General features: G+C 52.6%; 2 protein-coding genes across 2 annotated transcripts; both read right to left on the bottom strand.

Annotated features, from left to right (window-relative positions):
- Positions 1 to 37,676: 37,676 nt before the first annotated feature.
- Positions 37,677 to 65,556, bottom strand: LOC144947888 (ras-related protein Rab-32-like). The gene is made up of 3 exons (XM_078877267.1): positions 64,551 to 65,556; positions 44,924 to 45,198; positions 37,677 to 38,345 (listed from the first exon to the last, which is right to left on the bottom strand). The coding sequence occupies exons 1-3, from the start codon at positions 64,750 to 64,752 to the stop codon at positions 38,160 to 38,162; spliced, it is 663 nt and encodes a 220-aa protein (XP_078733393.1). The 5' UTR covers positions 64,753 to 65,556; the 3' UTR covers positions 37,677 to 38,159.
- Positions 65,557 to 84,116: 18,560 nt separating this feature from the next.
- LOC144947885 (uncharacterized) lies at positions 84,117 to 101,705 on the bottom strand. The gene is made up of 7 exons (XM_078877265.1): positions 101,320 to 101,705; positions 99,845 to 99,971; positions 95,627 to 96,216; positions 90,233 to 90,415; positions 88,993 to 89,150; positions 86,890 to 87,208; positions 84,117 to 86,037 (listed from the first exon to the last, which is right to left on the bottom strand). Exons 1-7 carry the CDS (start codon positions 101,476 to 101,478, stop codon positions 84,220 to 84,222), a joined length of 3,354 nt encoding a protein of 1,117 aa, XP_078733391.1. The 5' UTR covers positions 101,479 to 101,705; the 3' UTR covers positions 84,117 to 84,219.
- Between the last annotated feature and the right edge of the window lie 23,718 nt (positions 101,706 to 125,423).

Genomic DNA, 125,423 nt, shown 5'->3' with positions numbered 1-125,423 from the left:
GACCTCCTGTACACCAGGCGAGATAGTTAACATCTTATAGCAACCGTGATGATGATGAGAGAGAGACACGCAAACTCCAAATATACAGCAGGAGTCATGGTCGTGATCAAACCCACGACCTCCTGTATACCAGGCGATGTAGTTAACATCTCATAGCCACCGCGATGATGATGAGGGAGAGACGCGCAAACTCCAAATATACAGCAGGAGTCATGGTCGTTATCGAACCCACGACCTCCTGTATACCAGGCGATGTAGTTAACATCTCATAGCCACCGCGATGATGATGAGGGAGAGACGCGCAAACTCCAAATATACAGCAGGCGTCAGGGTCGTTATCGAACCCACGACCTCCTGTATACCAGGCGATGTAGTTAACATCTCATAGCCACCGCGATGATGATGAGGGAGAGACGCGCAAACTCCAAATATACAGCAGGAGTCATGGTCGTTATCGAACCCACGACCTCCTGTATACCAGGTGAGGTAGTTAACATCTCATAGCCACCGTGGCACTCACGCCGCCTCCCAATGTCGCAGCGAATGCGGCGATGCACGGTGTGTGTCGGGGGATGTAACGCCGCATCGATCCATGGACGACTATCGATTCTGTAAGCTCACGATAAAAAAAAATATATATTTGCTGAGACGGACGAGATCAGCTTGGAGTGCATTTGTGAAAGTGAAGTTAATAACGACGGAACGACTACGGCGCGTTAGCCAATAACACCGCGGCATTTTAAAAAAAGATAGGTTTTTAATAGACGACGTTTCGAGCGATGGCCCTTCTTCGTGGTACGTAGAGAGATAGGCCAGAGGGGAAGAGAGGGGTCACGAGAGTTGATGTTGTGTCGAGCCGTTTAATTTTTTTATTAACCATTACATTACACTGGTCAACAACAAAAAAAACATTTTTTTCTGGCCTGGACTTTTGCAGCTCTTTTAGACTAATTTCAGGGTGTTGATTCAAAATATGATCTCAGATTTGCTCTATCACATCATTTTTATGCTATCGGCATACCCCATTTTCATTGATTTTACCCGAAATTAACTCTGTCACTTATGATTGCAAGTTGATGCGAGTCAGTGACTGCTTTAGTGTTAAAATACGGTGCTGTATTTTTAGGATAGTGTGTTTATAATATCATTTTATGTAAATATCCACATTTATTTAATCTTTTTCTTCCGCAGTTTTTATTGAAATTGCAATATTTGATATCTCAAAAAACTTGATGCGATAGACAAAAACTGCTGCCAGATTTGGAATCAGCACCCAAAAATTACCTTAAGACCTTTGGAATACCTTATGCCAGAAAAAGTGTGTTGACCAGTGTTATTCATCACTGCGCAATACAGCAGCAGCAGTAGCAGCAGCAGCAGTAGCAGCAGCAGTAGCAGCAGCAGCAGTAGCAGCAGCAGTAGCAGCAGCAGCAGTAGCAGCAGCAGCAGTAGCAGCAGCAGTAGCAGCAGCAGCAGTAGCAGCAGCAGTAGCAGCAGCAGCAGTAGCAGCAGCAGCAGAAGCAGCAGAAGCAGCAGCAGCAGAAGCAGCAGCAGCAGCAGAAGCAGCAGCAGCAGAAGCAGCAGCAGCTTCAGCGTGTGTGTAATGATGGCAATCAGGGTGCGTCTGCAACTCTGGGATACCGTTTTAAATCAAACGAATTAATGTCTGGCGATGCTGCGGCTACTGCTGCGTTGACGGTGGTGCACAATCAACAACAACAACTCAAACAGCATGTTTCTTTAATCAGAATCTGTATTTAGACTGGAGGAATCTGGTGAGCTATGAAGCGCTTTTATGTAAAAAGAAATCGCAGAAACTCGACACGCTCTTCAATAGCAACACCGCGTGGCCTTCAATGGGAAAATAAATACAATGGGCGACGTTTCGGGCGATGGACCTCCGTCATGAGGATCGGGCGTGGTCAGAGTAATCTCCTCGTGGGAACTCGTGATGGATATTTGTTTTTGTTTCACCAGCGAATATAAACAAGCGGATAGCACGCGTTCCGCTCCCGCATCCCGGCTATTTTCATCTTCATTGACATGCCCCTTGTCCGTAGATATGCTCTTTATTTGTCTGACCTGTTGTGACCATCATTAGTCATCGTCATCACGATCCATTGGGCAGAGAGCCAGTGCCGGATTACCCTCGTAGCACAAGTAGCTACTAGTGTAGTAGCTACACTAGTAGCTACACGTGTAGTAGCTACATGTGTAGTAGCTGCACATGTAGTAGCTGCACATGTAGTAGCTGTAACATGTAGTAGTAGCACAAGTAGCTACTACACGTGTAGTAGCTACACGTGTAGTAGCTGCACATGTAGTAGTAGCACAAGTAGCTACTACACGTGTAGTAGCTGCACATGTAGTAGCTACACGTGTAGTAGCTGTAACATGTAGTAGTAGCACAAGTAGCTACTACACGTGTAGTAGCTGCACATGTAGTAGCTGTAACATGTAGTAGTAGCACAAGTAGCTACTACACGTGTAGTAGCTACACATGTAGTAACTGTAACATGTAGTAGTAGCACACGTAGCTACTACACGTGTAGTAGCTACACGTGTAGTAGCTGCACATGTAGTAGCTGTAACATGTAGTAGTAGCACAAGTAGCTACTACACGTGTAGTAGCTACACGTGTAGTAGCTACACATGTAGTAGCTGCACGTGTAGTAGCTATACGTGTAGTAGCTACAAATGTAGTAGCTACACATGTAGCTGTACATGTAGTAGCTACACGTGTAGTAGCTACATGTGTAGCTGCTACATGTAGTAGCTACGGGTCCCACACCTTCAAGGGCCCCGCGCTAAATGCTTTCAAGCTATCAATTCCGGTTCAGTGATTCTGCACTTGCTCTATTACTATAGTACTATACCGCCTTCGACTTTTATGAACGACCGGGTGTTTAAGGTTCGCGATTTGTCGCATTATCTGGCTGTATAGCAAATGTAAAAATACAATTACTTCACTAAGCAAGTTAACATTTTACATGTTTTAATATTTAAGTGTTTATTTTTTATTTAGGGCCCCTTACTAGCAACGTACAATACACGCCCCGCACGAGCTTAGTCCGGCACTGCAGATAGCCCCATAGCTGTCACATTCTCTGCCTTGGTGCCAATACGGCTCCAGCAGCGGCCGCACATCTGTCTGGCGCCGATCTCTTCATGATGTCGTCATGGTCGAGCCGATCTCCGTGAGGTCTTCCTTTCTTCCAGGGTCCTTCCGTGTTTTCTTTGTTCCCAGACAACAACAACAACAACTTCCACCGTTGGACAATCCAAACAATCTTGCGCCGCGCGTCTGATCGTCCGTTCACAGTTGCCAGATTTTCGCAGGAAATTTGGATCAGAAGCGTCTAATGAAGAACGAATTCCTGCAGTCACGAAAACGCAACGTTTAATGAAGCTTCTGCCCCAATGTCTTAGAACCACCAGTCCCTTAGAACCACCCAGACCCTTAGAACCACCCAGACCCATAGAACCACCAGTCCCTTAGAACCACCCAGACTATTAGAACCAATCAGTCCCTTAGAACCACCCAGACCCTTAGAAGCACCAGTCCCTTGGAACCACCCAGTCCCTTAGAACCACAAGTCCTTTAGAACCACCCAGACCCTTAGAACCACCCAGTCCCTTAGAACCACCCAGACCCTTAGAACCACCCAGTCCCTTAGAAGCACAAGTCCCTTAGAACCACCCAGACCCTTAGAACCACCCAGACCCTTAGAACCACAAGTCCCTTAGAACCACAAGTCCCTTAAAACCACCCAGACCCTTAGAACCACCCAGACCCTTAGAACCACCCAGTCCCTTAGAACCACACAGACCCTTAGAACCACCCAGACCCTTAGAACCACCAGTCTCTTAGAACTACCCAGACCCTTAGAACCACCCAGTCCCTTAGAACCACCCAGACCCTTAGAACCACCCAGACCTTTAGAACCACCAGTCCCTTAGAACCACCCAGTCCATTAGATCCACCCAGACCCTTAGAACCACCGAGACCCTTAGAACCACCCAGACCTTAAGAACCACCAGTCCCTTAGAACCACCCAGTCCATTAGATCCACCCAGACCCTTAGAACCACCCAGACCCTTAGAACCACCCAGATCTTTAGAACCACCCAGTCCATTAGATCCATCCAGTCCCTTAGAACCACCCAGACCCTTAGAACAACCCAGTCCTTTAGAACCACCAGTCCCTTAGAACCACCCAGTTCATTAGATCCACCCAGACCCTTAGAACCACCCAGACCCTTAGAACCACCCAGACCTTTAGAACCACCAGTCCCTTAGAACCACCCAGTCCATTAGATCCACCCAGACCTTTAGAACCACCAGTCCCTTAGAACCACCCAGTCCATTAGATCCACCCAGGCCCTTAGAACCACAAGTCCCTTAGAACCACCCAGACCTTTAGAACCACCAGTCCCTTCGAACCACCCAGACCCTTAGAACCACCAAGACTATTAGAATCAATCAGTCCCTGAGAACCACCCAGACCCTTAGAACCACCCAGACCCTTAGAACCACCCAATCCCTTAGAACCACTCAGTCCCTTAGAACCACCCAGACCCTTAGAACCACCCAGACCCTTAGAACCACGAGTCCCTTAGAACCACCCAGACCCTTAGAACCACCCAGACCCTTAGAACCACCCAGACCTTTAGAACCACCAGTCCCTTAGAACCACCCAGACCCTTAGAACCACCCAGTCCCTTAGAACCACCCAGACCCTTAGAACCACCCAGTCCCTTAGAACCACCCATACTCTTAGAACCACCCAGTCCCTTAGAACCACCCATACTCTTAGAACCACCAGTCCCTTAGAACCACCCAGACCCTTAGAACCACCCAGACCCTTAGAACCACAAGTCCCTTAGAACCACAAGTCCCTTAGAACCACCCAGACTCTTAGAACCACCAGTCCCTTAGAACCACCCAGACCCTTAGAACCACCCAGTCCCTTAGAACCACCCAGACTCTTAGAACCACCCAGTCCCTTAGAACCACCCAGACTCTTAAAACCACCCAGTCCCTTAGAACCACCCAGACCCTTAGAATCACCCAGACCCTTAGAACCACCCAGACTCTTAGAACCACCAGTCCCTTAGAACCACCCAGACCCTTAGAACCACCAGTCCCTTAGAACCACCCAGACTCTTAGAACCACCCAGTCCCTTAGAACCACCCAGACCCTTAGAACCACCCAGACTCTTAGAACCACCAGTCCCTTAGAACCACCCAGACCCTTAGAACCACCAGTCCCTTAGAACCACCCAGACTCTTAGAACCACCCAGTCCCTTAGAACCAACCATACTCTTAGAACCACCAGACCCTTAGAACCACCCAGACCCTTAGAACCACCCAGTCCCTTAGAACCACCCAGACTCTTAGAACCACCCAGACCCTTAGAACCACCCAGACCCTTAGAACCACCCAGACCCTTAGAACCACCCAGATCCTTAGAACTACCCAGACCCTTAGAACCACCCAGACTCTTAGAACCACCCAGTCCCTTAGAACCACCCAGACCCTTAGAACCACCCAGTCCCTTAGAACCACTCAGACCCTTAGAACCACCCAGACCCTTAGAACCACCCAGTCCCTTAGAACCACCCAGACGATTAGAACCACCCAGACCCTTAGAACCACCCAGTCCATTAGAACCACCCAGTCCCTTAGAACCACCAGTCCCTTAGAACCACCCAGACCCGTAGAACCACCCAGACCCTTAGAACCACCCAGACCCTTAGAACCACCCAGTCTCTTAGAACCACCCAGTCCCTTAGAACCACCCAGTCCCTTAGAACCACCCAGACCCTTAGAACCACCCAGTCCCTTAGAACCACCCAATCCCTTAGAACCACCCAGTCCCTTAGAACCACCCAGACCCTTAGAACCACCCAGTCTCTTAGAACCACACAGACCTTTAGAACCACCCAGTCCCTTAGAACCACCCAGACCCTTGCCATCTCCATTCTGCAATCTCTGTTGTCATGGAAACCGACTCTCTTATGAAAATCACGCGAGTTTACGTGTGAATTTAACGTTGCAACTGCATCGCTTTAATTATTCATATGACGTGTGTTTGTTTCTTTGTTTTAATGTGTAATTGTGGAAATCATACCGGTAGGATCCTCCTGGTTACACCAGCCCACAGGGGATTATTGTGTCCGTCATGCAGGGAGGGGCTGGGTGGGGAGGGAAGGGCTGGTGGGGAGGGTGGGGAGGGGCTGGGTGCGGAGGGTGGGGCAGGGTGGGGGGTGGGAAGGCTGGGGCTGGGTGGGGGGGCTGGTCACCCCGTGGTGCCCTTATACAACTCAACGTTTAACCAACTCACGCCGGCTTGTGCCCGCCCTCACAGTCGGGCATATTTGCGGAATACACCACGCCGCCGTTGACCCTGCAGGCCATTGACCGAGCAACCCAACGTTCCTACCAGCTCCCTCCGCAGGAATGTGTTGTGATACTGTCTGCCGGTCGAAACCAATCCTTGTCTGTAAACATCTGACAGTGAGATTAGCATAGATTCAAGCGAGGCTGACTCAACATTCAAATAGCGTCTGCGTATTTATTGCCTTAATGTTATTCTCTACGAGGACTCTAATGATGCAAAACTATTGGCAATAGACGCCGTTTGAAGGATTGTGTTTATTTATCTATTCCGAGATTCGTGACTCAGAGCTTGACAACTTTGAGTTGTGCTCAGAGCCTCCAAACCTGGCGTCGTTTTGATCCGAAATCGTCACCACCTCTCCGGGCGTCGGGATTAACGTCACATTCTCGACACACGGGGACAGCGAGAAGGCAGTCGGCAAAGGCGCAGCTCTGAAACTACCCGATCACGCCGCTGGTGGTAGAAGGGGCCTCCACCGGAGGCCGCTCTAGAAGGCCCAGGTCACGTGGGTATTTGGTCTACTCTTCCTCCCACACGAGCGAGACGTGATTTCTATATCGTCAAGTGGTGCATGAGTAGCCACGCTTTAGCACTACGCCACAAAGACAAAGATAGCCTGCATAGCCTTCGCAGACTGTTGGGGCAAGTGCTGTTAGCGAGCACCTACGAAGGCCGACACGGCACACGAGGGGGTGGGTGGCCAGCACCACGTAACCGCGACACGACCGCCTCCCACTCGACCCCACCTCACTCGTACCCCCCCCCCCCACTACTTCCCCAACCCCCCACGATCTCAACCCCTATTCCGCCTCCACCCCCCACTATCCCAACCCCCCCTCCACCCCCCACTATCCCCCCCTCCACCCCCCACTACCCCCCTCCACCCCCGCTATCCCCCCCTCCACCCCTCACTACCCCCACTCCACCCCCCACTAGCCCCCCCCTCCACCCCCCACTATCCCAACCCCCCCTCCACCCCCACTATTCCCCCCTCCAACCCCCCACTATCCCAACCCCCCCTCCACCCCCCCACTAGCCCCACTCTCCATCCCCCCCTTCTCCCACAGAGTGAATTAAACATCAAAGGCTCGTGGCGTTGGTGGTGGGGGGGGGGAACAAACACGCGGAGTCGGCTGGTGATGTGGAGGGTGAAGGAGAAGGGGGGGGGGGCACATCGTGGAGGGGGGGAGGAGTCATTTATACTGGTAGGAACGAAGTGGACCAGACCACCAATAGATTATATCGTCCGTCCGTCCGTCCGTGTATCAACATCGCCCCCTACTGCAAACACTTGGCAGGACCCTGTCCGACAAGATGGCCGCCCGCTCCCCCTGCGATCTGTGAATTAAACAAGATGGCCGTCGCTTCCGGCGCCTCACGGCGAAACGTTTTGATCGACTGACTCTGGGCGAACTCATTTATTCTGGTGGGTGAACAGTGGCGGGGAGGGGTGGAGGAGGAATTGATGATAAAAACAAACTTGCACCATCGTTGCAGCTGCCGCGACGAGAGATGTGGGAGGAGAAGCGGCGACCGCTGCCTTGCAGGTGAGAGGTGCGTGTGTGTGTGTGCGCGTGTGTGCGCGTGCGTGCGTGTGTGTATGTGTGTGCGTGTGTATGCGCGTGTGTGTGTGTGTGCGTGTGTGTTTGCGTGCGTGCGTGTGTGTGCGTGTGTATGCGCGTGTGTGTGCGTGTCTGTGTGTGCGTGTGTGCGTGCGTGTGTGTATATGTGTGACTGTGTGCGTGTGTGTGCGTGCGTGTGTGCGTGTCCGGCCCACTCGAGCGGCGTGATGAATGGGCGCTATTGGGCTTCGGATCGTTATTCACGGCGAACTGGAAGCGTAGCAACACAACTCGCTCACCCACTCACTCACCACACTGCATGTCACATCAACACACTCACTCACACACTCACTCACCACACCGCAGGTCACAACAACACACTCACTCATACACTCACTCACCACACTGCAAGTCACATCAACACACTCACTCATACACTCACTCACCACACTGCATGTCACATCAACACACTCACTCATACACTCACTCACCACACTGCAAGTCACAACAACACACTCACTCATACACTCACTCACCACACTGCAAGTCACAACAACACACTCACTCATACACTCACTCACCACACCGCAGGTCACAACAACACACTCACTCATACACTCACTCACCACACTGCATGTCACATCAACACACTCACTCATACACTCACTCACCACACTGCAAGTCACAACAACACACTCACTCATACACTCACTCACCACACTGCAAGTCACAACAACACACTCACTCATACACTCACTCACCACACCGCAGGTCACAACAACACACTCACTCATACACTCACTCACCACACCGCAGGTCACAACAACACACTCACTCATACACTCACTCACCCCACTGCAAGTCACAACAACACACTCACTCATACACTCACTCACCACACCGCAGGTCACAACAACACACTCACTCATACACTCACTCACCACACTGCAAGTCACAACAACACACTCACTCATACACTCACTCACCACACCGCAGGTCACAACAACACACTCACTCATCCACTAACTCACTCATCCACTCACTCACCACACTGCAGGTCACAACAACACACTCACTCATCCACTAACTCACTCACCCACTCACTCACCACAGCGCAGGTCACATCAACACACTAACTCGTCCACTCACTCACCACACTGCAGGTCACAACAACACACTCACTCATCCACTCACTCACTCACCACACAGCAGGTCATCATCTCACTTCTTTCTCTCTGCCCCTTCCCTCCCACTGCTCCACTGTAGAATCTCCTCCACCCACCACCACCATCACCACCATCGTCTATTTTGCCCCCAAGCTCAAAAAAAATAACGACAACCTTAACTCACTGCGAGAAGCGCTTGACACTAGTCCAGGCTACTACAACTTTGACGGTCACTGTTTGTTACTGGCCGGTAACACGTGGCTCGGCGTGGAGCAGCTGCCTCACATTTCTGATATGCAGGGAGGAGGAGGAGGAGAAAGGGGGCAGCAGATACCGCGTGGTAGACAGCCAAGGGGGCTGCAGAGCGATGCGCTCACAGAATCGCAATGAAGGTGTCACGGGTTTTTAGAAATCCGCGGAAGCCCTCATTGCAATGTAACGAATCTGCGCAGCGCGATGCGATGAGCAAAAGAACACCCCCCTCTCTTTCTCTCACCACACCCCTCATCGATTTAAAGTAATCCGCGGATGCTCTGATTTAAGGACAAAATAAACCCGCGTTGCGAGCTGGAGTGGAATTGCAACAAAAAGGTTCCCCACAAAAAAATCCGCGTCAGCCACGATCACAACGTTCGCGTAAACACGCGAGGCGCATCAGGCTTAAGAAATCCGCGGAAGCGCTGAGCGATGCGCGCTCATGATATTGAAGTAAATGGTCCCAAGCTTTAGAAATCCACGGAAGCCCAACATCGCAATTATACTCATGAGAAGACGTACGGGTGCATGTGGATTAGATATCCGCAGAAGCCCGAATGAGAGAAAGAATCGCAAACAACGCGCGCGACGCGATCGCGACGCTTTCGGAATTGTAATGAACGGATCCCCAGGCTTTAGAAATCTGCGACAGCCCGAACCGCAAGGTCAACACGTGCGGCGCGAAGCGCGCTCGCTAAATCTCAATGAAGTTTTAGAAATCCGTGGACGCTCGGATAGCAACCTACTCGTAAACCCACGTGCGAGCACGACGTGGCGCTCGAGTGATTACAATGACCAGCACCCAGATTCAGAAATCCGTGGAAGCGTCAATGGCAATACACGTAAGCAAGGTCCATGATGAATAAACACGCGCGCGTCAACTCGCCTTCCACGGATTTCTACTGACTCGATGATGAGTACGCGTCATGATATGCACCCTCCAGCCCCCCGAACCTGAGTGCACCCCCCCCCCCACACTCCAACCCCCTCCTTTCTCCTGCAATTGTCTCTTGAGAGGCGAGGCAAGATAGGATCGACGGAGAGGTTGGACAGGCTGCCACGCACGCGCAACAACCAAAGCCTTACATGATGGGGGGCCTCAAGGCCACGGTCATCATCATCATCATCCTCATCAGCAGCAGCTGCGGCTGCCACGTTCTATCCACCGCTGGTTGAAAGCATCGCCAAGCCACCGGTTGTAGCTTACACGACCTCCGGTGCTTTGCAAAAATCCACCCTTAGAATCTCCCCAGATGTGTAGAGACACAGCTGACTCTGGAGGTGCATCATCTCGATAAAGACAAAGACCCCCCCCCTCCCCGTATAGTCTTAACAGACTGTTGGGGCAAGTGCTGTTCGCGAGTTGCGATTTTGACACGGCACACCAGGTTCTAATGATTTGAGGCTGAGTCGACCTAGGGGAATCCCAGGGCCGATTCGATTAGTCGTCACTGGTGCCGGCCGTGAGCGCAAATCGAACTCGGGTGGCGGGGTTCGTAGCGCAGCGCGCTCACCCTTAATAACGACGGTTCCCAACACACAGACACCTTAACATACTCGATACTTAATTATTATTAACTTTTGCAACAACGCACGCGCAGTGGCGAGCCGTTACGACCACATAATCGATATCATTCATCGATGCCACGTCTTTGTCACTCACGCCGCTGGATGCTCGAGGTAGCGGCATCTCGAATGGGGGGGGGGGTGCCTTGGGCGGGCCGGTCCGCCCCCCCTCCAGCCCCCCACGATTGGAGAGGAGAGGAGAGGGCGGTAGGAGCCACGCATCTCAATCCCAGACGTCCGCTCACCGCTCCTTTTGACCCCACGAGGTGCAGCGCTTTGCGCTATTTCCCAAGAGAGCACGTGATCACAGAGCACGTGGGGGTCACTGATCTGAGCTGATCCCCCTCCCCCCCCAACTTCTACCCCCTCCTTCCACCATCCACCACCCCCCCCACTCTCCCCCACTTGCCTACCTGTCAATCAAACCCTTCACTTGTCTTGAATCTCGTCGCAATGAATTCGGGTGTCAGCCACCTTCGATTAAACCGGCGTATCGAGCGCAGCGAGTTGACGATGGCCTCAGGCCGGTCACCAATGATTTAGACAGAGGCCCATCGACTTACACATACACACATACACGTACAGAGACCCGTAGACGTACAGAGACCCATATACTTACACAGAGGCCCATTGACTTACACCGAGACCCATCGATTTACACATACACCCATAGACGTACAGATAGACTCATGGACTTTCAAAGAGACCCATATACTTACACAGAGGCCCATTGACTTACACCGAGACCCATAGACTTACACAGAGACCCATAGAAGTATACTGCACGTGTTACTATTTCTATTAAACGTATTTAGCCAGGAAAGCCTCACTCAGTCTCAAGACTCTTTTTCAAGAGGGTCCTATCGAGTATGTCTGAGGAGGTGATGTTGCTGCTGCTGCTGCTGTGTGATCACAGTTGAGTCATTGGCAGGCAATGTTTCAGCTTTGGGTTGTTTTGGGCCGATACCACGGGGAAGGGGAGAGAGAGAACACACAAACTCTACACAGAGAGCAGAACCCGAGTCGGGACTCAAACCTAGGCCCTTCTTGCTGCGTGGCACTGCGCAAACTCTACAGAGCAGTGGTGCTCATCCACTCACTCACCACACTGCAGGTCACAACAACACACTCACTCATCCACTCACTCACTCATCCACTCACTCACTCATCCACTCACTCACTCATCCACTCACTCACTCATCCACTCACTCACTCGTTCAGTCACTCACCACACTGCAGGTCACAATAACACACTCACTCATCCACTCACTCACTCATCCACTCACTCACTCATCCACTCACTCACTCATCCACTCACTCACTCGTTCAGTCACTCACCACACTGCAGGTCACACCAACACACTCACTCATCCACTCACTCACTCATCCACTCACTCACTCGTTCAGTCACTCACCACACTGCAGGTCACACCAACACACTCACTCATCCACTCACTCACTCTTCCACTCACTCACTCACTCATCCACTCACTCACTCGTTCAGTCACTCACCACACTGCAGGTCACAACAACACAGTCATTCATCCACTCACTCAGTCATCCACTCACTCACTCGTTCAGTCACTCACCACACTGCAGGTCACACCAACACAGTCATTCATCCACTCACTCAGTCATCCACTCACTCACTCGTTCAGTCACTCACCACACTGCAGGTCACACCAACACACTCACTCATCCACTCACTCACTCACTCATCCACTCACTCACTCGTCCACTCACTCACCACACTGCAGGTACTGCAGCCTTGCAACCCTTTGGTTCTCAGTCATTCAAAACAATTACAATGTTAATAAATGTATAGGGATTCATCTTCTTGGTTCTTTCGGTAAAGTCACGTAGAAGGGAAGTAATAAAATAATAAAAATAAAACATAATAAAATAAGAAGATGAATCCCTGCAGTCACGAAAGCTTTAAATCGAAAAATATATAGGTGTTTGGTGAAACAAAGTAAGTTGGCACTGAACGTGCCCGTGTTCAATTTGTGTTGTCGATTCTTCTAATAATTAAACTTCTAATAAAATCTGGCCATCGTCTCGCACCCCCAGAAAGGGCATCTCGCAACCCCAGGGGGTGCGTGTACCCCCAGGTTATAAATAACCACTGCTATCACCCCATAGAAACACGTGGATTTGCATAGAGACCCCTTGATGGCGAGATGTTAACTATTTCGCCTGGTATACAGGAGGTCGTGGGTTCGATCGCGACCCTGACGCCTACTGTATATTTGGAGTTTGCGTGTCTCTCACTCATCATCATCACGGTGGCTAGGAGATGTTAACTACCTCGTCTGGTATACAGGAGGTCGTGGGTTCGATCCCAACCCCTGATGCCTAGTTGATATTTGGAGTTTTCGTCTCTCTCTCTCTCCCCGTGGTGGCCGCGTGGATTGTTCTTCAGTTCCTCCTGGTTTTCCGCTCCACATTTAGACTCAGCATCACGCATTTAGAGTGTTGGGCTGCTATACATTTCCACACGACTTCGTTGAGCTTATCATTTGTGGCCAGATCGCTTCTTGAAAAAGAGCTTATGCAGCTCAATTGGGCCTCCTTACCAAGTAAAATAAAAAAATATATAGTTTAGTTTTTGTTTTGACACGCATACCCATCCACAGCCGAACACAGAGATCTATCGAGTGTTAGATAGAGAGACCGAGCTGGGACTAGAACCCGAGTCGGAATCGTGAGCTGACGGTTTCAGTCTGGTCACGTATTTACGAACCCCTCTGAGATACAAACAACAATAAAAACAAATTTAATACGTCCCTGCACGCGTGTGCGAGAGTGCGATGCAGATAACCGAGGATTGCCGAAACGACTTTAATCATATTCCTGTCGCGGAAAATACATATTCTACCCTGATTTATCCATCCCAATTGCAGAAGTGGAACAGAAATCCACGGAAGTTCCCGCGCTCGAAAACAACCAAAATTCGCCCCCGACTTTTTGCACCGAGCAGATCTTGCACGGCATTTGCTGAGTTGGCTAGTTTAACACGTGGCAGGCTTTCGCAACCAATATTCCCATATATAAAAGGGAAATGTGTGAATATGCGTGTCTGTTCGAAATGTTTAGCATACTTCCCAACATGCAACAAACTTGAAAATTGGCATGTGGGTAGCTTGCAGACTGTACACAATGCAAAACGTATAAAAATAGACTTTTGTATTTTGGGGGGAAGGGGGGCGCAATAATGGATATATTTTGCACGGCAAGTGAGCGGTGACGTCACATTTGTGATGTCACCCGCATGCGGCAGCGTCACGCAGTGTGCCTGCTGACGTCACGCATCCCCCCCCACCACCCTCCGCGTGGGCCGTGTATTAATCCAAAACAAGAATCAAAGTTCCAGGCGAAGCCGGGTAGTAAAGCGAGTTCATAATAAAGGTTGTTTTGGGTTAGATCGCGCGAGTATAAATGCGTCGAAACCCTCCACCATCCGACAGGGCCAATCAGTAAGGGATTCGTCACGTAAACAAAACGCCAAATAGTTGCTGCTTCAGCCCACCGGTGTGTTGGAGAATGAATCCACAACATTCATGCGAAGCCAGGATTCATAGCCTGAACATCCCAATGTCCGCAGGACCCTCCTGCAAAAGAGTCTCGAGACTCGTCGAAGCGGTCCTCGAGTGACCAAAGGCCATCGTGTCGATGTTGTTATTGTGCGGCGGAGCGGTGGCGCCGCAGTTAGCGCACCGCGCATTGAACCTGGCGACGTGAGTTCCCTTTTTCTCGTCCACGGCTGGCATCAGTGGCGCGTGATGTCTGACCCGGTCGCGGGGTGACCCCCACCTTCATCACGGTGGCTAGGAGATGTTAACTATCTCGCCTGGTGTACAGGAAGTCGTGGGTTCGATCCCGACCCTGACGCCTGCTGCTGTATATTTGGAGTGTGCGTGTCTCTCTCTCATCATCATCACGGTGGCTAGGAGACGTTAACTATCTCGCCTGGTATACAGGACGTTGTGGGTTCGATCCCGACCCTAACGCCTGTTGTATATTATTTTCCCCTTTACATTTAGAATCAACGGCTGCTACAAATTTGCACGCGATAAGCCACTTGCGTTGAGACATCGTTTGTGTCCAAGGTCGCTTCTGAAGAAGAGCTACAGGGCTCAGTGGGCTTTACCTGGTAAAAAATAAAAACAACATAGCTTCATCAACCAAGCCGCACTTGACCAGCGTGGTGAAGTATGGTCAAGCAAACCCCAGGCCGTGTCGCTCGTGGGGGAGGCTGTAAATCCACGTCGCGTGAATGAAACAAACTTCCGTATTGTCCGGATGATAACACACACCTCCTTTATATAACACATTCCTCCTGAGGAGGGAGCTGGTAGGAACGTTGGGTTGCTCGGTCAATGGCCAGGGTCAACGGCGGCGTGGTGTATTCCGCAAATATGCCCGACTGTGAGGGCGGGCACAAGCCGGCGTGAGTAGGTTAAACGTTTAGGTTTATAAGGGCACCACGGGGTGACCAGCCCCTCCCCACCCAGCCCCACCCCTCCCACCCCCACCTTCCCCACCCAGCGCCTCCCCACCCAGCCCCTCCCCACCCCACCCCACCCTCCCCACCCAGCCCCTCCTCACCCAGCCCCTCCCCACCCAGCCCCTCCCCACCCTCCCCACCCAGCCCCACCCTCCCCACCCAGCCCCACCCCACCCTCCCCACCCAGCCCCTCCCGTCCCCACCCAGCCCCTCCCCACCCAGCCCCTCCCTGCACGACGGAAACAATAATCCCCTGTGGGCTGGTGTAACCAGGAGGTTCCTACCAGTAAAAGCAAACGTTTGGATGCGTCTTATTATCCAGTAGGTGAGCCTATGTGTATGCGTGCGATCAGATTTGTAATCACTTTATTGGCACCGGGCATACGATTTGGCGCTGCGTCTTACTTTCCGGAGCGTATTATAATCGGGGGGCAATACGGCAAATGATCACGTATCATTGGGAACTCACGCGACCTCTCACGCATTCTCACACACGGAGCTCAATTACCACGCACTCCAGGTCTCCATGGCAACCCTAAGCCTGCACATCGCTGGGGGGATGGGTGGGAATGGAAGTTGTGGGGGGGGGGGGGCGCTGTGGTACAGGGGTGGGGGGCAGACGGGGAGTGAAATTGCACTCTGCACATTTTAGCGAAAGGGGTGCAAACGCGTTCATTGGCCGATCGCCCTAATTGAACTACGCGCAGACCACGTGATGCACCGGAGCAACCTCGCTGTATGCAAAGGAGCGAAGGACCAACGCAATCCACGTGGCCATCGGCCAATGAGAAATCCGCGGAAGTGATTCCCCCCCTCCAACACCACCACCACCACCAGCCGCCCACATCCACCATTGCAGGAATGCTGCCACCTTGCTGTTGAGGGTCAAGGGACCACATTGGCCCTTGACATTCGTGGGGCGAGTCAACTTGAGTGCACTTCGCGGAGGTTGAAACAACGATTGGAAGTTGCGATTGTTTTTTGATGCCGTTGTTGGTGGTGGTGGTGGTGTTTTTTTTCAAATCGTCCCCGCCTCTGTCCACCACCCACAAGCAGAGTGCATGCGTCTCTGCACCCACCACACTTGTTAGTAGATTGGTTGGTAGGCCGCTAGCGGTGGGTGTCAAAGTGTGGGTAACTACCCCACCCCTTATTCTTAGGTTTTTTTCGGTAAAGTCACGTAGGTAAAACATTAAAATTAATTAAAGTAAAATAAATAAAAAATCACGACGTTTCGGAGGCAACACGAGCTTCCGTCTGTGTTGCCTCCGAAACGTCGTGATTTTTATTTTATTTTTATTTTACTTTTATTAATTTAAATTTTTTACCTACGTGACTTTACCGAAAACACCTAAGAATATGAATCATTGCAGTCACGAAAGCTTCAAATCTAGAACCCCACCCCTTTATTCCGATAGACGTCTGTCCAGCTTGGAAGAGGAGGCCAAAATCCCCATCTCGGGTGAGTAGGGGGGCTCAAGGTCAGTCGCGGTGGCGTACAGAGGCAATTTTCAGGGCTGCGCCTTTTAACCTTCATTGCCTTGCAACACCTCTGCGTCTGCCCGGTGGAGATTGTGGGGTTTGTTGGGTGGTTGTGGGCTGGGGGAGGGAGGGGGGTGAGGAGGCTTCCGCTGATTTCTAGCGTCAGCTGAGAGTCGATGTCTGGAACATTCTCATCTGAACCGCGTTGCTCTTCTTGCTGCGGATACGATTAATTTTTTTTATTTATTGTTCCATCAATTATAGAAGCCGCAGCCACCCCCAATTTCCCTCCAACATAAAAACCCAACTCCATTGTTCAACACGAAATCATCAGAGGGAGGGCTCCCCTTGCTTCTAGATTTGAAGCTTTCGTGACTGCAAGGATTCATACTCTTAGATTTTTTCGGTAAAGTCACGTAGGTAAAAATTAATAATAAAAATAATAGAAATACAATTATAAACGTCGTGATTTATAATTGTATTTCCATTATTATTTCTATTATTTTTATTTTTATTATTTATTTTTACCTAAGTGACTTTACCGAAAAAACCAAATAGTATTTCTCCACTTGCCTATAATAAAGATCTGGGCAGCTCACCAGCGTCGGATCAAGCAAGCCGCCTGACACTGCTGATGAGACAGTGAATGGCGAAGCTGATTCTTCGTCTATAAAAAATCTGACAATTCGCCCAGCGCTGATGGAAGCAAGCAGCCTGACACTGCTGATGAGACAGTGAATGGCGAAGCTGATTCTTCGTCTATAAAAAAAAATCTGACAATTCGCCCAGCGTTGATGGAAGCAAGCAGCCTGACACTGCTGATGAGGAACTGAAAGTCGAAGCTGATCCTTCGTCTGTAAAAATCTGACAATTCGCCCAGCGCTGATGGAAGCAAGCAGCCTGCACTGCTGATGAGACAGTGAATGGCGAAGCTGATTCTTCGTCTGTAAAAAAATCTTACAATTCGCCCAGCGCTGATGGAAGCAAGCAGCCTGACACTGCTGATGAGACAGTGAATGGCGAAGCTGATTCTTCGTCTATAAAAAATCTGACAATTCGCCCAGCGGTGATGGAAGCAAGCAGCCTGACACTGCTGATGAGACAGTGAATGGCGAAGCTGATTCTTCGTCTGTAAAAATCTGACAATTCGCCCAGCGCTGATGGAAGCAAGCAGCCTGACACTGCTGATGAGACACTGGTGGGGATGCGTTGCTGATGGGAATGCGTAACAAAAACACTGACGATTACTTTACGTCAGGGGTGGGGAATGTCCGGCCCGCGGGCCGTATAAGGTCCGCGAAATCATTTGGTCTCTGGCCCTGCCAAGGCAACCGCAGGCGGGACTCGAAATTCAATAAATCTAGGAGCAAACCTGGAAAAGCAGTTGCGAGTTAGCAACATCATCGATACCAGCTAACATCACACGCCTCGCCCAAAGAGAAGCAGTTCCAGCCATCACATTAGGGGTGAGTTAATTTAATGTTTGACCACAGTTCCAGCCATCACATTAGGGGTGAGTTAATTTAATGTTTGACCAAATATAACAGGATAATTTTTTATTTGATAATTTTGTATGGCCCGCGAATGATGTTATAAATATCCAAATGGCCCTTGGCAGAAACAAGGTTCCCCACCCCTGTTTCACGTGCACGGGCATACTGTGGAGAGGACGGGAATTGTCCGCTTCAAATATTGCGTCCCATGCTCTTTGATACGAAAACAAACGCACCGTTAATTAGCGATTACTTAAATGTCCATCCGCGTGCACTCAACGGCCGGTGTGGTTATATCGTGGCCGCTATAGTTGTGGGCACGATGCCGCTGTAGTTGTGGTCATGATGGTTGTGGTCATACTGTGGCTGTTGTGGTCAGTGCCGGATGAAACTAGTGCGGGGCCTGTAGCATATGTTACCAAGGGGCCCTAAATTAATTTAAAAAAACACAAATATTAAAACACAAATTTAGTAACTTGCATAGTAAAGTAATTGTATTTTTTCATTTTCTATGAAGCCAGATAACACGACAAATCGCTAACCTTAAACACCCGGTCGTTCATAAAAGTTTAAGGCGGTATAGTACTATAGTAATAGAGCAAGTGCAGAATCACTGAACCGGAATTGATAGCTCGAAAACATTTAGCGCGGGGCCCTTGAAAGTTCGGGGCCCGTAGCTACTACATGTGTAGCTACTACACGTGTAGTAGCTACACGTGTAGCAGCTACTACATGTATAGCACACACACACCCACACCACACACACACACACCACATATACACACCACACACACAGACCACACACCACATACATACACCACATACACACACGCACACACACCACACACGCACGCACGCACACACACCACACACACACTCACCACACACACACTACACACACACACCACACATACACACCACATACACACCACATACACACATACCACACACACATTACACACACATTACACACACACCACACACATACATTACACACATCATACACCATACACACACACAGACAGATGATGAGCAGACACACGTGGCACATTTTAATTACCCTCTTTTGCACAGCAATTTGACATTTTCATAATCACCTGTCCTCAAAGGCCACACAAGCTTTCTGAACGGGGGCGCATTGTAGAGGCGATGCCTTCTCAGAGAACGAAGTCAACACGTTGTGAATATCGTCAGTAAATAAATAATAACTACCTCGCCTGGTATGCAGGAAGTCGTGGGTTCGACCCCGAGCTTAACGCTTGCTGTATATTTGGAGTTTGCGTGTCTCTCTCTCACCATCATCACGGTGGCTAGGAAATGTTAACTACCTCGCCTGGTACGCAGAAGGTCGTGGGTTCGATCCCGACGCTGACGCCTGCTGAATATTTGGAGTTTGCGTGTCTTTCTCTCATCATCACGGCGGCTAGGATATGTTCACTGCCTCGCCTGGTACACAGAAGGTCGTGGGTTCGATCCCGACCCTGACGCCTGCTGCTGTATATTTGGAGTTTGCGTGTCTCTCTCTCTCTCATCATCATCACGGTGGCTATGAGATGTTAACTACCTCGCCTGGTACACTGCATGTTGTGGTTTCGATCTCGACCCTGACGCCTGCTGCTGTATATTTTGAGTTTGCGTGTCTCTCTCCCTACGGTCGCGTGCAATTTTCTCCAGGTCTTCTGTGTTTTCCCTCCACATTTAGAATCAACATCACGCGTTCGGAGTATTGGGCTGCTATGAATGTCCACACGATGATATTCCACTTGTGAAACAGAACACTATAGCTCAGGAAGACCCTCACCTGGTAAAATAAATAAAAAACACTTTCGTTTTCGTTTATATGGCGCTCTCCATTCCGTGTGTGCGTCAAACCAATGAGTCACTCCACAATCAAGCCGTATTTTTGGATAATCAGAGATGATTATCTTCGAAATGACACCCCGCGTGCGTTATATATATAGAAGATTATTACGGTTGGAGCGGTGGCGCAGTGGTTAGCAGCAGAGTCGGGCGGCTTACGGAAACCAATGTTAACATCAGCGGCGAGTGATTTCAGCAGAACCCTACCGATTAAAGTCTTTACGGTCGAGCGAGCGAAGCTTTCCTGGGTAAACACCAGCCTCGCTCAATCCAAGAACACGCGTTAAAACGTATCCATGTATAGCTTAGAGAGCGCTGTTCGTTGCTGGCCGTTTGACGTCTTGGGCCCGTGTTGTGCAAATAGCCGAGAGGGGGTGGTGGTGGCCGTGAACGGGAATCGAACCTCGGTAGCAGGGTTCGTAGCGCAGCGTGCGCTAACCATTGCACCACCGCTCCCCACGTAATCTATTTTAAATCGCCCACTGTGCATTAACGACACCACCTGCACACGCCTGACCTGGCCGTGGTGGTGGTGGTGGTGGCTACGCTGCACGTGACTGCCCGTGACCCCCAGCACTGCTGACGCAGCAGCAGCAGCGAGGGGTTGGTGGACCACCGCACGAATGTTGTGGAACTCGCTTCTTCTACCCGTGGGAGTCGAGGAGGTGACGTGGCCCCCTGGCTCGCCACGAGAAGGCGGTGCAGCGAAGTGTGTGGACGAATCTCCGTAAGGGGATGGAGCGTTGTTGTTGTTGTCGTTGTTATCGTTGTTGTCGTCGTCGTTGTCATTGTTGTTGTCGTTGTTGTTGTCATTGTCGTCATTGTTGTCGTTGTTATTGTTGTTGTAGTCGTCGTTGTTGCTGTCGTTGTTATTGTTGTGGTTGTTGTCTTCGTTGTTGTCATTGTTGTTGCAGTCGTCGTTGTTGCAGTCGTTGTTGCTGTCCCCTCGCGCAAGGCGTGGGATATTTACCGAGTGCTCCGGTTTCCTCTTCCCACGTGGAACAACAACAGTAACCACAAGCACTCATCACACACACGCAGGGTGCTTGCCACAAACGAACCACAACACCTCGCTTCATCTCGCCAAGGAGCAAGAACACTCCACGCGAGCTCCGATCATCCATCGCAGCAGCAGCAGCAGCCGCAGCAGCAGCCGCAGCAGCAGCAGCAGCAGCAGCCGCAGCCGCAGCAGCAGCCGCAGCAGCAGCCGCAGCAGCAGCAGCCGCAGCAGCAGCAGCAGCCGCAGCAGCAGCAGCAGCAGCAGCCGCAGCAGCAGCAGCCGCAGCAGCAGCAGCCGCAGCAGCAGCAGCCGCAGCAGCAGCCGCAGCAGCAGCAGCAGCAGCAGCCGCAGCAGCAGCAGCAGCAGCAGCCGCAGCAGCAGCAGCAGCAGCAGCAGCCGCAGCAGCAGCAGCCGCAGCAGCAGCAGCAGCAGCAGCCGCAGCAGCAGCAGCCGCAGCAGCAGCAGCAGCGGCAGCAGCAGCAGCGGCTTCTGGCTCAGCCGTCGAACAAAGACGGCGCTCACCGCATCGCGCGGCACTTTCAGATGCGCTGCTTCTACGGCCGTCTGGAACGCTCTTCCTTCCGATATTAGGAAGCCACTGGAGCTGTGCACTTTTAAAACACATTCCTCCTGCGGAGGGAGCTGCTAGGAACGTTGGGTTGCTCGGTCAATGGCCAGGGTCAACGGCGGCGTGGTGTATTCCGCAAATATGCCCGACTGTGAGGGCGGGCACAAGCCGGCGTGAGTAGGTTAAACGTTGAGTTTTATAAGGGCACCACGGGGTGACCAGCCCCTCCCCACCCAGCCCCACCCCTCCCACCCCCAACCCAGCCCCACCCTCCCCACCCAGCCCCTCCCCACCCTCCCCACCCAGCCCCTCCCCACCCTCTCCTCTCCACCCAGCCCCACCCCTCCCATTTGTGGATGCACAACGGACGGACGGACACAATAATCCCCTGTGGGCTGGTGGAACCAGGTGGTTCTTACCGGTATAACGTAGATTAAAATCTCATTTCTGTAGAACGACTTTTTTTCGTGTGGTGAGTTTCTTGTCCTTCCCCCGCACCCTTGGCTACGGGCGGTGTGAGAAAGTTGAACGTACACACATTCAGTGGCTGAAAACACCTTAAGATAAACATTAATGTAGCGGCAGCAGCAGCAGGAGGACCCACCTGAAATAAAGAGTCATACGAGTCAGCGCGTAATTCATAGCGAAACGAGTGTATTGCATCTTCACACGGTCGTCCAAGCGTGCGCTGCTCCGATTGAAGGCCCTCCTACCACATTGCCGATTGAAGGCCCTCCTGCCACATTGCTGATTGAAGGCCCTCCTGCCACATTGCCGATTGAAGGCCCTCCTGCCACATTGCCGATTGAAGGCCCTCCTGCCACATTGCCGATTGAAGGCCCTCCTGCCACATTGCCGATTGAAGGCCCTCCTGCCACATTGCTGATTGAAGGCCCTCCTGCCACATTGGACTCCAACCCGAGGTTGCCCGGCGTTCGTGGCCGAGGCAATAATTTACGATGCCGGAGGGTGGGTGGGTGGGTGGATGGTTAGATGGGTGGGTGGATGGGTAGGTGGGTGGGTGGATGGGTGGGTGAATGGGTGGGTGGGTGGTTGGGTGGGTGGGTGGATGGGTGGGTGAATGGGTGGGTGAATGGGTGGATGGGTAGGTGGGTGGGTGGGTGGTTGGGTGGGTGGGTGGATGGGTAGGTGGGTGGATGGGTGGGTGAATGGGTGGGTGGGTGGGTAGATGGGTGGGTGGGTGGATGGGTAGGTGGGTGGATGGGTAGGTGGGTGGGTGGATGGGTGGGTGGGTGGATGGATGGATGGGTAGGTCGGTGGGTGGATGGGTGGATGGGTGGGTGGGTGCCTGGGTAGCTGGATGGGTGGGTGGATGAGTTATGTGGTTGGGTGGGTGGGTGGATGGATGGGTGGATGTATGGGTATATGGCTAGCTGGATGGGTATGTAGGTGGGTGGATGGCCACCCACCCCCTCGCGTGCCTTGCCGGCCTTCACATTTGCTCGCGAACAGCACTTGCCCCAACAGTCTGTTAAGGCTATACGGGGGATATTTGTCTTTGTGGTGGATGGGTGGATGGGGGGAGGGGAGGCGAAAAAAAATGGCCACGGGGGTATTTGACAGAATGGGACAAAAAAATGAAACGGGGGGAAGATTGGATTTTTTTTAGTGCAGATATCCAACAAACAAAGAAAGGAAAATAAATTTGAACGCGTTCGTCAACAACGAACTCTGCATTCCTCGCACACGCCGGTGCGACCACCAGCCGAGTCAGAACCTCACCAGCAAGGCCGATGCGCGACGTCTCCTTCACGAATTGAAAATCAAAGACGCGAGAGGCCACGGGTCGCGCGAGTGTGGCCCAGACTATGGACCGTGGAGTCAGCCCACCGTGGGCTACAACTCCCTGCAACGGAGCAGGGAGGAACGGCGACGCCAACTCTCTACGGCTCTCTCGATGCTGAAGCCCTCTCCTCGTAGCCAGCAGCAGCAGCAGAATCTCAGCTTTGCAAATGCCCGTTCTCGACCCAGTGACGGACTAGGGACTTCCACGACGTGGGACTTCCACGAAGCAGTGACGGACTGGAACTTCCACGACTGGGAACTTCCACGACTTGGGACTTCCACGACTTGGGACTTCCACGACTTGGGACTTCCACGACTTGGGACTTCCACGACTTGGGACTTACACGACTTGGGACTTACACGACTTGGGACTTACACGACTTGGGACTTCCACGACTAGGGACTTCCACGACTTGGGACTTCCATGACTTGGGAACTTCCACGACTTGGGACTTCCACGACTTGGGAACTTACACGACTTGGGACTTCCACGACTGGGGACTTCCATGACTTGGAACTTCCACGACTTGGGAACTTCCACGACTTGGGACTTCCACGACTGGGGACTTCCATGACTTGGAACTTTCACGACTTGGGAACTTCCACGACTTGGAACTTCCACGACTTGGGAACTTACACGACTTGGGACTTCCACGACTGGGGACGTCCATGACTTGGAACTTCCACGACTTGGGAACTTCCACGACTTGGGACTTCCATGACTGGGAACTTCCACGACTTGGGACTTCCACGACTTGGGACTTCCACGACTTGGAACTTCCATGACTTGGGAACTTCCACGACTTGGGACTTCCACGACTTGGGACTTCTTCCACGACTTGGGACTTCCACGACTGGGAACTTCCACGACTTGGAACTTCCACGACTTGGGACTTCCACGACTTGGGACTTCCACGACTTGGAACTTCCACGACTTGGAACTTCCACGACTGGGAACTTCCACGACTTGGGACTTCCACGACTTGGAACTTCCACGACTTGGAACTTCCACGACTGGGAACTTCCACGACTTGGGACTTCCACCACCCAGTGACGGACTGGAACTTCCACGACGCGGTGGTGATGGTGCTGGAACTAAAAACATTCGGCGCACCCATTATGTAAACACAACAAGGCTCACATCGCCGCGAGATCTACATTGGCCTCCGTTTGGGACTGGATCCAAAAATATAAATGGGCCCCTGGCGAGGAAGAATGTTTGGGTCCGCCGAATACGTGGGGTACTTAATGAAACAACACCACGCCCGGCCGCCTTTGTGCCCCCGGTGCTGACGTTTACACACCAGGTACTCATTTTGAGGCTGAGTGGACCTAGAGGAGGAGGCCCTGGACCGGTTCAGAATAATCGTCACGGGTGTTGCTGGCCGTGAGCGGGAATCGAACTCGCGTCGCCGGGTTCGTAGCGCCAAACCGCTGCACCACACCGCTGCACCACACCGCTGCACCACACCGCTGCACCACACCGCTGCACCACACCGCTGTACCACACCGCTGCACCACACCGCTGCACCACACCGCTGCACCACACCGCTGCACCACACCGCTGCACCACACCGCTGCACCACCGCTCCCCACACACACACACACAGAGAGAGACACACAGAGACAGATACACACAAAGACACGCACAGAGACACACACACACACGCAAAGAGAAACACAGAGACACACACACAGAGAGAGACACACACAGAGAGAGACACACACAGAGACACACACACACAGAGACACACACACACAGAGACACACACACACAGACACACACAGAGCGACAAAGATAAAGACAAAGATCCCCCGTATAGCCTTAACAGACTGTAGGGGCAAGTGCTGTTAGCGAGCACCTATGAAGGCCGGAACGGTACACGAGGGGGTGGGTGGGCCAGCACCACGCCCGACCGCCTTTGTCTCCCCAGTGGCGATGTTTACACACCGCACCAGGTACTCATTTCAGGCTGAGTCGACCTAGGGGAGGCCCAGGACCGGTTCAGATAATCGTCACTGGTGTTGGCCGTGAGCGGGAATCGAACCCGGGTCACCCAGGTTCATAGCGCAGCGCGCTAACCACTACACCATCACACACACACAGAGACACACACACAGAGAGAGAGACACACACAGAGAGAGCGACACACACAGAGACACACACAGACACACACACACACAGAGAGACACACACACAGACACACAGAGAGAGCGACACACACAGAGACACACACACACAGAGACACACACACAGAGAAATACACAGAGAGAGCGACACACACAGAGACACACACACAGAGACACACACAGACACACACAGAGACACACACAGAGAGACACACACACAGAGACACACCCACGCACACACACACAGAGAGAGAGACGGATCCCGCAAGCGACACTGCCGTATCACCTCCCACTATGCTAATCGCCTCTCCCACGCTTCGGTGTTGAGTCAGGCGACACAGCAACAATTGCAGCAGCAGCAACAGCAGGCCACGTGCTCTGCTCATTGCATCGATGCATCATCAACTCCGCATTCCCCGCTGCCCCGGGAGGGGGGGGGTTGTGAGGTTGATAGCAACAGCGGCGGATTTCTTGAATCCATCTGTGTGGTGCGCTCGCTGCACAGCAGGTTCACGGTGCCTCGCACCTCGCAACATGCTCGGCTCCCCCCCCCCCACCGTCAACACCTTCCTCCTAATTCTAGATTTGAAGCTTTGTGACTGCAAGGATTCATATTCTTAGGTTTTTTTTCGGTAAAGTCACGTAGAATGGAAATAATAAAATAATAAAATGTTCTTTCGGTAAAGTCACGTAGAATGGAAATAATAAAGTAATAAATTGTTTTATTTTTTAATATGAACCTTCCTCCTACCCACCCCGCACCGCCGACCAAGAATCGGCGAGTCCATGAGGCTCCCCAATGATTCACGGTCCCTCTCCCTCCCTCCCACTCCCTCCTTTTTTTATACTGCCAAGGAGTGTTTTAATTGCAATTAAAGATCATCACACAACACAGACAACCATCGTGAACTCCACCCACACGGCCACCGTGAAGAGACACGGGGAGACACGGGGAGAGAGAGACACGGGGAGAGAGACACGGGGAGAGAGAGACACGGGGAGAGAGAGACACGGGGAGAGAGAGACACGGGGAGAGAGAGACACGGAGAGAGAGACACGGGGAGAGAGACACGGGGAGAGAGAGACACGGGGAGAGAGACACGGGGAGAGAGACACGGGGAGAGAGACACGGGGAGAAAGAGACACGGGGAGAGAGACACGGGCGAGGAAGATGGCTCCCTCTCCCTCCCTCCCTCTCTCGTCGTCGGCGGCGACGATGGCGATGACGACGACGATGACGACGGCGGTAGTGACAATGATGACAGCGATGGCAACGGCGATGACGACGATGACGACGGCGATGACGACGATGGCGGTGGTGGTAACGACGACGGCGTAAAACGCGTCTCGTTATAGCGCGAAACACGCTCCCGTTATAACGCGAAACGCGCCTCGTTATAACGCAAAACGCGCCTCGTTATAACGCGAAACACGCTCTCGTTATAGCGCGAAACACGCTCCCGTTATAGCGCGAAACGCGTCCCGTTATAACGCGAAATACGCTCCCGTTATAGCGCCAAAACACGCTCCCGTTATAACGCGAAACGCGCCTCGTTATAACGCGAAACACGCTCCCGTTATAGCGCGAAACACGCTCCCGTTATAGCGCGAAACACGCTCCCGTTATAGCGCGGCTTTCTAAACGGTATACGGCGAACTACTTTCTTGAGCTGCGCGGCTGAGCGGTGCGATGCAGTACGCGGAATGACGCAGTAACGTGGCAGCAGCGTGCCCTCAGTTAGTACGACTGTTACGTCCCGCCATCTTTCGGTGCGAATGCAGAAGCGCATAGTATCTCGACAAACTTTGTCGTTACATCACGTACGGCCAAATGGTTGTCGCTCAACGCGGCACTTTTCAGGAACGCATCTACCGCGTTAAACGAGGACTTGCTGTGCAGGTTTCCCTGGCTCTGAGCGAGGTTCGGTTTGTGTGATTTCGCGCATATGCGGCTAACCTAATTCTACACAAGATTCTCTACATCATGCATGTTTAATGAACTCCACATGCGGCTAAGCGGTCGAACGTGGGACACATTGATTGTGTGTATTGTGTGTGTGTGTTGTGTACTGTGTGTAGTGTGTGCGTACTGTGTGTACTGTGTGTGTACTTTGTGTGTGTACTGTGTGTTGTATACTGTGTGTGTGCTGTGTGTGTATTGTGTGTGTACCGTGTGTGTACCGTGTGTGTACCGTGTGTGTATACTGTATGTGTGTACTCTGTGTGTGTGTACTGTGTGTGTACTGTGTGTGTACTGTGTGTGTGTGTACTGTGTGTATGTGTACTGTGTGTGTACTGTGTGTGTGTGTACTGTGTGCATGTGTACTGTGTGTGTACTGTGTGTACTGTGTGTGTGTGTACTGTGTGTGTGTGTGTACTGTGTGCGCGGGAGGGGAGTACACGGTCTTTAAACTTTAAACTACTTTTTATTTTATCAGGTAAGGCCCACTGAGCCTACAAAGCTCATTTTCAGAAGCAACCTCGCCATCAATGATAGCTCAACGAAGTGGGTTACCACGTTGTAATGCATAGCAGAAGCAAAATACTCTTAACGTCCCGTGTGAGCGAAGTTGTACTAGTTGTAGTATTCTTGAACTGTTAATACGATCTCGCAGCAATGGCCAGGGCAGCCGGTCGGATTCGAACCGCGACCCTCCGCAACCCACGACCCCCTGCATGCCGGGCGAGGTGGTTAACATCTCGCCTCCGAGTCAAGGAGGTAATGGATGGGAACAAAGAACGGAACGGGAGAGGTAAGAGAGAGAACGCTTCGAGGAGGAAGCGGCGTCTGTTCTCACAGTGGGCGGGGTGAGGGGAGGAGACTCAGAGTAACGGGAGGGGGGGGCACAGACGTCACGTGGTTTGCGGGAGGCTCCAGCTGATTTACATAAAGGCACGTGGAATGTTTTCCTTGTATTTTCTGCAAATGTTACCCCAAGTTCAAGTTCAAGTTCATTTATTAGGTATAGCCCTGTGAGCCATTCGGCTCTTGAATCGGGTGCAACCGCAACAAACAAAAAACAAAAACATGAACAAAAAAAATCTTAAAGTGAATATGTGACTGAGTGCAAACAGAAAATCCAAGAAAAGACAGCAAAATATTGCAGAAAAAAACACCGTACACCAACCCTGTGCAAAAATCCCAGTGGGATGCAAGTCAAACAACCAACAACAACCACAAGACAACTTAGATTAAGGCCATCAGTCTAACTCTGTACTACAACAAACAAACATGGCTAAACCAACAAACATGGCTAAACATGGCTAAACCAATACCCAGATTTGTGTTAACGCGAAGGATTAACCCCCATCCCCCGCCCCACCCCCCGGCGTGACGAGCTCTGTTTTTGAGGACACGTGACGTCCCAGCACACGCGCACACGACTGTACTCCAGACCACGTGTCCAAATCCACTGCTGGATGACAGCTTCTATCCACGCCGTGCGGGCCCGTGTGTGTGCGGGGCTTATTCAACCGGAATAATCATAACCGAGCACATTTTGGTATTCGCCACGCGGAGGAACATCGCCGTTGTGTTTCACAGACACAGCCTGCAGTAGTGTCACAGCGGGGGGTGGGAGGGGAGGGTGGGGGGTGGGGGATGTCACTTGCTGTGCGGAATCGCAAGTGACCAATTTGTGTCGTGATTTTTAGAACGTTGGCACATTTGGGGCGGGCAAGCCAAGGTACATCATGGCCAAATCTCGTTTTCGAACTCCGCCAAAGGCGATCTTTAACGTCGTCGTAGCAGCGGCAGTCCTGTTGATACGGTTAATATGGTCCCTGCGGCAATGACCAGGGCGGCCTGTGGGATTCGAACCACAACACGAGGCGACTGCTGAGGCTGTATCGCCGCCCCATACTTCACACCGCACGTGGAGTGACGCCGGCGGCGGCGGCGGTGATGATGATGATTGCACCATGAGTTGTGAAGAGGAGTTGATTGTTTGGGGTGTGTGTGTGTGGTGGGGGGGGGGGTGGTTAGAGTTATGGGTATAATGCAGTCTGCGATGTGGTGTCGTTCCCGTGGGTGTCTCTCTGCCGATCTGCTGGTCCTAATGAATAGCCATTAGATCAAGGCGGGTGACATGCTCGGGCGCTTAATGCTGCTTGCCCCTGCAGGGCGATGAGCTCAGCCGCACCGATAAAGATCCGCGGAAGCGCCGTTGCGAGCAACGCGTAGATTTTTTTTTCTTCCGGCGAGTTTAATTAGCAGTGGATAAATAAAAAAAATATAATATACGATTAACACGCGTGGGCTTTCGCCACCAAATATTGGGATTCGTGTGGGGGGGAGTGGGTGGTGGAGGGAGGGTCAGATGGCGCATGTAACCGTGTGTGTTGTGAACCCTCCTCCACCCGACACGGCCAATTGGTCAAGTATCGATGAAACGGAGGCGGATGAGAGGACATGCTTGGGATGACACCGAGAGACAGAATGAGGAACACGTGGATGAGAGGACACACGCTCAGGGCCTGATGCAGGTCATCTCGCCAGTGGTCGAGACTAACATCGGAGCGGCAGTCAACGGAGGGAACAAGCCCCACGAGAGCACAAAGATACCCCGTGTAGCCTTAACGGACTTCTGGGGCAAGTGCTGTTAGCGAGTAGCATCTATGACGGTCCGCACGGTACACGAGGGGGTGGGTGGCCAGCACCATCTCCGACCACATTTGTCTCCCCAGTGGCGATGTTTACACATTGCACCAGGTACTCATTGCAGGCTGAGTCGACCTACAGGAGGCCCCATTTCAAATAATCGTCACCGCTATCGACCGTGAGCGGGAATTGAACTCGGGTTGCCGGGTTCATAGCGCAGTGCGCTAACCACTACACTACCGCTCCCCACACACAGACAGACATACACACACGTGTGTAGCGAGTCAGAGACACTATTTCGGAGGCAACGTTGATTCTACACGTTACGCAACACCGTTACACACGGGTCTAAATACACCTATTCTCACCTCTTGTTACGCATAGGACCACAATACACCTTACTTCTCTTGCATACGGGATAACTATAATCGGGTCAGAGCAGCCAACGTGCTGCCTGACCCACGATGTCGTAGACGGGGACGAAGACGTAGACGCAGCACTTGGGTTCCACTTCACCTGCAGACAGCCCCGATCTGTTCTTAAGGCTTCCCTTTTTTATGGTGATTTCGAAAAGTTGTTTGGTTTGGCCATGTTTGTTGTTGTTTGACTTGCATCCCACTTTGATTTTTGCACACAGCGTTGGTGTACGGTGCTTTTTCTGCAACATTTTGCTGTCTTTTCTTGGATGTTCTGTTTGCACTTAGTCACATATTCACTTTAAGATGTTTTTTTGTTCATGTTTTTGTTTTTTTGTTTGTTGCGGTTGCACCCGATTCAAGAGCCGAATGGCTCACAGGGCTATACCTAATAAATGAACTTGAACTTGTATCTCTCTCGGCGCGGCCTGGCTCCACCCTCGGCCGTGCCCTCCGTCCAGAACTTTCCCGACGGTTCCAGGCTACACTGCACCTGTTCCCTCTGGCTCCGCCCTTAACCACGCCTATTCCGGGAACTCTCCAGACGTTCTCAGCCCTCCCGTGCCCCCTCGTTCACCTGCGGCCCACATTCCTCACCCCGGCCCATCACGTGCTTAACCCGGTGCCGGGGTGACTCGTCCCCACATGGCCCCGACCACCAGCCCCACCCCCACCCCCACCGTACTCTTCCTGTGGCCCACTGTGATGATTCCCTGCGGCGCTGGTGGAGGCTAACCCCTTCCTGTCGGTAAGACTCATCAGGGTTCATCCTGCTAGCACCCAGGACCATGCCCCTAGCGGCCCACTGAATGGTACTGCACGGTGTATTAGCATCTGCGCTTGGCGCTACGCGCCGTAGTGATCAATTTAACGTCACTGCACATGCAAGCAGACATCAGCAAATTAGAGCTTACTATCTCATGGAGTGTGTGGGTTTGTTTTCCGGCGATCTGCCCCAGACAGCGCCGTCAACAGAACGCGGCAGAGGGCGATTTTTAAATCCTTTATATTAAGTTCGCTTGCTTGCTTAGGACCGTGCAAATCTTTCGGTCGTTTTTTAACCCACTTCCCGTGATCCAATCGAGCTGACATTTTGCAGACCGACTCGTTGTGCGTGACAAGTAATGTTCGTGAAAAAAAATTCCTAAATTTTACATTTAGGACAAAAATATTATATTTAATTACCAATTGCTTAATGGTGCAATGCAATCATCTGACCCATAGGTGGCAGCCATCTCAAGCCAAAGGGCTCTAGCCGCCACGCATATAACAGATTTATAGTGAAAAACTTTGTTTTTACGGGTTTTACTTGTTTATTTTACAGAGCGGGAGAGGGTCGGGGGGGGGGTGCGGAAATGTCACTCACTCACCCCCTCCGTCAATCATTGAGAGGCTCTGCCAAAAACATTAACCTACTCGCTCATCCACCGCCTCAACCACGCATAACACAGCTCGCTCTAATCCACGCTCTGTCACTCAAACCGCTCACTGAACCACGAAGCTTGTAACTGCACCGACTCGCTCAACCTCGCTCTCTCGCTCGATCAAACCACGCACTCACAAATTCACCCGCACTCACGAAATCACTTGCTCACAAATCACCCGAAGCGCAATTACTGAACTCGTCCGCTCACAAAATCACCTACCACACGCGCTAAAGTAGCTATACTCACCACAAGAGTCGCCAAGTTCAACTAAAACCATAACGCGTAAACCCCACGTACTCACCTCGATCACTCATCCAGAGTTCACAAACTCGCTCATCCACTCGCAATCAATCCTATCACTGGATCAAACTCACAAACCCGCACGCTCACACCCAACCAACTCGCTTCACAAACCACCTCCATCGCTCCCAAACCAACTCAGTCCGCTCATCGACTCGCTCGCTCACCCACTCGCTCACTCGCTCGCCCGCTCACTCGCCCGCCCACTCACAAACTCACCAGGCGAAGCCCTAGCCCAGTGTTCTTCACTCATTTTCACCGGGGAAGGGGAAGTCACTTTCGCCGACAAGACACCGTCAGTGTTATGAAACCATTGGAGGGGGGGGGGGGCAGGTTTTTACAGAAGCACCATGATGATAATGATGTGGGGCCTTCTCACTGGGGCCGCACTAAAGGTCACCAGGGGTCGTCCGTGGGACAGTGGGCCCTGCAGTGAAGAACCACGGGCCCGAGGTGGTGGATGTTGAGACTGTCACAGTGGTCCTTCGCTGGTCGTCGACAAGCTGTATGGCAAGACGGTGGCATCACCACCAATGACCTCTTGACCTCAAGTGTCCACCAACCCCCCCCCCCCCCCCCGCCTGTTGCCACGAGTCGCGAAATCGCACACCGCCACACCGCACGGTAGAGAGCTTGCAGCACCTCGTTTCGTTTTTATTTCCCCCGTCTCGTGATCGTCACGACAGTGAACACCGACAAAAATCAGCCGCCAGTGGTGCACCGACAGCACAGTCCACAAACACTCGCCGATAGCGCTGCGTGTGGCCTAAAAAAGAGGAATAGGCGACGTTCCAGGCAATAGCCCTTCTTCAGAGCACACAACATATATATTCCGTGCTACGAAGGCGGCCCCATTGGACAAGTTGACAACGCTGTACGAGCCTGCTGATTGCGAGAAAAAAAACGTTGTTTGCGTGCTCTCAAGGGCCATTGCCCGAAACGTCACCAATTATATTTCTAGTTTCGCTATTAAGGCCACACAAGTGGTAATGAGAACGGTGGCGAGGAGGTTGGTTAACGTGGTGCGCGGGGGGGGGGGGGGGTCAGTGTTGGGGGAATTACACAGATCGGGGTGGGTGGGGGGGGGGTGATTGTGAATACTTCAGACCTCGCGAGCCACCCTGGTCGAAACACCGAGAATTCACACGCTGCACGCACCCGATGGTTGCTCAACAGCAGCCTCAAGGCGGGGGGGGGAGGCGGGGGGGAGCGCGCTGGCTCCAATCCCATGAAGGGTATTTCTCCGTTCCGAGGCACACAGAGTGGTTTACACCACGGCTGCACGAGCCTGATGATGGAGAAACTACAGCCCCTCACGCCGACGTGGATTCAGTGAGAGATCCCGTGTGTGTGTGTGTGTTTGCTTTGTTTGTGTACATTGCGTGTTGGGGGAGCAGTAGTGTTGCGGTTAAGAGCGCAGCGCTACGAACCCGGCGACTCGAGTTTGATTCCCGCTCATGGCACACACGTAAGTGACAATGATCTGAACTGGTCCTGGGGCTCCCCTAGGTCGACTCGGCCTCAAATGAGTAGCTGGTGCGGTGTGCAAACATCGCTAGTAGGGATACAAAGGCGGCCGGGCGTGGTACTGGCCACCTACCCCCTCGCGTACCATCCCGGCCTTCGTCGGTGCTCGTGAACAGCACTTTCCCCAACAGTCTTACGAGGCTATACGGGGAATCGTTGCTTTTGTGTGTACACCACGCGTGACAAAAAAAGATCACCCGGCTTCAGCTGGTGGGGGAACATGCTGTTGGCGAGTACCTATAGAGGCGGACACCACGCCCGACCGCCTTTGTCTCCCCGATGCCGAATCGACCGAGAGAAGCAGCAAGCCCAGGACAGTTGAAAATCGTCGACGCCGATGTTGGCTGGCCATTTCGGGGAGTCGAACCCAGGCCTGTGGTCGGGTGAGCAGCAGTGCGCCGACCACTCCGCCACCGCTCCACCCATGCGCACGTGACACACACACAGCCCTCCATTACATCACGTGGAACTACTGGTTTACTCATCATCGGGCGCGTGCAACTCGTAACTCACTCGCCATTACTAAACACGTGCACAGCGGTGAGTTTGCGAACCCCTATTAACGTCTACATTTATTTACTCGAATGGTTTTTAAAAAGGCACGGGCGCGGCCCTGCAATCGCTCACTCACGTCACTGCTGGTGGAAGGGGCCTTCGCGCGGACAGAGCTCGAGAGAGAGACAGCCACCTATTACGAGGCGGGCGGGGGGGGGGTGTTTTGGTCTACTCTTCCACACTGTGGCCCAGGACGTATTGGGGGACAGGCGAGGGGTGGGGGGAGCAGCATTCATTTCAGCTGGGAGCTGTCCGGTGCCGAGATTCAAACAAACCAAAAAACACATCTCATGACAAGTGGAACCCCTGGCGGGCTTCAGCACCCACACTTCACCCCACCACGCGTGACCCCCCCTCCCCCCCCCCACTGCTCGACTTCACTGTGGCGCAACCATTTATATTGCTCTGTGCACAGAGGGAGATGGGGGGGGGGTAGGAGGGAGGGGGTTGAGGAGGAAGGAGGAGAGGCAGGAGGGAGGGGGGTGAGGAGGAGTGGGGGAGAGGCAGGAGGGAGGGGGGTGAGGAGGAGTGGGGGAGAGGCAGGAGGGAGGGGGGTGAGGAGGAGTGGGGGAGAGGAGGGAGGGGGGGGTGAGGAGGAGTGGGGGAGAGGCAGGAGGGAGGAGGGAGGGGGGTGAGGAGGAGTGGGGGAGAGGCAGGAGGGAGGAGGGAGGGGGGTGAGGAGGAGACGGAGGAGGGTTAAGGAGGAAGAGGCAGGAGGAGGAGGGAGGGGGGAGAGGCAGCAGAGAGGGGGGGGGGGTGAGAAGTGAGGCAGGAGGTGGTCTAATCGAATCGAACCGACCGACCTCTGGATTACAAGTTCCAGTGCGTTAGCCATCACAGCAGCCGAGCCGGACACACGCACACGCACCGCGAGCGAGCAGGTGGTGGTGGTGGTGTGATGTAAGAGAGACGCACGCTGGGAATGACACCACAGAGCAAGAGAGAGAGGGGGGGAGAACGCGTGGATTGGACAACACACACACACGAGCTATCGGTCTACCAACAGGTTTAGAGTCGGCGCGATTCCCTGTTCGAAAGAGTATCTGGGGGTGGAATATCCACGTTCCTATGGCAGGGGAAAGTCCATCCATAGAAGAGAACCGTTGTTGAGCGATTTCCCCACAAAGCGGCTCTCATTGTATCGATTCTGCAGAGATGACCGCTTCAGGAGCTCCCCCCCCACCTCCATCCCCCCACCTCCTTCCCCCCCCCCCACCACCATTGCCCCCCCCCCCCACCACCATTGCCCCCCCCCCACCACCATTGTCCCCCACAACTCCATCCCCACCCCCCCCGTCAACCAGGATTTGAACTCGTGACCTCATTCTATGACCGCCAAACCACACGCCTATATTTCACGCAATTACCGTGCCCTACATTGCAATACAGGGGTACAATGGAAGAGTACGTGCCTCGTACCCCAGTGGTAGTGCCTTACGCCGACGATCCCTAACCCCGAGCCAGCCGAGCAGCTGTACAAAGCAAAAAGACGACAAACCCCTCGCTTCCCAGAGCCAAGGGTGTCCCGACCTCAGAGAGAGCAACAGAGCAAACAACCCAGGACAGATGAAGAATGTCTCCATAGCGGAAGAGGTGGTGGGGTGCTGGTGTTGGTGGGGGGGGGGGGTTAAAAAGCAAAGAGATGTTTCTCAACCGGAGTCGTCCTTGGCCCGAGCTCCGGAAAATAATCGCTCACCGTCGCCGAGTCTCGAAAACCGCTCGCGAAGCACAACAGCGTAGGAGGCGAAGATTTTTGTTGCGGTAGTCGCGTGCACGAGTACGCGAGTGTGCACGTCATCCGCGTCCAAACCCCTCTGCGCGGCACGCTGCGGCCGCTGACACTCAACCGCGACGTGGCAAAGCAACAAAACGAACCGAGCGAAAAAAGTTTCACCCAACGGACACAAGTGATCCAAAATCGCAGAGCCCGAACATCTCGTCCAATCGCGATTGGTCCCCTCCTCCCACCCCCCTCACCCCCGGGAAGGAATCCTGGAACAACGCGATGACCGCAAGCCCCGAGCAAAACTCGCGCCGCCGTTGGGGTCTGCGATTTGAGCCACTCGCACCCGACTCGGACCACCAACGTTCCACGAGTTAAAATGGGGACACAACCATCGCGTTGTTTGTAAAGACGGCCGCGCGGCTAGCTGATGAATTTTTTTTTGGTACCGTTAACGTTTGACCGCTGTTGTCGTTGCTGCTGTTATTGTTGTTGTTGTTGTCGGAACAGATTTGCTCGACACTTCATTCGAAGCTCACACTTTCCCAACCGTTGAACTTTGCCCACTAAAAAAACAACAACAACACGGGCTGCTGCTGCTGCTGCCGATGCCTTCAGGGCAGATTCAACGCTTGCGGTTATAGAGGGTTTTCCCCACAAGGCACCTCCTCGGAGTTGCTCTGGGAGGAAAAAAAAAGATCATTACCCAAGATCTCTACTGGGTGGGGGGCGGAGGGGGTGGTGGGGGGACAAGCGATCGCCACCTCTAAATCCGTCGGCCAATCGCGGCGAATTCGGACGACGGTGGTGCCGACTAAAACTCCACAATAACCCAAAAAATATCTACGCACGCTTGTATATCCGTCGCTAAGCTAGCCCACGCAATGCTGGGATTCATCGATGGTTTAGAAAAGAAAATCTCTCTGCAGACGGTTGTACAATTTACAAATCGTGAATTCGCTTTCATCGTCCGCTCAAACTCTGCCCACGCTCAGCAAGTGCCGGCGAAACGGCACCGCCCGGCACCGCACCACCCAGAACCACCCGGGCGATTTACTGGACGATGAGATCGAGTGTCGTGGCTTATCGGGATTTTTCCAGGACACCTCTCGATTCATCACGAATAAATGACACGAGCGCTAGCGGGGCAAGCGTGCGAGTGGTTGGGCAAGCGGGCGAGTGGGCGAGTGGTAGAGTGAGTGTGCAAATGGGCGAATGGGTGAGTGGGCGAATGGGTGAGTAAGTGAGTGAGTGGGCAATCATAAACTTCTGCCCCCCCCCCCTCCCACACACTGCTGTCGTCTCTATTACTCTCAAAACCGCCCCCCCCTCCCTCCCCCGACCGCGTGCCATCTCGGGTGGTTCCGCGAGTTCTATACGGCTGGCTCGCTCGCCGCTCTGCTGGCTGGCTCCGGCTCCTGGCTCGCTCGCGTGCTCCGTTTGGTCACTTGGCCGAGTGTTGACCTTGACCTTCGCTTGCTCTTTGATCTGCTCATCCGCTCGCTCGCTCGCCAGTCCGCTCGCTCCTCGTCGCGTTTGCTCGTCCCGCCGGCTCGCTGGTCTGCTCCTCTAACCTCGCTCATCGGTCTCGCCGGCTCGCTCGATCCGCTTGCCCGCTTTAATCACGCGTCTGCAATATCAGCTCGATTTCTTGGCTGGCTCAATCACTCATTCGCTCGCTCGCTCGACCGCTCGCTCTTCTGCCTGCTGGCCGTCGGTCTTCGTCTCCCCTCGCTCGTTCGTTCGCCAGCCAGCCCCCGGTGTGGCGGTGTGGTGGCCGTGGCGATATGGTGGCCATGGCGACCGGTGCCCCTAGCAGCACGACGAGGATTTGCCGCTGCGGTTGAGCCTCCCGCTGCCCCCGGGCCCCTGCGCGTCGCTGCTGCTGCCCTCGAGCGACACCGTGTCCGTGTCGTCGCGCTCCGTGCCCAGCAGGTGCTCGTTGCTGAGCACGTGGCCCACGAGGAAGCGTGCCGCCTCGTCGATGTTCTTGTTCTCCTGCTCGCGCACACGCACACGCGCACACGCACACGCGCACACGCACACACGCACGCACACGCACACACGCGCACACACGCACACACGCACACACAAAGACAACGGTCCCCCAGTATTAGCCTTGAAGGGGCTGCTGGGGCAAGTGCTGTTAGCGAGCACCCATGAAGGTCGGGACGATACACGAGGGGGTGGGTGGCCACCACCACCACCACACCCGACCCGCCTTTGCCTCCCGAGTGGCGATGTTTACTACACACCGCACCAGGTAATAATTTGAGGCCGAGTTTACCTAGGAGAGGCCCAGGTCCGGTTCAGATAATCGTCACCGGTGTTGGCCGTGAGCGGGAATCGAACTCGCCGGATTCGCAGCGCAGCGCGCTAACTGCTGCACCACCGCTCCCCACACAGACACACACACGTGCAGATCAGCAACCATTGCCCTCCTCCCAACACCAGGCATGACCCTCATGGCAAACAGAGCCACGAGACTCTCCGAGGAGGTTCTCCTGGGTGATCAGGCGTGATCTTAGCGCCAACAACAACAACGACCACCATGGAAATAGTTCCACAGCGGAGGTGCCGACCACCGACGCTCCTTTACACAAAAGTACCGGGGCGCCGAGAATCACCTGCCCGGGAGTCACCGTGACCACAGGTCACCCCCAGTCACTCAAGTCACTCCAGTCGGACACCCCAGGGGTCACAGGACAGACGGAGCGGGTTTGTCGACGCTTAGTTGGGTTAGGAACCCCGCCGTGGGAGAGCAGGGAGAAGAGACGTGGGGAGGTGTGGGAGGGGGAATGGGGGGGGGGGGGGAGTAATGGGGGGGCGCGTTCTCTCCAATATTCCATGCCAGTTCCAAAATTGGAACGTTTGTCACCCGTGGCAATTTTCAAAAACGCTCTTTAGATCAATCAACTGGAAAACACTCGAGATGTGGGGAGAATGCGGGGGGGGCGGGTGGGGTGGGAGACGGCAGAGAAACATTCGTCCCGGCTAAAAATAATTCCGGTAATTGGACCGTAAGTGCAGGTTCCGAGATAAATAGACGGCAGAGACGATGTGCAAGCTCGCTCGCGTGTGCGGTGGGGTAAGGTGCGGGGTTGTACGCCACCGACAACCAAATCGCGGTTCCCAGATGTGCACGACGAGAATGTTGTCCACTGCAAGCAAGAGCTGCGCAACTGCTCGCAACCGGTTGCGGACACGTGCACATCGGAGCGATTCAGTTGCGTGCAACACTCGCGCAAATGCTCACAACCGGTTGCAGATACGTCCACTCTGCGAGCCAGAGACTTGCATAGAGACTCAATTAATTACAAAGAGATCCATAGACTCGGAGACACCGACTTACATTAGAGACAGAGTTACACAGCAACCAGTGACTTAAGAGTGCCATAGACTTAAGAGTGTTGTCGAATCAGTCGATTAATCGAATCGGTTGCATCATCGATTATAGAAGCAATCCATATTTATTTTTCCCAGGTAGGGTCCCACCAAGGGATGTAGCTCTTTTTAAATCCTTTATATTAAGTTGACTTGCTTGCGCGCTTACGACCGTGCAAATCGTTCGGTCGTTTTTTAACCCACTTCCCGTGATCCAATCGAGCTGACATTTTGCACACAGACACGTTGTGCGTGACAATTTATTTTCGTGACATTTTTTTTCCCAAAATGTTCCACTTTTTAGAAAGAAAAAAAATTCATATTTAATTTAAAATACCAATGTGATAAAAATGAAACGCTTACTCAAGAAAAACAGAAATGAATAATAAAATAAAACCGATGCCACGCATATAAAGGATTTATAGTGAAAAACTTTGTTTTTACGCGTTAATTTTTTCAGATGCAACCTGGCCAAACAAATGACGAAGTGGCTGATCTTGGTGGAAAATTTATAGCAGCCAAATACTCGAAATCTCACGTTTCTAAAATGTGGAACGAAAAACCGGAGGACCCAGAAACAAAATCGATGGAACGGCGGCGAGAGACATGGAAACTCCAAATATACAGCAGGCATCGTCAGGGTCGGGATCGAACCCACACCCTCCTGTATACCAGGTGAGGTAGTCAACATCTCCTAGCCACCGTGATGATGAGAGAGACACGAAAACTCCAAATATACAGCAGACGTCAGGTCGTGATCGAACCCACGCCCTCCTGTATACCAGGTGAGGTAGTCAACATCTCCTAGCCACCGTGATGATGAGAGAGACACGAAAACTCCAAATATACAGCAGACGTCAGGTCGTGATCGAACCCACGCCCTCCTGTATACCAGGCGAGGTAGTCAACATCTCCTAGCCACCGTGATGATGAGAGAGACACGAAAACTCCAAATATACAGCAGACGTCAGGTCGTGATCGAACCCACGCCCTCCTGTATACCAGGCGAGGTAGTCAACATCTCATAGCCACCGTGATGATGATGAGAGAGACACGCAAACTCCAAATATACAGCAGACGTCAGGTCGTGATCGAACCCACGCCCTCCTGTATACCAGGCGAGGTAGTCAACATCTCCTAGCCACTGGTGGCGGATCGAGTGTTGTTGTCGTTGTTGTTTCGGCTCCCTCGCCGGTGACCTCGAGGCAGAATTCTAGTTAAGGGGAGGAGCTTAAGATCTTGTCTCTTGGATTTCCTCTTCACTTCATACAGTAAATTTGGCTGTGACTGTCCCACCTGAAGACGCAGACTTGTGTTGCCTCCAAAACGTCGTGATATAAATCGGGTTATTTTCATGTATTATTTTATTATTATTATTATTTTACCTACGTGACTTTAGCGATATAACCTAAGAGTACGTTTGTTTGTACTCTTGTTCGGTTAGATAGCGTAAAATATAAATGCGTCGTTAAACCCTCCACCACCCGACCCCACAGCTAATCGAGTCAGGTTTTGGTCATGTAAACAGAACGTTGCCCTTTGGTTCTTTCGGTAAAGTCACGCAGAAAAGTGATAACAGATCACGATGTTTCGATCGCCACACAGGCGATCGTCCTCTATGCCACCTGAGGACGATCGCTTTGTGTGGCGAGAGGTATTCCTCGATTCATCGATTAGCATCGAATCACGATTCTAGAACAGCGATTACAGTGTCACGGGATAGTTGTAGCAATTGGCGAGATGGGTGGAGGAGGTTTCTCAAATCCACCACCCCCCCCCCGACTTCTCTCCACGCAGCAGTATCTTGCAGTGGCTAGGAGATGTTAACTACCTCGCCTGGTACACAGGAGGTCATGGGTTCGATCCCGACCCTGACGCATGCTGCTGTATATTTGGAGTGTGTGTAACTCTCTCATCATCATCACGGTGGCTAGGAGATGTTAACTACCTCGCCTGGTACACAGGTGGTCGTGGGTTCGATCCCGACCCTGACGCATGCTGCTGTATATTTGGAGTGTGTGTAACTCTCTCATCATCATCACGGTGGCTAGGAGATGTTAACTACCTCGCCTGGTACACAGGAGGTCATGGGTTCGATCCCGACCCTGACGCATGCTGCTGTATATTTGGAGTGTGTGTAACTCTCTCATCATCATCACGGTGGCTAGGAGATGTTAACTACCTCGCCTGGTACACAGGTGGTCGTGGGTTCGATCCCGACCCTGACGCCTGCTGTATATTTGGACTACTTCAGCAGTGTTTTTCTTGCTGTGGTTGTGTCCCACCTGATGACGGTCGCTTGCGTTGCGATCGAAACGTCGTGATCTATTATTATTTTTCTACCTACGTGGCTTTACCGAAAGAACCAAAGAGTATGGATTCCTGCAGTCACGAAAGCTTCAAATCAAGATTAAACAGAACGTGCCACAGCCAGTGTGCATTGTGAGAGTAAACACACTGCAACGTTTGCAATCAACGACACGTTCATGTTTACGCGATCGAACCCCTAAAAAAAACTTTTACTATGGATAATATTGGTCGCGAAAGGCTCCTGCTACGACCACCACGACGTCTCAAACTCGCGGTTGTTTTGTAATCTGGCTTCCACTTGGTTCTAATAAAAACACGGAGCACGAAACCTTGCAAAGTGCGACTTCGGGATTAGACGGCGGCGGGGCGGGTCTCCGTCCTCAGCAGCAAAAAAACCACAGCGCTGACGACGCGTTTCTCAACACCCTCGGCCACCACCACAGCCACCAAAGACAAAGACCCCCCGTATAGCCTTAACAGACTGTAGGGGCAAGTGCTGTTAACCAGCGCCTATAAACGCCGGAACGGTACACGAGGGAGTGGGTGGTCAGCACCACGCCCGACCGCCTTTGTCTCCCTAGTGGTGATGTTTACACACCGCACCGGGTATTCATTTGAGGCTGAGTCGACCTAGGGGAGTCCCAAGACCGGTTTAGATAATCGTCACTGGTGTTGGCCGTGAGCGGGAATCGAACCCGGGTCGCTGGGTTCATAGCGCAGCGCGCTAACCGCTACACCACCGCTCCCCACCACCACAACCACCCCCACAACCACCCCCACAACCACCACCACAACCACCCCCACAACCACCGCGTGTGTGATGGGAGATAAGGGGCGCCCCTGTTTCGTGCGACGCTGCCGCCGTCTGCGCTCCATCTAGCCGGATCGCGCCATGCGACACTTTTCCCAAGTCAAGTTAAAGGTGTGCATCGATTCATAAAAAAAAACACACGTGGAGCTGGGGGGGGGGATTTTCGCAGACGACCATCATGACTCGTGGGTTTCGGCTGGGTTTTTTGTTGTTGGTGGTGGTGGCGGCGGCGGGGTTTTTTTCCCCATCGTGTGTAAAATTGAGAAAAATAAATTAACATTTTTATCAAAGTTTTGTGACGCCCCCCCCCCCTCCTCCAGCTGATAAACCAGTCAAGAAACACGTGGCAGGGTCACGAGGTGCCTCTGCACAACACACAGGCGGTGGCGGCAGGACTGAAGCAGCAACAAGTTGGCACACGTTTGGTCGACGCGACGTTTTTACCAAGTTGCTCTGGTCGGGTGGAGGAGGGGTGGACGACACGCATCTTATCCAAACCCAAAAACAATTAATTAGAAACCACCGTCTTGCTCATTTGTTAAGCGCTTTCCCGTTCTGTAACGCAGTCGTTTTTGGCGCTCCCTCCCCATTTCGGTCGTTTCAGCGCCGATTTCAATTAAATTCGTTGCCGTGACTCGATTGTAAATAAATACAAAGAAACTTCCGATTCTGATATTGGATCGTGTCCTTTTGGTGCTGACGACACGCGCATCCTGGCCACCTGAGTTTTCACCTTGGCTAAACAAAGTCCACCGTAAATCATTACAAGCCTTTCGTCTTCCAATGGCTATACTGCCGATGACTCCACACTCCAGATTATAAAGACGCTTGAAAAGGCGGCGAGACGCACCCCAAACGTGTGCCCAGTGTCAATAAAGTCACACGAATCTGCTCGCAAACAAAGATGCATGCACGCACATTCACACATGTATGCAAGACAGACTCACCCCCCCCCCCCCACCGTGTAGCCTCTAATAGACTGTTGGGGCAAGTGCTGCTGCCGAGTAGCAACTATGAAGGCCGGCACGGCACACGAGGGGGTAGGTGGCCTGCACCACGCCCGGTCGCCTTTGTCTCCCTAGTGGCGATGTTTACACACCGCACAAGCTACTCATTTAAGTCCGAGTTGACCTAGGGGAGGCCCAGAACCGGTTGAGATAATCGTCACCGGTGTTGGCCTCGGGCAGGAATCAAACTCGGGTCGCCGGGTCCGAAGCGCGGCGTTGCGCTAACCGCTGCACCACCGCTCCCCACACACCAAGACAAAGACAAAGACCCTCCATATAGCCTGTAACAGACTGTAGGGGCAAGTGCTGTTAGTGAGCACCAATGAAGGCTGCAACGGTACACGAGGGGATAGGTGGCCAGCACCACGCCCGGTCACCTTTGCCTCCCTAGTGGCGATGTTTACACACCACACAAGCTACTCATTTAAGTCCGAGTCGACCTAGGGGAGGCCCAGAACCGGTTGAGATAATCGTCACCGGTGTTGGCCGCGGGCAGGAATCGAACTCGGGTCGCCGGGTCCAAAGCGCGGCGTAGCGCTAACCGCTGCACCACCGCTCCCCACACACCAAGACAAAGATCCCCCATATAGCCTTAACAGACTGTAGGGGCAAGTGCTGTTAGCGAGCACCTATGAAGGCCGCAACGGTACACGAGGGGGTGGGTGGCCAGCACCACGCCCGACCGCCTTTGTCTCCCCAGTGGCGATGTTTACACACCACACAAGGTACTCATTTCAGGCTGAGTCTACCTAGGGGAGGCCCAGGACCGGTTCAGATAATCGTCACTGGTGTTGGCCGTGAGCGGGAATCGAACCCGGGTCGCTAGGTTCATAGCGCAGCGCGCTAACCGCTGCACCACCGCTCCCCACACACCGAGACACGTTACACACGTTACACACGCGCACCTTGGCGGAGGTGTGGAACCAGCCGGTGAAGCCGTGCTCCTTGCAGAACGCGTCGGGTATCAAACTCTGGTCGCCGGGTCCGAAGCGAGGCATAGCGCTAACCGCTGCACCACCGCTCCCCACACACCGAGACACGTTACACACGTTACACACGCGCACCTTGGCGGAGGTGTGGAACCAGCCGGTGAAGCCGTGCTCCTTGCAGAACGCGTCGAGCTGCGGCGCAGCGGCGCCGTCGGGCGCCTGGTCGCTCTTGTTGGCGAGCAGCACTGCGGGGATGGGGCCGCCGTTACTCAGCATCACCTTGGCGTCGAGGTCGCTCTTCCACTTGGCCACGGCCTCGAACGTGGAGCTGCGCGTCACGTCGAACACCACGAAGGCACCCACCGCCTCCTTGTAGTAGACGCGGGTCATGTTGCCGAACCGCTCCTGGCCTGCGCCCGTGCCCGCGCATGGAGGGAAGAGTGGGTGTCAGTCGCGGAGGGTCGCAGAAAGTCGGGGTCAAAGAGCATGAGGGTCACGGAGGGAGGGTTGGTGTCGGTCACGGAGGTCAGGGTCAGAGCATGAGGACCATGGAGGGCCAGGAGGGTGTCAGTCACAGCGGGTCACGGAGGGTTAGGAAGGATCAGGGAGGGTCAGAGCTCAGGGTCATGGAGGTCAGGAAGCCAAGCGAGGTAACAGAGGCACGGAGGAGCTGGACGCCAACGCCGGCAGGAACGACCATCGATATCGTCATCGGTCAAGGTCGAGAGGTCATCACAGACAGAGCCCCGTCGACGTCACCAGCGGACGTGCTGACGCCCCCCACAAGGTCCTCCACCCCGAGCCAGGCCGCGCCTCCCAGAGGCAGAGGGAATCCCGCGGCAGGCCAGTGGGCCCCTGGGTATTGTGGCTCATCTGTCGATTGTCATCTTTCTACAATCGGCCCATAAATAGATTTGCCCCATTAGACACCACGGGGATTTTTTTTTAATTTCTTATGTATACCCCCCATTTAGGTTTGGGCAGCATTTTCGATTTTGCACGCGATGCAGTTTGTTTCGGCCTCCGATTTGCTTCATCGCTGCTATTAGTTTTTTTTGCACGGGATCCCACGGCTTTACACGGTAGTCGGAGTAGTAGATACGTACCAAAAAAAAAAGTACGCACCAAGCGAACGCGCACCAGCTCTGGCGATATTGAGACACCACCCCGGGTAATCATTTGAGGCCGAGTCGACCTAGAGGAGGCTCAGCACCAGATCAGAAGATCGCCAGGCTCGAAGCACAGTGCGCTAAATGCTAAACTAATCTCTCCACACAACAAAGACAAATATCCCCCGTATAGCCTGCACAGACTGTTGGGGTAAGTGCTATTAGCGAGTAGCACCTAGTAAGGCTGGCACGGCACACGAGGGGGTGGGTGGGCTGCATCACGCGCGGCCGCCTTTGTCTCCCCAGTGGCGATGTTTACGCACCGCACCAGGTACTAATTTGAGGCAGAGTCGACCTAGGAGAGGCCCAGTACCGCTTAAAGATAATCGTCACTGGTGTTGGCCGTGAGCGGGAATCGAACTCGAGTCGCCGGGTTCATAGCGCAGCGCAAGAACCACTACACTACCGCTCCCCACACACACACCACCACACACATCCATAAAAACACACCCAACCACACCCATATAAACACTCCGGAAACTTGCGCAATTACCAACACACGCACACACAGACCACCACTACCACACACAATCTCCCACATTTTACACACAAATATCCACCATAAAGCTTTAACCGACTCTTAGGGCAAGTGTTGTCAGCGAGCACCACCTACAGAACCCGGCACGGCGAGCAAGCGGGTAGTTGGTGTGGCCGGGTCACTACACCCCACGCCCACCAGCCCGGCCGTCTTTGTATCCCCAGCGGTGAAGTTGACATACCGCACCAAGGCACTGCGCTCATTTTCAAGGCCGAGTCTACCTAGACGAGGGCCCCAAATGCGTTCAGCACATCATTCGCCACCGACGTTGGCCGTGCGCTGGAATAGATCACGGGTCGCCTGGTAGAGAGGGGGGGGGGTCCATAGCGCTAACCACTGCGCCACCGCTCCCCCGCATGCTCGGGCAGGAAGTGTAAATGGGAAGCGGGGGGGGTGACGGTTGGGGCACGGGGCGAGTCACGAGACTCGGATTAGGGGGGTAGAAGGAGGGGTGGAGGGGTAGGAGGAGGGGTGGGTAGGAGGGGTGGGTGGGGGGGTAGGAGGGAGAGTGGGTGGGGGGGGTAGGAGGGAAGGTGGGGGGGGGGAGGGTCCCTCCTTCCAAAGTCATCGCTCACTGCTCAGTCACCACAGCAAGCGCCACTAAGACCCCCCCCCCCCGATCCACGCGGTGTGACCCACACAGCCGTCCCGGGGCAAAGTGCTGGGTTGCTGCCGTCCGCACCGCCGCTGGACCCGGCATTCAAAATCGGTGCTCGTTCAGGGTTACGGTGCAGGACTTGCCCCAACATCCATCCACAAAGACAAAGATTCCCCCCCGTATAGCATTAACAGACTGTTGGGGCAAGTGCTGTTCTAGCGAGCAGCGCCTATGAAGGTCGGCACGGCACACGAGGCAGTGGGTGGCCAGCACCACGCCCGGCCGCCTTTGTATCCCAGGTGCCGATGATAAACAGCACCTGGTCATTCATTTGAAACCGAGGCTACCTCGGGGAGGCCCAGAATCAAACAGCCGCCGTTCGCCACGAAGTGGCGGTGACGTTACCACCGCACTCGTGCCAGGCTAGGTGCAGAAGGCTCACTGCTGGCAGGCTACGTTGACAGACGCAGGTGCCATGGGTTGACCGAGATGCACCAGCTGCGCTCCCCACTGCGCCAGCCTGCTGCGTTTTAGCCACCCGGCGCGCCGCTCGTTGCTGTGAGCGTCGCTCCTCCGCCCTCCGTTGTTGCTGGAGGGCGACTGCCTCCAACTGCCCAGCAGCGTTCTTCGCGAGCCTCCTCCACAGAGGCCCATATTGTCACCGCCGGTACCAGTCATCGGCAATTCCACTCAGCTCCACATCCCTCCTGTATCACATCAGTCCATCTTTTCTCCAGTCCGTGCCGCGCCGGCTTATCCCCCTCTATCCAGCCAAACAGTACTGTGGCGCCCTGCTTTGTCATGCGGTGGCTGGGCATACCGACCGCATGACCCAGCCAACGCAGCCTCGCCTGCCAGAGGAGCCCATTGAACGAGACCGCGTCCAGATCTTTCAGGGATCTGCGAGCTCCTTAAACAATCCAGGCTGGATCCCAGGAGGCAGGCCAGCCTCAACGTTTCAAGCCGACGCAGATGTGCTGTTAAAATGGCTCCACGTTTCGCAAAGCACACACACGCACGCACACACGCACGCACGCATACACGCGCGCATACCAGCGCACGCACGCACTGGCATGTGACGTGCAAACACGCCGAGGCATGTGACATGCGCATGGACACGCACACGCGCGCGCACATTCACACGCAACATTGTCCAAGTGAAACCCACTGGGCAGATCAGACACGAAACGAGACCTATAAACGACTCCCATTATAATCCGAGTAGAAGGCAGGCATCAACGGAATTTACATTCGAATTGCCCCAGTGGTAGATCAAGCAATGCGCATCCCCCATTTGGTATCGTATTTCATCTTAACATGTTCCAAGGCCACCACCTCCTTAACCTCCTTCCGTTCTCTCTTAAAGCCTCGCCACCTCTTCTACATCGCCCATTCTCTCCCCCCCTCCACTCCCTTCCCGTCCCTCCCCTCCCCGTTCCGTGATCCCCTAAGCTATACCTCTGTCGCTGTCACTCATTCCTCAATACCTCGTAGCGTGCCCCTTCTAACTCGTTCCATTCTGTGTCACCGTTGTGTAAGCTACGTCATCAAGAGCCTTGGGTGAAGGCGCTCTCGAAAAATATACAATTCTATTAGATGTACAGCCTTTCATTAATCCACTGCTGGATCAAGGCTTCCCCCATGCTTTGTCGATCTCGGAGTGGGGGGCGGAGGGCAGGGGTGGGTTAGACCATACTTCACCACGCTGGGCTGAAGGAGCGACCCGCGATGGGCCATTTGAGACGCTGCCCACCACTGATGGTCGGCCACGTGGGAAGGCCTCATCCAGCAGTAGAGCGACCAAAGGCTAGCCCCACACGCACCTGCCGTGCTCAATGTCGCACCCCACAAGAATGTCCTGAGGCCGCCGGTCGGCTGGACTGAGAGACGGCATCAGAGGCAGGTAAACGCGGACGCGGCGAGAGGGGGGGGCGGTGCGCTCGATGCGGTGTGCCGCCGGGTGACGGAATATTTTCTGGTTCGCCGGCGCGGACAGACGCCGTGCGTGAAAAAAAGACAACAAAAATAGAAAAAAAGACGAAAAAATAGACTAAACAAGACGAAAAAAGAAAAGACAAAAAAAATTACAACAAAAATAGAAACAAAGACAAAAAAAGACTAAAATGTAGACTCAAAAATAGACTAAAACTTTTTACAAAAAAATGACTAAAACATTGCTCCTTCATGAGCTTTCCTCTTAAAGGGGTGGGGGCCTTTTGTCCAACCCATACTTCACCACGCCGTGGTCAGCGCAAGTTGGTTGAAAACGAGAGAGTCTCGGGGGACGGGCTACGCAGGTTCAGCTACCGCTCGCCACGCCGTTGGCCATGACGGCAGAACGTCGAAAATGAACGGGACAGTCCCCCCCCCCCCCCCCGTACCGCCCTCTCTGCGGTGAGTTGCCGTTTTCATTGCGCGGTGTGCTAACCGCTGCGCCACCGCTCCACTGATGATTACCCTTCCCTCATTAAGGGGGATGGGGCTGCAGTCAGGGCAGGGATTAAACGCAGAATTAGAGCCGAGGGCAAAGTGTTTATTGTTTGGGGCTGCGATAAGGATTTACTCCTAACAAGGGTTAAGGCCAGTTTAATATTCCTTAGGATTAGGATCTAGATGGCAGTAGCTATGGTGTTGCTGCAATGCCTGGCTAAAGTCACATGACGTCGCTGTTATTATTATCACTATTATTATTTCAAATCGGTGCCAACTATGGACGTGGTCCAAACTTGAGGATTAAGCGGAAAAAACAAACATCCTAAATTTGGCCCAGATCCGAAATTCGGGATGATCCTCAAAAAAAATGTTCGTTTCGGATTTGTGCGCGACTCCACTTTGCTGCATTGGTCGCCAAATGCGTGGCTGCAGAAGAAGTGATCGTCGAGTGAGTCCCGTGGTCATGATCAGGCCAAACATCTGTGTCGGAAAGAACACTTCTCCACCCCACGCGGCCAAACAATTTAAACGGTTTAAGGCCGCGGCAATGGTTGTTGTTGCCCTCGTCGATGATGTGTGTACAACTTATATCGCGCCTTACGTAGCCAAACCACGCGAATCGGAGGTGCGATGTTTCAGCGCGCTCACCGTGAGCGAGTGGAGGGACAACGCTCACCGTTGCGTTCAGCGATTTTGGTTTCGCGGCGTTTCGCCGAAAAATCCGCGGTCCGCTTCTTCAGCTACGACAAGCTCCAGAACGTCAGAACTCTGCCTCGAAGTCACCGGCTAGGGAGCCCAACAACAACAACACTCGGTCCGCCACGGTGGCTAAGAGATGTTAACCGCCTCGCCTGGTAAACAGGAGGTCGTGGGTTCGATCCCGATCCTGACGACGCCTGCTGCTGTATATTTGAAGTTTGCGTGTCTCTCTCTCCCCCCGTGGTCACGTGGATTTTTCTCTGAGTCCTCCGGCTTTCCTTCAATATTTAGGATCAAAGAGAGTTTGTAGTATTTGGCTGCCATAAATGTCCACGTGATAAGCCACTTCGGTTGAGCTATCATTTGTGAAAGCCAGGTCTACAGAGCTCAGTGAGGCTTTACCTGGTAAAATAAAAATCGTTTGTTTATTGTTCAAATACTGCCAATGTTGGCCATGATCAGGATTCAAAATTAGGTCGCCGGTCGGTTAAACCACAGCGCGGTTTCGCTAACTAATGCGTCAACCTCTCTACAACCACCACCAAACCGCCTCCGCCCATCCCAGACACAAGAAGATAAAGATGCCCCCCCCTCCCCCCCCCCCCATGTAGCCTTGTAACAGACTGTAGGGGAAAGTGCTGTTAGCGAGCAGCACCTATGAAGGCCGGCACGGCACACAGACAAGGGGGCGGGTGACCAGCAGCACAAGCTGATAATCGTCAACCATCCTGGTCGCGAGGGGGGACTCGAACTCGCTCCAGACACACACACCAACACCTTTAATAATTTCTGAAAGAACTTGGGGGGTGAGCGGGCGGGCGGGCAAGAGGAATAAATGCACGCAGAAAAATAAATAAATAAATAAATATCTAATCCTAGCGACGAACCGCGATCCGCTAATAGACAGGAAATGTTTGACGGGAAGATTGTGGGTAATTTTGCCGATGGGCTGTAATTGACTTGCACGTGGATGGAGGAGAGACGCTGCAACGGTTGAGTCACCGATAGCTTTTCACTGCCAATATGGGGGAGGTGGGATGGGAGAGGGGGGCGAAGAGGGGGGGAGGGCGAAGGGGGGGGGGCCCTGCCCCTATCATGCGTCGGGCATTGTAACAATACCAGTCGACGTGCATCGCCACACCTCACAAGACTCCGAGCATTGCCGCCACTCCACGGCTCGCGGCGCTCCGTTTGAAGTCTGACGCTGGCCACGAGTGGAGCCAACATCGGAACATCGGGGAGGGGGGGGGGTTGGGGCTTGGGGTGGGGGGATGCACAAAGCGAGACGGATCGGAACCGAGGAACAACGCAGAGAGTCCCGTGATCGCGACCGCCCGGGGAGAGATGGAGCCGCCGTCTGCGTCCGCGGGAGTCGAGTTGCGGACGAAGGACGCCTGAGTTCGATTCCAGACTCGGGCGCCGCTGAGTGGAGTTTGTTTGCTTTGATACCGGAAAAAAAGGTCCCATGATGCAGCGGCTCACCCCCAGAGCTGTGATAAATGCTCTGATAGTGCATTGTCTTTGTACTGTTCGCCTTTTGGCGTTCTCTGGTTTGACGCTGGTGGTGAGACGAGACCCTATTAGAGCACGTTCACCACACGTACTCTGCTGTGTGGTTAATGCAAACTTGATGCCTTGCGAAAGGTTTCTATTTGGCGTTTGAACATCTTAACACAACTCCTGCTGTTTTACTGCCGGAATGGGTCAAAACCTCTTCTTATTTTTTCATAACGGAGTGTGTTCTCACCCCCCCCCCACCATCACCCCCCGTTTCCTCCCATAGCTAACAGAACCCCCATAACGATGTCACCGCTATCGGCCTAAGGATCCCCAGTGCAAAAGAATATTCGCCGAAAATGACGGAAATGGGAGTACGCACCATCAGCATCACCATCACCAGCATCATCATCATCATCAGCACCATCATCAGCATCATCAACACCATCATCATCATCATCAGCACCATCATCAGCATCATCATTATCATCAGCAGCAGCAGCGTCACCTCCCGCTCCACTACCCACCCCACGTGGCAGGACCCTCCCGAAACGGAGTCTTTGAGACTCGGCGCGAGGCTTGCCTGGGTACACAAGTGGAACACTAATAATAAGCGCGTCTAATGTCACAACAACAATACTCTCGTGCGATAATAATCATAACAACTAACACGTGTAATGTGGAGCGCAAACGTGGCCCGTTTACAGGTCGCGATGCTGTTCATATCGGGTTCTTAAAACATCACTTGATGCACCACTGCTCCTGGGGTGGACCGTCAGTGGATTGATCACGGCTAACGATGATGACGACGCTGTAAATTGACCCACGACCCCACACAAATCCCCGTGGTGTGCTGGGCTGCGGCCCCAGCGAACAACCCCTCCCCCCCCCAAGCTCCCCACAACCACCCCACGGAGGCGGCTCCGACGCAGTTACACCGCCTGCGCACACTAGAGATGCCCCTCCCCCCCACCCCGGGCCCCGCCCCCTCCCCGTGTAACCACGCACATGAAGCCGAACTGTGCAGGCGAGACGTTTTCACCACCTACATTGTTGTTAGTGTTCAAACTCTGTGTGTCTCTGTATGTCTCTCTCCCCCATGTGTTTGTCTCTCTCTTTATGTGTGTGTGTCTCTCTCTCTCTGTGTGTCTCTCTCTGTGTGTCTCTCTCTCTCTCTGTGTGTGTCTGTGTGTGTGTGTGTCTCTCCGTGTGCGTCTCTCTCTGTGTGTGTGTGTCTGGCTCTCTCTGTGTGTGTATGTGTCTCTCTCTCCACGTCTGTGTTGCGTCTCTCTGTGTGTGTGTCTCTCTCCGAGCTTGCATTTATTCACACCTGATGACGGTTGCTTGTGTTGCAATCGAAACGTCGTATTCTATTAATTTATTTTATTTTCTTTCTACGTGACTTTACCGAAAGAACCAAAGAGTAATTGTTAATGTTGTTATTTGCTTTTAAATCCCAGCTTGAATTGTTTTATTTATCGTCTACTGACATAGTGGGGGGGGGGCGGGGTAGGGGGGCGGGGCGGTTTATCTTATTGCACAAAAAAATCCAAGGACATACAAAAGTGGGATGCAGTGAATAGCAAACCGAGGCTCAAAGACAACCGATGCAATTTGCAGAAAGCATGTGCACGCATGGACCGTGTGTGTGTGTGGACCTTGTGTGTGTGCGCGCTTGCGGGGAGCGGTGGCGCAGCAGTTAGCGCGTTGCGCAAACGAACTCCGCTCCCCCCCCCCCCCCCCCAAGTACGATTCCCGGTCTTGGGCCTCCCCCCTAGGTCGACTCGGCCTCAAATGAGTACCTGGTGCGGTGCGTAAAACATCGCCACTGGGGAGACAAAGGCGGCCGGGCGTTGAGCTGGCAACCCACCCCCTCCGGGTGCCGGTCTTCATTATGTGCTATCTAAAAGCACTTGCCCCCAACAGTCTATGAAGGCTACACGGGGGATCTTTGTCTATAGAGTGTGTCTGTCAGAAGGCCTCGCCCGAGCAAGTGTCACCATCCGCCGCCGTGATCGATCCACTGCTGGATGAAAGCTTCCGAACCATCGCCACCTCCCAAGGTCTCGTGACGCAACAATCCATCCGGCTCCTGCACACGAGCCAATTCCAACGCTTCCCCCTCTTCCCCGCTCTCCTCCCCTCCCTCCCCCGCTCTCCTCCCCTCCCTCCCCCGCTCTCCTCCCTCCCTCCCTCCTTCTCCCCTCCCCTCCCCTCGCCTCGCCTCGCCTCCCCTCCCCTCCCCTCTCTCCTTCTTCCCGCTCCCCTCCCTCCCCCGCTCTCCTCCCTCCCTCCCTCCCCCTCCCCCGCTCCCCTCCCTCCACTCTCGCCACGCTTCTTTGCGCATTCTTGTTCAGTTTTTTTTGCCAAAATTGCACGAAACCCAAGAGTCACATGTCCGCTAACGAGGGGTGAAAGAAAGGCCTCTTGATAAGTGGTGGCCAGACGTACGGAGTGGGGGGGGGGTACCCGCTAAGCCTGCAGGGGGGGGGGGACAGTTACATGGGGGGGGGGGGGGTTGGGGGGGGGCTGGTGGGGAGAAGGGGAAGTACATCTTGTGCAACAATTCCCCGGCAGGGTCACGAGAGAGGGTGGAGGCGTTGCCGCGTGAATGTGGAGAGCCACAATCTGACTGCGCAAGGCGGAGTGGCCCCTACCCAGAGAGCGAAGCTCATCGCTAAAACGTCGTCATCCACGGTCGATGAAACTAAACTTTAACTTTTTTATTTTATCAAGCGACCTGGCCACGAGTGATAGCTCAACTTAGTGGCTTATCACGTGGAATGTGTAACAGCCGATTGCTCTAAACGCGTGACGTTGATTCTAAATGGAGGGAAAACCCGGAGGGACCTGGAGAAAAAGCCACACGACCACGGAGAGAGAAACACAAACTCCAAATATAATGTTTTACGTGCACAATAAAGTAATTGCATTTGTTTTATTTGCCACACAGCCAGAAAATGCGGCAAATCGCTAACCTTAAACACCCAGTCGCTCATCAAAGTTTAAGGCAGTATACTAATATATAAACACGCAGCTCTGACATTCTGAGATTAACGCGGCACGGATTCTAGATTTGAAGGTTTGGTGACTGCAAGGATTAATTTTCTTAAGTTTTTTTTTAAATGTTTTTTTACCGAAAAAACCGAAGAATGCGGCACGGATTGGTTGAAGTGCGTCACGTGACCGCGAGCAAGAGACGGATGAGTGAGAGTGAGGCAGAGCCGTGCTCTGTCCACTGCGGTGGTTGTTCGGGGTCGCCAAAGGCTGTGGTGTAGTACTATAGTAATAGAGCAAGTGCAGAATCACTGAACCGGAATTTATAGCTCGAAAGAATTTAGCGCGGGGCCCTTGAAAGTGCAGGGCCCGTAGCTACTACTACACGTGTAGCTACTAGTGCTACTACTACTACATGTGTAGCTACTACTACATGTGTAGCTACGAGTGCTACTACATGTGTAGCGTCTAGTGCTACTACTACTACATGTGTAGCTACGAGTGCTACTACATGTGTAGCTACGAGTGCTACTACTATTACATGTGTAGCTACTACATGTGTAGCTACTACTACGACAATCCGTCACTGCACTGAGCGCACCTGAACAGCCCCATTGTGACAATTGGGCTGCACGCCGCTGGCGAATGTAGCGCGCGCCTATCCGTTGTATGATTTCGAGACGGAGGGCGTCGCCGTGACGAGCCAGGTTATTGTAAATGGTAGAGCGGATAATCAGCATCGCGGCACACACCAAAGACAAAGATCCCCCCGTATACCCTTAGACTGTCGAGGCAAGTGCTGTTAGCGGGCAGCTATGAAGGCCGACACGGCACAACAGGGGGTGGAGGTGGCCAGCCCCACGCGCCTGGCTGCCTCCATCTCCCCCAGCGACGATGGTTACACATCGCACCAGGTGGTGGTGGTGCAGGGTGCAGTGTGTGTGGTGGTGGTGCAGGGTGCGGTGCGTGTGGTGGTGGTGCAGTGTGTGGTGGTGGTGCAGGGTGCAGTGTGTGTGGTGGTGGTGCAGGGTGCAGTGCGTGTGGTGGTGGTGGTGCGGTGTGTGGTGGTGGTGGTGCAGGGTGCAGTGCGTGTGGTCGTGGTGCAGGGTGCAGTGCGTGTGGTGGTGGTGCAGGGTGCGGTGTGTGTGTGGTGGTGCAGGGTGTGGTGTGTGTGGTGGTGCAGGGTGCAGTGCGTGTGGTCGTGGTGCAGGGTGCAGTGCGTGTGGTGGTGGTGGTGGTTCAGGGTGCGGTGTGTGTGTGGTGGTGCAGGGTGTGGTGTGTGTGTGGTGGTGCAGGGTGCAGTGTGTGTGGTGGTGGTGCAGGGTGCGGTGGCCGTGCAGGGTGCGGTGTGTGCGGTGGCCGTGCAGGGTGCAGTGCGTGTGGTGGTGGTGCAGGGTGCAGTGCGTGTGGTGGTGGTGCAGGGTGCGGTGCGTGTGGTGGTGGTGCAGGGTGCGGTGCGTGTGGTGGTGGTGCAGGGTGCGGTGTGTGTGGTGGTGGTGCAGGGTGTGTGGTGGTGGTGCAGGGTGCGGTGTGTGTGGTGCTCGTGCAGGGTGCGGTGTGTGTGGTGGTGGTGCAGGGTGCGGTGTGTGTGGTGCTCGTGCAGGGTGCGGTGTGTGTGGTGCTCGTGCAGGGTGCGGTGTGTGGTGGTGGTGGTGGTGCAGGGTGTGTGGTGGTGGTGCAGGGTGCGGTGTGTGTGGTGGTGGTGCAGGGTGCGGTGTGTGCGGTGGTGGTGCAGGATGCGGTGTGTGCGGTGGTGGTGCAGGGTGCGGTGTGTTTGGTGGTGGTGCAGGGTGCGGTGTGTGTGGTGGTGGTGCAGGGTGCGGTGTGTGTGGTGGTGGTGCAGGGTCCAGTGTGTGTGGTGGTGGTGCAGGGTGCGGTGTGTGGTGGTGGTGCAGGGTGCGGTGCGTGGTGGTGGTGCAGGGTGCGGTGCGTGTGGTGGTGGTGCAGGGTGCGGTGTGTGTGGTGATGGTGCAGGGTACAGTGTGTGTGGTGGTGGTGCAGGGTGCGGTGTGTGTGGTGGTGGTGCAGGATGTGTGGTGGTGGTGCAGGGTGCGGTGTGTGTGGTGGTGGTGCAGGGTGCGGTGTGTGTGGTGGTGCAGGGTGCAGTGTGTGCGGTGGTGGTGCAGGGTGCGGTGTGTGCGGTGGTGGTGCAGTGTGTGGTGGTGGTGCAGTGTGCGGTGTGTGTGGTGACAGTGCAGGGTGCGGTGTGTGTGGTGGTGGTGCGTGGTGCGGTGTGTGTGGTGGTGCAGGGTGCGGTGTGTGTGGTGGTGGTTGCAGGGTGCAGTGTGTGCAGGGTGCGGTCCTCGTGCAGGGTGCAGTGTGCAGTGTGTGCGGTGCGAGTGCAGGGTGCGGTGTGTGCGGTGGTGGTGCAGGGTGCAGTGTGTGGTGGTGCAGTGTGTGGTGGTGCAGTGTGCGGTGTGTGTGGTGGTGGTGCAGGGTGCGGTGTGTGTGGTGGTGGTTGCAGGGTGCAGTGTGTGCAGGGCGCGGTCCTCGTGCAGGGTGCAGTGTGCAGTGTGTGCGGTGCGAGTGCAGGGTGCGGTGTGTGTGGTGGTGCAGGGTGCAGTGTGTGCGGTGCAGGGTGCGGTGTGTGCGGTGCAGGGTGCGGTGTGTGGTGGTGGTGCAGGGTGCGGTGTGTGTGGTGGTGGTTCAGGGTGCGGTGTGTGTGGTGGTGGTGCAGGGTGCAGTGTGTGTGGTGGTGGTGCAGGGTGCAGTGTGTGTGGTGGTGGTGCAGGGTGCAGTGTGTGTGGTGGTGGTGCAGGGTGTGTGGTGGTGGTGCAGGGTGTGCATGGTGCTGCAGCCGAGACGTTTTTTCGCCACCGCCAACCGTTTTTGGGCACTTCGCCCATCTCCGACAGGGCCGGGTCGGGCTGCGTTCGCTCTAAATGCGTCCTGGTGATAATGATGGCACCGCTTGTGATGGCATGGGACTGTGACGGGTGCTCAGCCGCTCGCACAAAGCCAACCCCCCCCCCCCTTCAGCACAACACTCCGTGGAATAAAAATAGCGGCCCACAAGCGTCGAAGGCCGAAATTTTACGAACAAGTAGCAGCGTGATCGCGTTCGAGTGATTGTCATTCACCACCCTTCCCCTCCTCTCTCTCTCTCGTGTTAACAATTTGTCCACTAATTTCTCAACGTAATTCGATGTCCCCCCCACCCCCAACCGATCGCGCCTCGGGTCAGCGCCACGTCGTCGTCACGAGACGGAGACTCCGTTCGGAAATCTCGAGAAGAAGCGAGCGGCATCAGCCACGCACCCCCCTCCCCTCCCCTGCCCGTGTGTTGTTAGGGGGATGGCCCACGGAACCAGATATCATAAAGCGACCGCTAAGTTTGCACCTCCCCCCCTCCTCTGCCCCCCACCGTTCAAGTGACACGTCTGGTCCGTACAAAACGACCCACGGAAGCGAATATGAGACTGAAAACATATTGTCCTGCGGAGGGAGCTGGTAGGAACGTTGGGTTGCTCGGTCAATGGCCAGGGTCAACGGCGGCGTGGTGTATTCCGCAAATATGGCCGACTGTAAGGGCGGGCACAAGCCGGCGTGAGTAGATTAAACGTTGAGTTTTACAAGGGCACCACGGGGTGACCAGCCCCTCCCCACCCAGCCCACCCAGCCCCTCCCCACCCCGCCCTTCCCGATCCCTCCCATTTTTGGATGCACGACGTACGGACGGACACAATAATCCCCTGTGGGCTGGTGTAACCAGGAGGTTCCTACCAGTATAAAGAGAACCTACTTGCATCTAGACGTAGACCTTTTGTTACTGCCTGCTCATGCCCGAACGTTGGTTCTCGTTTGTTGAGATTCGCGTGCGTTTCGTTTGGTGACAACAGTGCAGCCCCCTCTCGCCTGTCAGTTGGGTGATAACTCCTCAAGAACCTCCTCCCCCCCCCTCGCTGTACTCCATCAGCGGCAATATCAACGACGTCTTTCGTCTTTCTTGTTGTTGTTGTTGCGGCTGGCGCTAACGCAACACCGCGGTGGCTAGGAGATGTGAACTACCTCGCCTGGTCTACAGGACGTCGTGGGTTCGATCTCGACCCCGACGCCTGCTGCTGCTGTATATTTGGAGTTCGCGTGTCTCTCTCGAATCCCCGTGATCGCGTGCATTTATCTCCGGGTCCTCCGATTTTTTCCCCCCTCCACATTTAGAATCAACGTCACGCGTTTATACTATTTGGCGGTTACACATTTGCACGTGACGATGGGGCGCTTCTGAAAATGAGATCCATAGACTCAGTGGCAGAGGTCGCAAACGGGTTTTGATTCCTTACCCGTACCCGGCCGGGTATCGGGTAGGGTACGGGTATGGGGTGCGGCCGGGTACGGGTAGCCGGGTATCGGGTAGGGGGTACCCGATTGCGACCTCTGCTCAGTGGGCCCAACCCGGTAAAATTTAAAATAAATAGTGAAAAAAAACCCTTCACCCCCCCCCCACCCTTGACCCCCCCCACCCCATTAATGGCAATTACTACAACTCAACCGTGTGTTAACTCGCTGAATATCAATAGAATAGAAAATCGAGGGTAGAGGTGGAGGGGGAGGCCGTCAGGATTTTAGGGGGAGCTGTGCAGATTCGGATTGGGGGTGAGAGGCGCTGTGGGGGAGGGGCTGTGGGGAGGAGATGCTGAATGGGGGGGAGGGGCTGTGGGGGGAGGGGCTGTGGGGGGAGGGGCTGTTGGGGGGGGGGAGATGCTGAATGGGGGGGGGGAGATGCTGAATGGGGGGGGGGGGCTGCCCCTTGCGCGTGAGTGAGTCACGAGGTAGCGCAGCTCGTGCAGACGATCACGATTTGTTTCATTATTTCCTTACTGCCTCTCCCCTCTCTCTCCCCCACCCACAAGAGCCATGGTCAATCCGCTGCTGGATGAATGCGACCTCTCCACCCCTTGCAATCCGACGCGAACTCACGATCCCCAGATGTTTCACAATCCACCTTGCAATCCGCTCAAAGCAGGAGGCAAACCAAAATAAGAGAAAAATATTTTTTTCTCGAATTCTGAAAAAAAAAAATCTAAATTTCAAGAGCCGCAATGCTGTGTGTGGTGAATACGAGACGGTGGTGGTGGTTGGTTGGTGTTGGTCCTTAATAAAAAAACGTTGCTAAATCCTAAGAAAGCCACCGAATGCGACTCAGGGGAGGCAACGGGGGCCGACCCCCAGGGCTTCAAGCGATCTCCTGCACTCATCCCTGCCTCTCCTCGCAAAACTTGGGATCTACTGCGAGCCTGACTTGACGATCGTCATCATCGTCCACTGCTAGATGATGAACGCCTCTCACACAACCAAGTCTCCCACGAGCCTACGAAGCGGCAATGAGTCACGGCCACAAGAGACTTCAACTAAAAAAAGAAACACATCCATAATAAAGGTTTAAAAATGCGGGTGAGGGCGCATTTACGCCAACCAAAAAACAACCTATATTGTGGATGATATTGGTCGCGAACGCCTACGTGTTGAACTAAAAATAATACATTTCTTTTGCCAGGTAAGGGCCCGCTGAGTGATTAGCTGCCTTTTCAGAAGCGACCTTGGTCATCACAAGTGATAGCTCCACCACGCGGCTTGTCATTGTGGACATTTCTAGCAGTCGCCAAAGACTCTGAACGCGTGACGTTGTTTCTAAAATGTGGAGGGGGGGAAAAAACCGGAGGACTCGGAGAAAAATCCACGCGACCACGAGATGAGAGAAACGCAAACTCCAAACATACAACAAGCATCAGGGTCGGGATCGAACCCCCGACCTCCTGTATACCAGGCGAGGTAAACATCTCACCACGGGAGAGAGAGACGCGCAAACTCCAAACATACAACAGGCATCAGGGTCGGGATCGAACCCCCGACCTCCTGTATACCAGGCGAGGTAGTTAACGTCTCACCACGGGAGAGAGAGACACGCAAACTCCAAACATACAACAGGCATCAGGGTCGGGATCGCACCCACGACCTCCCGTATAGGAAGTTAAAATCTCCTAGCCACCGTGACGCACAGAGACGGACGGTGGTCGAGACTAACGACGGAATGGCAGCCAAAGGCTGGAGCGACGCCCTCCACCCTGGAGATGGAGCGACAAAATCGATTGGCGTGCGTCTGTGCGGGTCGGGGGGTGGGGACTGATCGCGTGACCACAGGGAGGGTGGTGACGATTCGAAGATGGGGGGCGGTGCAGACGCCTTCATCCAGCAGTGGATGGATCATGGCTCATGACGACGACAAGTTGGAAGGAGGTGGTGGTTGGTGGTGTCAGAAACCACCCGTGGTCACACATTGGCTCGGCACCGTGCTCGTAGCGTGAGAGAGACACTTCTGCAATGCACAGTACTGTATGTACACTATTATACAACAACCACAACGACTGGGACACACACAGATAAAGATCTCCCGCGTAGCCTACACAGGCTGCTTGGGGCAAGTGCTGTTAGTGAGCACCTACGAAGGCCAGAACGACCCACGGGCGGAGTGGTGTGGTGAGAATCATGTCCGGTCACCTTTGTCTCCCAAGTTCTGATGGGATATTTTGGTTTCACTCTCGATTTGAAGAAGCGTTCGTGACTGCAGTATTCCATTCTCGTGACTTTACCGAAAGAACCAAGGAGTATATATTTTGGTTTGTTTTACACACGGTACTCATTTAAGGTTGAACTGACCTAGTGGAGGCCCAAAACCGGTTGAGCGATCCATCACTGATGTTGGCCGTGAGCGCGAATTGGGAACTTTGGTTCGTTGCGCAAGCGCGCTAACCACTGCGCCTCCACTACCCACGACACACAATAAAGACCCCCCCCCCCACCACCGTATAGGCGTACCAGACTTTTCGGGCAAGTGCGGTTATATCACGAGGTACGGCCACCACCAGGGCAAGCCGCATTTGCGATTATCTGAACCGATTCCTGGGCCTCGCCTAGGTCGACTCAGCCTCCAATGAGCAAAACTGGTCCGGCGTGTAAAGACCGCCACTGGGTGAGACAAAGGCGTGTGTGGGGTTTTGGGCCACCCACACCCTCGTGTTCCGTTCCGGCCCATCAAACGTGCTCGCTCCACACGAGAACACACACGCGCGCAACAATGTAACGCTTTAATTATATTTGCCTGCGGTGGATTGCTTCCTACAAGCCTCTAAAACGTGTGTTCACTAAATGAAGGGCATTCGTGCAAACGCTACGCGTCATGTGAAATGCTCCGAGAAGCATTATTTTATGACAAGTGCGCTAAGTAAATAAAGACCGATGTTATAATAGGGCCCATCAGCCATGGTCCATCCACTGCTGGATGAAGGGCCGCCTCGCCCCCCCCACCCCCCAAGTCACCGCCACCTCGATTATTACGAGCCATACGATCCACTTGCAGCACCCTTCCACGTGAACGGATTCACCGACACGAAACCGGAATGAATAAGTAGCGCTGGTTCGCTGTAAATGGGCTCGATTTGATCTTCATGGGTGGAACGGAGTTTTGTTAAGAACACTGACACACCGGGGGGGCGGGGGGGCATCACCAATCCGGTCTACGATGTCGAGGGAGGGGGGACACTGCTGCTGTGTGTACATGTGGCCCAATTATCCTGCCGTGAAAATGCAACTGCAATGGAATTTGTCAAAGCATAGTTACCCCACCCACAGTACCACCACCACCACCGTACCACCACCACCACCACCGTACCACCACCACCGTACCACCACCACACTACCACTAACACCACCGTACCACCACCACCGTACCACCACACTACCACCACCACAGTACCACCACACTTTCACCACAACACTACCACCAACACCACACTTTCACCACCACACTACCACCAACACCACCGTACCACCACACTACCACCACCACACTACCACCAACACCACCGTACCACCACCACCGTACCACCACCACCGTACCACCACACTTTCACCGCCACAATACCACCACCCTACCACCACCGCACTGCTCCACTGTGGAATTCCCTCCTCCCATCACCACCGAGGCTTTGCAACACAAATAGCGTCGCTCAATCCAAGAACCCCATTACACTCGTTGACGCCAGTGCCGTTTGTTGATGGACGCTTAGGGTTTTGTGCCTTTTGGGCCCCCTGCGCTCAGCAAACCGTGATATTACATAAATACACATTCAACTACTACAGGAGCCTCCTGATACAAGCGGTCCTGAGACACTCAATGGAGGCGTTCCTTGACCGATAAACGGCATGACTATGAAATATTGTTGGGAGTGGAGTGGTGGCGTAGCGGGTGGCGCAGGCCACTGCCAACCCAAGCACCCGAGTTTGATTCCTGGCCACGGCCACCATGGGTGGCGAGTGATACCTGGAACCGATGTTTGGATTCCCACCCACCCACCCACATCCACCAAACGGCACTGACCAGTGTGGTGAAGTATGGTCAATAAACTCCCACGACCGAGGAGGCCTTCATCCAGCGGTGGATTAATGCCTATAAATTGAAATTGCTGTAGTTGGTGTTGCTATTAAAATCACACACGGCCATGAATACCCAACGCTTAAGAATGCTAAAGTTGCCCCATAGTCTGGCTCTGTCCATCGCTCACCGCTGCTTGGCATCAGATGAAGCGCCCCCCCCCACCCCCGTGAGTCAGCGATGTCAATTCTAAAAAAGAACTAGGGACATTTAAATTCAGATATCGTGGCCCTGACGATGACGGGGAAAGATGCCTTCAATCCAGCAGTGGACAGAGCACATCCGCTGCTAAATCGGCAGCATGAGGTCGGTTCAGCATTGCACAAAAAAGCGGCGTCGCCTTACACCCGCAGGAATTATGCAACGAGCACATCACCCGGCGGTCAATGCCAATGCTGGATGGAGAGGGCCTCCGCCCAAATCCAAAGTCACCATCGCTCCATCTCCTCGATGTCTCGGGGGCATCGCTCCCAGCCCCGTCTTGCCCGCCCGCTCGCCCTTTGTTCTGCCACTCCACGGTTCATGGTCTCGGACCACATCACTCGGCCATTGGACAGGGTGCTTCAAAAACACGTTCACGCTTCTGATGTTTGTTTTCTTTCTCAGAAGCAACGACACCACAATAATTGCACTACCCTCCGGGTTCTGGGGACAACCTGGAGAAGATTCCGGGCACGCGTTGACAATGAAAGCGGACAAGTGGACACTCTGACTTGTTGAAGCTATTAACACGACATTTGTTATCATGTTACAGTGTATTATCCGTTCTTTTTCCAATAAAAACCATCGTCCCATATAAAAGTGTTAACACATTTGTTTTGAAGCACCCCGTACAATCAAGCCCCTACCGTGCGAAATAGGTCACACAGTCTGATTGCACGGCTGCGCGCATGCCATCCACGGCGTCCCCCCCTCACACACACACCACTCTTCCTGCCCAACTGTAATCGCGACCGACGTTTCGAGATTTACTCAGCGCGATGCGTTCGCTCGCTCAACGTCGACATTTGCTCTCCGCGGCGAGAAGGGTTCTCGTAGCAGTCGTAATAATAACGACGCACGGCAAAGCCCCTTTGTCAACCCGCTCGCTGCTGAATGAATGAATGTCTCCCACCCCAAAGCCACGTGGTGGATCACGTGGCGGCTGTAGGACCATACTTCACCACGCCGGCTCAGCCCCTCATACAAACCCCCCCCCCCCCCCCCACAGATTCTCAAATCGAGGTGTGGGATTTTATGGGGGTTGTTTGACCATACTTCACCACGCAGGCACACCCGACCCAAGTCGCAGCTTACAACTCACATCGACCCCCCCCCCCGACCCACCACCGAAATCACCTGCCTCCTCCTCCTCCCTCCCCATCCCCTTTCTCCACCACACACCCCAATAAAAAAAAACTTACCGGCAATGTCCCATAGCTGGAGTCGAACCAGGGTGTCGGCATCCCAGGTGACGACTTTGAGGGCGAAGTCGACGCCGATGGTGGCGCGGTAGTTGTGCGAGAACAGTTGGTGCACGTATCGCTTGATGATGCTCGTTTTCCCGACGCCCAACTCTCCGATCACCAGCACCTTGAACAGATACTCCTTCTTGTCTGTCGCCATGTCCTACCGACTCTCACAGCGCATGCTCTCTCTTGTTTGGTTTGCGTTTCCTGTCCCCCGCGGGCGCGTGCTCCGTTTGATGTCGCGATCTATTTTGGTGTTTTTTTTAATTGTTTGGTTTGGTTTCGAGTCGACGTTACAAATACGCGGTGCTCGTCTCGTCCTGCTCCCACCGCCCAGGGCTACGCCACCAAACCAAATCAAAGCAACCACCGTGAGAGCTTGCGTCGACGATGTTGCTAGAGATGCGATTTTGGTGGCGGTGGTGGTGGGCCCTCCACAAACACAAACACGCCCGCCGGAATCTCACACGGTCCACCACCACCACGAGTTGTTGTTGCGTCTTGTTCTTGGCTGGTGTTCAAAGCTCAGAGACGCCCTCCAGTAACGAGAAGTAGAATAAGAAGAATACTCAGAAGACGACCGGCTGGCTATCGGGGGGGGGGGAGCGGAGAAGAAGTTTTCGCCCGATCGTGGTGGTGATGGTGGTGGTGGCAGTACCCGTGGCAGGCGAAAAGTGGAGCGAGTGCGGAGATGGAATAAGAAGGGCGTGGAGTCGGGGGGTGGGGGTGGTGGTGGTGGATGATCGTGGGTGATGATGAGTGACTGAGGAGAGAGTGGTGTGTGTGTGTTAGGGGGGGATGGTGAACGTGGTGGTCGTGGTGGGGGTGTGGTTGGATTAAGCCAGATCAGCTGATGCCCGTGTGAGTGGGGGACGTGAAACGAAAGCGAACCGGCAGTACCGGTTGTGGGTGTTGCGGGAACTGCTGCTGCTCATGATGCTGATGGTGGTGGTCCGCCCTCCGACACTGCACTGCACCCAGTGCTTTATTTCTGAACTGCACCGAATGCGGCACGCCGCGCCGAAAACAGGGCAAACGCTTGCCCTGTTCTTGGTTCTTTCGGTAAAGTCACGTAGAAGGGAAGTAATAAAATAATAAAAATAAAACATAATAAAATAATTCTCACGACGTTTCGACCACAACGCAAGCAGCCGTCCTCAGGTGAAACGTCGTGAGAATTATTTTATTATGTTTTATTATTTTATTACTTCCCTTCTACGTGACTTTACCGAAAGAACCAAGAAGATGAATCCCTGCAGTCACGATAGCTTTAAATCGAAACTTGCCCTGTTTTTAAACTCGGACTTGAATTCGCACTGCACTGGTCAGGAGCCCCCCCCCACTCCGTGTTGTTTGTTTATTGTTAGTACACTGAACATGTGCGTACTGTGTTATGTAAGTAAAACAAGGGGGGAGGGGGTTGTGGTGGGGGAGCGGTGGCGCAGTGGTTAGCGAAATGCGCCCTGAGCCCAACGGCCTGAATTGGGTGACCGGTCACGGCTGACATCTGTGGCGAGTGACGTAGGCGGAGCTTTTTCTGGGCCACAATCAGTCATGCCATACCCAGGAGCGGTGGCTAGGAGATGCTAACTACCTCGCCTGGTATGCAGGAGGTCGTGGGCTCGATCCCGACCCTGACGCCTGCTGCTGTATATTTGGAGTTTGCGTGTCTCTCATCATCATCACGGTGGCTAGGAGATGTTATCTACCTCGCCTGGTATGCAGGAGGTCGTGGGCTCGATCCCGACCCTGACGCCGTTTTGTTTATTTGTAGTTTGCATGTCTCTCTCTCTCATCATCACGGTGGCTAGGAGATGTTAACTACCTCGCCCGGTGTGCAGGAGGTCGTGGGTTCGATCCCGACCCTGACGCCTGCTGCTGTATATTTGCAGTTTGCGGTGTCTTTCTTCCCGTAGTGGCGTCGATTTTTCCGCGGCTCCTTCGGTTTTTTCCCTCCGCATTTAGGAGCAACATCGCGCGTTTGGAGTATTTGCCTGCTATAAATGTCCACGTGATGATATGAGCCACGTCGTCGAGCTATCACGTGTCGCCAGGTCGCTTCTGCGAAAGAGCCCTACAGCTCAGTGAGCCTTACCTGGTAACATAAACATTCTATTATTGGTTATTTCGGTAAAGTCACGTAGAAGGGAGATAATAAAATAATATAAATATAAAACAATAAAAATTATCACGACGTTTCGACTGCAACACAAGCAATCATCATCAGGTGTGAAACCCACAGCAAGAAAATGTTCTTGCCGTGGATTGCTTGTGTTGCAGTCGAAACGTCGTGAGAATTTTTATTGTTTTATATTTATATTATTTTATTATCTCCCTTCTACGTGACTTTACCGAAAGACCCAAGAATATGAATCCTTGCAGTCACGAAAGCTTTAAATAAATTTTTTTAACATAAACATTGTTTAGTTTAGAGCAGCCGTTTCATTGTCTATTCCTATCTAGAAGACCGACCTGCCGTGTTCTCTTTCCAATTACCAGTTGCTTATTCTACACCCACCTCCCACACCCATCCTGCACACACCCAACACAGCCGTTTATACTGGTAGGAACCTCCTGGTTGCATCAGCCCACAGGGGATTATTGTGTCCGTCGTACAGGGAGGGGCTGGGTGGGGAAGGAGGGGCTGGGTGGGGAGGGGAGGGTGGGAATGGGAAGGTGGGGCTGGGTGGGGAGGAGAGGGTGGGGCTGGGTGGGGATGGGAGGGTGGGACTGGGTGGGGGGGGAAGGGTGGGGCTGGGTGGGGAGGGGCTGGGTAGGGAGGAGCTGGGTGGGGAGGGTGGGTAGGGTGGGGAGGGGCTGGGTGTGGGGATGGTGGGGCTGGGTGGGGGCTGGGAGAGGTGGGGCTGGGAGGGGTGGGGCTGGGTGGGGAGGGGCTGGTCACCCCGTGGTGCCCATATAAAACTCAACGTTCAACCTACTCACGCCGGCTTGTGCCCGCCCTCACAGTCGGGCATATTTGCGGATTACACCACGCCGCCGTTGACCCTGGGCATTGACCGAGCAACCCGACGTTCCTACCAGCTCCCTCCGCAGGAATGTGTTTTTCACAATCCTATCCAGAGTCGTCCCTCGGAGTACGGCGACGTGGGGCGACTGCCCTGGGCCCCTATACCCCCCACCCCAACCCCCCCCCCCCCCCGCATGGAAGGGCATGATCCTGTCTACCACACTCGCATGCCGTGTGACAGCCTCTTGTGAACCTCTGCATGGCTGATCCTGCTTTGCCACGTGATTCCCGGCATCCATGTGAGGCGATTAATGATCACAAGCTCGCGTATCCGGGCCACGCGACCAGAACCACAATACGGAATTATCGATTTAAAAACAATAACAACAACAAGCACGCAAAGAGCCACATCCCCGTGTAGTTTAAAACGAGTTTAATTATCATACAAAACATCGACGCTTTTAAAACGATTCCGTTTGGCCCACGCAATCACCGACACCGTCGTCGTCATCACCATCAACGACATCATCATCACCACCGGCACGAACACATCAACGCGATGAGATTTAACCTCGAAGCAGCCCACGACGAAAGTGTGGGAGAAGGAGGAGGAGACAAATTATAATATACTTTTCAAAGAAATCTCTCCAAACATCAACGACGCGATTAAATTATGCTTATTATTAAACGTAAGAAGTTGCGGCCGCTCGTTTGTTCGTTCGCAGTTGTACATCTCGAGATAACGATTTGTTTAAATGTACGGTCAAAAGTAAAGACGCGACAATTCACGCGCACGAACACGCGCACACATACGCACGCCACTTTGCAAAAATGACCTTGTGCACGAAGTCACAGCTTAGCCATCACACCGACGTTTTGATTTATTCCTGGTTTTTTCTTCTAAGTGTTATATACAGAGGTGGGACAAAGTCATTGTTATGCAAGTCCAAGTCGAGTCGCAAGTCATCAAATTCATGACTCGAGTCTGACTCGAGTCCAAGTCACATGACTCGAGTCCACATCTCATAGGTGGGACAAAGTCATTGTTATGCAAGTCCAAGTCGAGTCGCAAGTCATCAAATTCATGACTCGAGTCTGACTCGAGTCCAAGTCACATGACTCGAGTCCACATCTCATAGGTGGGACAAAGTCATTGTTATGCAAGTCCAAGTCGAGTCGCAAGTCATCAAATTCATGACTCGAGTCTGACTCGAGTCCAAGTCACATGACTCGAGTCCACATCTCATAGGTGGGACAAAGTCATTGTTATGCAAGTCCAAGTCGAGTCGCAAGTCATCAAATTCATGACTCGAGTCTGACTCGAGTCCAAGTCACATGACTCGAGTCCACACCTCTGGTTATATATATATATTTTGTTAAAAAACAATGTTTTCTATAGTCCACGACGTACACACACAGCTGCCCCGCTAGGTAAAGCCTAGATTGTTTTTTTTTGTTTAAGTATGAAATACCAAAAAAAGTAAACGTTTGGAATTCTGATATGAATAAATATGTTGTATCTGGATGATGATGATGATGATTACGACAATAATATTCATGTCAATTATTTACCAACGAAAAGCTGCAACGTGGCTTTTCAGCCGCGGCCGTCGAGAGACGCATACTGGATGTGGTGTGCCGGGTGCAGACCCCACTCCGGACAGAGCCATCTGAAATGATGCACTGGGGAAACATCCCATCGTGATAAGGGTGCTTGCCACATTGGGGATATTTCGCCAATGAATTCCGCGAGTCGCCAGAGTTTGGCTCCGCGCATGGGAGGAGATAAACCGGAGGAACCCCGTAGAAAAACCCCACCACCGCCATCTCTTGGCCACCACCTCACTGCAGCCCCGTGCCGACAACACCTGACACAAGCCCCTGGTGGAAGGTGCTGGTGGTGGTGGTGCTGGTCACCCAGTGGGGAGCGGTCATGTAGCGGTTAGCGCGCTGCGCTACGAACCTGGCGAACCAGGTTCGGTTCCCGCTCACGGCCAACACCAGTGACGATTATTTGAACCGGCACTCGGCCTCCCCTAGGTCGGCTCAGCCTCAAATGAGTACCTGGTGCGGTGTATAAACAGCGCTACTGGGGAGACAAAGGCGACCGGGCGTGGTGCTGGCAACCCACCCCCTCGTGTGCCGTGCCGGTCTTCATAGGCGCTACTCGCTAACAGCACTTGCCCCAACAGTCTGTTAAGGCTTTACGGGGGGTCTTTGTCTTTGTGGTCACGCATCCGGCTACCCAACCAGGTTAAAACGCCGGCTTTGCTTGTGAAATCTGGCGAGACCGGCTGCATTCTGGGTGACTTGGTCACCGAAAGAAGTGTTGTTATTACGACTCATTTGTGCGTAACACACGCGATTTGCACAAAACGTTTGGGCAACCGGGGATGGAATTGAGCTCGTGGCGCGGTGCCTTCTCCTGTCTGCGGCCACACTGCGAAGCGAGAGAACCCCGCTGGCTGGAGGCCGCAGGAATGAGCAAAGCATTCCCTGCCTACAATCACTGAGCAGGACCCTCCTGAAACTCAGGCTCGAGACTCAGCCAGGCCATGCTGGCTGAGCACGTGTTACCATAACAACAATAACAACTAATTATACAAACCCAGGTTGACTTTAATAATGTGATGATTTGCCGAAGAAACTGCCTTGGTTTTGTCAAAACTCAAAGTAAACAATGTTTTTATTTTATTTTACCAGGTAAGGCGATGTATCTCTTTTTCAGAAGCAACTGGCCTTCACAAATGATAGCTCAACGAAGTGGCTTATCATCGTGTTGAAATGCTATCGCAGCCAAATACTCCGAATGCGTGTTTCTAAATATGTAGGGAAAAAACCGGTCGAGGGATCGATCCCAGGGGGTCGGGATCGATCCCTCGACCTTCTGCATACCAGGCGAGGTAGTTAACATCTCGCCACCGTGGTTGGTTGGTGGTGGGATAATCGTGGTGCTCACAGCTCCATGAGAATGAACGGCGTCAACGTTCATCATTGAAAATCCATCGTGCAACAAACATCATCTGTCACTCCATTGCCAGCCACTCAGACCTACCATCCACCACTCCACCACCCGCCTTGCTATCCACCACCACCACCGCTTCCACTAATTTCAGATGAAACGTAACAATTTAAAAATATATGATATATACTTGTGTTACAGCAGTGATCGTGGCGATCGTTCTGAATAATTTGTTGAAGGCGGCTCTTTAAGTGCATGGGAAAAGTTTTTGGGAGCAGCATCAAAAACCGCTCCTGACATTCATCGACCTAACCTAGGCATCTGACTCCCCTCAACCGGGAAGCCCTTCGGATGTCCGGAGAAGTTCTTCACCACCCTGCAGCTCCGGCACCACCACATCCCCGCCACCCTGCCAAGTGGCGGGGATCTTAAACGGACTCCTTTCAGATGCGAACGGGTGTCAAGACAGGCTTGTATAATCGCCCCCACCTTGATAATTGTTTTTTTACCCTTCTATCTGGCAACAAAACTGACACCTTTTTTACAAGGAGTTATGTTTGCATGGACCACAATACCTGCAGCCATAATGCAAACACAAAACATAACTCTGATGATATATGCACTGTCCTTGAAGTTGATTGGTCCACACCCGAGACAGCTTTCCTTAGAGCCTAGTCTCACATGGTGTTGGACCAGATGACGCTAAAAGGCGCATAACTCAAAGACAATGCACCATCAGAGTATGAGAGCTCGGGGTAAGCATTTACACGATTGGAACCTCATTTGCCAGTAAAAGTTACTGGCAAATGAGGTTCCAATGGTGGTGTAAACGCCCCCACCTTATTCACCATCTACACGGTCACGGTCATCCTCCCCCTCGTCCACGGTCGCCTGCCATCTGGCGCACAGCATCCGGTAACCGTGTGGACGGGAAGCTCTTCAACCTCGTACGCTTTCGGGCAAAAAAGAAGAAGAAAAATCTGACCGCAAGGGAAATCCACGACCTGCAGTTGGCGGACGACTGCTGCGTGGTGTGGCTCGCTCTGCGCGGGACATCGAGATGACCCTCGTTGTACTCAACTCTGCATCTTCTTGGTTCTTTCGGTAAAGTCACGTAGAAGAGAAATAATAAAATAATAAAACATAATAAAATAATTCTCACGACGTTTTCGGCCACAACGCAAGCAGCCGTCCTCAGCTGAAGAATGAAACACCACCAAGCTTGGAGCGTATATTTAAGCTGGGTTGGAGGGGGAAGAAGAGCGCCTTGACAAAAGAAACGTCGTGAGAATTATTTTATTATGTTTTTTATTATTATTTTATTATGTTTTATTTTTATTATTGTATTATTTCCCTTCTACGTGACTTTACCGAAAGAACCAAGAAGATGAATCCCTGCAGTCACGAAAGCTTGAAATCGAAATTTAACTCTGCACATAGGAGACTTGGCTTCACCCTGAACATCACCCAAACCGAGGTCCTCCAACCAACCGCCGAACCACCCCCCCCCCCCCAACTATGTCGACGGAGAGACCCTTCAACACGTGGAGTATTTCCCTTACCTCTGTAGCCAGGAGGAGATCCAAACACACAGAGACCCTCGACAAACTACGCCGGCGCCGGCTTCCACCACGGCGACCTCCGCGGGGCAAACAAAGCTCCGAGTTGCGCCGTTGCCACCCCAACGCTCCTCGACTGCGGCCACAGTGTGGACATATTCTTAGGTTTTTTCGGTAAAGTCACGTAGGTTAAACATTTTAAAATGAATAAAAGTAAAATAAAAATAAAATAAAAATCACGACGTTTCGGAGGCAACACAAGCTTCCGTCTTCAGTTGGAACCGTCACAGCACGATAGCTGTATCAAGTGAGAGAAATTCCAAGAACACAGTATTTGTATATATACTGGTTGAGTGTGGACAACCGACCGGCGCCGCGTCTCTGCGCTCGATCGCCGTCATCGGCGCTACCTCTGCCAACCCCAAGGGGGTCGAGTGGGAAGATCGCTGCACCGATGATGCGAGTGTCCACCTCCAAGCTGACACCACCCCCGCGCTAAAGCGATGCTTCTAAAAAAAAAAAACTCCGATGGACCGGCCACTGCATCCGCGTGCCCGAGAACCGCCATCCCCGCCAGATCCATTTTCCCCGCAGATCTCCAATGGGCAGCGGACGAGGGGAGGACAAAGGGGAGCAGATCAAGTCCTCGCTGGAAAAAATGTGACCTTCAAAACTGGGAGAAGCAGCAGGCTGGCTGGCGACCACCTCGGGGTGGCGCCCACTTGGAGACCCCCACCCCCACCACCCCCAGCGTCTCGATGTCGAAGTGAATCACCGCCAACAAGACAGAAAGGAAAAGGAAGCCGAGCCGGTCACTGCGGATTCCACTTCCATCTGGGACCGCATGTCGCCCCCCCCCCAATGCCCAAAGATCTGCGGATCCAGAATTGTACTCCTCGCCCACCTCGAGAGCTACCGCTACAACTGATGGACTTCATCCCTGAACCATGCCGAGAGACTGCCGAAGACGACGACGATGACGAACGCTCCTCAGAGTGATTTGACGACAAGTTGGTGGCAGCCACCCCTCCTCCTCACCACCATCATCATCATCATAGGCCTTTGTGTCTCGAGGGACAAATTCTTTTGCGCCTTACGAGGTCAGCTGTAGGTTTTGCAGCGCCTAGAATGACTTAGTAGGCCAATCCTTGAGTGGCAATCCTTGCCACAGCAATTAGCAAGTGAATGCGGTGGCAGCTCCAGAGGTGTTTGCTGCTTGTTCTCTACGTCGCTCCCGCTTGGTCTGCCAAGCAGTGTGTCTTTCCTCCTCGCCTCTCCTGAGGCCTGTTTTCACCCCCTCCTAGAGACGACATTATTCTTCACCGTTCAGCTTCCGTGCCGCACTGAACACAACCACGTGGGCGTCAGGGATCCTGAAGCCTGACCCAGCTTCATCCCGCACGACTCGGTGGTAACTTCTTCACACTTAACGTCCACACCTCTTTCTTAAAGTCCCCGCCTCTTCCTGAAAAGCGTCATCTTGTTCTAAAAGTCCCACCTCTTCCTTGAAGGCCACCGCCTCTTCCTTAAAGTCAACACCATCTTTGTAATGTCCCCACTTCTTTCTTAAAGTCCCCACCGATGTATTAAAGTCCCCACCTCTTTCTTAAAGGCCCCGCCTCTTCCTTAAAGTCTACACCTCCTTGTCAATGCCCCACTTCTTCATGAAAGGTCCCACCTCTCGCTATAAGGCCCCTCATTTTTTCCTAAAGGCCCCACCTCTTCCCAAAACAATTATAATTGATTCTCTCCCTGCCCATTTATTCTGCATCTATTGGCTCTATCCATGATGTTGATCATCAGCGCTCTCCACGTCACGGCGGTGTCGAGCTTTAGAAATCATCAGGCGCGCGCAGCGTGTGCACGTACGCACATTGGTCACGTGTCTCAGCGGTCGAGCGAACGACTCGCAACAACCAGGAGGATGCGAGTTCGAATCCTGCCTGGTTGGCCGTGGGGGGGGAGCGGGGCCAAACTCAACCAATCATACTTCCGGGTCGATAAAATTCATACCATTGTGTGGGAGTAGCCATCAACAGTGGTTGTTTTGCGGATAGACTTGCCCCCGTCATAGGAATGTGCAATTTCCACCGCTGGCACTGCATGGCTGTGAATGGGAAATGAGCACCGCTGCCTCAGTGCGCACGGGAGCGGGAAGCCACTTGAGTTGACAAATGTGGTCAACTCATAAAGACCGACGTTTCGGGACAACCCCCATGCCAATGATGGACAGCACAGGAGTCAGACACCTCCCGTCCCTCCAGCCCAAATCACAAAGATGAAAAACGATCGTCAATAGCGCTGTGGGCCGTAAAATGTCAAATAAATAACAGGCGACGTTTCGGGCAACGACCCTTCTTATAGCAGAGAGCTAAGAGCGAGGCCAGAGATACTGCGTGAATAATAGCTGGGGACTGCACTAATGCACCATGGGACCCTGGTAGAATAGAGAGAGATGTAATGACCAGAGAGATATATATATAGAGTGATTTATAACTTGAGACTGCACGATACACCATGGTGCCCTGATGTGAATGTAATTTTAAGAATGTTTCGAGATGAACAGTATTACATTGCCACGTGAATAGTTTACCCATGAGCAGATACATCTGCTTGGCAGCCAGAACACCCTTGCAAATGAGATGCTCCATCTGATCCGCAGGGATTATCCAGCGGGTGAAATATTTGAACCCATAAATAAAATACACATATATATATTCAGTGGATATCCATCTATTTCCCCCACATTATTAGATTATTGAGCGAGAAACTCTGCCACCTTTAACCAAATCCTCGAAGGGCGACAACACAAAATCCCGGACGGCCGTGCCGTCACAGTTTGGCGCACCAGCTAACACAGGGCCAGGCAACCACCACCACCACCACAACAACAAGAGCAACAAAAGCCATTTCGTTTTTTGAATTTCAAGAGCCGCACTGCAGTCCTTAAGCTGAAATAATCTATTTTTATTTTTTATTTTACCAGGTAAGGCCCACTCGAGCTATTTATCTCTTTTTCAAAAGAGGCCTGGCCACAAATTATAGCTCAACGAAGTGGCTCGTCACGTGGACATGTATAGCAGCCAAATACTCGAGAAGCACGTGTGCAAATGTGGAGGGGGAAAACCGGAGGACCCCGGAGAAAAGTCCACGTGACCACGGAGAGAGACATGCAAACTCCAAATATACAGCAGCAGGCGTCAGGGTCGGGATCGAGCCCACGACCTCCCGCATACCAGGCGAGGTAGTTCACATCTCGCCACTGAGCTAAACAATCGCTAGGAAGTAGATGAGCTTACGACACGTGGCCCTCACACACACGCACACACACACGCCTGTGCGTCCATACAGAACATTTAAATTACGTTTCTTTTTTTTTACACAAATCCCATCGGTCAGCACGGCCTTCTGGAGAGTGCACTATTTCAGCTGCATTGATTCGGTACGAGAAAAACAACAACAACAACACTCTGCAACGGTATTGGACTCTCACACTGACTCGTTAGCAGCAGAGGCAGGCTCGCTTGAACGAAACGCTTGCGACCTGCCCACGTGTTAATTAGCACTGACTGGTTTTCGTTAAGCAGTGAATCGTCAGCAGCGAAGTCAGTCTTGCTTGAATGAGTCCTGAGTTTCGCCAGATGCTTATTATATCCAGAGACCCCTTTCTCTCAGATATGGGTCCTAGTTGGACGCATAGCTCTATATATACAGGGTGCTTAGAAAAAATGTCAACAATTCTGAGAATATCTTGATTTGAAGCTTTCGTGACTGCAGGAACCCATACTCTTTGGTTCTTTCGGCAAATTCACGTAGGTAGAAATGAATCAAAATAAATCACGACGTTTCGAACGCAACACAAGCGCCCATGTTCAGGTGAAAATCTCGATAGCCGGGATGCGATTTTCACCTGAAGACGGGCGCTCCTTCATGAGGCTATCCACATATACAAACACGGAGACAATTTCAACCGAGAAGATGGATTCTGGCTTAGCAATCATTGGAAGGATTTGATCAACCATTTCGGGTCTTAATTGATTATGTTCACGCTTACGGTGACTTTCAGACCGCATTCCATTTTCTTCTCCCCCCCTCCTCTTTTCCGAACATAGATGGACTCTTCCATCTGACCAACTGCTAAATCGCTGTCCGTGGTGCTGACGTTAGGGGAAAAAAAGACGCCACTTTAAAAAAAAAATTGCTGTGGATTTCACACCTGATGATGATTGCTTGTGTTGCAGTCGAAACGTCGTGAGAATTGTATTGTTTTATATTTTTTTATATTATTTAATTATTTCCCTTCTACGTGACTTTACCGAAAGAACCGAGAATATGAATTCCTGCAGTCACGAAAGCTTTAAATAAAAAAAATCGAAGCTATTAACATAACATTTGTTATCATATTACAGTGTAGTATCCGTTCTTTTCCCATTAAAAACGATAGTCCCATATAAGTGTTTAAGAAGATGTGAAGCACCCTGCATATGACACACAACACAGTAGAATCGCGAGCCTTCTCTCCAGAACGATCGCTTTCTACGGACTGCTAACATCGCATTTCCACGGCCGGCAACGAATTACTCGGTGCACCGCTGGTTGGTGTTGTCTTCCCCCACCCTCCCGCACCTCCAATCAGCACTGTAGGCGACTACCCACGGCGGCTTGCGATAGAAGTTCAACGTGCACACAAGCACAGACGCGCTGGGCTCACGATGCCCCACTGTGAGCGTAGCCACTCATCAACTGCTCTGGGGCCAGACCACGTGGGGTGTCGGCGCGACTCCGTCGACCCCGTTACATCATCCGATGGCCGGAGCAGCAGAGCGTGGTTTCGAGTGAGCGCTGGGCCTGCTGATCAGGCACCTCGGAGTGAGGGACCGTTCCACGGTGGCTTTTTCAACGGTTTTAATGAACTTGATTCCTCTGTTTGTCGTGGTCAAATCTTGTCATCAAAATTTTGTCCACTTCCCGTTGTCCAATCAATTGCACATTTTGCGCACGTACTCAGATCCGGTGACAATGCGTGCCTGTATCAAAATCGGCATCAATTAATCAATTAATTCGCTACTTTAAAGCAATTTACATGTTGTATGGACGCCTTATTATTTATATATATATTTGTGTAGGTCAAAAACGCTGCGGTCCCTTAACTGTGGAATCGGATCGCACAAAACGCAGGCGCCGCGTGTATCTCAGGCGCCATTGACGAACTTCTCGACCGTGAGTTAAACGAAGTTGTTAATAAAATCGTTGTTTTAAAAAAACTTTTTTAAAGGAGTTTCTTTTTTGTGCCGCCTCAATGCTGCTGAAATCCCGCACTCCCCAGAAGGTCACGTGGCGCTGACGAGTTGCGTAAATGCAAAATACCGCGGTTTTTTTTTGTCGTCGTTACGTGGACAAATTTACGAATCAATGTTCACGAATGTCTGCATATCTATTTTGTCAAGCAACTGTGCTCTCCGCAAAGACGCAAATGACGTTCGCCACCAACATCAACCGTAACGGAGGTTTGTTTTGGGTGAGATCACAGCCGAAGTTCTCACAAATCTCACGGCATCACATCTACCCCTCTAACAGGAGGATTTCTCCACGAATCTGGCTGTCGCCTGATGAAGCTGGTTGTAATTCCTGGCGACACGTCGTACTCAGATTGTAAATGTTGTGGCTTGGCTCTCCAACACACCGGTGTTGCTGTACTAGTAACGAATTGGCACGTTCTGTTTTCGTGACAAACCATGCTAGTTGGCTGTGTCGAGTGGTGGCAGGTTTAACGACACATTTATATTTCCACGACCTAACCCCAAAAAAAACCTATATTATAGACGCAAAATAATGATTAAATATAATAATCTTTTTTATGTTTAGTCTATATTACATTTTGCTCGATAATCGGACATCAACGTCGAAGTAAAATCGAAGCCCACGTGGATGCAGCACGTGCACACACACGCACGTGCACACACACGCACGTGCACACACACGCGCACGCGCACACACACGCACGCACGCGCACACACACGCACGCGCACGCGCAGACACGCGCGTGACATCACAATAGCCCTCATCGCTCGACTGTTCAAAAAAACGTGAACATCACAAGCCGCTACGACGCCTATGTACCGGATATAAACTCACAACGCGGACGTAAGAAAAGTCGTTTTTGTTTGTTTGTTTGTTTCAAGCAAGCCAGCACTTATTATTATTATATTAATAACAACAACAACATGAATGCGATAGCCGAGACCACATCTGAGCGAGGAGTCACGTCCGATCAGACCGCTTCTCTGCGCTCAATCGTCGTGCAACTTCAATCACCGCCCTGGCCGCCAACTTTCGTTGTCCACCGCATCTGTGAGCCAAGTGGTTACGCGACACGGACGTCGCTGCCAAGCATCGTATTTATACAAAAAAAATTGGCCGGTCGTAGCAACCAATCGCTAACGACGCTAGAAACGTTGCTACGTGGTGCTGAAACGCGTCACGACAAAGCAAGGGGAGTCTGCGTCTCTCCGCCAAACAGCAACCGAGTTGCGCAACTGCTCACAACCGGTTGCAGAGGACGTTCACGTGTAGTATCCTATTCAGTTGCACGCGACCGAGTTGCGCAACTGCTCGCAACCGGTTGCAGGAGACGTTCACGTATGGTATCCTATTCAGTTGCACGCGACCGAGTTGCGCAACTGCTCGCAACCGGATTGCAATAGACGCCCACGTATAGCATCCTGCACAATTGCACGCGACCGGGTTACTCAGTTGCACGCGACCAGTTGCTCAGTTGCACGCGACCGAGTTACTCAGTTGCACGCGACCAGTTGCTCAGTTGCACGCGACCGAGTTGCTCAGTTGCTCGCCCGCGTGTGGAAGTCCGCGTTACACGAGAGCAACATTTGCGCACGTCCGTCCGTTGCTTCAACAAGACGATTGAATAATAATACTACTAATAATACTACTAATAATACTAATAATACTACTAATAATACTACTAATAATACTACTAATAATGCTAATAATAATACTAATAATAATACTACTAATAATACTACTAATAATTCTAATAATAATACTAATAATAATACTAATAATACTAATAATACTACTAATACTACTACTAATAATACTACTAATAATACTACTAATACTACTACTAATACTACTACTAATACTACTAATACTACTACTAATAATACTACTAATACTACTAATAATACTACTAATAATAATACTACTAATAATACTAATAATGCTAATAATAATAATACTAATAATACTAATAATACTACTAATACTACTACTAATAATACTACTAATAATAATACTAATAATACTAATAATACTACTAATAATACTACTAATAATACTACTAATAATACTACTAATAATACTACTAATAATACTACTAATAATACTAATACTACTACTAATAATACTACTAATAATAGAACTAATAATACTAATAATACTACTACTAATACTACTAATAATACTACTAATGATACTACACCTAATACTACTACTAATAATAATTCTAATAATACTACTAATACTACTACTAATAATACTAATACTACTAATAATACTAATAATACTACTAATAATACTAATAATACTACTAATAATACTACTAATAATACTACTACTAATAATAATACTACTAATAATACTAATAATACTACCAATACTACTACTAATTCTACTAATAATACTACTAATAATACTACTAATAATACTACTAATAATACTACTAATAATACTACTAATACTACTAATAATACTACTAATAATACTACTAATACTACTACTGATAATACTACTAATAATACTACTAATAATACTACTAATACTACTAATAATACTACTAATAATACTACTAATAATAATAATAATTCAAACGATTACCGCGCATTGCCGCGTGATTTGTCCTCGGGGTGCTGCGGCCGTGCATCGCGAACCGGTCAAGGTGCTGAAGCTCTCCGCTGTGGATGTAGCGAGTCGTCTAGGGTTGCCACCTGTCCCGGGTTTTCTCAGGATCATCCATCCTCGTTGTTGTCGTTGTTGTTAAGAAGGCAGCTTCTTAACAACAACGACAATAGATATAAATCCCACCATTCAAATGCGATGCACTCACGCGTTGGTTTTTCCTCTCTTCCGTCGCGTGGAATATTCCTCCTTGGTTTCCTCCTCACGTGTCCCGGTTTTTCTAACATCAGAGGTGGCAACCCTAGCAGTACGGGCGTGTTGTTCGGCACGGTGTCCGACGTTTCGTTCCCGAGTGCTGGGAGACTTTTTTGGGATAAATTCTGGAGGGGAAAAAATGTCTTTTCACGGCTGGGGAGCACAGGCCCAAAGACTCAAAACGCCAAACGGCCAGGAACAAACAGCACTCTTGAAAATTGTGATAAAGAGTTCGTCATGCCCTGCGTGCATTGAGCGAAGTTATTTACTCTAAGAGGTTGGCGGCGAAAGAGACGATGATGGTGATGATGATGGTGATGGTGTTGATGATGGTAATGATGGGAGGAGGGAATTCCAAAGTCGAGCAGTGCGAGAAAGCAGAGAAAAAGACGTGAGGTGACCTGCAGTGTGGTGAGTGGGTGGGTGGGTAAGTGAGTGGATGAGTGGGTGAGTAGGCGAGTCTGCGTGTGAGTAGATGAGTGAGTGGATGAGTGAGTGTGTGAATGGGTGAGTGAGTGGATGAGTCGATGGATGAGTGAGTGAGTGGATGAGTGAGTGTGTGAGTAAGTGGATGAGTGGGTGAGTGGGCGAGTCTGCGTGTGAGTAGATGAGTGAGTGGATGAGTGTGTGAGTGGGCGAGTAGATAAGTGAGTGGATGAGTGGGTGAGTCAGTGGGTGAGTGGATGAGTAGATAAGTGAGTGGATATGTAGCTGAGTGGATGCGTGAGTGTGTAAGTGGGTGAGTGTGTGAGTGGGTGAGTAGATAAGTGACTGGATATGTGGCCGAGTGGTTGCGTGAGTGTGTGGGTGAGTGAGTGCGTTGTTGTAATCTGGCCGTTGAACACAACGTGACACGCGTCCATCCGATTGGACCCGAGTCCTCGGCCCAATATTCCGACGTTGACGCGTCACGCGCCGGAAGCGTCTTCAAGAGCCCAAAGCTCCGGCCATCCGTGGTGCGCGCACCCCGCACCGAGAGCCATAGAACGGTACAGCACAACTGCGACAAACACTGCACGACGGTGGCCCACGGTTGTACAGGTGGGTGGGTGGGTGGGTGGCGTCATCTCCCACGGCACGGGCGCCCCGGGGGCTCCGACTCACGGGACGGAGTGAGCCCGGCCGCCGCAGGTGTGAGAGCGTCAGAAGAGAGAGAGGCACGCGGTCACGACGGGACACGAAAGCGCATGCACCACTAGCCACCCGCACGACGCCGTTAAGGGCTGCTGCTACTGCGGCTACTGCTGCTACTGCTACTACGACTACACACCACCCACTCATGTTGAGTCACGGTCGCTCGCCCTTCGAGGCCCGCACTGATCACCACGACGACCACGACCACTGTTCTCCAACAAGGTCTACCGAGGGGAATACGAATAATTATATATGAAGACTAATAGATAAGTGAATAGAGACTGTCGACAACGACGGAATTTAAAGCAATAATATATTTATACGACTGTAGCGCCAGCTGTCAACTCAATCTGCCTCTTGACATCAACCTCCTCCTAACACCACCTCCTCCTCCAGCTCCTCTTCCAAACCTCCACCTCCTCTTCTTCACCTCCATCGCCTCCGTCACCTCCTCTTCCTAACATCCTCCAACTCCTCGTCCGAACCTCCACCACCTACTCCACCTCCTCCTAACCTCCACCTTCTCCTCCTTGACCTCCTCTTCCTAACCACCACCAACCTCATCCACCTCTTCCTAACCTCCACATCGTTCACCTCCTCGCAACCCTCACCTAACTCCACCACCTCATCTTCCTTACCCCCTCTCTCCCTAACCACCTCCTCCTCCCCCTCTCCCTGACCTCCCTCATTCCCTCCCGCGGTGCCACAACCGTCGTAGCTGTTTCTCAAGGCGACGGTGCCCACAATGTTGTTGTTGTTGGTGTTGAATTGGTGACTGCACTGGGCAGCTGAACACGTGGTGGCAGCTGAACACGTGGTGGCCGCTGAACACGTGGTGCCGGCTCTGAGTTGGTCACTTGCCCCAATCAGTCTGTTGCAGGCTATACGGGGGATCTTTGTCGTTGTGTACGTGTTTGTGTGTGTGGAGCGGTGGCGTACGGGTTAGCGCGCTGCCCTACGGACGCGGAGATCCGAGTTCGATTCTCGCTCACGGCCAACACGAAGTGACGATGATATGAACCTGTTCTGGGGCTCCCCTAGGTCGACTCGGTTTTAAATGAGTACCTGGTGCGGTGTCTGAACATCGCCACTGGGGAGACAAAGGCAGCCAGGAGTAGTACTGTCGACCTCCCTCCCACCTCCGTGTGTGTGGACCCGTGATGGGATCGTCCGTGCGCTGCTGATAATGAAACGCAGCATTACCATCGCGACCATCAACGCACGCATCTTCAAATCAACAGAATTCAATTATTTGTAGACGTCTCCCTTCCCTTTTCACGAACAGCCCCTCCCCTACCCCCCTCCCCAACTCCATCGGCTTCCGTCTCTTTGAGAAGTCCGCTTTACAAAAAAAAACGAAATCACCTCCGCCACCAGCACCAATAATATAATCTGAGTGTGAGATTCATTACTTGGCCATGCAGCCGCGTTGGCAGTGGTGTTTAAGCAAAGCCAACAACAACCACAACAACACATTCATCACGTACACCGCGCGTGCGCGTGTTGCCATACGAAGAAATAAATAAATCGATAGAACGGGCAACGTTTTTGAAAACGTATTTCATTCCAAGTGCTTTTCGTACGTTCAGCTTGTTCTTCTTTCTCCCGCACCTCCGATTAGCGCGGTTGGCTACGTACGGCGCGAAAGAAGTCCAGCATACATACGTGCAACGTTCCGTGCGATTCGCCCCTTTAAACGACCATGTGCGCTGCGAGGAAGGGTCGTCGCCCGAAACGTCACCTGGGGCATTACCATTTCGCCTTCGAGGTTCCACACGGCGTTTGTCAATGACAAACGCCTCGAGCCTTTGTTCTAAACCGACAGCAAGTCGGCTAGACTGAGCCTCCTCCACGCCTCGAGCGTCGTTCGCGCCGTTGCATCGGCAACCCGCGCTGAGCCGTAAGGCGGCGATCGTTCGACCGCAAGAGGTCCCCCACGTGAGCGACTCCACCGTGAAGCTGCCGTCCTCGCAAGGTGACGTTACAGCGGGGTGACGTCACAGCGCACCGTCTCAACTCCACCCCCTTTCCCTCGCCCCGCCCCCCCCGAGGGGCAGCAGCCACGGAGTGCGCTGGCGGTGCGAAGGGCACCGCGACTACGAGGTAGGGGGGGGGTGCTGGTGGGGGGGGTGAGCGACGGGATGCGAAGTGCGAAGATGAAGTTGTCGAGAGGTCCGCGGGGGGAGAGCCGGGGTGCGGACTTGGGGGAGAGAGAGCGAACAAGAGTGAGAGAGAGTGAGAAAGAGAGAGCGAGAGAGTGAGAAAGAGAGAGCGAGAGAGTGAGCGAGAGAGTGAGCGAGAGAGTGAGCGAGAGAGTGTGCGACAGAGTGTGCGACAGAGTGAGAAAGAGAGAGTGAGCGAGAGAGTGAGCGAGAGAGCGAGAGAGTGAGCGAGAGAGTGAGCGAGAGAGTGAGCGAGAGAGTGAGCGACAGAGTGAGAAAGAGAGAGTGAGAGAGTGAGCGAGAGAGTGAGCGAGAGGTGGGGGTTTTACATAAAGCTAAGTTTAAAAATGTAAACAAAAAAAATTACGAAATGATGAACGAAGCAAAGTGCCGAATACACCGAGCATCTTCTTGTTTCCACTGATCGTAAAAAAAAAGAGAGCGAGAGAGAGAAAGAGCGAGCCTCCATCGTATCCACCCCCACCAACCCTACCGCCCCTCCCCCCCACCTTGCACCGGGGCCCGCACGCCAACTGCACCCCCCCGCCCCTCCCTCCACCGCGTGCCGGGCGACTCGACGGACTCGCGCGCGCAAGGGCGGTCTCGCGCGGGAGACGAACTCATCGTCATCATCGTGGTCGTCGGTGGTGGTGGCGGCGGGGGGGACTCAGAGCGAGGAGGAGCTCTGCGTGTAATCCTTGAGCAGCAGCGCGGCGTAGCTGTTCGGCGCCGGGAAGTACGAGAGGCACTCCGAGGTGGGCGACACGGAGCCCGAACTCCCGCCGGAGCAGTTCGAATCTCGGAACGGCGACGGCGGAGTGATGGTGAAAGAACGCTCGTCGTAGAAGAAGCCGCCCGCTCCGGCTGGCCCCGCCGCCGCCGCCGCTGCTGCTGCTGCGCCTTCCCTGCTGCCCATGCTGCCCCTGCTCTCCCTGCTCTCCCGGCTCTGCCTCCTCTCCCTGCGGTGTCTCTCCACGTCCACCTCGATCACCTCGCCCATGACCCCGGCGGCCACGCAGCACGGGGGCACGGGGCACGCCGACTCTGCGTAGCGGCAGCGCGGAGAGAAGTGCTGCTGCTGCTGCTGCTGTTGCTGATGCATCATCATCAGCTGCTGTTGATGTTGTTGCTGCTGAGGATGCTGCTGCCTCTTGTTGCGTGCGCCCATTTCAATGATCTCCATCTGCTGCTGCTGCTGATGGTGCTGCTGCTGCTGCGGATGATGCATCATCATGGTCGAAGCAGTGGCCGTGAGTGGGAGACTGTCCATCAACCACTGTGGTCGACCACCGCCACCAACACCACCGCAGTGCAGCTGCTGCTGCTGTTGATGCTGCTGCTGTTGATGCTGCTGCTGCTGTTGATGCTGCTGCTGCTGTTGATGCTGCTGCTGCTTCAGCTGCTGCTGCTGCTGAAGCTTCTGCTGATGCTGCTGCTGCTGTTGCAGCTGGTGGTGCGGCAGTGGCGAGCCGTAGGCCTGCGAGCCGTACTGTCGATGCAGGGCGCCGGGCAGGAGACACGGCGAGGACGGCTCCTCGTCCGCGAGCGCCAGCGACCGCAGGCGGCCAGCGCACGGCACCGCGTCCTCCAGCAGCGGCAGGGACTGGCCCGTCGCAGCGGGCGCGCCACAACCACCGAGCTGCTGCTGCTGCGGCCGGGGAAGCACCGAATCGTCGGACGCGGCCAGCGAGCGCTTGCCGAGGCAGCAGGGGGGCGGCGCACCGCGGGGCGAGGCGGCGCGCGGGGCAAGCATCTCAGCCGTGCCCGGCGCCGGGGAGAGGTCACGCGGCGCAGGCAGCGCCAGGCAGGGGCCTCCCGCGGCCGCCGCCATGAGCGCGAGGTCACGGGCCGACAGCACGGCGGAGGGGTCGTCCGGCGCGCCGGAGGAGGGGCGGCGAGCGAAAGCGCCCGGGGAGGAGAGGAGCGCGTTCAGCTCGTGGATGTTGGAGGCGAAGCGGCTGACGACGCTGTTGATCTGCTCGGTGAGGGAGCCCTGCGACGAGCTGCTTTTGCGCGGACGCTCGCACACATACAGCCCCGCGCCCTCCTCCTCCTCGTCGTCGTCGTCGTCTTCATCCTCGTCTTCATCGTCCTCCTCCTCGTCGTCGTCGTCGTCGTCGTCGACGCGATCATCGCCGTCGTCAATGACGCACGTGCCGCGCGAGCAGTAATCACGATCGTCATCATCGCCGTCGTTGTTGTTGTTGTTCTGGCTGCGGCAACCACCACCTCCTCCACCTCCTCCTCCTCTACGTCGTTGATCGCGACCCGGGCGGTTCGGCCCTAGGGCGGCCGCGGCGACGACGGTGACGGCGGTGGAGGAGGAGGAGGCGGTGGTGGTGGGGTCCCGACTGGGGCGAGTGGAGCGCTCGGGGGCCGCGCCCGTGGTGACCGCGGCGATGGAGCGACGGCACCGGCCGAGCAGCGAGACGGGCGAGCCTCGGTAGGGCGCGGGGAAACGCGGCGCGCCGGACTCGTCCTCTGCCTGGACGCACAGCGGGCAGAGAAGGGGGGCACGCCACGGGGGGGATGGGTTAGGGCGTTAGATTTTGACCGGGCTCCGTGCTCCAAATTTTGCGTCGTCTATTATCGGTTTTTTTTCGTTTTTTTTTTGGTAAACAATGTTTAAGGTTTTCTTTGTTTGTTTGCAAAAATTGTTTTGTCCGTTCGGTGACGCAGTTCGTGCAGTTTGCCGCCGCTGCCCCGGCTGCGATGGTACCGTCGCTTTCCATGCCGCTGCCGCGGCTGTTGTTGATGTTGATGTATGCAAGATGAATTGTGGCCACATGGAATGTATGAGTCGGTTGCCCTTCACCGCCCCCACCCCGCCGCCTGCTGCCCCCCCTTCCCCCCGCCCGCTCTCCCAAGAGGAATCGAACGCGTTCGTCCGAGACGAAATCCACGAGCGCGGAGATGGAGCGATGGAATCAGGCGCGAGGTGGATCGCTACAGCTCGCAGCGACGGCTTGCCGGCAGGAGGAGGAGGCGGTGGAAGCTTTCATCCGGCGGTGGATTGACCATGGCTCTGTTACGATGGCGATGCTCGCGATGGAACCGTTTCCCCTCCCCGCAAGCGGAGTTGGTGGGGGGGTGACGGCGGCGGCGGTGGACAAATGGGGGATGCGGCAGGTTGCGCGCGGCGTGCCCGCCACCGTCACCGCGGCACCCCGTGGTGGCCGTGGGGCCCGTGGTGCTGGGGTTCGCCCCGCGGCCTCGGCTGCCGCGTGGCCACGTGCCGCGGGGTGCCGTGCCGCGTGCGGACGCGCGGCGGCGTGCCCGGCGTGCCCGGCATGCCCGGCGTGCCCGGCGAGGCCTGCGCGCCGCACGAAGCACACACCTCGGCGGCCTCCGTGACGTCGTACAGGTGCTTGGCGCTAAGCTCCGAGAAGCCGCGCGCCGACGCCAGCTCCCCGGCCGATTTGGCGAAGGGCTTGATCACCGCCATCTGGTTCCCGCCGGCGCACCCCGAACCGCCGGCGGTCGCGGCACCGCTGCCACCACAGCCGCCGCCGGAGCCGGAGCCGGAGCCGGTGGAGCCGCCGGTGGCAGCGCCGTGGGCGCGTCGCTCGTCCCCCTTGACGTGTGCCGAGAGGCGGTGCCAGATGCCAGGGCTCTTGTCGGCGCGACCGGCCTGGCCCCACGAGCTCGACTTGGGGCTGTGCGGCGGTGAGAGCGGCGGGGACGGTGCGTTAGTACGCGCGCGTGTGTGTGTGTGTGTGTGTGAGTGAGTACGCGCGTGTGTGTGTGAGTGAGTATGCGTGTGTGTGTGTGAGTACGCGTGTGTGTGAGTGAGTATGCGTGTGTGTGTGTGAGTGAGTACGCGCGTGTGTATGTGTGAATGTGAGCGAGTACGCGCGCGTGTGTGTGTGTGTGTGAGTACGCGTGTGTGTGTATGTGTGAGTGAGTACGCGTGTGTGTGAGTGAGTATGCGTGTGTGTGAGTGAGTATGCGTGTGTGTGTGTGTGTGAGTGAGTACGCGTGTGTGTGTGTGAGTGTGTATGTGTGAGTGTGTATGTGTGTGTGTGAGTGAGTATGTGTGTGTGAGTATGCGTGTGTGTGAGTGTGTGTGTATGTCATCTCGGTCATCTCGGTCAGTCGACCCGTGGCACCTGGGTCTGCCCCGTGACCTCCTGCCAGCGGGCGTTCGACACTTCACGTGGCCTCAGGGTGCACATGGCCTGGCACAAGCGTCGTGGTGACGTCACCGCCACTTAGTGGCGAATGGCGGTTGTTGTTGTGTATGCTGATCGACGCCCGGGTGCGATCAAGGGATGGCTCCCTATTGGTCAACCACGTTATGTATGCCGATGATTTGGTAATAGCTGCTCATTCAGAAGAGGAGTTGGAGACGCTGCTGCTGAGACTGGAGTGTGCCACTAAGAGGTGGGGCCTTACCATCAGCCCCACCAAAACTAAGCACCTGCCTGGGTATTTTGTACCATCGGACACTCCACCCCCACAACTCCCAATTGGTGATGGGGCAGTTGTGGAGAGAGTGGAGAGTTTCCCATACCTGGGCAGTGTGCTTATGACCGGCTCCAGTTTATCAGCAGAGGTTTCACTCCGAATCAGTCGAGCGGCAATATATTTTCATCGGTTGCGTAACGCTGTGTGGAAGCTACCTGGTCTGTCGCTCCGCACGAAGCTTCAGGTCTTCTCGGCCACGGTCATTCCCTCCCTTCTCTACGCTTGCGAAACGTGGACCCCCCTAGTGGAGCATCTTCGCCGGTTGGAAACATTTAGGCTGGCCTGCCTACGATCCATCCTGGGTTTAACCAGGCTGGATTGTGTGAGGAGCTCACAAGTCCTTGAAAGATCTGGGCAAAGTCCCATCAGTGAGCTCCTCCAGCAGGCAAGGCTGCGTTGGCTGGGTCATGTAGCCCGCATGCCCAGCCACCGCATGCCTAAACAGCTTTTGTTCGGCCGGATCGAGGGGGCTAAACGGGCGCAGCACGGGCTAGAGAAGAGATGGAGTGATGTGGTACAGGAGGACGTGGAACTGAGTGGACTTGCCGATGACTGGTACCAGCGGTGTCAAGATCGGCCTCAGTGGAGGAGGCTCGTGAAGGACGCTACTGGGCAGTTGGAGGCAGTCGCCCTCCAACAACAACGGAGGGCGGAGGAGCGACGCTCACAACAACGAGCGGAGCGCCGGGTGGCTAAAGCACAGCAAGTTGGTACAGTAGGGGGCACAGGTGGTGCATCAGCCAGTCATCTCGGTCATCTCGGTCAGTCGACCCGTGGCACCTGGGTCTGCCCCGTGACCTCCTGCCAGCGGGCGTTCGACACTTCACGTGGCCTCAAGGTGCACATGGCCTGGCACAAGCGTCGTGGTGACGTCACCGCCACCTAGTGGCGAATGGCGGTTGTTATGTATGTGTGAGTGTGAGTGAGTACGCGCGTGTGTGTGTGTGAGTGAGTACGTGTGTGTGTCTTGTACCAGGCGGGCTCGGCCGCTGATCCCTTGCGCTTGAAGAGGCTCAGGATGCTGGAGGAGCGGCTGGTGAGCTTGGCGTCACGCACGTGCATGCGCACCACGTTCGAGGTGGTGAACGCGCTGCGCACGTTGCGCTCCGGCTTAGCGAGGATGATGTACACCTGGACAAACACAGAAAAAATTAACCCGTAAAAACAAAGTTTTTCACTATAAATCCTTTATATGCGTGGCGGCTAGAGTCCTCTCGTCCTCTGGCTTGAGATGGCTGCCACCTATGGGCCAGATGATTGCCTGCCACCATTAAGCAATTGGTAATTAAATATATTTTTTTTTCCTGAAAAGTGTGACATTTTGGAAAAACATTTTCACGAAAATACATTGTCACGCACAACGAGTATGTGTGCAAAATGTCAGCTCGACTGGATCACGGGAAGTGGGCTGAAAAACGACCGAAAGATTTGCACGGTCGTAAGCGCGCAAGCAAGCAAGTGAACTTAATATAAAGGATTTAAAAAGATCACGCTTCACACCTCCCCACCCCCCGTGTAGCCTGAACAGACTGTTGGGGCAAGTGCTGTTAGCGAGCACCTATGAAGGCCGACACTGCACACGAGGGGGTGGGTGGCCAACACCACGCCCGGCCGCCTTTGTTTCCCCAGTGGCGATGTTTGCACACCGTACCAGGTACCCATTTGAGGCTGAGTCGACCTAGGGGAGGCCCAGGACCGGTTCAGATAATCGTCACTGGAGTTGGCGTGAGCGAAAATCGAACCCAGGTCGCCGGGTTTATAGCGCAGCGTGCTAACCACTACACCACCGCTCCCCACGCGCACACGCACACGCTGAGACGCACACTCACGCACACACACACGCTGAGACAGACACACGCACACACACATGCACATGCTGAGACAGAAACACGCACACACACACACACGCACACACACACACTGAGACAGACACACACACTGAGACAGACACACACACACACTGAGACACACGCACACGCTGAGACAGACACACGCACATGCTGAGACAGACACACACACACACACGCACACACACACCCACACGCTGAGACAGACACACGCACATACACACACACTGAGACACACACACACTGAGACAGACACACACGCACGCTGACGGGTCGCTGGCCACCTGACCAGCGCCAACATCAGCCAATCGTCGCGCGCGACCGGGTCCGCTTGAAGCCGGTGCAGCCGGCGATGTCCGCCCGTACCTTGGGCAGGAACATGCAGCCGAGGGCCACGGTGGAGCTGAGGCTCACGCAGAAGCACATGGTGATGACCTTGTACTTGCTGCCAAAGTAGATGGGCGCGAAGGCCATCCACACGATGCACGTGGTGTACATGGTGAAGGCGATGTACTTGGCTTCGTTGAAGTTCTCCGGAACGTTGCGGGTCTTTTCGGGGGTGGGGGGTGTTAGGAGGGGGGCGGGGCGGGGGGGGTGTTGGGGGGGGGCAGAACGTGGAGAGGAACGGGGAACGGGAATGAGCGTCGTCGTCGTCGTCACAGTGATGACGAACGCAAGACGTCGCGTGCCGCTGCCCCCTGCGCAGTGCTCACTCGTCGCTGTCGAGCGGAGAGAGGGAGAAGGAGAGAGAGGACGACTCAGAGAGGGAGGACTCGGAGAGAGGGAGGACTCGGAGAGAGAGAGGACGACTCAGAGAGAGAGGACGACTCGGAGAGAGGGAGGACGACTCAGAGAGAGAGATGACGACTCAGAGAGAGACGACGACTCGGAGAGAGAGAAGGAGAGAGAGGACGACTCAGAGAGAGAGGGAGGACTCGGAGAGAGAGAGGACGACTCAGATAGAGAGGACGACTCGGAGAGAGAACGACTCGGAGAGAGTGGACGACTCAGAGGCGCCAGGAGGAGGAACCACAGACGTGCGGGAAAACAGCAGCAGTCACGCGGAGAGCAGCCGGCGCTACCAACAGTTGCCCAAGCTCTGCAGGCCCCTACAAATGAAGATGTTCGCAGCCAATCACTGAGACATTTACACGGAGAAAACGAAACACGTGCGATGGGGGAACGACAATAATGCGATTGTGGGAAACTGGCGAATCCAGAGCGGGCGCTGAGCGAGGTTTCTTGGTACCGCACATCCCCGACTCGAAAGAAGTTCATCGTGAACACGTGCATCATCATTTTACACGCGTAGTGTAATAGCGCCGGCTGGTGTACAGCAGCGGCAACTGCGGTGGACAGACACCGCGCACGGTGTGTGGGCAGAGGGGAGGCACTCGGGTAAGGGTCAAGGAGAGCGCCATCTGGAGGTCCCTGGAACCTGCTAGAAGGTTTCGAGAAGGGAGGCGCGGTCAGGGCAGAGCCAGGCCGCGCTGGGAGCATAAAAGGAGCCGAGAGCGGAGGGCTCGGGGCTGTCAGTGCTGGGAGTGGACTTGTCTCATCGTCGCTGTCGTCTCGTCGTCGCCGTCGTCGCTAAACGTCTCCGCTCGATATCGCGCTACGAAGGAGAGCAGTTGGCTGAGTCGGCGCCGTCAGTGTTAGATTGCTCGTGTAATGTACAGGCTGGACTGAGCTCCTGTGGAGAGTGTGTGGACGTGACCGTGAAAGTGTTAATTAGGAAGGTTCCTCCTTGAAACTCTGTCTCTCTCTACATGATCCCGTCTACCTGACTCACACATGCACGGTGTCCTCTGATCCACGTGTTCCTCCTTCTGCCTCTAAGCGTGCGTCTCTCCGTGTTTCTTTGCCCACTGTTTGTTGGTTCGTTCGCTTTGGAACAACAACATCATAAGGCGTTGACCAGGAATATTAAATTGTCTCTCTCTCTACGCGAGCAGCGTCCTTTCTCAGAGAAGTCACCAATCATCGCCTTCCTTCCAATGAGCTCTGTCCATAATATTTACTCAATAACTTGTTAGTCTATGGGCAATGTTAGTCTACGTGAAATATTAGTCTATGGGCAATATTAGTCTATGGGCAATGTTAAGTCCCAGTCAAAAGCCCATTCATATCCAGCCCCTTTGCATGTAATCTCAACACACATTCAGCAATCGAACGTAGCCTCTTCTTGGTTCTTTCGGTAAAGTCACGTAGAATGGAAATAATAAAATAATAAAAATAAAACATAATTAAATAATTCTCACGACGTTTCGGCCACAACGCATGCAGCCATCCTCAGGTGAAGAACAGGTCTGTCGACAGACCTGTTCTGAGGACGGCTGCTTGCGTTGTGGCCGAAACGTCGTGAGAATTATTTTATTATGTTTATTTTTATTATTTTATTATTTCAATTCTACGTGACTTTACCGAAAGAACCAAGAAGATGAATCCCTGCAATCACGAAAGCTTTAAAATAATTTTATTATGTTTTATTTTTATTATTTTGTTATTTCCATTCTACGTGACTTTACCGAAAGAACCAAGAAGATGAATCCCTGCAGTCACGAAAGCTTCTAATCGAAATCGAACGTAGCCTGCACATCACAATTTATAATCATTCTCGTCGTCGTTTTTTCTTCTTCCTCGTGTGCCCCCCTCGCCTCTACCGCGGTCTCCATCTTCCACGATGGCAGAAGATACCCCCCCCTCCCCCCCACATGCAAAAATAAACATCTCGGATACCCAAGCAGGGCCCAGCCCAGCCAAATCAATTGCTTGGGCAGCCTCCTGAAAATATCAATGCATTTCACTTAGCGGGCACGCAGTATGCACGTGCGTGCCCGCAAAGACAAAGATCCCCCACACGGAGCGTTTAACAGACTGTTGGGGTAAGGTGCTGTTAGCGAGCACCTATGAAGGCCGGCACGGCAACACGTGGGGAGGGGGTGTGGGTGTCTCCATACCGACGATGTTTACACACCGCAGCAGATACTCGTTTGAGGCTGAGTTGACCTAGGGGAGGCCCAGGACCGGTTCAGATAATCGTCGCTTGGTGTTGGCCGTGAGCGGGAATCGAACTCGAGTCGCCGGGTTCGTAGCGCGGCGCTGAACTGAGCACTGCACCGCCGCATTCACGCACGCGCACTACGCACTGCTGATTTCTGTCATGCCATTCCACAGCTGGATGGAGACCTGTCCTTCCTACCCATGCACGTGGCGCTGGTAAGCCGCGCAAGTTCCTCTCGCCAGACCTCGCCCAACGCTGGTCAGTGCAGGTGAGGGGTAAAGGGGCACTATTCCTACCTCCTCTGGCCTCTCGTATGCGCTGTGAAGAAGGGTCATTGCCTAAAACGTCTTTTGTTTTTGCGGCCAGTTACTGACGGGTGGTTCCGTCGACGCACAGACACACACACATGCAGAGACACACAGAGCCACACACACACAGACCCCCACACACACACACAGACCCACACCCACACACACAGACCCACACACACACATACCCACACACACACAGACCCACACCCACACAGACCAACACCCACACACAGACCCACACACACACAGACCCACCAACACACACACAGACCCACACACACACATACCCACACCCACACAGACCAACACCCACACCCACACAGACACACACACACAGACCCACACACACACAGACCCACCAACACACACACACAGACCCACACACACACACACACAGACCCACACACACACAGACCCACCCACACACACACAGACCCACACACACACAGACACACACACAGACACACACCCACACACACGCACACACACGCAGACCCCATCCCTCCTTCCTCACACTCTGTGCCGCTAGGCTTCGCATCTCATTACCTGCCCTTCTCTCGCCACCAATCCATTACAATTTGCCTTTTGCTTAAAGTCTCACGACAACCGCCTGCCAATCCTACATCTGCGCTGTTGATTCATGTGATTTAGCTTCACACACACATTTAAAGATCCCCCGTGTAGATTTTAACAGACTGTTGGGGCAAGTGCTGATAGCGAGTAGCGCCTATGAAGGCCGGCACGGCACACGGGGGGGTGGGTTGCCAGCACCACGCCCGGCCGCCTTTGTCTCCCCAGTGTTGCTGTTTACACACCGCTACAGGAACGTATTTGAGGCTGAGCCGACCTAGGGGAGGCCATGAGCGGGAGTCGAACTCGGGTTTTCTATGCCGGGTTCGATAGAAGCAATGCAGCGCTAACCACTACGCTACCGCTCCCCGCGAAACACGGTTGGTTACGTACGGCGCGAAAGAAGTTCAGCATACATACAGCTTGGGGCTCACACACACACCCCACACCACCACGGGCTGACAACAACATCTACGCACGCCAGCACAGTTATGCCATAAAAAATATAATCATCGTCATCGTCAGTAGCAGGCATGATCTATCCACTGCTCGATTGAATGACACCACTCGAGCCACCACTCGGTGACTTGCGATGCAGTGGTGTGTCCAGCGACTGCACACGAGTCGATTTAGTAAGTGTTATGCCCCATGAAGAAGGGCAATTGCCCGGGACGTCGCCAATTGTTTTATTTTTTTGCCTTTAAAGGCCACGCAGTGTTGCTGACGAATGTGTAAGTAGATTCGAATTTTAAATCTATTTTAGAAGAAATTGTTTTGTTCATTATGCATTAATGCAGCAGTGGATAAGACCATGGATGACAGCAATGATGGTGGGAATGATGATGATGATGAGGTTGTGATCATGGTTGTGATGATGGTTACGACAAGATTGTGTGAGCAACGAAAAAAACAATAACAATGATGATGACGATGACAATAAAGATGTTGATAACGCCAATGACTGTGGTGATGATCATTGTAAAGGTTATGATTGTAACAAATATGATGATGGAGATGGCGATGATGATGAGAGTGACAATGATGATCCATGTGATGATGGTGATGACAATGATGATCTACATGATGATGATGACAATGATGATCTACATGATGATGATGACAATGATGATCTACATGATGATGACAATGATGATCTACATGATGATGATGATGTATCCATGGTGAATCGGAAGTGCAGGGGAAGGACAACAGACTAAACACAAAAAGCAGCTCTAAGAGAAATGAGTTTTCCACCTCGATGATTTCAAATTGGATGGCCCCTGCGGCTTCCTAATGTCAGAAGGAAGAGCGTTCCAGACGGCCGCAGAAGAGCATCTGAAATCGCGCGATGCTCTATAAGTGCGCGATGATGATGATGATGATGAAAACGATTATCCATGTGATGATGATCGTCACTATCACGGCGACGACATGAATCACGACCACACCGTGACCCCGACACCCCGACACCCCACCCCCCACGCGAACCGTGTCCCACCTTGAATGGGAAATAGGTGCAGCTCATGATGACGATGGTGACAATGATGATCCACGTGACCATGATGATGATGATGATGACGATGATCTCCATGATGATGACAATGATGATCCACGTGATCATGATGATGATGATGATGACAATGATGATCCACATGATCATGATAATGATGATGACGGTGATCTCCATGACGATGATAACAATGATGATCCACGTGATGATGATGGCAATGATGATCCACGTGATCATGATGATGATGATGACAACGAGGATCCACGTGGTCATCATCATCATCAAGACGACGACGACGACAACGATGACGACGTCAATCAACACCGCAAACCCCTAACCGTTCACCGCGCACACGCGAACCCCACCTTGAACGCGTAGTAGGTGCAGCTCATGATGAGCAGCCCGTTGAACCCGAGCGGCGCCACCACCGCGAGGTTGGACGTGTGGCAGATGAGCTGCACCTCGCGCGGGCTCGGATAGTCGGGGATGACCTCGGGCGGTTCCATGAGCACGAGCGCCACCACGATGGCCACCTCGACTCCGATGAGCATGAAGGCGATGACGAGCTGCGCGCACGTGGTCATGAAGCGGGGCTTCTTCGTGCAGATCTTCTTCTTGCTTCCGGCGAGGATGCGCGCGATGCGATTCGTCTTCGTCACGAGCGCCGAGTACATCATGGCCGAGGCGAGGCCCACGGCGATGCGCCGAAAGTAGCAGCCGGCCTGCGTGGGCCTCGCCACCTGGGCGAAGGTGCACGCGTAGCCGAGGCCCGCGCCCGCCAGGATGATGTAGCAGAGTTCGCGGCTCGACGACTTGACGACTGGCGTGTCGCGGAAGGCCACGAAGATGAGGGTGACGAAGGCGGTGGCCAGGAGGCCCGCGCACGCGAACGCCACGGCGGCGATGGCCTCCGGGTCGCTCCACTGCAAGTACTGCACGGGGATGGCGTCGCAGCCTGCGCACGCGGTGGTGGTGTGATGGTGATGGTGTGATGGTGTGGTGATGATGATGATGATGGTGGTGGTGTGATGGTGTGATGATGATGATGGTGGTGGTGTGATGGTGTGATGATGATGATGATGGTGGTGGTGTGATGGTGTGACGATGATGATGATGGTGGTGGTGTGATGGTGGTGGTGAGATGATGGTGATGGTGTGATGGTGTGATGATGATGATGATGATGGTGGTGGTGTGATGGTGGTGGTGATGGCAGAACGATGATGATGATGATGATGGTGTGATGATGATGATGATGATGATGATGGTGGTGGTATGATGGTGGTGGTGGTGGTGTGATGGTGTGATGATGATGATGATGGTGGTGGTGTGATGGTGGTGGTGATGGCAGAGCAATGATGATGATGATGGTGTGATGATGATGATGATGATGGTGGTGGTATGATGGTGGTGGTGGTGTGATGGTGTGATGATGATGATGGTGGTGTGATGGTGGTGTGATGATGGTGGTGGTGGCAGAGCGATGATGATGATGATGGTGGTGGTATGATGGTGGTGGTGGTGTGATGGTGTGATGATGATGATGGTGGTGTGATGGTGGTGGTATGATGGTGGTGGTGGTGTGATGGTGTGATGATGATGATTGTGATGGTGAAGTAATGATGATAATGATGATGGTGGTGAAATAATGATGATGATAATGATGGTGTGATGATGATGATGATGGTGGTGGTATGATGGTGGTGGTGGTGGTGGTGATGGTGATGGCAGAGCGATGATGATAATGATGGTGGTGTCATGATGATCATAATGGTGGTGATGGTGGTGTGATGATGGTGGTGGTGGAGCGATGACGATGATTGTGATGGTGGAGTAATGATGATAATGATGATGGTGGTGGTGATGTAATGATGATGATAATGATGGTGATGGTGTGATGATGATGATGGTGGTGTGATGATGATGATGATGGTGGTGGTGGAGTGATGATGATGATGATAATGATGATGATAGTGGTGGTGGAGTGATGATAATGATGAAGGTGGTCTTGGTATCATGAGGATGATGATGGCGGTGTGGTGATGATGATCATGGTGGTGGTATGATGATGGTGGTGGACCGATGATGATGGTGGTGGAGGGATGATGATGGTGGCGAGATGATGATGATGATGGAGGAGATTGTTGTTAGGTTGATGATGATCGTAGTCAACATCAACATAGCCAATGCCAATTTAACGTGAAACCATTGGGCCAACGGGTTCCAACGACACGTGCCGAACATTGAGACAACCAACGTTGCATCCACGTTAGAAAACAATGGTTGCAACCGCGCGCCAACACCGAGTCAGCGTAGAGCCGGCATGGATCCAACGTGCACCCAACGTTCACCCAATGGTTCCAACCACGTTCCAACGTTCAGCCAACGTTAGCTCAACGTGAGAAACAATGGTTGCAACCGCGTGCCAACACCAGGTGAACCTTGAGCCGGCATAGGGCCAACGTTCACCCAACGTTCGCCCAATGGTTCCAACCACGTGGCAACGTTGAACCAACGTTGCCATGTTCACTGGAACACCTTCGTAATTTAATAACGTCATTTGGTGACGATGCTTTTTGATGCCTTGGCAGAGGTGCACAGGTACGAATAATAAATAACCCACCGCCCCACCCTCCCCTTCCCCCATCCCTTTTGCCCCTGGATAGGAGTCATCTCGCCCCCAATCCTTCCCTCCTCGTATCAACTTTAAACTTCCACGCTCTTGCTGGCGATCCCCAGGTGGGTGAGACAGAGAGCCCAAATTTTCCCCTACCCCTCCCTCTTTCTTTAAACTCCTAGAAGCATAGGAGCGGGTCCTTCTTGTCCATGGAGTTTTTTTTTTAACACGTGGCAGGCTTTCACGACAATTATCATCCATAATAGAGGTTTTTTTGGTTAGATCGCATAAATATATAAATGTGTCGTTAAAACCCGCCACCACCCGACACAGCCAACTAGTAAGGGTTGTCACGTAAACAGAACGTGGCCAATTCGTCACTAGTACAGCACTAGTGTGTAGTGTAGTGTATAGTAGTGTAGTGTATAGTAGTGTAGTGTATAGTGTAGTGTATAGTAGTGTAGTGTATAGTGTAGTGTATAGTTGTGTAGTGTATAGTGTAGTGTATTGTGTAGTGTATGGTGTAGTGTATAGTTGTGTAGTGTATAGTGTAGTGTATAGTTGTGTAGTGTATGGTGTAGTGTATTGTGTAGTGTATAGTGTAGTGTATTGTGTAGTGTATGGTGTAGTGTGTAGTGTAGAGTATATTGTATAATGTAGTGTATAGTGTAGTGTACTAGTACAGCACTAACCGGTGTGTTGGAGAGCCAAGCCACAACATTTACAATCTGAGTACGACGTTTCGCAGTAATTACAACCAGCTTAATCAGGCGACAGCAATAATTTAACGACACATTTATATATTTACGCGATATAACCCAAAACAAACCTCTATTATGCATGGAGTTTTTGCCCCCTCCCACCTTGCATCGTGGTCGGTGCTTTATACTGGGCTCGCGTAGAGTTGTAATCAAGTAAATAAGTAATCCTAGTTTTGAAGCTTTCGTAACTGCAAGGATTCATATTCTTAGGTTTTTTCGGTAAAGTCACCAAGGTAAAAAAATTAAATTAATCAAAGTAAAATAAAATAAAAATCACGACGTTTCGGAGGCAACACAAGCTTCCGTCTTCAGGTGGAACCGTCACAGCACGATAGCTGTATCAAGTGAGAGAAATTACAAGAACACAGTATTTGTATATATACTGGTTGAGGGTGGGAGGAGCCAAGGTAGGCCCTGAATATTATTTTTGTGAGGTTCGGTGCGGCTGAAGTACGCTGTTAGGAATGAGCCTTTGTTGTGTAAACTTGGTCAAGGACATGGTGCTATCTCCTGATGACATCCTCGTCAGTTTTGATGTAGCATCTCTGTTTACCAAGGTCCCAGTACCTGACACCCTAACAATGATTGAGGACTTGATCCAACATGGATTGAATTCGGATGTACATGCGCTGGTTAGGCATTGACTCACCAACACTTATTTGACCTGGAATGGCACCTTCTACAAACAGAATGAGGGTACCCCTATGGGCTCCCCCTTCTGCATGCGAGCCGCTCGCGCTAATCGCGGAGCAGCCCGGGCGATGATGACGATGTTGTAAAGCGGAGACGTTGCACGGTTGTGTGAGCGCGGCACGCCACGACCATGATGAAGACGATGGCAATGATGATGATGACGACAACGGTGAAGACGACGACGATGACAGTGATGATGATGATGACGACAATAATGACAATGATGATGATGACGACGATGATGACGATGATGACGATGACAATGATGATGATGATGATGACGACGGCAATGATGATGATGACGACGACAATGAAGACGACGATGACAGTGATAACGATGATGATGATGATGACGATGACATTGGTGATGATAATGACGACGAAGATGATGATGACAATGATGACGACGACGATGATGACGACGATGACGACGATGACAATGATGAAGACGACGATGTCGGGGGAGGGGGGGGGGGTGAGGAGGGTGATGGGGGGGGGGGTGAGGCCCACTGACCAGCGAGCTGAGCGTTGGGCCACCAGCCCAGCCTGCAGGCCTGGCACGTGAAGTCGTCGAGCACGAACTCGTTGTCCTTGCAGGGGGTGCACACCCAGCAGCAGCTCACCTCGCCCTTGCGGATCACCTGGCGGGCACACGCCGACAGACGCAGAGGTGCTCCATCAGGCAAGCCGCGGTGGCTAAGAGATGTGAACTACCTCGCCTGGTATGCAGGTGGTCTCGTGGGTTCGAGCACGACCCTGACGCCTGCTGCTGTATATTTGGAGTTTGTGTGTCTCCCTCATCATCACGGTGGCTAGATGTCAACTACCTTGCCTGGTGCACAGGAAGTCGTGGGTTCGAGCACGACCCTGACGCCTGCTGCTGTATATTTGGAGTTTGTGTGTCTCCCTCATCATCACGGTGGCTAGATGTCAACTACCTTGCCTGGTACACAGGAAGTCGTGGGTTCGAGCCCGACCCTGATGCCTGCTGCTGTATATTTGGAGTCTGTGTGTCTCTCTCTCATCACCATCATCATCACGGTGGCTAGGAGATGTCAACTACCTCGCCTGGTATGCAGGAAGTCGTGAGTTCGAGCACGACCCAGACGCCTGCTGCAGTATGTTTGGAGTTTGTGTGTCTCTCTCATCATCATCATCACGGTGGCTAGGAGATGTGAACTACCTCGCCTGGTATGCAGGTGGTCTCGTGGGTTCGAGCACGACCCTGACGCCTGCTGCTGTATATTTGGAGTTTGTGTGTCTCCCTCATCATCACGGTGGCTAGATGTCAACTACCTTGCCTGGTACACAGGAAGTCGTGGGTTCGAGCCCGACCCTGATGCGTGCTGCTGTATATTTGGAGTCTGTGTGTCTCTCTCTCATCACCATCATCATCACGGTGGCTAGGAGATGTCAACTACCTCGCCTGGTATGTAGGAGGTCGTGAGTTCGAGCACGACCCAGATGCCTGCTGCAGTATGTTTGGAGTTTGTGTGTCTCTCTCATCATCATCATCACGGTGGCTAGGAGATGTGAACTACCTCGCCTGGTATGCAGGAGGTCGTGGGTTCGAGCACGACCCTGACGCCTGCTGCTGGATATTTGGAGTGTTGGCCTCTCTCCACGTGGTGGCGTGGATGTTTCTCCCGCTCCTCCGGGTTTTCCCTCCACGTTCAGAATCAACGTGCGGGGTTTTTTTTAGTATTTAGCTGCTATAAATGTCCACGCGATGACAAGCCACATCGCTGAGCTTATCATGTATGGCCAAGGTCGCTTCTGGGCCTTACCCTGGTTAAAATGAAAATAAAAACGCTCCAGTCGAACCACGGAACGTATGGACATCTCGATGCCGCGACTCACACATACTGCGGAGGAGGAGGAGAAGGGGGGGAAGGAGGAGGGAGGAGGAGACATCGTAGCAGCAGCGGTGCCATGTGGCCCTGTGGGTGGGGTTGGTATTGTGTGACCCCGTGGGTGGGGGAGCCTCACTCGGATGTGGCCGATGCCACATGGCTCGCTGCACACGGAGCGCACGAGTTTGCTGTGGTTGGTCCACATCATGTGGTCGTCCATGCGCAGCTCCCCGCTCTCCCAGCTGCCCACGTTGATGTAGTCGTAGTCGTCGTGGCTCAGGTTCTGCAGGTGCATGATGTCGTATCTGCATGCACCAAAGACAAAGATATTCCCCCGTGTAGCCTTAACGGACTGCTGGGCCAAGTGCTGTTAGCGAGAAGCTCCTGTGAAGGCCGGCACGCGGCACACGAGGGGGTGGGTGGTCAACACCGCGCCCGGCCGCCTTTGTCTCCCCAGTGGCGATGTTTAAACACCGCACCAGGTACTCATTTGAGGCTGAGTCGACCTAGGGGAGGCTCAGAACCGGTTCAGATAATCGTCACCAGCGCTAGCCTTGAGGGAAAATCAAAATCAGGTCGCTGGTATCAGCAGTGCGGCGCGCTAACCGCTGCGCCACCGCTCCCCCACCTGCACGCACCACCCAGACACACACACACAGCCGTCGTTGTTGTTGTTGTCGTTGTTTGTTTATTTTAGCCACAGACTCGCACAGAGACCCATAGATTCACTCGGAGACTCACTAACTTACACGGAGACCTGTAGACTCACTCGGATACCCACAAACTCAGAGACCCATAGACGACTAACATATATAGCGAGTGACAACCGAACCAGTCGTCAGTAACACCGTGCGTGGCATTAATAAACACATTCCTGCGGAGGGAGCTGGTAGGAACGTTGGGTTGCTCGGTCAATGGCCAGGGTCAACGGCGGCGTGGTGTATTCCGCAAATATGGCCGACTGTGAGGGCGGGCACAAGCCGGCGTGAGTAGGTTACACGTTGAGTTTAATAAGGGCACCACGGGGTGACCAGCCCCTCCCCACCCAGCCCCATCTTCCCCACCCAGCCGCTCCCCACCCTCCCCACCCAGCCCCTCCCCACCCTCCACACCCAGCCCTTCCCCATCCTCCCATCCCCACCCAGCCCCTCCCCACCCTCCCATCCCCACCCAGCCCCTCCCCACCCAAGTATAATGTGTTTTAATACAGGCAAGGGAGGTCCCATTATGTAGCTGCTCGCCCTGAGCTCTCAATGTCCTGATCGTGGGATTGTCTTTGTGCTGGTCGCCTTTTGTGGTCCCCTGGTCTAACACTTTTTGAGACTAGGCTCTAAAGAAAGCTGTCTCTGGTGTGGACCAATCAGCTTTAAAGACAATGCATCATCATATACTACCAGAGCATGTGTTTTTTTTCTTTATGGTTCTTTCGGTAAAGTCACGTAGAAGGAAAATAATAAAATAAAAAAGCATAATAAAATAATGATTTTATTATGTTTACTTTATTTTATGTTTGTTTATTTTAAAACATAATAAAATAATTAATTTAGTATGCTTATTTTAAACATAACAAAAAAAATATTTTATTATTTTTCATTTTATTATTTTCCTTCTACGTAACTTTACCGAAAGGACCAAGAAGATGAATCCCTGCAGTCACGATAGCTTTAAATCGAAATGTGTTTTTTTGTTTGCATGTTCACCACAAGTAAATGTGGTTAATGCAGACATGACTCCTTGCAAAGGTGTCCGTTCGGGCGTTTAAACATCTGAACACAACTGTTTTATTGCCAGAAAGGGGAACAAAACTATTATCACTCATCCCATGATTTCAACCAATCACTCGAGACGCCGGGATATGGCCAACAAGAGCGGTTCATGATGCGAATGCCATCGCAAGAGGTGACGCCCTCGAAGCACCGCTCCGTCGCTGACTGTGCGATGATGAATGAGTGAGTGGAGACGCGCATTTAAGAGAAGCCATAGAGTGCGATTGTGGAAATGCAACTCGAAACTACGGACCCATATCGTGAACCCACTGTAGTATGTGCCCCTTCAACAGAGGATGCACTTCTGAACAGGGGAAGAACACACAAACTCCACACACTCACTCTTTGCTGAACAGGGGGAGAACACACAAACTCCACTCACTCACTCTTTGCTGAACAGGGGGAGAACACACAAACTCCACTCACTCACTCACTCTGTGTAGAGCAAGGGTAGAGAATACAAACTCCATACACACACTCACTCACATTCGCGCAGAACAGGGGGGGGGGGCGAGACACACAAACTCCACACACTCACTCACACTCTACATAACAGGGGGAGAACACACAAACTCCACACACTCACTCACTCTCTGCTGAACAGAGGGATAACACACAAACTCCACACACTCACTCACACTCTACATAACAGGGGGAGAACACACAAACTCCACACACACTCACTCACTCTCTGCTGAACAGAGGGATAACACACAAACTCCACACACACTCACACTCTACATAACAGGGGGAGAACACACAAACTACACCGACTCACTCACTCTCTGCTGAACAGGGGGAGAACACACAAACTCCATACACCCACTCACTCACTCTCTGCAGAGCAAGGGTAGAGAATACAAACTCCATACACCCACTCACTCACATTCTGCAGAACAGGGGGTGAGAACATACAAACTCTATAAATACACACACCCATTATTTCTAGATTTGAAGCTTTCGTGACTGCAAGGATTCATATTCTTGGGTTTTTTTCGGTAAAGTCACGTAGGTAAAAAAATTAAATTAATAAAAAAAAAAAAAAAAAAAAAAATACAAATAAAATAAAAATAAAATACAAATAAAAATAAAATAAAAATAAAATAAAAATTAAATAAAAATAAAAAAAAAATCACCCACTCACTCTCTCTGCTGAACAGGGGTAGAACACACAAGACCTATGCTGCTGCTGCCTTCAAATCGTGGCGGGCAGCAGCAGCGGGGGGAGGGGAACCCCTCCACATTGTGCATCGAGCCGCGGGGACTTGTACTGCTGCCATCATCGACGGACGGTAAGAGTGGAGCGGGAAATAGTTGTGAGCGATTCGCAATCGGCCACCCACGTGGGAAATCAATTGGCGCGGCGCATGACAAATCGGCAGAGTGGGCATGAGAGCGAGAGGCAATTAGGCCAATTGGTCACACGTGATACGCGGCGGGTTAAATTGTATTTTGGAAGGGGGGGGGGTAAGTTCTACATTAAATTAATTAATTATTATTATGCTAATTAGGGGGCAGGAGGGCTGCGCAGTAGACGCCTCCCAGCAAAGACGTTCCTCGGTTCGATCCCCCCCCCACCGACCGTTTCTGTGTGGAGTTTGTGTGTTCTGCCCCTGTTCTGCAGGGTGTGAGTGTGGGTGAGTGTGGGTGAGTGTGGGTGAGTGTGGGTGAGTGTGGGTGAGTGTGGGTGAGTGTGGGTGAGTGTGGGTGAGTGTGGGTGAGTGTGGGTGAGTGTGGGTGAGTGTGGGTGAGTGTGGGTGAGTGTGGGTGAGTGTGGGTGAGTGTGGGTGAGTGTGGGTGAGTGTGGGTGAGTGTGGGTGAGTGTGGGTGAGTGTGGGTGAGTGTGGGTGAGTGTGGGTGAGTGTGGGTGAGTGTGGAGTTTGTATGTTCTCCTCTTGTTCTGCAGGACATGAGTGAGTGAGTGGGTGAGTGTAGAGTTTGTGTGTTCTCTCCCCCGGTTCTGCACAGTGTGAGTGTGGGTGAGTGTGGAGTTTGTGTGTTCTCCCCCTGTTCAGCAGAGAGTGAGTGGGAGAGCGAGTTTGTATGTGCTCCCCATGCTCCACGTGTTTTTCCCTGCGGGGTTTCCCCCGTTTCCTCCCATTAACTTAACACAAAATAACAATCTCTGTTCACATTTGCCAAAAATATCAGTGCAAAATATAACACTTCGCTTAAATCAATGCCGGCGGGAACCGTCCGATGTGTAGCGGCAAGGGGGGGGCCTGCCTCTCCGTCTAGATGTGGATCTGAGTTGAACGCAAATCTCGACTCAACAACAACGACGGCGACACCACACAGAGCGCGCAATGTTTTAGCGGCGTTGTCCATGAGCTCGAGACATGCTTCGGATGTCCATCGGAGATCAGCCCCAACGTGGGCCACTTTCGCCGGGGCAACGATTTGTTTCTTCTTCTTGGTTCTTTCGGTAAAGTCACGTAGATGCTGCTAATCCTGCATAATGCACGGGCATAATATGACTTTGAAACCCCCCGCCCACCTCCTACACATTCCATTAGTAGTACTAATCACATATCTGCATTTCCCATAAATATGCTAAATTCCTCTTGATAAGCAAATTATTTTGTCAAGGCGCTCTCCCCCTTCCAACCCAGCTTAAATATACGCTCCAAGCGTGGTGGTGCTCATTCAGACGCTGTCTCCCCAACAGACCTGTTCTTCACCTGAGGACGGCTGCTTGCGTTGTGGCCGAAACGTCGTGAGAATTATTTTATTATGTTTAATTTTTATAATTGTATTACTTCCCTTCTACGTGACTTTACCGAAAGAACCAAGAAGATGAATCCCTGCAGACACGAAAGCTTTAAATCGAAATTTAACGATTTGTTTGTTATTCTTGGTTCTGTCGGTAAAGTCACGTAGAAGGGAAACAATAAAATAATAAAATTACAAAACAATTAAATTCGCACGACGTTTCGATTGCAACACAAGCAATCATCATCAGGTGTGAAAACCACAACAAGAAAATGTTTAAAAAAGTGGCGTTTCTTTTTTAACGTCAGCACCACGGACGGCGACTTGGCAGTTGTTCAGATGGACGAGTCCATCTACGTTCGGAAAAGCGGAGGGGGGAGAGGAAGAGAATGGAATACGGTCTGAAAGTCACCGTAAGCGTGAACACAATCAATTAAGACCCGAAATGGTTTATCAAATCCTTCCAATCCCTGCAGTCACAAAAGCTTTAAATCAATATTTGTTTGTTGTCGTTGCGAACTCCTGAAGACGCTCGACTCAATGTCCAGCGACACGTCAAGTGTAACGTTTTCAAAACGTCACCTTCCTTTTATTCAACATTCCTCCGCTGATAATAATAATAATAAACCCAAGTCACTAGGTATCTTTTCCCACGTGACAGCTTGCTTTGATTGTCTATTTCGATTTAAAGCTTTCGTGACTGCAGGGATTCATCTTCTTGGTTCTTTCGGTAAAGTCACGTAGAAGGGAAATAATAAAATTATAAAAATAAAACATAATAAAATAATTCTCACGACGTTTTGGCCACAACGCAAGCAGCCGTCCTCAGGTGAAGAACAGGTCTGTTGGTAAAGTGCACATACTGCCCTACATGACATCACAACAACATTCAGACGCTGTCTCCCCGACAGACATGTTCTTCACCTGAGGACGGCTGCTTGCGTTGTGGCCGAAACGTCGTGAGAATTATTTTATTATGTTTTATTTTTATTATTTTATTATTTCCCTTCTACGTGACTTTACCGAAAGAACCAAGAAGTTGATTGTCTCTGTCGGCTGATGCTGGGCTATTATAATTAGACACTCGCAAACGGCCGAACACTTGATGACCTGCTTTAATCACTACTTCATCTATGTACCTCGCTGGGTCTCTGTGTATCTCCATGTAAGTCTTTGCTTCTGCATGTAAGTCTATGGATCTCCATGTAAGTCTATGGTTCTCTATGTTTGTCTCTGGATCTCCGTGTAAGTCTGTGCATCTCTATGCCACCGTCATTGCTAACTAGGCTGAGACCCACCATCACCGCACCGCACTCGTGGAGACCCCGGATTAATCACGGGCAGTGGCTGTTACCCGGATTCGAACTCAGGGCTCGCAGCGTCTATGACCCCCCCCCCCACCGTGGCCCGTTTTAATTAAGGTCGATTAATAATTGAGGTTAATTACGGAACTGCTGCTGGGGCGAGATAGGATCCCGTTCAACGCCGCAATAACAAGAGGCAAAGGCGGTTAGCCCCCCCCCCCTCTCTCTCCTCTCCCGCCCCCTTCTCCAAGCCCCCCCCCCACACCAACCCCCAGCCCAAGCGCCCCCTAGGGAGTCATCAAAGGGGATTTTGAAACAACGAAATTGCTGAGTCGTCGGCAATGCCCGTGCTGGTTCTTCATTATTGGCGGCCTCGGAGGCTCTGAAATTACGAACACCGTCATCATCATCATCGTCGTCGTCGTCGTCATTAGCCCACAGGAACAAACACAAAACTCAGCACATTCGTCACTCGCACTGTGGTTTAAATATATATATAATAGGCGACGTTTCGGGCAATGGCCCTTCTATAGAGCACATGGAGAGGCCAGAGAGGTAGAGCGGGTCAATGCACTGCTGGACGGAGGCCTTCCCAAGCCGCAGCCACCCGTCACGATCGCGTGACGCAATCATCCGAGCGCACGCGAACTGAGAGCGTTGCACGCTCCATCTCCCCGACGGACGTTCGACCCTCGGGCGCGTTCCACCGTTTGTACGATCGGCGGCGTTTGTGACCGCCGTCGATTGAAGAGCGTGCGAAAAGCCCGCCCCCCCCACCCCCCTAGATCAGCTGATGCTGGTCGACTACTCGTCACTCCAAAAGATTGTGGTTGTGGTGGTGGTTGTGATGGTTGTGGTGGTTGTGGTGGTGGTTGTGTTGTGGGGAGCGGTAGTGTAGCGGTTAGCGCGCTGCGATACAAACCTGGTGACCCGGGTTCGATTCCCGCTCATGGCCAACATCAATGACGATTATCTTAAACGGTCCTGGGCCTACCCTAGGTCGACTCAGCCTCAAATGAGTACCTGGTGCGATGTGTAAACATCGCCACTGGGGAGACAAAGGCGGCCGGGCGTGGTGTTGGCCACCCACCCCTCACCGTTCCGGCCTTCATAGGTGCTCGCTAACAGCACTTGCCCCTACAGTCTGTTAAGGCTATACGGGGGATCTTTGTCTTTGTTCTTCGGGAAACGGAGCGATTGTGGAATTATCTTCACCGCTCCGTTAGGGGATTCTTCAGTCTGTTCCAAATCAACGTCTTAACACTCACCCATGTGTACTGTGGGCTTTCCCCTTAACTTAAAATGTATCTACTTCCGCCCCCTGCATCACAAAGCTTCAGTTTGAACTCCATGCGTTACCTCCCACCGCCCCCCCCCCGTACCTCACTACGTTGCCCGCCCACACACTCACCATGGCCCCTCCCCTCCCTCCATTCCCCGCGACTATATAATTCCTCGTCACAGCCATCTCTGAGACACACTTAAGCGGTTGTGCTTTCCCTACGTTGTCCCCACCTGAAGAAGGACGCTTGTGTTGCGCCCGAAACGTCGTGATTCAAATTTAGTTGTTTTGACTAATTTTATGTTTTACCTACGTGACTTTACCGAAAAAAACAACGAGTATGAATCCTTGCAGTCGCGAAAGCTTCAAATCTCAAATTAGAATTTGACAATCACTCAAAAGTTGTTGTCTGATTAGATTACTCGTATTATTATTATAAAGACTCGCTTTTATCATGGTTCTGTATTTTATTGGAATTTTGAGTGTAGTTATCAATATTGTCATAATCAGCTATTTCCCTTAGATTGCATCTTTACTTGTGAATGTAGTTTTATTTTTACGAACAGCGCTTTGAGATACATCAATACGAAAGGCCGCTTTATAAAAAAAATAGAGGTTATTATTAATATATGATTCATCACATGTAATCATTTTTATCTTTTTAATAATAGCAACGGAATTGCGGCCCAGTATTAGAAACGTGGAAGAAGCGAAACACGTCCATATTCTTGGTTCTTTTGGTAAAGTCACGTAAATAGAAAACAAAAAATAAAAAAATTATAATAATCAAATAAAAATAATGCAAATAAAAATTATTAACATTAAAAATGTAAATAATAAATTGAAAATTAAAGCAAAAAACCCACGACGTTTTTTTTATTTTTTGGTTTTCTATTTACGTGACTTTACCGAAAGAACCAAAAATATGAATTCCTGCAGTCAAGAACTATTAAAGTCAAGACAGACGTACAATACAACTTTATATATAAAAAAACTAATTTTACCAGGTAAGGTCCACTGGGCTATATACTGTAAGCTCTTTTTCAGAAACGACCTGGCCACACCATTGACAGCTCAACCAAGCGGCTCATCATCATCATCACCACGTGAACATTTTACATCAGCCAACTATTGATACTGGTAGGAACCTCCTGGTTACACCAGCCCACAGGGGATTATTGTGTCCGTCCGTCCGTCGTGCATCCAAAAATGGGAGGGGTGGGGTGGAGAGGGGAGGGTGGGGATGGGCTGGGTGGGGAGGGTGGGGCTGGGTGGGGGGTGGGAGGGGTGGGGCTGGGTGGGGAGGGTCTGGGTGGGGACGGTGGAGCCCTTGTGGAGGGTGGGAGGGTGGGCTGGGTGGGGAGGGGCTAGTCACCCCGTGGTGCCCTTATAAAACTCAACGTTTAACCTACTCACGCCGGCTTGTGCCAGCCCTCACAGTCGGGCATATTTGCGAAATACACCACGCCGCCGTTGACCCTGGCCATTGACCGAGCAATCCAACGTTCCTACCAGCTCCCGCCGCAGGAATGTCTTGTGATTCTCAATGTGGAGGGAAACAACGGAGAGATCCGCCGACAAATCCACGCGACCACGGTGAGAGAGAGAGAGACGAAAACTCCAAATATACAGCAGCAGGCGTCAGGGGTCGGGATCGAACCTACGACCTCCTGCATACCAGGCGAGGTAGTTAACATCTCGTAACCACCGTGGCGCTCAACTTGAAGGAGACGGAGCGATGGAATCAATTCGTGCGCGGGCGCTGGGGCGGATTCGTAACTGCATCGCAGGATTGTGACAAGTGGTGGTGGTCGTGGTGGTGGTCGTAGTTGTGGCGGTGGTTGGATGGTGGTGGTGGTGGTGGTCGTGGTCAGGATGGTGGTGCCGGTGGTCGGGTGGAGAGCGGTGGTGTAGTAGTTAGCGCGCTGCGCTACGAACCTGGCGACCAGAGTTCGATTCCAGCTCACGTCCAAAACCAGTGACGATTATCTGAACCGGTCCTGGGCCTCTCCTAGGTCGTCTCAGTCTCAAATTTAGTACCTGGTTCGATGTGTAAACATTGCCACTAGGGAGACAAAGGCGGCCGGCCGTGGTGTTGGCCACCCACCCCCTCGTGTGCCTTGCCGGCCTTTATAGGTGCTCGCTAACAACACTTGTCCCAACAGTCTGTTAAGGCTACACGGGGGATCGTTGTTGGTAGTCGGGTGGTGGTGGTCGTGATGGTCGTGATGGTGGTTGTGGTGGCGGCGTCAACGGCTTTGGGGCAGGCGGGGAGAGGAGGCCCCATCATCCAGCAGTGGATTGCCCATGGCTGATGATGTTGTTGATCATAATCATTGCGTGCCAATGCGTGCTGTAATCCCCTGGTGCAATTGCAAATTGCCGAAATCTCGCCCCACCCGCCAGTCGCTATCGGTATAAATGCGACGTGCTGGGATTATTATGCTGCTGCTGCTGCCAAGAAGAAGAATTAAATTAATTGCCGAATCTGCGTGAGTGTCACGCGGCGCGCTCGCCCGTAACGCGCGGCGTGACGGGCGCATCGTGCCGTGACTGCTAATGCCATGCGACGATCAGTATTCTCTCCACACTCACTCACACACACCCTCCCTCTCTCACTCTCACACGCTCTCACACTCTCTCACACACACCCTCTCTCTCTCTCTCTCACTCGCTCTCACACTCTCTCACACACACCCTCTCTCTCTCTCACTCGTTCTCACACTCTCTCTCTCACTCACACACTCACTCTCTCTCACTCTCACACACACACTCTCACACACACTCACTCACACACACACTCCCTCTCTCTCACTCGCTCTCACACTCTCTCACACACACACTCACTCACACACACCCTCTCTCACTCACTCTCTCTCACTCTCACACACACTCACTCACACACACTCACTCACACACACCCTCCCTCTCTCACTCGCTCTCACTCGTTCTCACACTCTCTCACACACACTCTCTCTCTCTCTCTGACTCTCTCTCTCACACACACACACTCTCTCCACACTCACTCACACACACCCTCTCTCTCTCACTCGCTCTCACTCGTTCTCACACTCTCTCACACACACACACTCACTCTCACACACACTCACTCTCACACACGCACACTCTTTCTCACTCTCTCACACACACACGCACACTCTCACACTCACTCACACACACACACCCTCTCTCTCTCTCTCACTCGCTCTCACACCCTCTCTCACTCTCTCACACACACACACACTCTCTCACACACTCTCTCACTCACACTCTCTCTCACACACCCTCTCACACACACTCTCTCTCACACACTCTCTCACACACTCTCTCACACACTCTCTCACTCACACTCTCTCTCACACACCCTCTCACACACACTCTCTCTCACTCACACACACTCACACACTCACTCTCTCTCACACACTCTCTCTCACACACACTCTCTCTCTACCAACACCCGCCATTCGCCTGTGCCAGGCTAGGTGCACCTTGAGCCTACCACGTGAAGTGTCGTGAAGGCTCGCTGACAGGAGGAGGTCACGGGACAGACCCAGCATGTGCCATGGGTTGGCTGACTGACGTGACCGGTAGACGCTCACCAGCTGTACCCCTCACTGTGCCAACTTGCTGCACCCACCTACCTACACACACCGCCCCTGCTCCTCTCTTTTACGATCAAAGGAAACAAGAAGATGCTCGGTGTAGTCGGCACTTTTGCTTCGTTCATCATTTCGTTTTTTTGTTTTTTTTTCAATGTTTTGCTTTATGTGCCCCCCCCCCTTTTTAAATGAAAGATTTCACAAAATATTTCACGCTCTGCTCTCCTCCTTCTTACCCCTTCCCTCTCTCTCTACCCCCTCTCTCTCTCTACCCCCCCCCCTCTCTCTCTACCCCCTCTCTCTACCCCCCCCCTCTCTCTACCCCTCTCTCTCTACCCCCCCTCTCTCTCTACCCCCTCTCTCTACCCCCCCTCTCTCTACCCCTCTCTCTCTACCCCCCTCTCTCTCTCTACCCCCCCTCTCTCTCTACCCCCCCCCCCCCCTCTCTCTCTACCCCCTCTCTCTACCCCCCCCCCTCTCTCTACCCCTCTCTCTCTACCCCCTCTCTCTACCCCCCCCCTCTCTCTACCCCTCTCTCTCTACCCCCCCTCTCTCTCTACCCCCTCTCTCTACCCCCCCCTCTCTCTACCCCTCTCTCTCTACCCCCCTCTCTCTCTCTACCCCCTCTCTCTACCCCCCCCTCTCTACACCCTCTCTCTCTACCCCCCTCTCTCTACCCCCCTCTCTACACCCTCTCTCTCTACCCCCCCCTCTCTACCCCCCTCTCTCTCTACCCCCTCTCTCTACCCCCCTCTCTACCCCTCTCTCTCTACCCCTCTCTCTCTACCCCCTCTCTATACCCCCCCACTCTCTCTACCCCCTCTCTCTACCCCCCTCTCTCGCTACCCCCTCTCTCTACCCCCCCCCCCACTCTCTCTACCCCCCTCTCTCTACCCCCCCCCCCTCCCTCTCTACCCCCCTCCCTCTCTACCCCCTCTCTCTCTCTACCCTCTCTCTACCCCCCCTCTCTCTCTACCCCCCTCTATCTCTCTACCCCCTCTATCTATCCCCCCCCACTCTCTCTACCCCCTCTCTCTACCCCCCCCCCCTCTCTCTACCCCTACCCCCCCTCTCTCTCTACCCCCTCTCTCTCTCTACCCCCTCTCTATACCCCCCCACTCTCTCTACCCCCTCTCTCTACCCCCCTCTCTCGCTACCCCCCTCTCTCTACCCCCCCCCCCCACTCTCTCTACCCCCTCTCTCTACCCCCCCCCTCCCTCTCTACCCCCCCCCTTCCCTCTCTACCCCCCCTCCCTCTCTACCCCCTCTCTCTCTCTACCCTCTCTCTACCCCCCCTCTCTCTCTACCCCCCTCTATCTCTCTACCCCCTCTATCTATCCCCCCCCACTCTCTCTACCCCCTCTCTCTACCCCCCCCCCCCCCTCTCTCTCTCTACCCCTCTCTCTCTACCCCACTCTCTCTCTACCCCTCTCTCTCTACCCCACTCTCTCTACCCCCTCTCTCTACCCCCCTCTATCTCTACCCCCTCTCTCTACCCCTTCTCTCTACCCCCCTCTCTCTCTACCCCCCTCTCTCTCTCTACCCCCGCTCTCCCTCCTCTATGTCTACGTTCCCCCTGTTTTCTGTGCAATATATGGACCCAGCTCCTTCTGTCTCTTTCATTTCAGCCCTCACCTCTCTCTCTCTCTCACGCGCTCTTCCCCCTACACCTCTCTCTCTACACCCACCGACCTACACAGCCCTCTCCTGTCTCTCTAGCCCCCCCCCCCCCTCTCTCTCGCTCCCCTCTCTCCCTCACCGTTCCCCTATCTCTCTCTATCTCATTCCTCGCTCTCACCTCTCTCTCCCAGCTCTCCCCATCTCTCCTCTCTCTCTCATTTCCTGCTATCACCTCTCTCTCTCTACCCCCCCCCTCTCTCTCTACCCCCCCCCCTCTCTCTCTCGACACCCACCTGCCTACATCTTTTTCTCTCCTGCCCGCTAGCGCTATCCTCAGCTCCCCTATCTCGCTCATCCCCAGCTATCACCTCTCTGTCTCTCACACACAACCTACATCTCTCTCTTTACACCCACCACCTACATGCACCCGTCTCATCACGCAGCTCTCTCACCTCTCTCTCTCTCTCTGCACTCTCTCCACCTACCCTTCTCTCCCCACTCCGCATCCTCTCTCGCTCATCCCCAGATATCTAACTCTCCCCCCCCCCCCCCCCCATCTCTCTCATTCCATCTCTTTTCCCAGCTCTCCTCTCTCAGCTTCAGAAGGTGAACACGAGGGTGCCGTCCACGCTGGTACAGAGAGGGGCTTTTCCGGCTCCCCAGCGTTCGACGAAGACGCTCCGCACATCACCGACATGTGTGTGGTACGCGAGCTCCATCCGGAGCCGCGCCTTAAGCAGGCCCCTGAACACTGGAAGCACAGAGCAGCCGTCAGTGTCACCTTCCAGCATCACCGTGGCGTGCGCGATGACCGCCACCACCACGTGCCTTTTCTTTCGTGTTGTGCGCGGTGCTTTTAGCGCCACAGCGCGTGGATTTGTAGCGTTTGTTTTCATTTGTTTGCTGGTGACTTTGTGTATTTCATATCGAAATCGCCTCCAGTGCTGTTGCTGCTGGTGGCAATAAAAGTTGTTTAAAAGTCAAAGTATCTCTTCTCAGCTCTCCTCTCTCTCCTACAAATGCCCCCCTCCTGCCTCTGCCTCCCTCTTACTACATGCAGCGTCATGGCCTCTCTCCTCCCCATTTCTCTTTTCTCTCAGCTCTCTCTCTAACCTCTCTTCTCACCACTCTCGATCTCTCTCTGATCTCCCTAGATCTCCTCTCTGCCAGTTCCCTCTTTCTAAACCTCCGAACTCTCCTCTGCCTCTGTCCCCAAACACATTCCTGCGGAGGGAGCTGGTAGGAACGTTGGGTTGCTCGGTCAATGGCCAGGGTCAACGGCGGCGTGGTGCCCGACTGTGAGGGCGGGCACAAGCCGGCGTGAGCAGGTTAAACGTTGAGTTTTATAAGGGCACCACGGGGTGACCAGCCCCTCCCCACCCAGCCCCTCCCCACCCTCCCCTCCCAACCCAGCCCCGCCCTCCCCACCCAGCTCCTCCCAACCCTCCTCTCCGCACCCAGCCCCTCCCTCCCCACCCAGCCCCTCCCTGCACGACGGACGGACACAATAATCCCCTGTGGGCTGGTGGAACCAGGAGGTTCCTACCAGTATAACTCTCTCCTGACATGCAGCCCTCTAACTCTCTCTCTCCCCAGCTTTCTCATCTCTCCTACCTCTCTCACTCTCACACACACACTCACGCGCGCGCCCTCACTCAACCGCCCACACATCAACACCGCAATTCGGTATATTGCAAGTCAGAAAAAATATATCACTGAGCGAGAACAACAACAACACGACAGGAGAGAGAGAGAGAGAAAAATAAATCTCACGTGCATCTCCTCCCTCGTAGCAAACTCGACCCACGGTCATCAATGAGAGCACACCGTGTGTGTGTGTGTGTTGCTGTATGTTGAACTTCTTTCGCACCACACGTAGCGAACCGTGCGAAATCGGAGGTGTGGCGCTTAAAAGGGTCAACGTGTAATGGACGGCGTTTCGGGGAATGGCCCTTCTTCATGGCACGAGAAGGACAACTGCCTGAAACGTCGCCGAAGATATATTACTCGTGACGATTCGTACGATGAAGTTGGTCGTTGTAATCACCGGCGAAACGTCGGACTCGGATTGTGAACGCTGTGGGTTTGCTCTCCAGCACACCGGAGGTGCTGAAGTTAGTAACGAATTGGCCACGTTCTGTTTACGTGACAGACCTCACTGATTGGCTGTGTCGGGTGGTGGTGGGTTAACGACACATTTATATTAACGCGATCGAACCCAAAATAACTTTTATCATGAATAACTTTGATCGCGAAAGCCTACGTGTTAAATTAAAAACGTATTTTTTTATTTTTTTATTTTTCTCTTTCAAGACCAAACACACGTTGTTATTTTGATGATCGTGTTAAGTTGTATGTTTTGGTTTGTTATTAATATTGTTGTTTTATTGTGCTGCTGCTGCCAACGTAACAGAGCAGCCAAATCATTTCCTCGCACAATGTGATTCTTCATAATGGAATTCTTCATAATGCGATTCTTCATATTGCGATTCTTTATAATGCGATTGTTCATATCGCGATTCTTCATGATGCGATTCTTCATGATGGGATTCGTCATAACGGTATTCTTCATAATGGAATTCTTCATAATGCGATTCTTCATATCGCGATTCATCATAATGCGATTCTTCATGATGCGATTCTTCATGATGCGATTCTTCATAATGGAATACTTCATTACGATATTCTTCATAATGCGATTCTTCATAAACCGATTCTTCAAAATGGGATTCTTCATGATGAGGTTCTTCACTCCACGGCTCTGTAACGTCCATACGTCAGCACCCTGACCCTATCAGCCGCAGATACACATCATTAGTAACAAATCATCTGCATTTATATTTGCCGCTAAACGCCATCGACATCTCGAGGCTCCGCACGCGGGGAACGAGAATAAGTGAACGCGGCACTCTGCGAGAGATGCACCAAGACAAACGCGACACAGATGTTTTCACACATTTTTACATATATATATGAACGGCCAGAAAAGCGACGTCTCTCTCTCTCTCGTGCATGCTATTATATCCGTCCACGCCGCAAATGAATACAAATATCGTATTCTGGACGTGGTCCTTGATTCATTCCGCAACATTGACCCGATAGGATTCAGTGCGATTCAATAGGATTGAGTATGATCCGGTAGGGTTGAGTAGGATCGAGTATGATCGATTGCCATTCAGTGCGATCAATAGGATTTAGTATGATTCAGTAGGGTTGAGTAGAATCGAGTATGATCGAATGCCATTCTAGACGTTTCAGTAGGATCGAGTATGATCGAATTCCATTCAGTGCGATTCAATAGGATTTAGTATGATTCAGTAGGGTTGAGTAGGATCGAGTATGATCGAATGCCATTCAGTGCGATCAATAGGATTTAGTATGATTCAGTAGGGTTGAGTAGGATCGAGTATGATCGAATGCCATTCTAGACGTTTCAGTAGGATTGAGTACGATTCATTTGGTTTCAGTAGATCCAGATTTCGTTCGAGTATGATCCAGTAGAAAGGATTCAGTACGAGCAGACCTCTGGGACTGGTCTCGTCAGCACAGAGTCAGGCGTGCCAGAACTCAAACAAGAAAACCACGACTGTAAATTGGTGACGTTTCGGGCAATGACCCTGAATCGATTTCTACGCCACGAGTCGAGAAGCCGCGTTGAGCACTCACAGTATGGAGGAGGCGATGCGGTTGGCGAGTGATTCTGGTTTCGATATTAAATTTGAAACAACAACAACAACCAACAACCAACAACAACAAAAACGTTGTGTGGCCGTGATGCCCCGCACTCAATGGCGCTACCTGCTCTTGTTTTCGAATCACGTCACGCGGGGTCCTGTAACGTTCGCCGCTAAGATGACGGAGCGAGCCACGCAGCGCGGTGTTCACCAGGGCGGCCGCTGTGCATCATCATACCGGGTAGAATGATGATGACGCGTGTGGTGATGGTGATGATGAGGATGATGACCGCGTGTGACGATGTGATGATGGCACGTGCGATGATGACCACGTGTGGCGATAACACGTGATCGTGACGATGATGACGCGTGTGGTAATTCTGCTTGTGACGATGACCGCGTGTGACGATACCACGTGATGACGATGATGATGACGCGTGTGATAATATCACGTGCGATGATGACCGCTTGTGGCGATACCACGTGATCGTGATGATGATGACGCGTGTGGTAATTCTGCTTGTGGCGATGACCGCGTGTGACGATACCACGTGATCGTGATGATGATGACTCGTGTGGTAATTCTGCTTATGGCGATGACCGCGTGTGACGATACCACGTGATCGTGATGATGATGACTCGTGTGACAATGTCACGTGCGATGATGACCGCGTGTGGCGATACCACGTGATCGTGATGATGATGACGCGTGTGGTAATTATGCTTGTGACGATGCCACATGTGACGATACCACGTGATGACGATGATGATGACGCGTGTGATAATATCACGTGCGATGATGACCGCTTGTGGCCAATACCACGTGATCGTGATGATGATGACGCGTGTGGTAATTCTGCTTGTGGCGATGACCGCGTGTGACGATACCACGTGATCGTGATGATGATGACTCGTGTGACAATGTCACGTGCGATGATGACCGCGTGTGGCGATACCACGTGATCGTGATGATGATGACGCGTGTGATGATGTCACGTACGATAATGGCCGCGTGTGGTGATACCACGTGATGACGATGATGATGACGCGTGTGGTAACTCCGCGTGCGACGATGCCACGTGTGACGGCGACGAGTGCGCGTCGCTCACGACGACACCCGCAGTATTAGCCGGAACTGCCCGTTCACCGCAAAGAGCGAAACCTCCGAAACCGACAACGGCACGCGCGCTACGACTGGGCCCCCGTGTGCACGACACGAGTTCAGCGATCCGGTGCGAAGTGTGCGGAGTCTCTCTCTCTCTCTCTCCCTCTCTCTGTTTTACGATCAGAGGAAACAAGAAGATGCTCGGTGTAGTCGGCACTTTGCTTCGTTCATCATTTCGGTTTTTTTTTCAATGCTTTGCTTTATATACCCCCCTCTCCTGTTTAAATGAAATATTTCACGCTCTGCTCTCCTCCTTCTTACCCCTTCCCTCTCTACCCCCCCCCCACCCCCTTCTACACCCCCCCCTCTCTCTCTCTACACCCTCTCTCCCTACTCTATGTCTATGTTCCCCCTGTTTTCTATGTAATATTTAAAAAAATGTTATCTTTCTCTCTCCGCGTGCGCACGCAAAGTCGTCGTCCGTTGATGACTTGTACACAAATCGCCACACTGACGGGCACTCGAGCGCGACAGCTTAACAACTGACCACGGACACCGGGCCGAGGGCAATGCCACTCAACCGCAGATACGTGCTGGCATTGTCGATCAAGACCAGAAATTAATATATATGGAGATACAGATCCCACCCTCCCCCCGATAGCCATAGCGAACTGTTGGGGCAAGTGCCGTGAGCTAGTGAGCAGCACCTGTGAAGGCCGGCACGGCACACAAGGCGGGTGGGTGGTCAGCACCACGCACGGCCGCCTTTGTCTCCCCAGTGGCGATGTTTACACATCACACCAGGTACTCATTTGAGGCTGAGTCGATCTAGGGGACGATGCTCAGGACCGGTTCAGATAATCGTCGCGGGTGTTGGCCGTGAGCGGCGATCGAATTCCGGGTCGCCGGGTTCGAAGCGCGGCACGCTAACCACTGCACCACCGCTCCCCACTATACATATTTATACTCACACACACAGGCATACAGCCTGAGATGCTGCCACAGTGAAAGCTGCAACGGTTAGCAGCGCACTGCAGCCGCAACACAGAAGTCACCAGTCCGACTCCATCTCCCGGCACGGCCGTTCAAACGATGCAGCGAAGTCTATTTGGCATGAAGCAGTCCTCCTCCGTAACCCCCTTCCGTTCCTCTCTTTCTCTTAAAGCCTCGCCACCTCTTCTCCATCGCCCATTCCCTTCCTCTTCCCTCCCCTCGCCCCCTCCACTCCGTCCCGTCCCTCCCCTTAGCCATTCCGTGATCCCCTAAGTCGTCCCCTCGATCGCTGTCACTCATCCCTCGATAGCTTGTCGCGTGCCCCTTGCCAAGCTCCATCGTTCCCTGCTGTGCGTGTCACCGTTCTTGTGAGCGACGCCGTCAATCGCCTTGAGCGAGAGGAGGCTCTCTATCTCCATCATGTGCACATTTTCCGTGGAGATTCAAGTCCACCCACAGCGGTAGTTGAAATCGGAAGCACCCAACCACGGCCGCTGAGTGCATCGGCAGGAACACGCGTGGTGGGGTAAAGTGTGGGTAACTCCCAACTCTTCCCAAGAGCGTGGAAGACTAGGCCAAAATCCACCCCACCCCCCCCCCCCCATCTCTCTCTCTCTAGAGTGGGCTCTTTAGACTCTGGAGAATCATAGGAAATCGTCCAGCGGTCGTGTCAGTCAAAAAGGGTTTTGACCATACTTCACCACGCTGGGCAGCGCGGGGTTGTGTGTGTGTGTTTGTGGGGTGGGGGGGGGTACAGGCCCAGTTCAGAAATCACTCGGCTCCTAAACTCTGTCCGCAGTGGGCCCACTAATTAATGACTTTCTCCGTCGTGAACTGAGAGCTAATTAATGAAGTAAGTGCTACGTCCATCCATCACCCAAGAGCCCTGCCAGCGACACTCCTCATTGCCCTCCCCACCACCGACCCTCCAGAAGTCTTCGGACACTCATTTGACATATTAAACCCATTCACATGCGTATTTGTGAAATCTGTTAAATCCGTTATGTCCATTAACTAATTAAGACGATTAGCCACTCATTCGTCGAAGAAGTCACGTGCTAGCCCAGTAACTCCTTCGCAAAGAAGTCATAGCCTCGTTAACCCATTAACTAATTAACCCATTCGATCATTAATCTATTAACTAATTAAACGACCATTAACATCAACAAGCTATTGGCGAAATCACCCGTAAACACTTTTCATAGTTTAATTTGTTGACACATTCAATCGTTGAATTGATAACTAATTGAATTAATCCATTAACGCATTAACCCACGAATGGGTCATTCCATGAAGTCATTGACGCAATGACCAACACGTCATCGGTATACCAATTAAACAAACTACTAACTCATGAACCCATTAATGTGCTCGTCCACTAATTCGCGTACTGACCCGGGGTGGCAACTCGCTTGCGAGTCTCTAAATAGACACTGTCTAATCGTCGTGTTCCGCTGTGTGCCAAATCGCGTCTCGTCGCTGTGTCCGTCCCCTCGTTGACGGCTCCAGTTGTTTAACTCCGACGACAGAACGGAGTTCAACACCGAGTAGCAGTAACAGTAGAAAGATGTTTTCGCGACCAATATCATCCATAAGAGGTCAATTTAACACGTAGGCTTTCGCGAGCAATATTATTCATAATATAGGTTTTTGGCTCAGATCGCGTTATTTATAAATGTGTCGTAACCCTCCACCACCCGACACGGCCAAACAGTAAAAAATGTGTCACGTTTTCAAAAGACAAATTAATAATTCTTGCCCGATGAGGCTGATTGTAATTATCAGCGAAACGTCGTACTACTCAAATTTTAAAATGCTGTTGATTCTCTCTTCACGACATCGGTGGGCTAAAGAAGTCAATTAATTTGTCCTTTGAAAACGTGACACATTTTTACTGTTTGGCCGTGTCGGGTGGTGGAGGGTTACGACACATTTATAAATAACGCGATCTGACCCAAAAACCTATATTATTAATTTATAAGAGGTGGGTTTTTTTCGATTTAAAGCTTTCGTGACTGCAGGGATTCATATTCTCGGTTCTTTCAGTAAAGTCACGTAGAAGCGAAATACTAAAATAATAATATAATACCATGAGAGATTCGTTCATGACGCTATCCACATATACAAACACAAAGACAATTTCAACCTAGAAGATGAATTCTGGCTTAGCAATCATTGGAAGGATTTGATCAACCATTTCGAGGCTTAATTGATTGTGTTGACGCTTACGGTGACTTTCAGACCGCATTCCATTCTCCGCCCTCCTCCGTTCCGAGCAGAGATGGACTCGTTCGTTTGAACAATCGATAGTTGCTGTCCGTGGTGCTGACGTCAAGAAAAACCCGCCATTTTTTTTTCAAATTTCTTACTGTGGTTTTCACACCTGATGATGATTGTTTGTGTTGCAATCGAAACGTCGTGAGAATTTTATTGTTTGATTTATTATTTTTCTTTTTCTTCTACGTGACTTTACCGAAAGAATAGAGGTGTTTTTTTTGTTTTGTTAGATCGCGTACAAATATATAAGTGTGTCGTTAAACCCGCCACCACCCGACACAACCAACTAGTAAGGTTTGTCACGTGAACAGAACGTGCTAATTCGTCACGAGTACAGCACTAACCGCTTGTGTGTTGGAGAGCCAAGCCAATGTTAATGTAAATGTTGTGGATTTACTTTCCAACACACAACCGGTGTTTCGATTTAAAGCTTTCGTGACTGCAGGGATTCATCTTCTTGGTTCTTTCGGTAAAGTCACGTTGAAGGAAAATAATAAAATAATAATGAAACATAATAAAATAAAATAATAAAATAATATCATATCATAATAAAATATAATAATATAATATTATTTTATTATGTTTTATTTTTATTATTTTATTATTTCCCTTCTACGTGACTTTACCGAAAGAACCAAGAAGACAACCGGTGTTGCTGTACTAGTAACGAATTGTCCACGTTCTGTTTACGTAATTAACCTTACTAAATCGACTGCGTCGGGTGTCGGCGGGTTTTAACGACACATTTAAATATTTACACGCGATCTAACCCCCCCCCCCCCCAAAAAAACCCCTCTATTATAGAGAACGGATCCCTGAAAAATGTGCGCGCGCAGAATGACACCGCGATAACAGAAACAGGAGCACGTGGTTCTGAAAGCGCGGAGATCATCACGCAAGAGACTTCATCCAGCAGTGGAAGAGAAACCACAACGACGGCAAAACGCGCGCGGAGGGATCATGCTGCCGGAGATGCGCCGAGAGACGGAGACAAATCCACGCGTGGATGAAGGATCACACGCAGGTCATAGACCGGGGTGGCCTTCATGTAGCAGTGGATCGATGGTGGCATTATGATGAAAGGCTGGTGGACGCGACGACGGGCAGGAAGAGGGCGCGCGTGTTGACGTTTGTTAGAGAGACGCGGCTGTGATCGGGTGTCAAGTCTCTCTGTCGGTGTCAACGTCGGTGTCTATGGCTGCAGGGTTTGGTAGTACATTCTCTAGATTTGAAGCTTTCGTGACTGCAAGGATTCATGATCCTAGTTCTTTCGGTGAAGTCACGTAGGTAAAAAAATGAAATTAAAACTAATGAAATTAAAATTAATCAAAATAAAACAATAAAAATCACGACGTTTCGGAGGCAACACAAGTCTCCGTCATCAGGTGGGACCGTCACAGCCAGATTTGCTGCATCAAGTGAGGGAGGGGATTCAAGGTGTAAGCTCTTAAGTACCAATTAAGGGAGGAAGGGGGGAGGGGCTTATCAGAATGTGGTAGCCAATGAATGGAACGTATTGGGAGGGGGGGCGGGGCTAACAGAGGGACTCATGGTCGTGGTCAACGACGTGTTTGTGCGCAAGTCACTGTGAATGTAGTAGGGGTTAGTACATGTTGTTTACGTTGTTTATTGTGAAAATTCGGTCACAGTTCCTATGACCTGCACTGTTTCATTGCTTTAATGGCTTTATTTTGGTGAATTTCGATACGTTTTTTGGTTTGGCCATGTTTGTTTGTTGTAGTACAGAGTTAGACTGATGACCTTAATCTAAGTTGTATTGTGGTTGTTGTTGTTGTTTGACTTGCATCCCAATGGGATTTTTGCACATTTTTGTGTACGGTGCTTTTTCTGCAATATTTTACTGTCTTTTCTTGGATTTTCTGTTTGCACTCAGTCACATAGTCACTTTAAGATGTTTTTTGTTCATGTTTTTGTTTTTTGTTTGTTGCGGTTGCACCCGATTCAAGAGCCGAATGGCTCACAGGGCTATTCCTAATGAATGAACTTGAAATTGAACTATGGGCCTCGATGTGAGTCCACGGTTTGCAGTTATCGTGACTGCAAGGGTCCATACCCTTTGGTTTTATCGGTAAAGTCACGTAGGTCAAATAGAGGAAAATAAATTAAATCACGACGTTTCGGAGGCAACACAAGCCTCCGTCTTCAGGTGGAAAATTGATGTATCAAGTGAGCTTGATACATCAATTTTGCTGTGACGGTTCCACCTGAAGACGGAGGCTTGTGTTGCCTCCGAAACGTCGTGATTTAATTTATTTTCCTTTTTTTTACCTACGTGACTTTACCGAAAAAAACAAAGAGTGTGTGAGTCGACGGGTCTGTGTTGGGTGTCTCTGTGTTTCTCTGCGTGATTCGATGTGCCTTTGTGTAGTCAGTCATAGGCAGCAGAGAACAAGTCGTTCTATGTGTCCCTGTCTACAATCGTTGTTGCACCTTTGCGTTCTCGCGTCCGTCTCACGCCGGACTGCCCCGTACCCAGGTCGACCGCGTCCCCTTTTCCAACATTCACTCAGCAGTCAGGAACTCCACACGACCTAAAATACAATCACTTCATGAGCTCCCTCCCTCCCCCATCTCTCTCTCTCTCGGCCTCTCTCTCTTTTTACGATCAGAGGAAACAAGAAGATGCTCGGTTTAGTGTCGGCACTTTGCTTCGTTCATCATTTCGGTTTTTTTCAATGCTTTGCTTTATGTGCCCCCCCCCCCCTTTATTAAAATAAAAAAAATCACTCTCCCCCCCCCTCCCTCCCCCCTCTCTACCCCCTCCCCCTCTCTCTCCCCCCCCCTCTCTCCCCCCCCTCTCTCCCCCCCCCCCTCTCCCCTTCCCCCCCTCTCCCCCTCCCCTCTCTCTCTCCCTCCCCCTCTCACCCCCCCCTCTCTCCCCCTCTCTCCCCCCTCTCTCCCTCTCCCCCTCTCTCCCCCCCCTCTCTCTCCCCCCCCTCTCCACCCCCTCTCTCCCTCCCCCCCTCTCTCCCTCCCCCCCTCTCTCCCTCCCCCCCTCTCTCCCTCCCCCCCTCTCTCCCTCCCCCCCTCTCTCACCCCCCTCTCTCCCTCCCCCCCTCTCTCCCCCCCCTCTCTCCCCCCCCCCTCCTCTCTCCCCCCCCCTCCCCCTTTCCCCCCCCCCTCTCCCCCCCCCTCTCCCCCCCCCTCTCCCCCTCCCCTCTCTCTCTCCCTCCCCCTCTCTCCCCCCCTCTCTCCCCCTCTCCCCCCCTCTCTCCCCCTCTCCCCCCCTCTCTCCCCCCTCCCCCTCTCCCCCTCTCACCCCCCCTCTCCCCCCCTCTCCCCCCCCCTCTCCCCCCCTCTCTCTCCCTCCCCGCGTAATCCTCCTCTCCATCGCTCTCACTCTCCCCTCCCCCCTCCCCTCCATTGCGTCCCCCAGCGCGCCCCTTCCCCCCCTCCTCTCCATCCATTACCCCTCCCCCCTCCTCCACGCTCCCTCCTTCCCCTCCCGTGCACTGCGTCTCGAGTCGCTAACTGATTGATTTACCTTTCCGATGCACTGCACCCCTACCGTGTGTTTTTGTATTGCTCGCTGTCGCTGTTGTTGTTGCTGTAATCTTCTGACCCCCTCCCCCAACTGGCCTTCTGTGTAAAAGAGCTTTGTAGCTCATCGGATTCCTCACTCCGGCCGAAATAAATAGTCTGTGGTGGTGGCATCCGCTCTCAGTAGGCCTTCATACAGCAGTGGATAGATAATGGCCGACGACGATGATGATGATGACGATTGCGAGCATACACGTAAATATATATTGTATCATCACCAGATATCATTTGGTGATGCTGCTGCTGCTGCGTTGGAAGTGATGCACACGCACAGGCAACGCGTTCGCGAATAACGCTGCATGGGCAGTGGCCATCCACATGCCCAGGCGTGCTGTGAAGAAGGGCCA

Source organism: Lampetra fluviatilis, chromosome 47 (genome assembly GCF_964198595.1).
Source record: "Lampetra fluviatilis chromosome 47, kcLamFluv1.1, whole genome shotgun sequence".
In the NCBI taxonomy this organism is placed as follows: domain Eukaryota; kingdom Metazoa; phylum Chordata; class Hyperoartia; order Petromyzontiformes; family Petromyzontidae; genus Lampetra; species Lampetra fluviatilis.
This window is presented reverse-complemented; position numbering and strand designations above follow the sequence as displayed.

Coding starts and splice junctions, on each gene's coding strand:
- LOC144947888 (XM_078877267.1), bottom strand. CDS start 64,752: ATGGCGACAGACAAGAAGGAGTATCTGTTCAAGGTGCTGGTGATCGGA. Junction 45,199..64,550: donor CCAGCTATGGGACATTGCCG/GTAAGTTTTTTT, acceptor GCACGGGCGCAG/GCCAGGAGCGGTTCGGCAAC. Junction 38,346..44,923: donor GGTTCCACACCTCCGCCAAG/GTGCGCGTGTGT, acceptor GTGCGCGAGCAG/GAGAACAAGAACATCGACGA.
- LOC144947885 (XM_078877265.1), bottom strand. CDS start 101,478: ATGCACCTGCAGAACCTGAGCCACGACGACTACGACTACATCAACGTG. Junction 96,217..99,844: donor GCCCAACGCTCAGCTCGCTG/GTCAGTGGGCCT, acceptor CCGCGTGCGCAG/GCTGCGACGCCATCCCCGTG. Junction 86,038..86,889: donor ACGTCACGGAGGCCGCCGAG/GTGTGTGCTTCG, acceptor CTGTGCGTCCAG/GCAGAGGACGAGTCCGGCGC.